This window comes from Citrus sinensis, chromosome 2, assembly GCF_022201045.2.
Source record: "Citrus sinensis cultivar Valencia sweet orange chromosome 2, DVS_A1.0, whole genome shotgun sequence".
Lineage (NCBI taxonomy): Eukaryota > Viridiplantae > Streptophyta > Magnoliopsida > Sapindales > Rutaceae > Citrus > Citrus sinensis.
In genome coordinates this window covers 5,629,597-5,770,640 of record NC_068557.1, presented here as the reverse complement: position 1 = coordinate 5,770,640, position 141,044 = coordinate 5,629,597, and the positions used below count along the sequence as shown (strand labels likewise).

The 141,044-nt window shown below is 33.2% G+C and overlaps 17 protein-coding genes across 28 annotated transcripts; 7 read left to right on the top strand and 10 right to left on the bottom strand.

Annotated features, from left to right (window-relative positions):
* Positions 1 to 4,827: 4,827 nt before the first annotated feature.
* On the bottom strand, positions 4,828 to 5,340 carry LOC127900253 (protein FAR1-RELATED SEQUENCE 9-like). Its single transcript, XM_052434855.1, has one exon. The coding sequence runs from the start codon at positions 5,338 to 5,340 to the stop codon at positions 4,828 to 4,830; it is 513 nt and encodes a 170-aa protein (XP_052290815.1).
* Positions 5,341 to 7,264: 1,924 nt separating this feature from the next.
* On the top strand, positions 7,265 to 16,734 carry LOC102627910 (DExH-box ATP-dependent RNA helicase DExH17). 5 transcript variants are annotated; one of them, XM_052435304.1, is made up of 28 exons: positions 7,265 to 7,715; positions 8,436 to 8,527; positions 8,798 to 8,959; positions 9,346 to 9,507; positions 9,901 to 10,138; positions 10,244 to 10,280; positions 10,394 to 10,440; positions 10,738 to 10,775; positions 10,918 to 10,939; positions 11,063 to 11,275; positions 11,392 to 11,548; positions 11,650 to 11,701; positions 11,989 to 12,060; positions 12,179 to 12,228; positions 12,348 to 12,465; positions 12,561 to 12,624; positions 12,702 to 12,785; positions 12,881 to 13,006; positions 13,098 to 13,294; positions 13,391 to 13,579; positions 13,682 to 13,933; positions 14,062 to 14,111; positions 14,369 to 14,386; positions 14,966 to 15,048; positions 15,144 to 15,345; positions 15,487 to 15,524; positions 15,624 to 15,977; positions 16,062 to 16,734. In XM_052435304.1, the coding sequence occupies exons 3-28, from the start codon at positions 8,837 to 8,839 to the stop codon at positions 16,631 to 16,633; spliced, it is 3,558 nt and encodes a 1,185-aa protein (XP_052291264.1). In that variant the 5' UTR covers positions 7,265 to 7,715; positions 8,436 to 8,527; positions 8,798 to 8,836; the 3' UTR covers positions 16,634 to 16,734. The 5 variants fall into 5 exon arrangements, with proteins under 5 accessions (XP_052291264.1, XP_006470278.2, XP_052291263.1 ...); XM_006470215.4 differs by having other exon boundaries at positions 8,779 to 8,959; XM_052435303.1 differs by lacking the exons at positions 10,738 to 10,775; positions 10,918 to 10,939 and having other exon boundaries at positions 8,779 to 8,959.
* A 1,178-nt stretch (positions 16,735 to 17,912) lies between these two features.
* LOC102628200 (putative cytochrome c oxidase subunit 5C-4) lies at positions 17,913 to 24,779 on the top strand. The gene is made up of 2 exons (XM_006470216.3): positions 17,913 to 18,173; positions 24,380 to 24,779. Exon 2 carries the CDS (start codon positions 24,386 to 24,388, stop codon positions 24,578 to 24,580), a length of 195 nt encoding a protein of 64 aa, XP_006470279.1. The 5' UTR covers positions 17,913 to 18,173; positions 24,380 to 24,385; the 3' UTR covers positions 24,581 to 24,779.
* Positions 24,780 to 25,259: 480 nt separating this feature from the next.
* On the bottom strand, positions 25,260 to 28,933 carry LOC102628493 (cysteine-rich receptor-like protein kinase 42). The gene is made up of 6 exons (XM_006470217.4): positions 27,999 to 28,933; positions 27,619 to 27,732; positions 27,175 to 27,525; positions 26,574 to 26,808; positions 26,148 to 26,292; positions 25,260 to 26,023 (listed from the first exon to the last, which is right to left on the bottom strand). The coding sequence occupies exons 1-6, from the start codon at positions 28,768 to 28,770 to the stop codon at positions 25,646 to 25,648; spliced, it is 1,995 nt and encodes a 664-aa protein (XP_006470280.2). The 5' UTR covers positions 28,771 to 28,933; the 3' UTR covers positions 25,260 to 25,645.
* Positions 28,934 to 41,182: 12,249 nt separating this feature from the next.
* LOC102611050 (cysteine-rich receptor-like protein kinase 46) lies at positions 41,183 to 44,917 on the bottom strand. Its single transcript, XM_052434854.1, has 8 exons — positions 44,134 to 44,917; positions 43,758 to 44,085; positions 43,526 to 43,660; positions 42,536 to 42,684; positions 42,226 to 42,436; positions 41,904 to 42,141; positions 41,632 to 41,782; positions 41,183 to 41,547 (listed from the first exon to the last, which is right to left on the bottom strand). Exons 1-8 carry the CDS (start codon positions 44,602 to 44,604, stop codon positions 41,260 to 41,262), a joined length of 1,971 nt encoding a protein of 656 aa, XP_052290814.1. The 5' UTR covers positions 44,605 to 44,917; the 3' UTR covers positions 41,183 to 41,259.
* Positions 44,918 to 45,111: 194 nt separating this feature from the next.
* Positions 45,112 to 54,992, bottom strand: LOC102628795 (polyribonucleotide nucleotidyltransferase 2, mitochondrial). Of its 2 annotated transcripts, XM_025095409.2 has the most exons (17): positions 54,501 to 54,637; positions 54,121 to 54,235; positions 53,326 to 53,481; positions 53,066 to 53,236; positions 52,399 to 52,524; positions 52,131 to 52,292; positions 51,846 to 51,965; positions 51,124 to 51,261; positions 50,839 to 51,001; positions 50,500 to 50,625; positions 50,106 to 50,233; positions 49,619 to 49,838; positions 49,432 to 49,515; positions 49,234 to 49,313; positions 48,968 to 49,111; positions 46,379 to 47,041; positions 45,112 to 45,758 (listed from the first exon to the last, which is right to left on the bottom strand). In XM_025095409.2, the coding sequence occupies exons 3-17, from the start codon at positions 53,428 to 53,430 to the stop codon at positions 45,657 to 45,659; spliced, it is 2,532 nt and encodes an 843-aa protein (XP_024951177.2). In that variant the 5' UTR covers positions 53,431 to 53,481; positions 54,121 to 54,235; positions 54,501 to 54,637; the 3' UTR covers positions 45,112 to 45,656. The 2 variants fall into 2 exon arrangements, with proteins under 2 accessions (XP_024951177.2, XP_006470281.2); XM_006470218.4 differs by lacking the exon at positions 54,121 to 54,235 and having other exon boundaries at positions 54,501 to 54,992.
* Positions 54,993 to 55,398: 406 nt separating this feature from the next.
* Positions 55,399 to 58,454, bottom strand: LOC102629066 (putative FBD-associated F-box protein At1g05080). 3 transcript variants are annotated; one of them, XM_006470219.4, is made up of 3 exons: positions 57,422 to 58,454; positions 56,675 to 56,851; positions 55,399 to 55,838 (listed from the first exon to the last, which is right to left on the bottom strand). In XM_006470219.4, exons 1-3 carry the CDS (start codon positions 57,980 to 57,982, stop codon positions 55,551 to 55,553), a joined length of 1,026 nt encoding a protein of 341 aa, XP_006470282.2. In that variant the 5' UTR covers positions 57,983 to 58,454; the 3' UTR covers positions 55,399 to 55,550. The 3 variants fall into 3 exon arrangements, with proteins under 3 accessions (XP_006470282.2, XP_006470284.2, XP_006470283.2); XM_006470221.4 differs by having other exon boundaries at positions 57,635 to 58,454; XM_006470220.4 differs by lacking the exon at positions 56,675 to 56,851.
* A 4,201-nt stretch (positions 58,455 to 62,655) lies between these two features.
* Positions 62,656 to 68,460, top strand: LOC102629733 (isocitrate dehydrogenase [NADP], chloroplastic/mitochondrial). Its single transcript, XM_052434756.1, has 15 exons — positions 62,656 to 62,992; positions 63,523 to 63,566; positions 63,676 to 63,785; positions 64,448 to 64,485; positions 64,701 to 64,778; positions 65,398 to 65,451; positions 65,534 to 65,635; positions 65,735 to 65,823; positions 65,909 to 66,012; positions 66,166 to 66,234; positions 66,322 to 66,437; positions 66,900 to 66,934; positions 67,020 to 67,162; positions 67,811 to 67,933; positions 68,183 to 68,460. Exons 1-15 carry the CDS (start codon positions 62,716 to 62,718, stop codon positions 68,274 to 68,276), a joined length of 1,476 nt encoding a protein of 491 aa, XP_052290716.1. The 5' UTR covers positions 62,656 to 62,715; the 3' UTR covers positions 68,277 to 68,460.
* A 1,046-nt stretch (positions 68,461 to 69,506) lies between these two features.
* Positions 69,507 to 71,084, top strand: LOC102630010 (glutaredoxin-like). The gene is made up of 3 exons (XM_006470223.3): positions 69,507 to 69,886; positions 69,978 to 70,066; positions 70,780 to 71,084. Exons 1-3 carry the CDS (start codon positions 69,831 to 69,833, stop codon positions 70,956 to 70,958), a joined length of 324 nt encoding a protein of 107 aa, XP_006470286.2. The 5' UTR covers positions 69,507 to 69,830; the 3' UTR covers positions 70,959 to 71,084.
* A 3,539-nt stretch (positions 71,085 to 74,623) lies between these two features.
* LOC102611351 (uncharacterized) lies at positions 74,624 to 78,240 on the bottom strand. The gene is made up of 8 exons (XM_006470414.3): positions 77,918 to 78,240; positions 77,433 to 77,466; positions 77,007 to 77,195; positions 76,422 to 76,511; positions 75,716 to 75,781; positions 75,536 to 75,627; positions 75,401 to 75,448; positions 74,624 to 74,979 (listed from the first exon to the last, which is right to left on the bottom strand). Exons 1-8 carry the CDS (start codon positions 78,238 to 78,240, stop codon positions 74,862 to 74,864), a joined length of 960 nt encoding a protein of 319 aa, XP_006470477.2. The 3' UTR covers positions 74,624 to 74,861.
* A 1,208-nt stretch (positions 78,241 to 79,448) lies between these two features.
* LOC102630311 (uncharacterized) lies at positions 79,449 to 82,488 on the top strand. Of its 5 annotated transcripts, none has more exons than XM_052435533.1 (5): positions 79,483 to 79,545; positions 79,978 to 80,427; positions 80,972 to 81,216; positions 81,448 to 81,697; positions 82,146 to 82,488. In XM_052435533.1, coding segments are annotated over exons 1-4 (939 nt in total). In that variant the 5' UTR covers positions 79,483 to 79,543; the 3' UTR covers positions 81,690 to 81,697; positions 82,146 to 82,488. The 5 variants fall into 5 exon arrangements, with proteins under 5 accessions (XP_006470287.2, XP_006470288.2, XP_052291493.1 ...); XM_052435532.1 differs by lacking the exon at positions 82,146 to 82,488 and adding an exon at positions 81,808 to 82,083; XM_006470224.4 differs by lacking the exon at positions 82,146 to 82,488 and having other exon boundaries at positions 79,449 to 79,545; positions 79,930 to 80,427; positions 81,448 to 82,083.
* Positions 82,489 to 87,635: 5,147 nt separating this feature from the next.
* Positions 87,636 to 88,217, top strand: LOC127899222 (uncharacterized). The gene has a single exon (XM_052432537.1). The coding sequence runs from the start codon at positions 87,636 to 87,638 to the stop codon at positions 88,215 to 88,217; it is 582 nt and encodes a 193-aa protein (XP_052288497.1).
* Positions 88,218 to 92,123: 3,906 nt separating this feature from the next.
* Positions 92,124 to 96,036, top strand: LOC102631012 (phosphoenolpyruvate/phosphate translocator 2, chloroplastic-like). The gene is made up of 9 exons (XM_052432535.1): positions 92,124 to 92,280; positions 92,975 to 93,177; positions 93,343 to 93,465; positions 93,569 to 93,721; positions 93,803 to 93,888; positions 93,971 to 94,055; positions 94,153 to 94,269; positions 94,372 to 94,449; positions 95,441 to 96,036. The coding sequence occupies exons 1-9, from the start codon at positions 92,124 to 92,126 to the stop codon at positions 95,573 to 95,575; spliced, it is 1,137 nt and encodes a 378-aa protein (XP_052288495.1). The 3' UTR covers positions 95,576 to 96,036.
* Positions 96,037 to 99,140: 3,104 nt separating this feature from the next.
* Positions 99,141 to 102,233, bottom strand: LOC102611641 (transcription factor MYB118-like). Its single transcript, XM_006470415.2, has 3 exons — positions 101,568 to 102,233; positions 101,280 to 101,406; positions 99,141 to 99,956 (listed from the first exon to the last, which is right to left on the bottom strand). The coding sequence occupies exons 1-3, from the start codon at positions 102,194 to 102,196 to the stop codon at positions 99,327 to 99,329; spliced, it is 1,386 nt and encodes a 461-aa protein (XP_006470478.2). The 5' UTR covers positions 102,197 to 102,233; the 3' UTR covers positions 99,141 to 99,326.
* A 5,581-nt stretch (positions 102,234 to 107,814) lies between these two features.
* LOC127900382 (zingipain-1-like) lies at positions 107,815 to 109,538 on the bottom strand. The gene is made up of 2 exons (XM_052435265.1): positions 108,822 to 109,538; positions 107,815 to 108,680 (listed from the first exon to the last, which is right to left on the bottom strand). Exons 1-2 carry the CDS (start codon positions 109,276 to 109,278, stop codon positions 108,097 to 108,099), a joined length of 1,041 nt encoding a protein of 346 aa, XP_052291225.1. The 5' UTR covers positions 109,279 to 109,538; the 3' UTR covers positions 107,815 to 108,096.
* A 10,310-nt stretch (positions 109,539 to 119,848) lies between these two features.
* On the bottom strand, positions 119,849 to 121,581 carry LOC127900380 (zingipain-1-like). Its single transcript, XM_052435263.1, has 2 exons — positions 120,856 to 121,581; positions 119,849 to 120,714 (listed from the first exon to the last, which is right to left on the bottom strand). Exons 1-2 carry the CDS (start codon positions 121,310 to 121,312, stop codon positions 120,131 to 120,133), a joined length of 1,041 nt encoding a protein of 346 aa, XP_052291223.1. The 5' UTR covers positions 121,313 to 121,581; the 3' UTR covers positions 119,849 to 120,130.
* A 10,308-nt stretch (positions 121,582 to 131,889) lies between these two features.
* LOC127900381 (zingipain-1-like) lies at positions 131,890 to 133,624 on the bottom strand. The gene is made up of 2 exons (XM_052435264.1): positions 132,897 to 133,624; positions 131,890 to 132,755 (listed from the first exon to the last, which is right to left on the bottom strand). The coding sequence occupies exons 1-2, from the start codon at positions 133,351 to 133,353 to the stop codon at positions 132,172 to 132,174; spliced, it is 1,041 nt and encodes a 346-aa protein (XP_052291224.1). The 5' UTR covers positions 133,354 to 133,624; the 3' UTR covers positions 131,890 to 132,171.
* Between the last annotated feature and the right edge of the window lie 7,420 nt (positions 133,625 to 141,044).

Here is a 141,044-nt window from a genome sequence, read left to right as displayed (position 1 = left end):
AAAAATAAATAGTTGTGCTAATTCACCACCTTTTCTTTTTTAAATTTATATTCCCTTTGAGATCAAAATATTTTGAAAAGCTTTTTGTGTTATAAAAAAAAAAAACTTGAATTAAGGATTGAATCGAAGCGGTTCTAATTATCTAAAGGAAAAAGCTATTTATCCCGAATTTGCTCCCCGAATCTGTGCCCCAAAATCAAAACGCACCATTTGGTTTTCCCCCTCCACACGTGTTGCTTCATTTTGCTTTCACTTTCCACTTCCTTACTTTCACTTTCCCTTTTCCAGTTAGCCCCGTAAAGCAAGGTAAACACGAACAGCACCACGGACAGCACCACGGCTCCAATTTTCTTCAGACCTTCCCTTTTCCACTTAGCCCCGAAAAGCTAAACATGAACGGGACCACGGCTTCGATTTTCTTCAGACCACGGCTCTCTTCGGGCTCCGATTTTCTTCAGGCAAATTCTTTCCTTGGTTTTTAACACCGTTGGTAAGGTGTTGCGTGTGCTTCTGTCTTTGTAAAGCAGGTCATTTCTCTTTCTTTTCTCTGTTAAATTCACTATCTTTCTTTCTCTTTTTTCTTCAAGTAGATTCGTTTGTTAAGTCATTCAGATCTGCACTTAAATGATTTCATTCCATTTTTGGTTTCAAATCCACTCAACCACGCCACTTGCGTCTTAATTCAATCTCTTTCCCCCCCCCCCCCCCCCTTCCCTCAACTCTTGTTTGATGGTCCGTTCTCTTGCTCTCATTCAATTTTCGTTATTGTGTTTGATGCATGTATCATCATATGATAGGTGGTTTTTATGCTGGCTTCTTGTGGTAGCGGTAGCTTTATTTATTTAATTATTTTTGGTTAATTGAATTAGTTATCGAGTCAGATACTGTGGGTGTGATTGCTATAAGATTTCTAAATTACAAAAATTAAATTGGACAGATTTTTTGTTTGACTTACTCTTGCTTCTTCTATTTTTTAATAATTTTTTACTAGTTAAAAATGTTTAGATTGATATGTTTTTGAACTAGCTTTGAAATCTTTTTTCCTTGAAGGAATTTAGCTGCAGGATCTTTAGTTTTTCTGTTGTAGGTTCCGTCAAAGAATTGATTTTGTTCATGCATATGTTAAAAGGCTGCTTGTTTGAGTTTTGTAGCGTGTTTTTATTTTCTTGTTTGAGTATTGAGTTTTGAGTTTATTTTGCAGGATGTGGTTTTGAATGCTCTGCTGCAGTTACCTACTTGTTTCTTCAGTTATTGTTGAACCTTGGCTCTCTATTCATTTGGTAAATTGTTAAATTTTTATGAGATATTAATTAGCTTGATTGATTAGCTTTGAATCTCGATTAAATCTGATTAAAATAAGGAAGATACATATAGCTGGATGTATATTAGCATTTGTCATAACTTGAAGTTAGCTTTGATTTGGAAGACTGAAGGAGAACATGCACAGAGTGCCTACAAGTTTATATTACATTTGATAGAATATTTGGATGTATTCTTGAATTGATTGGCTTTTTTGAGTTTGATTAAAATGCTAAATAAATGGTGGAAGCAAGGAATTGAAAATTTGATGATAGTTTATTATTATTGTAGGAATTTGATGTAGTTATATTTGAATGGACGAATATTGCTTCAGTACATCAATCATTATGGGCAACAGATACCATGCTTGTTTAGCAACATGAGCAACCAATCTCGAGAGAGCTTTTCTCATATTTCTGTTTTATTTTCCTCCAACCCTGGGAATTGGACACTTTGACACCTTGGGAATTTAGTTTCTGTTTTGTTTGTGTGTAACTGGTACTGGAATTGTTGTATGTTCTGATTTATTTTCGATTTTTTTTTCTGTTTCGTAGTTTCGGAAATCAATTAACCACAATGTCAATTAGCACAAGTGAAATTCGAAACTCACAGCAACTATGTAACAGATGCGGTAATTACATGGAGTTATTAATGTCACATACAACAAAGAATCCAAATCGTAAATTTTGGCTTTGTAAAAGATGTAATAATTTTCAATGGGCTGAAGATCGTAAACCAAGCGAAGAGAAAATTGATTTGTTAGTGGAGGAGGTTAGAAAGTTAGCATTAGAGATTGAGTGTTTGTCCGTTAAATTCAAATTATTGTATGATGATGAACTTCGAAGGAGACAGACACCAAAATATGATTACATTAAAATACTTGTAATTGTTGTGATATGTTATCTATTCAAGTGTTATTTTTAAGTTGTATTATTTTGTACTATGTATTAATTTGCAATTGATTAATTGATTAGTTGATGTCAATTGTTTCTTTATCCCATGACGATTTCTAGTTTTGTGAATTTCCAAAAAATTTCCTTCGTGTTTTCACTTGTTTATTTTGGAACTAGCTAAAAAATTTATTGACATAATGTACATGTGGCATTTGAACATAACATTCTTGCATGGCAAAATCTTCATACTTGAAATCGTGATATTCAAGAAAGCAAAAAAAAAAAAAAATCACATTTTTGCTTCATTTATTCATGCTTTCATGGTCTTTTCAACTAATACTGAAATAGAGCAAAAGAAGAAAAATGGTCAATTTAAAATGGTGTAGAATAAATGAGTCTTTGTCCAGCACAACTGTAAGTAAAAATATAAACAAAATGTGATCAAAATCATACAGCCATCCTTAGTTTTGGCACCAATTAAAATTTCAGCCTTCTGTGGAGCAAAATAATACATCAAAACACAAGCTAGTTTTAATCATGTGTTGGGATCATTTGCTGAAAATTCCGTCCGATTGGTATCCTCGAAATCTTGTTGTAGAAATTGTTGGAAGTTTACATGAGGAACTCCTCCATAATTTATCCAAGGTTGATAGTAAGGGGGGAAAAAAGCATGTTGTGTGAGTGGTTGTTAAAAAAAATGTCCATTAAATTAATAAACAAATGACAATAAAACAACACTAACAACATGTATATAAAAAAAAAAATTTACCATAGCCATATTTCCTGATTGTGTTGGGATTGCAGGAGCCGCCTGAGAAGATGAATCGTGTGCCTCCGAGTGCTATGAAAGTAAGCAAGAAACATTTAAATTTTATTCAATTTATATGAAATTAATTTGTATTGAATTAATTAAAAATAAATGCAATAGAATTACCTCTACAGTTGTACTCAATGAAGTATTGTTCGATTTATGTTTTGGCTTTTAAAATTACTTTTGCTTTCTTTGAGAAGGTGGCCGACCTTTACGATAAGATACTATTGGATCCTATATGATTTCCGTACAACTTCCCGACCCCCCTGTTAGCCTAAAGGGTTACTCATAATGTAATTTGGATGATTACAAACATATGTATTAAGTGATTTAATAGATATTGTATTTCACATTTTCACTAGTTTTTTAAGGGTAATATTTATGCAAGTGAATCAAGTGAAATCAAGCTCAAGACACTCAATGGACAAACGGCGAAATCAAGAATAAAGTTTAGAGCTCAACGAATAAATTAGTGCGATAAATTCTTGTAAAGCCGGTATGATTTAATTGATGCATGATTTAGCATTTGAGAAGCTCAAGAGATTAATTTAATTAATTACTTTTTATAAACTAAAAGGTTTTATTTTTATAAGATAAAGTACCTTGTGGTTTTGAGTAATTTGCACTTAAATGCAAAGTTTTGAAATCTTTGATTTTAATAAATATTATTATTAAATTTCGGAGTTGGACGTTTTTACAAACATTTGAAATGTTTTGGGCCATACAATAATTTATGACTATTTTGGACTAAAGTGAAAGATTTTGAGAACTTTAAAAAATATGAGTATTATGTTGAAAAAGACCTTTTTGCAAAATAATAATATCTTTGGGGCCATATCATAATTTCAGAAAGTTTTGGAAAGTCAACTGTTCTTAGGAAATTCTAAAATTGGACCTATTTGTAAAGTTTTATGATGTTTTAGGTCATAATATAATTATAAAACGTTTTGGGCCAAAATGTAATTTTAATGAACAGTGTGACTGTAGCAAATTTAAAAAATAACAGTAAAATCACTGTTCCTGAGTAGCTAGCCGGATAAATCAAGCGGCTAACCGCTTGGGCACGGAAATTTGGCTATAACTGCTAGTTTTCGGACTTTAACTATAAAAACTCAACTCAAACTTCATTCTATGAACTAATGCAAGTAAATATAAGATCATACAACATATATTGAGCTTCTAAAACGCAAATCATCATTGATTGAATGATTGTTGAGCTATTATTTGCATATCCACTCTTAAAGAGAGTTTTTGTTGTAATTTTCATTACTTATCAAATTGTGAGTGTATAAGTGTGGGGTAAAGAGATTGGGGAGATAATCTCTTGATTGTAAAGGTTCATTGACACATTGGAAGTCAATTGTAAGAACTTGAAGCCTTGGGAGGCTTGGATAGTGAAATCCTCGAGCTTGGTTGGCTTGGAGGCATAGACGTAAGCGGGGATTGCCGAACCACGTAAAAATCCGTGTGTTTGTTTTTCTCTTCCCTTACTATTTTATTTTTATGCTTGTTTGAATTTATTATTTTCTATTCCATTAAGGTGTTAGATTAATTTGTTGTGCGAATTATATTGCATATTTTTTAAAAATCCAATTCACCCCCCCTCTTGGGTTGCGTAACTTGCATTTCACCACCAACAGCAGTTACATCTTCGCTTTGACAGCGAACAATCAACGATACATCCTTCATTGCCTTTTCTATCCAAGTCAAAACATTTTTATGACTTTCTTCATATTTTAAAGCAACATCATAAAAAGCAGCATACTCTTCTTTATATCGCTGATGTTAAATGCTCGAGCTTTTCACATCATAACTGACTTTCACTCAACTGTAGCATCTCCGCACATCTTTCCTCCATCTCCGTATAATATACTTCTCAGGAAGAAATGTTATATGGGTACGTATCATCACTGCAATGGCGTGTCTACAAACAATCCCTCTACATTCAAACATTGCACACGCACAACGAATTTCACCGTCGTCCCTTTCAAAAATAACCTGAAAAGTCTTCTCTTTACTCTTTCCATCATTTTTGACGACTTCATATTCTGATCCCTCACAACTGAAAACCTCACAGTACATCTTATCCATCAGCTGCTGTTGAAATTCTTGAAACTTGGAAATAGTGTATACTTCCTCAACTTGTTTTTTCATTGCGAAATTGGTACGACATGGCATCCGTTGGCTGAAGCACCTAGCATCTTCTTGCCACTCTTTTTCAATTTTACTTTCCATTGCTTTCTCGTATTTCTCCACAAATTGCTTCAAAGTTGTTTTTGAGTTAACATACCCATAAAAAAAAGCATTTATACTCTCACCACATTGAGTAGTTGACATGCCAGCCCAAAAAGTTGTTTCACAAAACATGGAACCCAACGATATCTTTCTTCATATAAATCATTTAACTACTGATTATCAGCAATATCATATTTATCTAACATGTCATGCAAAGCTTCCTCAAATTCAATAGGAGTCTGTGAATCATAAACAACAACATGCAATGAAAATCTAATGGCATGATATTCTGCATACCTTCCCAACTTCTCAGGCACCTTTTTCAAAATATGCCACAAACACCATCGATGCCTAGTATTTGGAAAAACAATCTCAATTGCATTTTGCATCGCTCTGTCTTGGTCTGTGATGATTCGAAGGGGAGGAGAGCCGAACATACATGATAGCCATGTGTGAAATAACCACGTAAACGTCTCCGTGTCCTCATGCGAAATCAACCCATATCTTAACAAAATAGACTGACCATAATGATTAACCCCAACAAAAGGAGCAAATGGCATGTCATATTTATTCGTAAGGTACGTGGTGTCAAATGTAACAAAATCTCCAAAGTCTTTGTAGGCTGCCCTACTTCTTGGATCTGCCCAAAATACATTGTTTAACCGACCCTCCTCATCCAAGTCAAGACTGAAGAAAAATCCATCATTTTCTGCTTGCATTTTCTGAAAATATTTCTGAATTGCAGCTGCATCCCCTTCTCCAAGTCTTAATCGCCTTGCTTTATCAACATAATTTCTAGCATATTTTTCTAAGAATGCGACATTTTCATAGCCACCGGCCTCAATGACAATAGACTTGAAACTTTGAGCCATTCTAATTCCCATTTCTTCATTTATTTCCAGTTATTTTTTTACATAAGGACTAATGGTACGGTTGCATCGATAATACCTACTCTTGCTTGGACTTATAGCATGGTTGTGTTCAAGGAAAAAATTCCCAATCATCCATTTTCCACTAACAAAACATTCTCCAATTTTAGCATTGCATTCAATTTTCTAATTATATTGAAGCCGCAAAACTTGATTGGATTTGCCTTTGGACTTGCCGTTTCGCCCGCAACTAAATGTCACATATCTCATATTCTCGTTATCCCCTTTTTTACAAGATTTTCGCATCACTAGAAATCCCTCTTGTTGGCCATAAACTTTGTAATATTCAAACATTTCATCCGAACTATTAAAACACATCCCAACCGTAGGCTCTTCCACCAAATTTTCATTATTTCCTTCAAAATTAGCCTCCTGTAAATCTTGAAATTCCTCTACTTCATCAACCTCCACTTCATCAACCTCCAATTCATCAACCTCGTCCATTATTGCTGCAAATTTAATAAATTATACCAAATTCATTAAGTTTAGAAACAAATAAAAATAAAAATTCATTATTATTAATTACTTACCCCTAATTCATTATGTTTAGAATTAGAAGGGAAAAATTGATTATTATTAATCACTTATCCCTAATTCATTAAGTTTAGAAATAAATAAAAATAAAAATTAATTATTATTAATTACTTATCCCTAATTCATTAAGTTTACTAACAAATAAAAATAAAAATAGATATTATTAATTAACGATTCAGTAAATTAATTATTATTAATTACTTATCCCTAATTCATTAAGTTTACAAACAAATTTAAAATATAAATAGATATTATTAATTAACGATTCAGCAAATTAATTATTATTAATTAGTTATCACGGCTCAACAAACTGAAACAAATAAAATACAATAATTTACATACAAATGCTCACGGTTAAGAGTATTTAAATACAAATACTCATGGTTGAACTCACAAATTAAAATAAAACATCTCAAGATTTATAAATTAAAATGAAATAACTCAACATTCATAAATTAAAATGAAACAACTTAATAAATTAATGAAGAAACAATAAATGCTTATGAGTTTTGTAATGTAGAGTTTTTCACTTTGTAAAGCAATGAACTCCTCTTTCTCTTTCAGATTTTCCCGAAAGCAAAGGAAATAGCAAAGAAGGAAGAAAATAGCAAAGTAAAGCTAATAAGTGGACCACGGCTGGACACAACAAATGAAATGAAATAAGCATACCACGGCACGTTGACTGAAGAAACACGTGAAGGAACAGCTTTTTCCTTCCCCAGCTTTTTCCTTTACATAAAGCAACTGAAGAAACACGTGATTCATTACCAAACGGTGAGTTTTGATTTCGGGGCGCAGATTCGGGGAGCAAATTCGGGGTAAATAGCAGCACTCAAATAATACCATAGGTCCATAGAGCCTAGGTTGTCCCGGCCCGATCGGGTTCGGTTGGATCCGGTTCGCTCTCCCGCCAAAAAGCACTTCTTCGACTATAAATTGAGCCCAATTTTCATTTCACAGCTTCAATCTCAGATCGGGAATTTCGAAGTTCAATCTTCCACTCGTTGCTCTCAGGTCTCGCTCGTTGCATCATCTATTTACTAATTGCAATCAGTAACTTGATTAAATTCAGCTTTGTTATTTAGATTTTTATTTAGCATATCAATAGTGTTTCCAGAAGGATCTCAATTGCATTTGAAAAAAAAAACATTGATGCTATTGTGAAGAAATCAAGTGATTCATAGAATCTAAGGATTCAAATTATGATTATGGAGTCGACCTATAATTCTTACCATTTCTTATTTTATTTATTTATTTTTCAAATTGCTGCCTATATAAACTGATTTTGTTTGATTCCGAATGAACTCGAAGAGCTCTGGATTTCTTTCTGAAAAAATATTTATCGATTCTTGCGAATCCATAAGATTTTTGAAGGAATTTTTTTTCAATCTATTTCTGTTTTGATGCTAGGAAATTTTGAGCAATAATATGAATGGAACTAGATATTTATGAAATTCACTTGTTCATAGTTTAGTAGCGTGGAGTAAAAGAGTTATTTGTAGATTATTTGTAGATTCTTTTTCAGTTAAATTACAGAGTTGAAGTTTTTCGGATCTAGAAAAATTTTGCATCTGATGATCTAACAGTGATTGAAGTTTAGAAGATTTCTCACTGATTACAGCCACTGCACGCTTTCGGCATTTTATACTGGGTCTATTTGTCTCTTTAAATGTGTAAATAGTTTTGTTGCTCAATTTGATAGTAATTTTATGCATTTTCTTTTTCTTCCTTCAGTTTGAGAAAAAAAAGTTCATTATGATGGATTCATACGCACTGAAATCTGTACTAGATTTACCTGCACCTTTTCGTTCAGCTTTTGGTTTCAGGTATTGTTACTGTTAATTAGATTTCATAATGTTGTTTATCTAAATTTTTTCATCTGCTGATTGTTCTGGTAGTGAATCAATTTAACTTCTATTTAACTGTTATTGGTCTCATATTTGTTTGACTCCTGAGATTTACTTGTTACTGTATTTTGTCTTCCTTATTTGTGATGTCAGAAATTTCAAAGAGCAATTAACTGGCAGTCGTACTTTCAAGTCTCAATTCACTATGTTTTCAATTCTGATACTTGCAGATACTTTAATTCACTGCAGAGTGAATGTTTTCCTGTTTGTTTTGGATCTGAAGTCAACATGGTCATATCAGCCCCAACTGGAAGTGGCAAAACCGTGCTCTTTGAGCTGTGCATTTTGAGGCTTCTCTCGAGGTTCATATCTGAGGGGAGGTTTGTTCACATAAAGGGAACACTTAAAACAGTAAGTAAAGTTAAATGTTATGTTATTGCAAAATAGTAGAATCAGAAGCAAATTTTTTTTTCCCCTCTCCAATTCTAATTATAAACAGTCACAGAGACCTGTACTGGTGCTCCTTCCTTATTTTAGATTGAAATGCTGAAGCACATATTTACTTTGATATTTTGTTATCTTCTTTTCTCTTGCTGCTCTTTAAAGCATGGTTAGTTACACACTACTTTGGGCACTCATGCCTAATTCATATCTTACAGCTGCCATTTTAAATTAAATTGTTCACGCAATTGCATTTATTGTACTAGGGTGTGAAGAATATATATATATATATATATATATATATCCATTAAGCAATAGTTATTTATTGCTTCTGCTTGTTTTGGTTTTCTGTGAAGGTCTACATAGCTCCATCCAAGGCTTTAATACAGGAGAAGCTCCGTGACTGGAACCAGAAGTTTGGATCATGGGGTATAAATTGCCTGGAGTTGACTGGTGACAATGAATACTATAGCACAAGGAATATACAAGAGGCAGACATTATCCTAACTACTCCTGAGGTGAGTATTAACTGTATTGAATAGAGGAAAACAAAACATAAATGCTCTCAGACAAATACTTGCATACACAAAAATATACTCACCTCAACTAGAGAAAGTCACTTTCGTTTCAATCCTGTCTCAGATTATGTTTTGTCAAGTCCTTTAAAATCATCTTACACTACCTTGGCACACATTTCTCTTATCCTTGTTGCACTTTTAACTCGAATCTGATTCTTTTATTAGTAATTCTTGTTCTAATGGCTGTGGACATGTGCGGTATGCATCTTTACGTGAGTGTCCTTGCATCAAATTCGTTGATATACTGATTGCATTCTTCTACTGGTTCTTTATATAGCTTATATTTTAATTATGCTGTTAGAGTCTGCCAAATGGATATCTTTTCTTTTGCAGAAATTTGATGCAGTGACTCGATATCGCATTAAGGATGGTGGTCTGAGCTTTTTCAGTGACATTGCTCTTCTTCTTATTGATGAAGTTCACTTATTGAATGATCCACGTGGAGCAGCTCTGGAGGCAATAATTAGTAGAATAAAAATGCTTGCTTGCAACCCTGAGATGAAGTCAAGTTCTCTAGCTTCTGTCCGCTTTCTGGCTGTGTCAGCGACAATTCCAAACGTTGAGGACATTGGTAAAGTTTACATTTGATGCTTTTGCTGATTTTAGTTGGTTAATTTGGTTATAGTGACAATACAGTTAAAACTTTTTATACTCAATTTCATGCCAACAAGTGCAGCGGAATGGCTTAATGTCCCTGTCCAAGGAATTAAAAGGTGCATCTATATATATATACGCGCGCGCACACACCAGAAAATGATCGTATTACTTTCTCTGCTTCAATGAGAGAGTGCATTTATTTCATTCATCCGTTTTAATGTTTCCCCAGGTTTGGAGAGGAAATGAGGCCTGTAAAGTTGACTACTAAAGTGTTTGGTAAGCATGTATTACTTCACATTCCATTCTCAAAATTAGTTGTTACCTTCTTAACATTTTGATCAATGTTTTCTTATTGCCTCTGCCAGTCCGTTTCCTATGAATAGTACAGTGTAGATTTTAAGTTTTTGATTCCACAAATTAAATGATTCTTTTTTATTTCGTAATTATAACAAGAAGATGCATACTTTAGGAAGGCTTGATTCCTAATAATGAACGGACAGGACACATTCTCTCAAGTTTATGCACCTTTCATTCTCTTTATTACTGTTACCAACGAAAATACTATTCTTGCAGGCTATGCCCCAGCAAAAAATGATTTTCTATTTGAAAAGGCAAGCTCTTGATTCTTAATAATTAATTAATTTTTCTTTAATAGTGAGAATTTTTCTAGGTTGTAAGAAGCAAAGCTCTCATTGTTAATAGATTGAGTAGTTTCTCATTTTTCTGATATTATATATCTGTTTCATTGTCCAGCGTCTTCAAAACTACATCTTTGGTAAGCAGGGCTATTGGTGTAATTCTTATTAAATCTTTGTTGTTTGTTTATGAATGTCTGCTGATTAAGGCTTCTCTAGTAAACTCTCTTTAAATAGTGTGGATTAATGGATCTTATTTACAGATATTTTAATGCAATATTCAAGAGGGAAATCTGCTCTGGTTTTTTGTTCAACTAGAAAAGGAGCACAAGAAGCTGCACAGCAACTCTCTCAGACAGCAATGACCTATGGTTATTCAAATCCATTTATAAAAGATCGTGAACAACAAGAAAGACTAAGGGAAGCTTCTTTATCATGCAGTGACAAACAAATGCAATCTTATATCCTTTATGGTGGTACACAGTGATCTTGTTTTACTATATATTTTTCACTAAATTGAAATTCTGGTTTTTTTGCCCCCCTTCCTTGAATTGATGTAAAGTGGTGTGATTTAGCATCTTTATGTTTGCAGTTGGTTATCACAATGGAGGGCTTTGCCTGAAGGATCGTAACCTCATTGAAGGACTTTTTCTTAAGGGTGATGTTCAAGTTCTGTGCACCACAAATACTCTAGCCCATGGAATCAACCTACCAGCTCATACAGTAGTAATAAAATCGACGCAGTACTTGTATGTAAAACTTTTTACTTCTTCCAACTCTTGTAAAACTAGAACATAAGACCATAAAAGAAAATCTTTATTTCATTTACCAACATTTGGATTTTCCTCAGCAACAAGGAAAAAGGTCTTTACATGGAACATGACAGATCCACAATTCTGCAGGTGATGACAACTTTTGTTAATATACTTGTTTTTAGAAGATCTCAAATAGAATTGATGTTAAATAATTACTGATACTGTGCTGACGAGAAATGACATTTCTGAAAGGAAAGATTAGTCTAACATGTGCAAAGGGTTGAAATGGAAAGTAATAGCCATTACACCAAAAAGAAAAGAGATCAAAGAAAGATTAAACTGATTCTCATTTGAACTGCAATCATGCATGCCTGCACCTTATGCCATGCGAACTTACAGTACACTATATCTAAAGTTTGCAAGCTTTAGCGCAGATGTGTGGAAGGGCAGGTCGGCCACCATTCAATGATACAGGGACGGTCATAATAATGACAAGAAGAGAAACTGTAATTATTGACTCTCTTTCTCTTTCTCACCCTTTCTACAATGCTTTTGTATATTGCTTTTCTGTCATTCAGTGGGTCCTTTTTTTATTCCTGAGTTCACCCTTTTATGCATGCCCAGGTTCATCTGTATGAGAATCTCTTGAATGGATGTGAAATGGTGGAATCACAGTATGCATTTGATCTCTCAATTCAATCATTGATTTTGGTGCTCTGGATTTCTGTGCATATTTTGTGGAAGATTATGCATGTCTTCTAATTAGGCTGTCTACATTTTCTTGTTACTTTAGGTTGCTTTCGTGTGTGACAGAGCACTTGACTGCAGAAATAGTTCAAATGACCGTTTCTGATATTACACAGGCAATTGAATGGATGAAGTGCTCTTACTTGTACGTGAGAATGAAAAAGGCATGTATTTTATGGGCACCTATTGGGTTTGAAAAAGGCTCACCTTATACTGTTTCTGTCTAATTAATATCTGGTTCTTTTGGTTGCATGATCAGAACCCTCAGAATTATTCAGTTAGAAAAGTGATTTCTAGAGACCGTATAGAAAAGCATATGCAAGGTACTTTAATCATACACTAGTAGAATATTAATTTTAATTTTATTTCCTCACTGCTCATTGATGCTATGGCATATCAGAAGTTTGTGTTCAGAAAGTTGACGAGTTATCATGCCATCAAATGATCTGGACAGATGAAGATGGTTTTCTCTTGAAACCACAAGGTAGTAAAAACACATGAAGCACACACTCTCGCTTTTTTTTTATGGCAGAAAAGAGGTATCATTAACTTCCAATTTATCTTTTTTTGTGTCTTTAGAGCCTGGAAGGCTGATGACCAAGTACTACTTGAAATTCGATACAATGAAATACATTATGCAGACCCCAGTAAACTGTGGTTTAGAAGATGCACTTCACACTGTATGCCATGCGGAGGAAATTGCTTGTATGTGCATATATGAAATAGGGTTGTTTTGTACTGCTATGTCAAAGGTCAACTAAAGGAATGATGCATTGTTAATTTACTGATGATGAAGGGATACAACTTAGGCGCAACGAGAAGAAGCTTTTAAATATCATAAATATTGACAAAGATGGCCGGCTCCGCTTCCACATCAATGGTGATAAAGGGAAGCGGAAAAAGCGAATTCAGACCAGAGAAGAGAAGATATTTGTTTTGGCAAATGATTGCTTGACAGGCGATCCCTCTGTTCATGATTTATCTCTGACCCAGGTTTCATAATGATATTAGTTTCAATACATCCTCTTCCTTTTAATTATTTTTAAAAGTTTGACCTATGAGATCATGAACTGCATATGCTTGCCAAAGGATATGAATTCGATATCCACCAACGGTAGCAGAATTGCTAAGTGCATGAGGGATTATTTCATATTCAGAAAGAACTACAAAGGAGCTGTGAACTCAGCCCTTCTTGCCAAATCACTATATCAAAGACTATGGGATGACAGTCCATACTTGCTGAAACAACTGCCTGGCATTGGGATGGTGACTGCAAAGGTTTTCTTTGCTTATTGCTAACAGAAGCCTTAAGATTGTTTGTCTTGGGTTAATCATATGCCCTGTCTTTGCATTCCTTCCCTCTTTAAATGCTCTTTTCAGGCTCTACATTCAATGGGAATCAAATCTTTTGAAACGCTAGCTGAAGCTGATCCAAGGAGAATAGAGATAGTCACTGGTAGAAAGTATCCATTTGGAAACCATATCAAGGAGTCTCTATTGTCTCTACCTCCAAAAGTTGACATGAAGATTGAAGAAATAAAATGCCAGGGACAAGGAAAGTCCAAGCTGCTAATAACACTGACTAGGTTATCACAGTCAGTACAATCAACCAAACGACATTATGCTGATATGGTATGTTTTCTGGAATTTGTCTACAAACATTTTTATTCAAGCCTTGTTGAAGCAAAATCAACTATAAATTATAATACTATGGAAACGCATTATTGAAGTTAATTAATTATAGTGATTACTATTTGCAGATTGTTGGTGCTGAAGAAAATAACATGGTTCTCTTTCATGAGAAAATAAGGTGACTGGCACTAGTTTGTTTATATTTGTTAACTGGATAGAGAACATTGTTAAGGCATATTACCAAGGAGTTCCTGCAAAATAGATGTGTTATGTGCCACATTGCCGATTTTGGTGCTGGAAAAGTTCCTGATACACCTTGAATGGATTTTATTAACATAACAGAGACCCCTTTGTGTTTTTCTTATTTCTAAGTGCTATCTGTACTTCATCTATCATTTAGATATTGGCTGACTGTATCTCTACTTATTGCTGCAGAGTTGACGAGTTCTCCAGGTAATAAAACCTTATACCTTAAGTTTCTTCATGAATTGATAATTATTGAAGCATTCCCTTACTGCATGAGGCCATACATGAAACAATGAAATTCATTAACTCTTCTTGCTTGGATCCAGAACTTTTTGATGCAATATTTTCTAGGGAAAGTAACCTAATCTGAAGGCATATTCTTTCTTGTTCAGTAGACAATTACTATCAAAAGACAAAGCTGCATTGTTTTATACTGTCTATTTGGTCATTGTCATTGCAACTTCTACAACAACTTTTTCTAAATAATTTTTTAGAGAAGTTATTAGAACAAGGTAGACATACAATATTCCCAAAGTATAGCCCAGTTGGTTGGCCTCTTTTTGTGAAAACAAGAGGCCAAGGGCTCGAATCCAATGAGATATGATTAATTTGGTTGGGATGGGGTGGATGTATTCTCCATGGTAAAATGCTTGAAGAAGAATCAGCTCAGGTTTGCTGGTTCCGTGGCACAGTTCTTTAGTTGTTTTCTGTTCAGAAGAGAATGTTCACCAATATCTCTATTCTGCTGTGTACCATCAACTCTGATGTTTTTGGTTTCCTTTTCAGCCCCTATAGTGTGACAGTTCTCTCATCAAACCCCCGGCAGGGGAAGCTGACTGTTAAAGCTGACCTCATTTTTGAAGAATACAGTTAAGCTTCTGATAGTTTCTTATTTTTGCAATCCCATACATTCTATATTTATTCACGGAGTTGTTGATTTCAACTTGAGTTGCCATTCATGTAGTTGGCGTTGATATCCACCAAAAACTAGTACTGGTGAAGGAGAGCAATTCAAACGTGAATCGAAAATGTGGACATAAGCAGTCTCCCCTTTTTCATACACCTGAAGAAGTATGTGTTATAGAAGATGAAAATGAAACTGCTGCTCAAACTCCAGCTCAAGAGATTGACAATTTGCTTAGTTCTACGATGGAAGACAGTTCAATGTGAGTGCTTGTTCTTGTGGTTAATCAAATTTTTATGTTTCTACATAGTAAAATTCAGTCCCTAAGATGCTGTTAGATCTGAAAATTCATATTCTGCATATTTTTGTTGTTACTAATAAACCATTTAATTTTCCATCCCAGGCCCAGTTTCAGCCTTCTTGATGAAGATCTGGGAGAAGGTATAGCATTTTCACTTACGCTTATGCAGAATTTCTTTCTTGTTATTTTCTTTATCTTTCTCCTCTCAACATACCACCACTATCTTTGTGTTACTGCAGGAAAGACTGCTGCAGGAGTTGAAGATGATGATTGCAGAGTCATAACTGAAAAAAAAGTATTTCAGCACATACGTGAAAAAGCCAGAAACTTCCCCATCTCCACTGCATCAAATAATGCCCAGTCTGCATCATCAGAGCCCTTGATTCTCACACGAAAGCATTTTTATGAGCAGCGCCTTCAACTCCATGATGAGTTAGATGTTCCAGAAGAAACAGAAGGAGGCATTTTTCCACAAGCAACTCTGCTAAATCCATCTTCAGGATCCACAGAGGCAGAGCTGAAAGAACATGGTTTCAACAGCTCTCTGACAGCTGCTGGAAATCTGGGAACCATTAATCTATTGGATGACACAGGTGCATTTTCTTTACCGAAAGTAAGCAATTAGCCTTTGGTTCTTGTATAGAATCTATATAATTACCAGTTTTTCATGTTTGAAGATACGGTTCCTTCTCAATACGAAGAATGCACTTCAAAAACTCTAACCGAATCTACAATATTTGAACACATACGGAAAAAATCTAAGAATTTTCCAGTGTTCAACTCCAATATATCGAAGACTATGGAGTCTGATTCGGCAATCCAGACAAATGAACACTTCCTGGCAAATCAGTCCGAGTTTTGCATTGCTACTTCTGACGTAAAAAAAGATGCAAATTCTGATGCAGTCCTGATAGATGGTTCAACAATTTCAGATATAGAATTTGGAGCACTGGACAAAAATGCAAATGATAACAAGGTATGCACGAAGCAGAATCATAATATAGTTTCAGGAAGTTGCTGCAGAACATTTAGAAAATTGAATCTCTCTCCAATTGCTTCGGTTGCCGGTACCGCCGAGCCATCATCATCTATCAAAATGCTATCCTTTGACATTTCTATGATGAAGAAGCAGAAGTGTAGTCCAAACACATCAACTAGGCAGTGTTGCCCATTGCCATTGGCGTCGACAGGTAAAACCAAAGAAGTTGATTCATTTCTTGGGTTTGAGAGTGTTTTTTCGTTTCTCTAACTTAGAAAAATTTTCAGGTAAACTTTTGTTCTATTTGTTCTTAAAACTATGTGTATAGTCCATCGCTTAGTTTCAAAACAAAGTAAGCACTGCGCAAGTTATATGGTTGTTATACATGCTAGCAAATGTACAGTTAATTCTGATACAAAAAGCGTATAAGAAATGCACGATTCATTCATTGTTTCTGTAAGGGTTCTTGACTCATGTGGTATATTGCTGCTTGATATCGGCTGGCACAGTACTATTCTTTGTTTAAAAAAAAAAAAATCTTTCTGTCTCTTGTTCTTTAACGTTTTTGAAAATGGATTTTAAACAAATTACATTTTTTAAATTAATTATTTTGATAACTATGGGAAGCAACAGCCAATGCATTCCAATATATATAAATTATAATTTTTTCTGAAGTGTTCTGGAGGATATAGAAGTAATTATATTTTTTTATCCGTATGAGAAGAAATTTTAAAGTAATTTTGATATATTACAATCAATTAATGTATGTATAATATATGTAGTTAAATTTAATATAATTATTATATGTATAATGATTTTTAAAAATAAATATACACATGTTATATCATTATTTATTTATTGTATGACTGACATAGTATCTTTAATACATTTTATTTTGTACAAATTGATGTGGCATCAATTCATTAGTTGAATGAAAATACAAAATAATGAAAATAAATCATGTGGGTCAAGAGATATTTATTTAATCAATAAATTAATACAATATTAATTTATATAAAATAAATTTATACAAAAATTTATAACTATATCATTTTTTTTTTGTTTTGACCAAGATGTATCCTGGGGAGGGCTCCAACTGTGGGAGGCACCTTTAAGTCCGTACTACAACCCAGACTAGAAGTCTCCGCTCGAACCGAGAGGTACATGTTCTCCCAACAAAGACGACTTTCCTAAAACTCAAACTGGGGAGCAAATCCAATCAAGTTACTTAGGACTCCATTATCAATAAAACCAACACTTTGTTGATATTTATAACTATATCATCATTCCATAAAAAATCCCTAATTTTCTCGATTTCATTAGCCTAGAAAATATTAAAGTTCTTTACTTTTTTCCACCGTTTCAAAATTCAACTTAAAGCAAATAACCCAAAAATGCGAGAAGGTTCGTTCAGACGCATGGTAGACACGTGTTCGCCATGCGCTTTATTCCCGCTCGAAACCTCTACACTTATTAATATCTTCCCATTATATGCTTTCGAGTTACTTGCTATAATACTGTTACTGGTAAATACTTTTCTGAGGTTGTCCAACGTGGCATTTTATGAAGAACAGATCTACTGAATTTCATTTCCATGAACGGTCTTGATCTGGGTTGTGTTGCCCAGTTAGCGTCCCTCGTCGCACCATATATTATCGAATCAGTTTACGCTTGGGAACCTCTCTCTAGGATAAATATTTCGCTTTTACAAGTGACGTTTTCTGAAACATCTTCCTCCGTTTTTGGCGGGCGCTGTTTTTTTCTCTAATTCTCTTCAAGCTCTTAACTTGGTTCCCTCTGACAGTAATAGGTATGTATTCGCTTTAATTTATTCTTCTTGCTAATTGTTTCTTAACAAATTTAAGAAATAATTAATTTGTTTTTTCTTTTGAAAAATGATTGCATGTAATTAATGTAAGTAGTCAGTGGAACAAAATGAATTTTTTAAAAGGGAATCTAGCTTATAATTATTTGTAATTATATGATTTATTTCGTGGTTTTTGAAGTAATTTTGATTGGTGAACTGGTGTTATTTGATGAAAAAAGTATATGTTCTGTTAACGGTTAAAGGTGGTGTGATGTGAATTATAGTCAGTCATTTAGTTTTGAAAATTACCAGACGTACTTTGTTTTTGTGTGTGTGTGTGTGTTTGGGTAAAGAAATCTACTTAATTATGCTCTACATTTTACCTATTGCATGTCATGTGTCAGATTTGTTTGCATTTTAGTTTATATAAGACATAAAGACAAATAGCACACCCTTGAATGGTTGGCTTGGTTAGAAGATTCGGAGACTAACTGGGTAATGGGTCCAAGCCCTGGACAGTAGGAGATAAGGTTAGTTTATTTAAACAAATGTGCTTTGGAACCAGTATTTCTTTCGGGTACTCTGGTTAGATATGGTTATACGGATTAAAATCACTCTCATTATGGAGGCTGTAGTTATGAGGTGGCATTTAATTGTCTATTGTCCTTAGTACTGGCTTGATGGTCAAGTTGCAGGACAACTCATAAGCTAGGATATGCTTTGAGGCTATGGGTTAAAACTGATGATTTTCCTCTAGCAATCTAAGTTTTATTGATCTCATTTGAGTGTATGTGTGCGCATATTTTTTTAGCTGAACTTGCAATCTGGGATGAAGTAATGGAACTTAAGATAAAGTTTCACCTACTAGCCTAAGTAGAAGGAAAGATAAATTTTGGGCAAATATACCTCTTTTGCTCCCAAAGTAGAAGCAAAATAATGCTCAAGTAGAAGAGCATCAAGAAACATTGAAAAAAACGGTATGAAGGCTTGTTTTTTAGTTGAAATTTTTGTTGAATTACCAATTGAATGATCTTTTTCAAAACGTTGTAATTTTGTCTAACCTAAAACTTTATATAATAAAACTTTTGTCTAGTACATTTAAGAAGTTCTCAAGTTAGATCCTGTTCCATATTCTTGAAGGATAATTCATTAAGGTCAAAATAAATTACATATGTACCACTATTCCACTAATCTAATTGCAATGCGCAGACAACACATGCATATAATGTAATATAGTTCTGGTACATAGCATATTGTAAGAGCAAGCCAACTAGACGTTTCTCTTATACTCAATTAAGGCATATTAATATAGTTCTAGTACATAGCATATTGGCAAGAGCAAGCCAACCATATAAGAAGTTTCTCTTCTACTAATATAAGGCAGCTACTATGTGCATATATTAACATAAAGTAGCACTCTAATTGTTGTTGCTTGAAATTAGACATCTGCAAATAAGAACTAAGAAAAAACGTAAAAGTACAGGGTTAACTATGACAATGATCATCATGAGCCACCACCTCTGCATGTAGCTTCTGGTTATTAAGATTTTGTAGTTCGCTTTTTTTTTTTTTAAATGCATTTTCGGTAAGGGCTGATGCCTGCAGAGCTTTTGAATGCTTTTATTCTTTGCATTTCATCACAGTCAGGTGTCCAAAACCTATGGCATATGAATGAGTTAATATTTGGACTCACGCGCGCCATGGATAAGTCTACTAAATGAGTTAATTTCCACAAAGCGAAGTGATCAGCTAAGCTTACTAGATAAGTGCCCTTGAATGTGAGGGGTGTGTTAATGTTTAAATCCTAGCCAGGTTAAGTGGGGTAAGTTAACATATTGACGCTAGAGGACCTCGGTTGAGAGACTTGATGCTAAGATACTTGAAAATTTTATTGTTAAAAAAACTAATTTTACTATTAGATAATAATTATTGTAAAACAGATTTTATTAAGTCTATTTAACCATTTTACTTGTACGGAAAGCACTATTTAATCACACAACAAAGCCTTTGATGGAAAATTAAGTGTGTTTAAGCACTCTCTACACGAAGCACTTAGGGCGAAAATGGCTTCTAAAAGGAATCCAAAACTCACCCTTATTTAATAATAGAGTTCTCTCTTGTACATAGATGTAGGTGAAGGTTAAGTATTTTGATAAATTATGTATTTGATCTTTGGGAAAAGTTATAGGAAGGATGGTCTCAACACACCAATAAAAATATGCCATGGATTTCGGATTTTCTTAGTTATCCTAACCACTATCGTAATTTGTTGATTTTAAGGCGAATCTGAGGGTGGAAGAACTTACTATTTGGTTTTGAAGATTAGTCTTTAATGTGACAGTGGCAAGAGCTTACTGTTTGGTTTTGAAGATTAGTCTTGCTCACGTAACATCTTTTACAATTGTGGTGGATCCTGAGGACCAAGTGTTTTAGATAGATTTTGTGGGTAGAAAAAGGTAAACCTATCTAGAACAATGAATTTGTATTTTTAGGGGAAACGGGGTACCTCACTAGTTTGTTGTGTGCGGTGTATTTGAAATTCGGGGAGGTGCGAAGGGAAGAGGGAGTGGTAACAATGGTGAAAGGTTTAAACCAAGAGAGATGTCCTTCAAAACGAGTTCCACACCTGCAAAATAGTGAAATATAGGTTAGAGGTGAAGCCATGGTACCCCGACGTTCACACTCCGACGCTCAAGTTAGCAAACTCAAGCATTTTATGACAAAGAGAGCTTGCCAGTCTTCTGTAAATCAAGGTTTGAGGTTGAAGAAAACTTATTTTTGTGGAATGTGAGTGTTGGTGAGTGAAATGATGGTTGATGTGTGGTGGGTGATGTATGGTGTGGATATGTTGTTTGAAAATTTATAGCCTAATGGTGTGTGGCAGGAAATAGATGAGCAAGAAGAAGTTGGCAGCGAGGAGACGTCGTGCGGTTGAGACTAGTAGTATTGATAGCCCTCCCGCAGGATCTCCCTCCTACATTTCCATTAGTGAGGATGATGGGTCTTCCCATAGTGCCTCTAGGAGCAGTAACTCATATTCCGAGCTTTCTCCCTCTGGGAGTGTTTTTCGTATCAGCCCGCGTTTTTTCGGTAAACGACCAACCCAGCATCTTCGAAAAAGAGGTGAGTCATCCAAACCCATAGTTTAGACTCATTCCTCGGATTGGCCTCTCAAGTCTCCCTCTACCCCGATTTTAAAATCCGGTAACCTTTATTCGCTAGGCGCTAGGAATGCTACTTTAGGGGATTTAGAGCATATTAGAACTCGATACAATATTCCTCTCTCCGTCCCACTTAGGGTATCCCGTGTGGATGAGCGACTTGAGTGTTTTTTATCTGACGGGATTGCTCTTAACATTGATATCTTTGATCTTGGACTCCGCTTGTTCTTCCAACCTTTTTATGTGAGGATGTTTAGTTACTTGGGGGTGGTTCCTGGGCAGCTGTCTCTTCGAGGGTGGATGATACTTACAGGCTTGCAGGTGTTGTGGTTGGAAGTATTGAGGCGTGATATTTTTATTCGGGAATTGATGGGCCTTTATCAACTCAAAAAGTCCAAAGGTCCTTCAATTGCTTACTTTCTGCTTGGGGTGACCATGACAATCTCGTAAAGGAGGATCCTGCCTTGAAGAAGGGTTACAAAAAGGGGTGGTTTATTGTTGAAGGCAACTGGTGGATAGAGACTTTAGGTGACAATGACAACTCTGTGGAGGTTCTAAATTCTTTCAGTGAAGACTATGAGTATATCTCTTGTATTTATTCTTTGTTCTTTAATATAATTCTTCGCCTAAATATCTTGTTTAATCTTGGATTCTCAATGGTTTCATAGGCGTGACATGGGTTAAAAGGTCATGCCCAATTCAGGAGGTGGGGGAAGAGGTGAAGAAGTTTGTGGAGAAGCTTCGAGGTGTACAGAGGGGTAGTGATGTGTTGGAGGAGAGCAGGTTGGGGAAAGCGGGGCTGATCAATAGAGGTTTTCCACCTGCTTTCGATGGTGATTCATGTATGATTTGAGTGTTGGGGGGTACCCTATTATTATCTATGGGACTGGGGTACCCCGTTACCACCGCGTTCTTTATTTGGCTTTTCTGCTTTTTGCTTCCCGCTTTTGTGTTTATAGTATTTAGCGCTTGTCTGGCTAACATTACACCAAACATGACCCTTTAGCCTATGTCACGCCTGTGAAACCATTGAAAATCCAAGATTAAACAAAGATATTTAGGCGAAGAATTACATTAAAGAACGGAAAATAAATATAAGAGAGATACTCACAGTCTTCACTGAAGGAATTTAGAACCTCCACAGGGTTGTCATCGTCACTTAAAGTCTTTATCCACCACTTGCCTTCAGCAACAAACCATTCCTTTTTGTAACCATTCTTAAAGGCGGGATTCCCTCTTACGAGATTGCCATGGTCCCCCCAAGCAGAAAAGTAAGCAATTGAAGGACCTTTGAGCTTTTTGAGTTGATAAAGGTCCACCAGTTCCCAAATAGAAATCACACCCCAATATTTCCAACCACAACACCTGCAAGCCTGTAAGTGTCCTCCACCTTGAAAGAGACAGCTGCCCATGGGCCACCCCCAAGTAACTAAACATCCTCACATAGAAAGGTTGGAGGGGCAAGTGGAGTCCAAGATTAAAGACGTCAATGTGAAGAGCAATCTCATCAGATAAAAGACAATCAGGTCGCTCATCCACACGGGGTACCCTAAGTCTGATAGAGAGAGGAATATTGTATCGGGTCCTAATCTGCTCTAAATCCCCTAAAGTAGCCTTCTTAGCGCCTAGCGAATAAAGGTTACCAGATTTTAAAATCGGAGCAGAGGGAAACTTGGGAGGCCGATCCAAGGAATGAGCCTGAACTGTGGGTTTGAATTACTCACCTCTTTTTCAAAGATGTTGGGTTGGTCGTTTACCGAAAAAACGCGGACTGATACGAGAATTACTCCTAGAGGGAGGAAGCTCGGAATATGAGTTACCGCTCCTAGAGGCACTAGGGGGAGACCTATCACCCTCACTAATGGAAATGTGGGAGGGAGATCCTGCGGGAGGGCTATCAACACTACCTGCCAACTTCTTCTTGCCCATCTACTTCCTGCCACACACCACTAGACCACAAATTCTCAAATAACATATCCACACCATACATCACCCACCACACATCAACCATCATTTCACTCACCAACACTCACACTCTACAAAAATAAGTTTTCTTTAACCTCAAACCTTGATTTACAGAGGACTGGCAAGCTCTCTTTGCCATAAAAAGTTTGAGTTTGCTAACTTGAGCGTCCGGGTACCTTGGCTTCACCTCTAACCTATATTTCACTGTTTTGCAAGCGTGAAGCTTGTTTTGAAGGACATCTCTCTTGGTTTAAACCTTTCACCATTGTTACCACTCTTTCTTCCCTTCTCACCTTCCCGAATTTCAGATACACCGCACACAACAAACCAGTGAAATACCCCGTTTTTCCTGCAAATACAAATTCATTGTTCTAGATATGTTTACCTTTTTCTACCCTAAAATCTGTCTAAAACACCAGGTATACCTGAAGCTAAGAGATTACATGCTTCTACTCCTAAGTAGACAAGAAAGCTCCCAGTAGAAAGTGAATTGTTCCCTGAATCACATTCATCATATTCTTTGACTTACAGTGAAGTGGTTTTGCAGATGATGTGATATGTGCATCATTGTACTAAAATGATTTAAGCAAATGATCTAAGATAGAGGTTATGACGGCTTGGTTTTGGTTCAGAATTTGTTCTTTTTATGACTTAGTTAGTTGGTTAATATGCCTTTAATTAATTAATGTACCAAATACGTATCACCTCTGCCTTATTCTGGCCCTTTACCTTGGAACCCTTTGATGGCTTGCACACAGGGTTTCAAAACCCCCAAATATATAGCACTCTCTTGGTAAAAAATGGAGTGGAAGTAATTAGCATTAAGGCTATCTCTTGATTTTTAATTTCTATGGACTCTGGTTAATATGCTAGTTACTTTCTACAGAGTTAGACAGAATCGTTAATGTTTATAATGTTGCTGTTGTGGTAGACATAAATATTCTTTTGCATTTCTTCATCATGTTAAGTTCTTTGAGTCAAGTGAATTTGTTAGAATGTTGTTACTGGAAATTAATTACTTACTGTCTTATATCTATCTTGGTTATTGAGAAATGAATTTGAAACATGGTGTGGAAATTGCAGAAGGAAATGGCTGCGCATAAGATTGCACATGCTACTTATCAGGGTCCCAGTGTGGTGAAAGAGATTGTCTATGGGATATCTATCGGCCTCTTTGCTGGAGGATTGTGGAAAATGCACCAATGGAATAACCAACGCCGAACGCGGGAATTTTACGATCTGCTCGAGAAAGGTGAAATTAGTGTTGTGGTCGAAGATGAGTAGGATGATGTATCTTTAGTTAGTCAGCAAGAGCTACTTTAAGAACATATGTTGTTTACCTGATGTGCCTGCAGAATATGCTGGCAGGTCGAAGTTTCTATCAATTTGAAGAGTAATATGATGGTTTGTTGTTGACTGTTTAGACAATTTAAGTTTCACAAATATTATCAAGAGTATTAAAGAAAATTGGCCGCGTTGTTCATTTTTCTCCCTTGATTTTGTATGTTTTTAATGGGCTAGCCTGGATTTTGTTTAAAAGTAAGGGAGTAAGTTGACTATAGATAATTGATCTAAGGTAATCCAGATTGTATCTTTCATTTTTGTCGTGTTGTCTTTTTCTTTTGGAATGATAATAATAGTTGATGTGGAGCCCCCAATCAATCAATTACAGAAGAGTGGATTAGGTCGGGCCTCATTCTTTGATCGCGGGACCAAAACTAAATTAGATGGATCCGAATTTATTGAGGCCACATGCAAATCCCATCTGGCATTCTAGAACTGTTAGGTGAACAATGTCAAGGGTGTGTCATTGCCACGTGACCCGGCATATAGGGATAGTATGAGTCGACGAGTACACATCAACTATTTATTTGTTAACCACTACCTGTAAACAGCCCAATTTATTTCTGAAAACTAACTGCTGCTCGTACAATTGTCAATTGGGTCAAATACAAAATCCTCATAAGATCAGAATAATAATGCCTTTTTGATTAGTTGGGTGGGATGACATCGTATTTATGACGCATACATAAAAATTGCATTGTGCAAGTGTTACTGAGAAGAGTCCGGCTACAATGGAAGCATTCCATTAAACGTGTAATCTTCTAATTTATGAAATAACGAATACAAGAAAAGATATATTTATGTTCTTCAGACCACGGCTAAATGTGAAAAATCATACTTGCATTTTTAGGCCACTGCTGAGTGTTAAAAAAATTCACTTTTATTCAGGCTGATTTATCAATTAATTAGATCGCTTCCCTGTGCAAGACCACCATGAAGATAGCTGCAAATAAAATCTTTTGATTTTGATATCTCTTGATGTTATAAAATTTCCAGTCTGAAAATCTACTTCTGGGTTAATTCTCTACTCCTTGAATGTGCGTCTGAGCTATGAGTACTTGATGACTCAGAAGAACTGTAAGACACCTCAATTCTTTTTGCTACATTTGATATGAAACTGTTTGCGCTACAAGACCTTGATGAATTTCCTGGCTCCATCACACTTGAATTCAGAAAGGGAGGCTGACTTGGGGTTGGAATCTCGCACACTTTGTTGGTCAGCAACATTATTGCTTGTGCCATTGATGGTCTTAAGGCAGCTGCGGCTTGTGTGCACAAAAGACCAATTTGAAGCACATTACATACTTGCTCTGCGGGAAAATCATCTTTCAGGTTAGGATCAACAGCTTCAACCAATTTATTTGATCTGTAAAGTGTCCACACCTGGGGCGAAAATGGAACAAATCTTGCATTAACAACATTAAAATAGTCAAGAGTAAAGTTTTTCTGTATTGTGCGACGTGGGGTTCCGATGACTTAAAAGTGATAGGTGAAAATTTAGCCTTACTCTTTGTAGAGGGGAAGCAGAGTCCTGTGAGAATGCATTGCTTCTTCTACCACATACAATCTCTATAATCAGTATTCCAAAGCTATAAACATCTGCTTTCTCTGTAAGCTGTCCTCGAACAAGGTACTCAGGAGCCATGTAGCCACTGCATCACCAAATGAAGCAATGTTAAAAATATAAAATCGAAAAAAGAATTAATTTGCTATTTGACTTGTAGAAAAATCCTTCCCAAGCAGGACAACATCAATCCATGAAATATGAAGATCATATTGTGTTCTGCGTTGCAGTGAGAATACTTCTACAACAAGATATCATACAATGTTATGTATACATTAGCTTTTGATGTAATGTCTAAAGAGAGATCCGACTAATGTAAAAATCAACAAGGAAAAATGCAATTACTGCTGATATAAGAGCCTCTCTTACAGTGTGCCAGCAACTGCCGTACTAACATGAGTCCTGTCAGCAGCAAAACACCGAGCAAGCCCAAAATCTGCAATCTTTGGAGTAAAATCCTTATCGAGAAGAATGTTGCTGGTCTTAATGTCCCTGTGGATTATTCTGGTCTCCGAACCGCCATGAAGATATGCAAGCCCTTCGGCGGTTCCAAGAATGATGTTAAACCGCTTATTCCAGTTTAGAAGTTTCGTTTTGTTCTTATCTGCAAAGAACAGAAGAATTATCATGCCGCACATTCATTGATATCTGAGAAATCTTGGATTAGATGATATTTTTAACCCATACAGAAACATTTGTTAGTCATCATAAAGGATTGAAGATACTAATATCAGATAATAACTGCATAGGTTCTTCAGCCACTCATAGTTTAACATTATAACTAAACTCGGTAACTTAGTAGCACTCAACATTGCAAATTATAGATAAGCATATGAATTGAAATTAAAGAATGCTGTGATGGTGGATGGGTACATGATACATGTTACTTTAGAAAAAAATCCAAGTGTTTGATGAAGATAAATTCAGAAAGCGAATTGCATTTAAAATACTGCAAGGAATAAACAATTACCGAAAATGAATTGATCGAGGCTCCTGTTTGGAACATACTCATAAACCAAGAGGCTCTCGGGGCCTTCAATGCTGCAACCAAGAAGCTTGACAAGGTTCTTGTGTTCAATGCTGCTGATCAAATTTACCTCATTAAAGAACTCATCTACCCATTGCCTCGTATTGAAAATCAATCTCTTGACAGCAACAGTTGTCCCATTTGGAAGACTCCCCATATACACAGAACCAGCTCCTCCTTGTCCTAGTTTCTTTGAAGGATTGAAATAATTGGTTGCCTTCTCCAAGGTTTCATATTTGAAACTCAGACAAGATTTTTTAATAGAAGTTGCATATAGTCCAAGATTATTGCGGTCTAGATGACACAAGAGAATACTAATACGTGAGAACGCGAACGCAAAAAGTGAATAATTGCTAACACTTATTGCAATGGTTTTCAAAACTGTACCTTCCTTCATCTTCGACAATCTAGCATAGGCAGCATAAGCAGCAAAGAGAGAGAGCATGAGGAATGCAGTTGTTGACAAAACAATAGCTATCATGACTCCTAGTCGAGAAGACCCTGATAAAACATAATGAAATAATCGAATCATCAACAAGAAGATGATACAGATAAACAGAACCAATCGCGCCCAACAACCAAAATACACATAGTAAACTTTGCAGAGACACTAAGTAAATGAACAATTGACTAGAACATCCAGAAATGATTCATTTAAGTGACCCTAACTTCATTCCCCTGCATACAAGAAACTCCAATAATACAAGAAACACCAATAAAGATAAAAACTTTGATTAAAATTGATAAAACATAAAAAAAATAAATACCACGATCATCTCCAGTTTCATCATCATGATTGAAAAATTTGTCGGTTGAGTATCTCAAATAGCAGCCAGCATTGAAGCCCCTGCCTTCTTTCCTCATCCTGCAACTTCTTCTAACTCTCATTCCAGCCTTATCCAAACACTCTCGACATCCATCTCTTCCAAGGCTCTCCCAACACTGTGCCAATGCATAAACACCCATCACTTTGACAGCGCCAAACCCTCCTCCTTTCTCAACAGCAATTCTCGACACGTTCCCGACAGCATACCCGACACTCTCAACAAACCCATCAACAGCATCATTTTCGTTTTCATTTTCAACAGTTGCGTTCTCGGCACTACACTTGACGTCGTCAAGAGAAGGCGAAACGGACTCCTGGTAGAAGCTGTAGATGTCGTAACGGAGGAAGCAGCCGTCGAAAAAGATGGTGGCGGAGAGGGAAGGGAGGCAGCGGGGGAGCTTGGTGCGGGAGGCAGCGAAGCAGAGGAGGCAGTCAGTATGAGAGAGATCAAGGTGGCACTGAGCCAATGCGTAGATAGGAACGTATGGCGTTTTGTTTAGATTGAAGGTGGCGAAATGGGTGTTGGCGGTGATGAGCTGTGAGAGAATTTCCATTTCTTTGACGAAAGCTGGGACGAAGTTTGAAGTTTTTGATTTGTTGGCGCTGCAAAAGATGGTCGGTTCTGAGATTCGTGGATCAGATAAACAGAGACGAAACATGATGATGATGATGGTGATGATGAACAGGAAGAGCCATTGATGTGGGAAATGCATGTGGGTCAGTGGGTAGCTGCTGCTTTATCTCTGCTTGCTTGTGTTTGGATGTGATGGTGATGATGACGAAGTGAAGCTGTAGGGAAAGTAATGAGAGAAAGAAGAAGAAGAAGAAGAAGAAGACGAGAGTGTGATTGTGTGAACTGATAAAGTGGAACTAAAAGTTTCTTCTTGTACTTTGCTGGCTTGTTGTCTGAGGCTCTGAGATCTATGTTCCTTGTTTTGGTTAATAACATGAGATCCCCTTAATATTTATATTTTTTAAATAATTGTATAGTATATATACTTATAACAAATTAGTCCAATATGAATACGGATCAACATCCTTTGTGGAGACATCAAATTTATCCGCCGTGGGTATTTACTTTAATGGTATTGCTCATGAAAGTTTCAATCCATGGATTTAGACGGCACATTTCTAGATTTCAACATGAAAAAGATATTTGCAGTCGCGGATGAAGTATGTGATCATTGGGGTGCTATAGCCCACGCTGGTTAAATTTTTTTTTAAGATTTTAGGTTTCCAATTAGCTCTCATTAAATCTATTAAAATATTTTTGATAAATTTATGAACTTATAAAATTTAAACTTTAAGAATTATATAAACATGTGCTTCAATTAAAAATAATGATAACCTATTATACAAAACATTTTCCATTCCCAAAAATAAGATTAATTCTTTCAGTTTTTACAGTAATAGTAGATATAACAAAATTTGTGAAGAATCATCTTTGGAACCGGATATATGAATAATAGCTTAGTTGTTTATGTAAGAAATGACACATTTAATAATATTGATAATGAATTTATTGCATCATATTTTCAAAATATGAGAATGCATTGAGAACAATTATAAATGTATTAGCAAATATTTTATATATATTTAAAGTCTTAATTTTAAAATTTTACTATTATCTAATCTATAAATTATTTTTTTATATCTGCCACTGGATATTTGTGCCTTAAAAAAAGGATCTAGAGTTTTTACAATAAATGATTGTAATATTTACTATTTTATTGAATATATAGTAAGAGCTTATCTTTGGTTTAATCCACATTAAGATATTTCTTTTAATAAAATATGTACAAATTAACATGATGAGTTCATGTTTATGTTTATAAAATAATCATACTAATTTAATTATTCGGAATTTACTACATTTACGATGAGACAAATAAATATTTCATTTTATGAGAATTCAAGATACAAAAATAAATTAGTACAATATTATACATAAGATTAAATTACAATACAATAACCTTAGAATATGTTATTTATGATGTCTTGTTGGTCAACTCGATGATATATTTTCCTACACAATAATATCTACGTAACTCATTTCTTTATTATTGTATTTAGGTTAATTGATATTACTAAATATTTAATAGGTATCTGACGACTATACTTATCGAAAGGCTTGTCAAAATAAGGATGAAAACACAACTACATGTTTGAACCGTCTCTTTAAACTCCTAGGAGTTGCTAATTTTAAACAAATAATTATTTAGTGCAAACAGAGAAGTTATGTCCTTGAATGCGAAATTATAAGAAGTTAGGGACACATATGTTATTATCTTTGTCTTTTTATTTGTTTCATTTTTTTTTTGGTTATTTCCCAATTTTGTGGGAGACTTTTGGGAGGAGGGGTCGGTTATGGTGGGTGAATTGTATTGGTATTTTAATATTTTCAATAAACTTGTGCTATTTCCACGTTCCTCTTTTTTTTTTTTTTTAATTTTATTCCACATTCAAATTCTTTTTCAACTTTACTTTCGGCGAGTAAGCAATTTTTTTCAAATAGAAATTTGTCGGCTGTTTGTACATCGCAATTTTTATGGTATGGGAACTGTGTAATTGGCTTCCATTCCGAGTAATAATATTTCATCAATTATGTGAATAATAGTATTTTTGTTACCCTGTGTAAGATCTGAGGGTTATGCTATTTGTGAGGAGGTGAAATAAAATTTTCAAAATAAAATAAAAGCATTTAAATTGATTTATTTATTCAACTGAAATTGGGGCCTAGTCATACTAAAGCTTGCTCAATACCTCAAATTGAATAATAATGAGCTTTGCGAAATTAATTGTTATCATTTGGCACCCGCAGTGACACTAATCTATTCTTTTATTTCACACAATCAAATCTCCATTAATTGGATGTCGGAATATCGTTCTGCCTTGTCATCTTGTCCTCTTTATTTTTCTTGGCTTCTTGCTCTTCGAGTCAAATTTTAGATCCAAGTTCTGTTGAATTCTGAAACATAGGGGTGGGTTAAAAAAAAAATTATTATCCACCAAAAAAAAATTGAACAAAACCATTGATTGAGTTGGATTCGATTGACAAAATTAGAAAAAAAAAAAAAACTGACTGATTTATATGAAATTTTTTTTTAAAAACTACAAAAATAAAAAAAGAAGTGTAAAGAAATTTTATTATTAAAAATGAAAAAAATAGACCAATTTAACTCTATTATAATTATTTAAAAATCGACCGAACCAATCGAGGAATTAACTACAAAATAATAATAAGAAGAAGAAGAAGAAGTAAGAATCATATGCGCTTGGGATTTGGGAATCCTTTTTGAAATTGTTACCAAAAGCACTCTAAAAGGTTACAGATCAAAAGATTCAAAACCAGTTGTCTTTTGACTCTTTTCTTCCTTTTTTTTGTTTTTTTTCAGAAAAAATCATATTACAATTACAGCAAAAATTAAAAGAAAAAAAAAATGTCAGCCACTTAGTTATGACTCAACCGATATTAACAAATAGCAAGACAATCAAAAGTCTTCTCCGCAAAAAAGTATAGATCAATTACACCATATCGCTTTTATTATTACAATAAAAAATCTATCACACCTATTTGATAATTATTATAACAATAAAAAATGGTCTTAATTCCTAATCTTAACTTTGTCATAATGTAATGGAATTTATTTATCAATATTAAGAAGAAACTCCCCTATCAATACACACGTTAGATTTAAACTTATTTACCCAAGTGTTAAATTCGGAAGAAGGTGAATTACCACATAATTATTTAGTTGGTAATTTTCTTTTATATATATAGGGATAAATGAGAAAAGGTCTTTCGTTTTTTTTTTCCTCTTAATTACTTGGTAGAGGAAAGTGACATGTCAAAAAGAAATCATGGTTGCTTAAAAACATATGCTTCTTGGTGGCTACACAAACTTGATCATATTTTTCATGTAAAATGGCTGAAAAAGGGCCGCCGCTGTGTAGAAACTTTTTAATATATCTCCATTACAAAGTCAGTGCAATAATAATTATTCTCTTGTTACAATCATTATATATATATATATATATATATATATATATATATTTCACACACCACACGGCGCACACGTTCCTTGATTGCTACTTGCCAGCATATTTCTCTTTATTTTTCTTGATTTCATATCTATTTTAACTTGCAAAGCTAGTAAAAGGTCTATGCCCACACTGAATGCTGATGCATATATAACAATTTATATCCATCCAACGTAGACAATAGTAGTTGCACATAACTGTGCACCAATATCATCATCATGTCGGCGAGATTGGATTTCAACATTTTTATTTCTTGTTCTAAGAAACTTGATGGATCAAATGGATTAAACAACAGTTTTTTTTTCATTATTGTAATGGGATTGTGCTGATCTAGTTCAAGAATGATAAGATTTTATTGAAGTCTGAAAAAATTATTAAACCATTTGTTTTAATAGTATAATACAATTAATATGTTATTAAATTATGTGATTTAATAGGTTTCGTGGTCATTACCATATTAAACCACACGGTTTAATAACTTTTTCAGATTTTAACAAATTCAAAATCTTAAATTGAAACACTTCTTCGTGATGAGATATGTAAAAAAGAAAAATTTTGGTTTCAGACAGTCACAAGGGGGTAAAAAAGGGTTTAGTTGAGTGGCAATTGTGTTCAGAAATTTTGCATCATAGTCTGGTCTGGGACCAATAGGTAAGTTCAGAAATTACCTGTTGAAATCCAATTATTTAAAGGGTTAAAATGATATTGGGTATCTGTTCCGATTCAGTCAAGAGTTATTTCCACATGGAGATTTATTTTATATGATAATATCTGTATTTTGTTGTCCCATTTTACACACCTTTACAAAATTTCTTATGCATTGCTGTCCCTTTTTACAGACCTTACCAAATTTCTTAGGAGCTAATAAATTTTGATTGCGCCGAGTGAAATCATAACTTTTGAATTTCACAACTTCATTATTATTGGCCTCCAGAAAACTTAATTGGACACCAACAGTTATCATTAGGAAACAAAATTTTCCAACTTGTTTTTGATAAATTTCTTTCTTCCTTGAAACACCTTTACTTAGGAGGTTCAGATCTCAGCAAGGCTGCGGCATGTTGACATGTAATTTTTTTTTTTTTTAAATAATCAACATTCTCTTGCTGATAGAGAGAAAAGAGAGAGGATTCATTCTATCAAACAAAACTTTCTGCAAACCTATCCTTAAGTAATGCAATAAAGAGAGAGAGACACTAAAGATTCAGAAATTGATCACTTAGAAACAACCTAACTTTGGTAATAATAATAATCCCCTAACAAAAACAAATCAGCTGTTGAACATTGCTCTCAGCCGGTACTTTATACTCTATCAACTTCTGCCTTCAATATCATGCCCTCATCTTAATTGATTCCTGTCTCTGATATCTTCAACAACCTTATCAAGTGACGTACACTTGGCTGAGAACTTCAATCATACATCCATAGTCGCCCTCCTCGCACAGTATAGCTTCCTTGAAAGAATTCGTGTCCCCGTTTAACAAACCATGGCTTCCCGTATTCAGTCCCATGGAGCAAGCGAAGATAAATTGACATCTTTTTGATAAATCCTTAATTAATCAATCGAATGGATATTATTGTATATATGTAATAAAAAAATATTTTATATAAATGTTTCTTTATAAATGTGTAAATAAATTTTATTCAACATTATGTTTAATTTAGTTGTTTATATTCTTATAGTAGTTTAACAATAAAATTTACTAAATACACATGATTGCTTTCAAAACTCATAATGTTTTTAAAAATAAATTTGACCAAATATTTAATTGATTATCTTCACAGCTGATTATTTATACAACACAGTTAACAGCAAATATTTTAAAAGTCACAATATCGGTAAACCAGTCCCTAATAGATTATATGAATTGGATTGATACTTTTTAACAAGCTTTGCGATTTCTAAGCTCACATTATTTCACATTCAAATTTTTTGAAATTCTATTTTCAGCAAGCAAGCAATTTTTCATATAGAAATTTGTCCGTTGTACATCAATTTTTAATGGGAATTGTGTAATTATCTTCCATTCCAAGTAATATTTCATCCCTTATATATGAGAAAATGCTCGTTTAGTCATTCTATTTTGAGTGAAGTGCTTGTTTAGTCATTTTATTTTAAAAAATGCTTCAAGATACTCCTACTGTAGACACACACACACCCCTGTCATTCTTGCTCTTATTTATTTATTACTTTTACAATACACACTTCCAACAATATTCTTAGTGACATTAATGAAAAAAAAACACTATTAATTTATCAAATTGACATTGAAATAAAAATTAAGGTAATTTTTTTTATTATTTAACACTTTAACTAAAATGAAAATTAAAGTAATTTTTATTATTATTTTACCTTTAGGATTAATTTTGTGACTTAATTTTTTTTATAGATAATTATTAGCAAGACAACCAGGTATTAAACGCACCTTAATTTGGCTGGTATTAATTGACTTATAAATATTTATTAGAAAGATTGTTGCAAGCATATGAAAAATATTAGTTCTTTTGGATTGATAATTATTGGTCAATTTGCTAATTAAATTTTTTATGGGTAAATTAATTAATGCTCTCGAGATTGTAGTACGTAATCGCAAAGAAAAATAATGGTGAAAGTGTCATATATTTAACAATATAAGTGTCGTGAATTATTTTTTCAAAATATGGGACTAAACAAGCACTTAACTCAAAATATAGCAACTAAACAAATAGGAAAATTATCAGCCATATATCCTTAAATGACACCAGTATCAAACGTGTTACAACACTTTTCAAGTATATCACTTGTATACCCTAAGTTGACAATACACTTCTGCCGTCCACAAATCCGTTAATTGCAGTTTGCAAGCACTGACATCATAAGGGTAATCTAGTTTTTTTTTAAAAAAAGTGATATATCATCCCATTTACCTAGTAAACAATGACATGTCATATAATATATATTGATAAAAATAACATGTCACCCCATTTATTATAATTGTTAATAATTGCTAAAAAAAACTACTTTACAATCGAATCTACTCCAAAATTTAACCTAAATTTTTGAAGATCTATTCCTCCAAGCTCCAATTGAAATTTTTTATGATATAATATGTATAATTGTAAATAATATGTTGTTAATATTTTTTTATGGTATAATATGAATTTTTTTACAGATAATTGTTAATAATATGTACCATTAATAATTCATATATTTTTATATAAAAAAATGTATTGTTCATAACAAAATAAAAAAAATTGTGTATTGAAAATTTACGTTAATTTTTGGGTTAAATTTATCTTTTTACCTCATTTTGAGTTTCAAGGGCGAAATAATCAATTTACCACAATTCTGTTAACTTTCTAATGGAAGTTAACGGATTGATGGACGACAGAAGTGTTTTATCAACTTAGGGTATACGAGTGATACACTTGAAAAGTGTTGTAGCACGTTTGATACATGTGTCATTTAAGGGTATATAACTGATAATTTCTCAAACAAATATTTACCTCTTATATAAATATATGTGAATAATAAATGTAGTATTTTTGTAACCTTATGTAATATCGAAGGGATATGCTATTAGTGAAGAGGTCAAATAAAATTTAAAAAATAAAACAAAAACATTGAGTTGATTTATTTATTCAACTAAAATTGGGGCCTAGTCATTTTAAGGCTTGCTCAATACCGCAGTTGAATAACAATGAACTTTGCAAAATTAATTGTTTTCATTTAGCACCGGCAGCGACAATATTTATTCTTCATTTCACAAAATCAAACCTCCATTGATTATATGTCACTATTGTTCTGCGTTGTCAAATTTTCTTTTTTATTTTTCTCGAATGAACTTTGCAAAATTAATTGTTGTCATTTAACCCCCCGACAGTGACAATATTAATTCTTCATTTCACAAAAATCAAACATCCATTAATTATATGTCGCTATTGCTCTCGGTTGTCAACTTTTTTTTTTTCTCGGCTTCTTAGTTCAACGTTCTGTTGAGTTCTAAAAATGGAATTAGCTAACAAAAAATTCAATAAGAATCATATGCGCTTGAATATCAATTTTGAAATTGTTACCAAAAGCAATCTGAGATTACAAATCAAAAGATTCAAAGTCCCAGTTGTCTTTTGACTCTCTTCCTTTTTTTTAAAAAAAAAAAAATATCATATCATATATTCATCTCACAATTTAAAAAAAAAAAAATGTCAACGACATACTGGATCAACTCTCTTATGTTTTTGGCTCGACCGATATCAAGAAAACAATCAAAAAAGAAAAAAAAAAAACTTTCGACACAAATTTAGGTTAATTTATTACTATAAAAAATCTGCCATGATCTATTAATCTTAATTCCGTTATAATGCAGTCCCAATACCTGAGTGTTAAACATGTTTATTTTTCAATATTAAGAAGAAAATTCCCCTATAAATACACACACTTTAGATTTAGACTTATTTACACAAATATTGAATCCGAAAGAAGATGAATTATGTTACCACATAATTATTAACTTGGTATTTTCCTAACCCATTTTATTAAAAGTGAAGGAAAATGGTTTATAAAAAGAATCATACATCTCTTCAAAGTTGGCATATCAGCACTATACCAGTTGATAAGGTCTCTTTGAGATGCAGAGACAGGTAGGGAGGATTTTTTTGCTATCAATAATGAATAGCAAAAGTTATCTTAGTTGAGAAGTCCAATGTCCTGGCCCTTCATCCATTTCCTTGATGCTACAATTTAACCCCAATTGAATGCTAAAAATGTACATTAGCTAAAGCTAGTGATTATTTGTGCATTAAAAAATAACCTAGTAACTAAGAACTCAAATATTATGGTCAACTATGATTAGTCATATCTGGTAGCTGAATTCTGAGCCAGGAATGCCAGGAACAACGAAACCAGGCATGACAATGGCATCATCAAAGAGATTTGAAAAATAAAATTTTCACTCTTCCAGTTTACGAGGAATATTATAAATTTCAGTATGCACAGCAGCTTTTCAGGTTCGAGCTCTGGATCAATGATGATATAAAATAAAGCTTAGACCCTATAAATTTCAGTATGCACAGCTGCTGCTGTAACTTACACCCTATGCAAAAATCAGTTTATGCAATATAACTCAGTTTATATTGCAGTCTAGCTCAAACTGGGCAACTAATACATGCTTCAATAGTTCAATTATGTGCTCAAAGCCACCAGACTGCTTGTGAGAGTAGACACACCCAATAAAGATATACGTAAAAGAGAAATTATCATTGTACCACTTCTGCTTTATCTTATATTCATCTAACCACCACAAAATTTTAATATGTTCTCTGCACCACCTTTTTTTTTTTTTAATTTGTATCAACTAACCACTTTTGAATTAACACTATTAAATAATTTAAACGAAATGATAATTTTACCCCTAAATAAATTAAAAGACCATTTTATTTTACAAAACTTTGAAAAATAAGAAAATTATAATTATAAAAATACCCCTAAATTTAATAAAAATAAATTCCAAATAGACGTGCTTAGCTGATTTTTATTAAATTTATATTTTGTAAAATTTTAATAATTACCTTATTTTTATTAAAAATTTATAATTTTTCAAAATCTTATTAAAATTACTGAATTATTTATTAAAAATAAATCCCAAAATTTTAATAATTTAGGAGACTTTTATTAAATCCCAAAATTTTGTAATTATTTTTTTAATTATAAATTTTATTTAGATTTTTAATAAAAATAAAATTCTAATTTTGGGATTTATTTTTAATTAAAATTAGGGTTAATTTTTAATTATAATTATTTTATTTTTCAAAACATTTAAAAGATAAAATGTTCTTTTAATTTATTTAGGGGTTAAATTGTTATTTCGTTTAAATTATTTAATGGTGTTAGTGCAAAAGTAGTTAATTGATACAAATTTAAAAAGAAAGGTGGTGTAGAGAACGTGTTGGAATTTTGTCGTAGTTGGATGAACATAAGATAAAATAGAGGTGGTGCAATAATAATTCCCCTACATAAAATTCATAATTCATAGACTTAAGAAGCTAATTTAAAAGTATTATTTTTTTGGGTATAACAACCCTGTCCAAAACTTTCAGATCTGCAATTATCCAATTCAAAAATTTGTATCATGGTTACATAAATCCAAAAATAGAAATTCCAGTTTCCACAATCAGGGGAAACAATAAGGAATTTGTATTGAAATTCAAGGTCCAGCTACTATACACATGGGGTTAGATACCCCATTCTTTTGTCTTTTTCAAATCCACCGTTGGATTTTACGTGAGAGTTGTATAATGGTTAGATGTGATTATTGGGCCATTAACATTAAAAGCCTTTGTTGTTCATGTAAAATAAGAAAAATCAAAAGTTTTATAATTATGACATATAAGTCCACAATATTTTAATTTTTTTTACTCTATTGAACTATGTTTTCAATTAAATGACTTATTCTTACATTTATTAATATCTTTTTAAATTAATAAATTTACTTATTAATTAATAAATTAACTAAGTTATTACATGGTTAAACTATGTAAATTATTTACTAACCATAATTGATAATAAATATAAATATGATTTTTTTTAATTTAACACAGCAACCAATTTCCTTTCACCCATGTGAGTAGGGTTCAAACACCATATTTTTTTTTTCAAACAAGAGATTTTATATGTCAAGTAGATAGAATACACAAAATACAAAAATAAATTTAATTTGATATTTTATGTAGGTAATGTTTTATTATTTTTTTATAACATAATAATTAATTAACACACTAAATTATTTAATTATGTAGTAAAAGTATTTTAATTTACTAATAATATTAAAGTGTTAGTTAATGAATTTGTAAAATCATTTTTGTTTGTTTGAGCAATGAGTTTTGTATTTTTGATTGAGTTTTTGTCCTAAAATAAAAGGAGTAAATTTAATTGCACACTTAAATAAATTTAATTGAGTTTTTGTCCTAAAAATCATGGCTTCCAAACGTATTAATGCAACTGAAAATTTGTAAGTGTGGGATTAATATGTGAAAATTTAAAACTTTTTAGCTTTTTTATTTTTATGATAAATTACAGGACTCCATTATAGTTGACCTTAAAAAAATGACAAAAAAGGAGTACCAAACCCCTGTTGCAAAGTAGTTTTGCCCTGAAATTCATAGGGCATTTGATGATCAAAATTCAAAAGTATCTTCTAGAAAAGAGTTCAGAACTACAGCAGCCCAAAATTAATATTGATTTTTTTTTTTACAATGCTAAAAGTTACGAAATAAAATATACAGAAAATAGACGTATTGTTATAAAATTTCATTAAAATAGCTGCTCTTTCCTATTTTAGTTTGTCACAAATTTTATCTGCTCTGAAAATTCAATTTTGCATTGTTCCTTTTTTTTGGGGGGGGGGGGGGGGGGGGTGGGAATGCGAAATAAATGTGAATACACTAAACATTGCTTGCTTGATGTGTTGACTTTCAAAGAGGACAAATCTAGGATATAAAATGCAAAACCAACCCACATAGAATAAAGAATAGAAATCAAAAAATAATAAGTGCACATCTATTAACTACCAAGAAATCAGAAACTAGATTGAAAAATTCAAGATAAAATGAAGTCAATGTAACGGGTCAGGCTACAGTGCAACTGTGGTACCGTGCCACAGTTGCACCAGACATTGGATCCACTCAAATTAGTGGGGTCCACTTAAATAAGTGGAAATCCAACGGTTGGGTGCAACTGTGGCACGGTACCACAGTTGCACCACAGTTTTATCCCAATGTAACTACTATCAATAAAAAAAAATACGTACAAGGGAAAAAAAGGTGAAAATAATTGTTTGAGAACCCAAAGAACAAATAGGCTTTGATAGAACAAAGAAGCATCAGTTAAGCATGACTGTACGTGAGCTAACCCCGAATAATTAAAATGGCTTACCCAAAGACCAAGCATCATGACTGCACTGTGCTCGGAAAAACTTCGAGAGACAGATTTTGAACCTGATACATCAGCCTTGATATTGCGGACAGGATTGAGTAGTTTGTTGGTCCACAGATGACATCGGGGAAATGACAGTGCCAATGCTGCATACTGCTGCAGTGGATGGTCATCAGAATTTTGTGCCGGAAGAAACATCTCTTGCATCAACGATGTCACATGTTGTTCACAAAATGGATCTGAAAAGAGAGGACTTGAGAGTATAAGAATGTTCCCGCCAAGCAAAAAAAAAATGATATTTAGTTACATAAGATAAGAAGGAAAAAGCAAATGGGCATGTGCAGATGCTGGTTACAACTGTAAGACATGACCACCTTTTGTGCATATCCCATAAGTGTAGATGAGTTCAGAGAATTAACATGGATAAGACGTCCAGCGCTTGCTCCCAAAGCATTAACAACTCCAAGCAACCCACCCAGATGGATGACTGGAGGGTGAGGATTAGAGTAACGTTGTCTAAACAATTTACATAATCAACTTTTAGAGAATGAACCCCTTCGCTCAAAATGATAAGGCTACAAATATTTTTGTACAAAAAAATTTAAAAAAACTAATGCGGTATGAAAACGATAGTTTAATAAAAAAAATTAAATTCGCAAACAGTCCACATGATTAATTCAATAGTCATATTACATGACAATGAAATTATTTGTGCAAGAGTTTTTTTTTGTTTGGCTGTAATATATGAATATTACTGTAAAAAAATATAAAACAAATTCTATTGGGAATCCATTTTTAAATTGTTACCAGAAGCACCGAGTTTAATTTCTCTGGTCGTCTTTTCGTTTTCTTATTTGGGCCTCCAAGAAATCAAAATAATGAAAAATAAAAAAATAAAAAAGTGTTCTATTCTTCGCATTTGCAATTGCCAACATAATTCTGTACATTTTTTTTTCTTTCTTGTATATATTTTAGTTTGCATAATGTGTGTGCCCAGATAACAATATGGATCACCTAAAAGAGATGATTCGATTTTAAAATTTCTTATGTGGTCTTAAAAATACCTCATATGGATTAAAAGAAATAGTAACTTAAGTTAAAGAGAAAATAAACAAGAACAGCAAATGCAAGGTTTTTGAGCAAAATTTAAGAAAAGGATGATGAGCTATCATAAATCTAAAACACATACACATTATACACATTGCAGCAAATAAACTTGTTGATATGTGTATATATACCCAACATAAACTCCCTAAACTCTTAAAATTTTAGCAGAAGAACTTTGCCGGCGAGAAAAGCCAGAAGTATGTGATAATTCCATACATTCATCTGTAAAAGGAGGCTTTGATGGTGTTGGCAATGTAATGTCCTTTTGCTTAAGCATTTGTACAACATTTGTCATGGATGGTCGTAGAGTCGGCAATTCTTGTGTGCACAAAAGACCAACCCAAACAACCCTTTTAACCTCTTCAATGTCTTCAATCTCGATGCTTTTGTCTATGATCTCCAGCACTGTTTTTGCTTGAAAGTGCTTCCATGTCTATCAAAGTAGTTAAAAAGGAACATGACATTACTTGAAAGTGTAAGGGATGTCAATGATATCTTTGTAATGAGTACTACTTACATGTGTTACCAGAGTCTCAAAGCCATCATCAGATTGAAATTTGTTGTTTTGGACACCACTAACAATTTCCAGTACAAGTACCCCAAAGCTATAAATATCAACTTTCTCTGTTAATTGCCCATTTGCTATATATTCAGGAGCCATGTACCCTCTACGTTAAGAGGGAAATTAAAAAAAAAAAAAAAAGAGAGGAAAATTCATCAGCAAGCCATGTAACATAAATAAAATGTTGATTCATTAAGGAAATTTGATTATGGAATTGAGTTACTTACAATGTACCGGCAATAGCAGTGTTTGGCAAAAGAGACTTTTCACTCGAAGAAAACCTAGCGAGGCCAAAATCTGCAATTTTGGGTCTGTGTTTCAAGTCTAATAAGATGTTACTCGCTTTGATGTCTCTATGCACAATCTGCATTTGACCGTCTTTGTGAAGATACTCTAATCCTTCAGCTGTTCCGATGATGATTACATGCCTTTTCTTCCAATCAAGTTCCTTCTTCTGTTTCGGGTCTTTCTTCCATGAGTACCAAAGAGGTTATTACAAGAGTGCTTGAGACACAAGTAACTAATTCATTAGTTGAAATTGATGCTTACCAAACAAGATGCGGTCGAGGCTTTTGTTTTGTACAAATTCATAGACAACAAAGCTATCTTTCTTGGTGAAGCAGCAGCCAAGAAATTGAACCAAGTTCTTGTGGTGAGCTCTGCTCATGATATCCATTTCATTGCAAATCTCCTTAATTCGATTCTTTCGGCTAATAAACAAACGCTTGACTGCAATTTCTCTGCCATCTTGTAACGTCCCCTGCTCAATAATTATAGAACAAAGTTTTATTAGTAAGGCGTCAAAAAGAAAAGATAGATGAAAACGAAGAAATTAAAGGGGCCGCATGCATGTACATGCCTTGAATATTTCTCCATATCCTCCATGACCAAGCTTGTTAGACTCATCAAAGCAATCAGTTGCTTTTTCTATTGTTGAGTACTTGAACTGCAAGAACTTCAAGCTTTTATGTAATAGCGATAAGTCCATCTCCATTCCTTTAGAGCATTAATTACATTCCAAATTAATTCCATCAAAGGGCACAATGCATCTTAGATCATTTATAGAGATGGCAATGGTACCCGTAAACTTGTTCAAACCCGCCCATTACAATTTACAAGTAATTTTGTGGGTTGCGGGCGGGTTTAGTATTAAAAATTTAAACCCGCACTATATTGCTGGTGGGTTTGATATTAACTAAATATCCGATGGATATCCGCCAAACCCGTAACTTTTTTTCCCAAATAATTTAATGTAATTTAATTGAAAAATAATTAAATCTAAAAATATATAAATTAAATAAATGTAAAGTGCAAACATATCACATGTGGTGTGTGCAAGTTGCAACTCATAACCTAACCTAAAGGAAACCCAAATTATTTTCTTTTCACCTTTGAGTAGCAACCGCAAAACCTAGCCTTCAAAACTATTTTCCTTTCACCCATAAGCAGCAGCCACACACTCATGAATTTTTCATGGCATTTATGGTTTTTTTTATGGATTTATATATTTCATACTTAAATTTAAAAATTTGTGTTGGATTGATGTTGAAATTTTAATTTTCTATTTACATTGATTAAATTTAGAAAGTATATTATATGAAATTTTAGCTTATTAATATAAATTTATATATTAAATATTTGTGATTTTAAATGTGAGAAGCCGCAAAAAAATCCGTCAGGTACCATTGTAAGTTTGGTAATTGTCAAAACCTGCAACGGGTAAATTTTCTTAAAAAATTAAAACCCGCAGCAGGTGCGGATTTGATAATAACAAATCCGCTGCGGTGCCCAGTGTCATCCTTAAATTCATTTATTAACAGAACTGAACAAACATTAAACAATTAATTACCTTTCTGTAATCTGCCGTAAATCCTTCTTCTGTAAGTAGCTTTACCCAGAAAGAATCCAAGTACAATTGCCAATGCACATCCCAGAACCCCAGCAAAGGCATATATCAAAAATAAACACACATATCTTCTTTGTTCTGCACCCATATGAACAAAACTAATGAATTGAGTCGAGCATACACATATCTCACCAGTGAACCACTAATTAGCCAGCAGATCAGTAATTAAACAAACCTTGGTCATCTTTGTGAGGCTTGAAGTCATTGGCAAATTCGTAACGAGAGTATCGTAAAAAGCAGCCAGCAAATAACACGCGGCCTTCAATTGCAGGGATGCAAGTTAAGGCAGTTGAAGCGGCCTTAGTTAAGCATTGGGAGCACATTTGGTGGTTCAATGTTTTCAAGCAACTAGCCATGGCATATGCTGATACATCAGCTAGGGTATACTTGTGTGTCGCGAATCCATTTTCATTGGGCGCATTCTTACTGACCTTGTTCACAACTTCTTCGACTACCCGTCTGAATAAATCCTGCTGCTCTTGTTCAGCATCAACGCCGCATTTCTACTTTAATTCAAAGAACATCATCAATTAATTCAATCAATCAAGCACATGAAAAAATAAAAACCCAAAAGAGAAAAGATCAATATAGCTGAGCACCATGTCATCAAAGGGAGCAAAAGGCTCCCCATAGAAGCTATAATTTTCGAGCCTAAGAAAGCAGCCATCGAGAAAAACATGAGCGCTGATGGCGGGAAGGCAATCGGCCAAGAGATGATTCATCTGAGCGAAGCATGTATTACATTCTGTAAGAGTAAGATCTTCCATGCATTGTGATAACATGTATGTTCTTGAAGGCGGGATCCCGAATTCTTTAGATGCAAACTTCTTTTTATACATCTCTCCTCTCATGAGATTCAACAGTGCGTGATAGTTATGCAAGTAATTTGATGAATTTTCTGGGGGAAGTTTTTGGCAATGGCGTTCTATAATGTTTGTTCTTGCATCTGCATTAGCCTCAGGGAAGGGGAAGGTTATGATTGTTGACATGGCAATTATCAATGAGAGATGATAAATTGCCATGGGAATAAATCAACACACACTGCATCTGCATGCATCAGAAAATTAATCAATCAAGGAATTTTTTATTCCTACATTTGTTGTTGTTGTTGTTTTTTAATTATTTCCTAATTTTCTCCTTTTTTTTTTTAAATTTTTCTCCAAAGGGTTATTTTGTTAAAGAATAAGTTAATAATTTTATTGCTTTTGCATGGATTTAGGGTCGTTATACCTGCGGTGTTAAATTAACGGGGGGTGGTTATCCAAACTTTGGCAAAGCCAACCCATGCAACTGCAAACACACTGAAAAAGGCTATATTAAACAACTCAATCCCAATCTGCCAGCTTAGCCTGACACCATGTCAAGCAAATAAATAATGTGTGGCCACGACAAGTAAATAAATAATCTTTAATTTTAAAAACAATGTTAGCATCCCAACATGACATACAGCAACTCACTTTGAATTGAATGATTTCCTATCCTGTTTAAAAGCACAATTGGACTTTATGAGGAGTTATGGCAGAAAAAACTAAATAAAAATATTATTCTTTTATTTAGTTGGGCTTAATTTGCCATGTTCTCAAATATTTCAAATGCTCCTAGCACTTAACAAAACTATTTCCCTCTAGTGTGCTACTCAAACAAAATAATAATAATAATAATAATAATAACAAAACTTCATCATCCTACAATAAAAACAAAACTTCATCGTCCTACCCGGCTAAGCAACCTAGCTCAATTCTTTCAGTAAGAAACTCAATCTTAGCTTTACAATACATACATGGAAAGAGCCCTGTGTAACCAAAACATGCGGGTTAGAAGTGAATCGCGTTTTTTGCATTTTATAACAAATGGTGACTGCGGTGTTCAAAATGCTTCTTGCAAGTACAAATATTTGAATTGGCTGCAGCTCCGCTCACGTACCGAAAGATTACCGAGATCACAAAAAGCTTGCTCAAACTAATGCTTCATAAACAAGCTATATTGCACAGTTTCTTCAGCAAATCTTCCAGTGTTTGCTTCAACATGATCCTGTCAAGTCAATCCGAGCCAGTCACTAAGTATATTAATCCTCCTAGGAATCCACCAAAGACACGACTGGAATCCCCTTGCCAGTAAAACTGGAACACTTGACCAGCAGCTCATCACCCACCACAAAGTCTTTCTTCTCATTATTCTGCATGACAGTCAAAAAGTAAAATGATAACTCCAGAGAGAGATGAGGAAAATCACCATCTAAATGATAAACATTGGAATTTTGGACATATGTTTCAAAACAACTAAACATTAACACAAAAAAAAATAAAAATGGGGACAATCACATTCACTCTCAAGATGATGGGATAAGCAAACGATAAAACTATAATACTAGCCTAAATTAAGTAACATATATCCTACCAGTGGGATCAAGAAAATGATAAATATCCTTGCAAAACAGAGGAAACTATCAAAAACAATTGTTATATGATTCAAATATTCACAAAAATTATAGCTGTTTATGTAAAGAAGATTTGGTCATTACAAACATGGACCTCACATGAATAGATAACTTTTTTGGGTTTCTTTGGGGAAAAAAATGTGAATTAATTTGATACATAAATATGGCAGCAAGCGTTAAACACATTGCCCACAATTTTGCACATGGGCAAAAAAGGAACTTAGTACTGAATGTAAGATGTTGAGGACAATGTTTTAGCTTCAATAGGAATCAAAGAAAAAAAGAGTCAACATCATTGTTATCAGCATTGTCACCTTCATCAACTCAAAAATTATGTTAAAAAACAATAGAATACATACCTCAAACCGGTACATTCCACGGATTCCACCACCCAAATCAAGAACCAACCCACGTGCACGTACTTGATAAACCTTGGCAGCAACCTTTGTGCCAAGCTTCAGATTTTTAGCACTTACAATAGCTTCAACTCTGGTTCCTTTATTATCCTCATCTCCGTCCTCTGTACCAAAGAGACATTCAGCTAATTCCTCCCTTTCCCTTTGAGAGAAAGAAGTTGACTTTTGAATGTTTGTAGAAGAAAAGAAATCACTTTGAGAGGTGAATTTTTTTGGTTTACTGTTAGATTTTGAAGCCAGAGTTGACTTGAGTGTACTTTTAGAACTCTGACTAAAACCAGAAGCTTTTTCCTCTTCATCACACTCTGCAGCACTTCGAATTAATACTGCTGGGGTAGAGGACGTAGATGAGTTTACCCCAGGAGTTTCATTTTTTCTCATTGGCAGCTCGGGGTTTTGCCCATTAGACACATCCCCAACTGATGCCCATACGTCAGTAGCTTGTTTGTTAACTGGAACAGATCCTTCAACCACACCCTTCACATCAGCTTCTGGTCGGGGTGAAACTGCTTTTAGGGATAGCTTAATGTTACCACGAACATCCTGCCCTATGCACCTCAAAGAGAGCTGTTGGCCCACAGATACCACATCTGAAACTCGGGAGACCTGATGAAGTATCATTACAAAATTGAAAATTTTATCAAGATATGAACCAAATCAAGCAAAAAGCTCAACAGAACATATAATCAATAAATCATTGCTGCTGGAATAAGAGTTTCCATGATCAGTGTCTCTCAAAAAGTAATCATCAGTAGCGAAGTAAAATAACTGTGGCCAAAAAAAAAATAATGACTGAACACATATTAAAGCACGGTCACACATGCCCAAACTAACACAATCGTACTGTTTGAAAGAACATGTACAGTTTAATATTGGACGCAAAATTACTACATATTTCTGGGCATTCCAAGAACCTCTTAAATGCATATACCAACCATGTCAAATAGCTAGATGACCTCGTTTACGACAAACCAATGGAATCCAACTGGCAGTTTCAGAAAGAGAGAATCATGCATACATGAGTTCTGTTTCCCTTATCAAGAGCCAAATATATACATCCAGAAAGGAGTATCGTCTTTTCTTGAGTGGTGAATGAGGCTTCCATCAGGGCTCCAATTACGAATCCCTCCGTGATTCCAGATTGCCTTTCACCAATTGGTCTAAAGGGCACCACATCTTCCATTACATTCTACAAACTATCAGTTTCTCCCCTCAAAGATGCCACATTAGTTATTTTAATTCTACCAATTTCAAGTAGGGTTCTCTGCTTATGGCTAGGTATACACATATGGAAGAAATGAGATGGTATGTAAGCTGAAAGTTGTACCCGTATCCGTTTCTACCCTACCATGAAAAACTTTTAGCATCCATTCAAAGACATATCTCTGGACCACCTACATATGAATCAATGAGCAACCTACAAGTTTTCTATAAATTAATGGCCATCACATTTCACAGATGTTGATCAATGTAATTCTCTTCAAGCCCTTTAAAACAAAAATGAACTCCAAGATAGTATCTTCCAGAAGTCAAACACCTTATGAAACATGGACTGCCAATTGAATATTTTCAACAATCCCTCAAATATTATATCTGTTGCACTAGTAATGTGCCAATTTTGATGTTGCTGATAACCAGCACAAGACACATTAAACAATTCCATGAGGCAAAGATATCAGATGTAAGTGACAAGGAACCACTATTCTCATGTTGATTTCTATGCTTATTGATAAAAGAATACACCCCCTTCTCCTCCATCCCATTGTTCCTCAATCACAAGTTAAATTCAAGCCCCCTCCAACACTGGTGTGAGGAAGATTTTACTCCACTGCAAGAGATCTAACCAAGTAAGCCATTCCCTTGAGTATCATATTGATATATCCTTCAGATGTGATTTAACTCACTTTAAAATGAATATCTATTTTTTTTTTTTTAAATTTCGAATTGGTGCAACATTTAGCACATGCATGTACTTGTTAAGCATTGAAAGTATAAGAACCAAAATGCAGAAATGAGGAAAACGAGAAGCAGGAATACAAAATAACCATAGAATAAAATTTTCTAATAGTATTTTCCAGCATATGTACTTGCTCTTTTTCAAACGAAATAGTGAGTTTTAAGGCCACCAACATACTCAAACTATCAGGTTCATTAGTCTTGTATTATCTATTTCCTAATTTTTCCAACAGTTTCTGCAACTGCGATGACCCATCAACCTTATATTTTAAGCCTTACTCATACTTGTACAATTTGCAAATGATGATGATTATACCTCTTGAGAACAAAATAGAAATTTTCAGAAGATGCTGCGTCAAAATCAGAACAAATTAGATTCTGTAACCCAGCAGACACACTAGGTATGAGTTCAAGCTAGAATAAACTCGTCTTTTTAATCCAACTAAAGACATGAAGAAAAAGAAAACTTTGTTCTACCTAAGATATATGAAATAAACACATATATTTAGAATGAAATAATGGTAACCAAATAATTAGAACTGCTCTTAATTAACAATGCAAAACTTTGGTATATACCGGTTCATGTGACAACTCAGAAACGTGTAGCAGGCCTTGTTGGCCACCATTAAATTCTACAAAAGCACCATATTCTTTGACTGATGTTACAACACCTTTATAGATCCCCCCAACTTCAATCTCACGGCCAATTATGAAATCAACCTGAAGGTAAAGAATATTTTAAGACAATTAAACACAGAAAAACCAGTTAAAAGACCCATTTCAAGTTTTTTTTTAAAGAATATTTCATATCTTGTTTTTGAAACTTAGAACACAATAGTTACCTTTTCTAGCACTTTCTCCATTACAGACTGATTCTTAGCAACTACAGTAAGTGTTCCATCACTTACAGATATACGTCCACCTGAATCACAAGCACAAGCATTACTATTTCAGTAACTTATGAAAAATTAAAAACAAGAGGAATCATTTGACAAATCAACAAGGCACAAAAAAATACTTTTGCTGAATTTGAATTAGACCTGTTTCTTCTTCAATTTTTCTTTTGAGAGCACCTAAGGGCCCAATCAAACGGCGAAGGGTGTCATTGTCATATTTCAAAGTAGCTGCATGACAGATCATAAATGTTCAGTTAAATCATAAAGTATTCAAACAATGAAAACTAACAAATATCTAATTTGCAAGCAAAATGGAGTTTAAAAAATTAACCTAGTCGAGGAGAATTTCTATCATCTTGAGTTCGTGGGGCACTGATTTCTCGCTCCATGTGGTCAAGGATCTGAAGACGACCTTTATGAGCATGCTCTAAACATTCACATATGATATCTAAAGGAATTCCAGCAGGTTTTATATCCAACTGAATTGCAGTAACTCCTATTCTTGTGCCAGCAATTTTGAAGTCCATGTCCCCTAAATGGTCTTCTAAACCCTGCAAAAGCCCGTTGTCAAATAAACTCTCATAGGAAAGTCAGCAGTACTTGGAGACAAACACTGTCAAACAAATTACCATGGTGTAGCTGATATTGATCACATTAGAGAAGTAGATGTAAATTAGCTAAAGATTGAGAACGGCATCTAACAGATGGAAAGAAAGTTTCACTATTTAAATTAAGGAATATCAGCATCACAATAGAACTATTTCAAACCACCACCATCCATCAAGAAAAAACTGAAAGAACCCAAGTAAAAATCTCACCAAAATATCAGTCAGTATACGATAGTCCTTAATTTCGCCAGTTGATGGGTCAACTTCACTAACGAGACCGACTGAAACACCTGCTACATGTTGTAATGGAATGCCAGCATCCATCAAAGCCATACTGCCTGCAAGGAGAAAAATTCACGATAAATATTTTATTGCAGGCAAACAAAATCAAAATCATGAAAATTAGTTATGGCCAAAGAGAATTATGGACCATTATCAATCCGTAAACTTAACATGAAAGACTTGTCAAACACCTAACAAAAATAAAAGCACTGACAAGCATACTTACCTGGTAAATGAATATGCCCAAAAAAAAAAAGTTCCAACTTTTCCAAGCAGACAATAAACATAAAAAGTACAAATTATTGGGTATTAAGAAGGAAACCTCCACAGACAGTAGCCATTGATGTTGACCCATCAGATGCCATGACCTCTGAATTCACACGCACAGTATAAGGAAAATCATTTTCAGGAGGCAGTACTGCAAGCAAGGCTTTCTCCGCAAGAGTCCCTATAAAAAAAAAAAGAAACCAGCATCAAATTAATCCATTTGCACAGAGAAAGAAAATGTATTGAATGAATTACGCACGTCAAAGCTAGATGCAACAGTCAAGGTATTTTGATAGGAGAAAAAGGGTAACCAAGTACTTTGTACTCCCAAATTTAAACACTGGAAAACTATATATAAAGGATAAAACAATATGAAAAACAAAAATTGGTTTACCATGTCCAACTTCACGCCTATTTAGGCCAACTCGTTTCCCAACTTCATTGATACAAAATGGTGGAAAACTATAGTGAAGCATGAAGCGCTTTGTTGGCGGACCAACCAAGGACTCCAAGCGTTGAGCTTCTGCAGGTGCTCCAAGTGTCACAGTGCAAAGAACCTGTTTTAAGTTCCAAATATAAATCCCAAAGACCAAACTTAAAATTTCTATAAACGCAACACAACTCGACATGCTTCTTTACATAAGTATTCAGTCATCAAATGGAGATAATGTTGACTGACCTGAGTATCTCCTCGAGAAAAAAGTGACGATCCATGCAATATAGGTAAATTACCAGACTCACAATAGATAGGTCTAACTTCGTCAAGTTGTCTCCCATCAACCCTGACTCCTTCTGCAATAATCCTTTTTCGAATGACCTGATTATTTTTTCTAAACTTAAGACATTGTTGACCTTAAAAGATGGAAGAACCAGAAGAAGCATTTAAGTAAAAAAAAACTGAGATTAGAATTCCTGCAATCTATAATTGACAGCTGAGCTTTCTACTATGTATGCATTTCTTCCCCAAATAAAGATCTTCAAAATATCAAGCTGGATGACTCATATTCAAGCCAACAGAATTATATGGTTCGTAACTATTCTATAAGTAACAAGTTTTAGGATTTCAAAACTGCAATAATTGCCAGCCAGCCTTGAAATCATGTATATACTTTGCTGTAATTTTACAATTTAGAGAGAACACAAGAACTGTGTACTTCAACAGCAATTTTCATCAGGCAAATCTATAAAAATGAGAATTGTCAACAAAAGGGAAAATAAGAAAAAATGGAGAGCACAATCAAAACAAAAAATCAATGTCAACAGGAACATATAGAGAGAAACCAACATATTAAATCTCCAAACCAGTTTCTTTCATTTGGGTCATTTTGATTTAAATCAGTTTAGACAGTTTCTTATCAAAAAATTAAAAACAAATGTTCATTTTCATCGGAAATAGTTTACCCTTTTCCTCACGGTGTCTACTGCCTTCGGTAGAACTTGCAAGCTTTCTTCATCACATTCTTCTTCAAGAGCTTTTTTCACATCTTGTCCAATCTTATCTAAAGCCTCTCCACGTTGAAACTGATTGTGAACAAATTACAACAGCAAAAAAATTCAAAAATACAATTTTGACATAAATAATTACCGAGCACACCGGTGTATGCATACCTACACACACAAACACGATGGACAAGAAAAGGTTTATGTGAGATTGAATTTATTGGCAATTAGGCCACTGGAATGTACCTTGCCGTATGAAGGATCAGTAAAAACAGCTTCAATACGTGCTTCGGCCAAGTTACTGACTTTTTCCAATGTTTGTTCAGAGATCATAGACAATTTATATTCCTTCTTCTGTTTACCAGCTTTTTCAGCAAGTCTTATTTGAGGTTCAAGGTATTTAACAGCCTGAATGACCAAAGCCAATCAACATGAGCATTCCAAGAAGAAATAACCAATCAATATGAGCATTCAAAGATAAAGAAATATTCAGAAATACTGTTCAAAGTCATACCTCGGGATGAGCCAGTCTTAATCCAGCTTCTAGATCTTTCTCTGAGATCTCACGAGCTTGAACATCTATCATCAAAGTTTTCTCCCTTGTACAGGCATATACTAGGTTGAGATCGCTTAAGCTAAGCTGCATTTGCATTTGGAGACCATCAAGCAAAAAAAGTAAGCAGAGTCTGATTTTAACAGATCTATTAGATTAAAATTCCAAGAAGAATATTAATGAGACAAAAAATAATAATACCCCTCCCCCAAAAAAAAGAGAACCTAGGGCAACCTTCACATTGAAGCACAAGAACTCGTTTCATTTTTACTTTTCCATCACTTGCCCATATGCTTATTTTTTCACATTCTGCACCTCACAGCTACGTATAAGTTACCATCTGTTTACTGTTCTCCATATTATCATTCAATATAAAGATCTCAGAAAAAAGAAATAAAAATGATATGAAAACAAAACTATTTGACGCGAGTAAAAATCTGCAAATGGTTTAACTTTAAGGTAAGCATCTACTGGGTCACCGGAAGTAGAAGGCGGCAGAGTAAATTTAAAAAGTATACCGACGAGCAGACTTCTGTGATATAACTTAACCTAATCCTAGAAGTGATGCTTGTTAAGAGTGTTTGAAGAGAAAAAGAAAGAATGAGTACTAAATAGTGTCAAGTATTACCTCATCCATGGTAGGGTTAACAATGAATTGCCCGCAAATTCTTCCAATTCGTATCATTCCAATAGGGCCACCCCAAGGAATATCTGATAACATAAGAGCAGCGGATGTTGCATTAGCTGCCATTATATCTGGATCTTGTTTCCCATCAGATGAAAGAACACTTGCCATTACCTTGAATCAAGCAATATCAATCAAGAAACATTTAAGAACAAACGGAAAATTTCCAGAAAATCAAGATGACAAAAGTAATCGAACCATACCTGAACCTCATGGTAAAATCCAGCAGGAAATAATGGTCGTATGGGGCGATCAATGATACGACCAACTAAAAGTTCGCGTTCTTTTGGAGCACCCTCTCTCCGCATATACGTATTTGGAATGACGCCTTGGGCAAATTGTTTCTCTTGATAATCAACCTTACATAAAGAAATACTAGTTAAGTCACAGCAGCATACACACACTTAAGCATAAAACAAATCTACAAATATAGAATAGATAACAGTTATTAGCATTGTTGAAAACTGAATATGTAAAGATTAGTCCTAAATGTTATGCTTTTTACAAAGGCCCCTTGGATTTCATTATTCCATTTACAATTTACCATTTTTCTGATTTTCTTTTGTCTCCATTATCCATCCTAATCTTGCTGTTCATGATTATATAATCACCGGTATCACCATTTTATGTCTCTGATATTGTCTCTTCTAAATGTCAACCTATTACAATTCATATTCTACCCAAAATGTTAAGCTGAAAACATTTTCATAAAATCAATAGGAATTAATCCCTATCGATGGATGAAATGAGGTGGGTCCTACTGATTCTTGCGACTTGTTAATGGATTAAATCTTTTTTTTTTTAACACACAAGTGTAGAAGTATAAGGAATGAAACTCTCTTGGTTTGAACAGAGAAAACTGGAGAAATCAATTTATTTACAGTGTGTCACAGTTTTAATTTGAAGGAAAAATGAAAAGAAATGGAGGGAAATTGGAGTCCCGAACTTCCCTCCCGGTGCAGTTTCAATTTCTCTGTCAAGGCGAAGAAGGAAATTACAAGAGCAGAGGTAACTGAGCACAATTCGAAACCTCTTAGACCTCAAAATTAGTTGCTCCCACGTCTTATTCTGGTCTCTTCCCTCCATTTCAATTCTTAAGTGTCTCTCCATTTCCTTCATAACAACAGTGCCATAAATCCATATATATTTTTATTTTCTAAATAAAATGAATCCTTCAAAAGTTGCGATCCTATGAACCAAAATTCTATTAGCTTCCAGAAAAAAATATGTATATCTACATTCGCAAGGTAAAATATATATATATACTTCACAGTTTACACATGTACATGCTTCAGATTGAAATAAGAAAGTGTCTCTAAAACAAGAAGAAACATAGATAAATAAAATATAATAATTCGATAAATTCAATTACACATACAGTGAGAGGCAAAAAGTCGCGAACAGAGTCTCCTTTAGAGGAAGTAACAGTAGACAAGACCTTGGTCTCATCCATGCCCAAAACGACGGCGCCGTTAGCAAAGCGAGCGATTTTACCGGTCTCCAGGGTGATCAGGCGGGAACCGATCTCGAACTCCTCTTTGAAGGTTTCGAGAACTTTGGTGCCGGCAACGGACGGGGCGGGGGTGGGCGGGGCTGGTTCGCACGGGGCGAAGCCGAGGCGACCGCTGCAGATGGTGCGGAACCCCAGGGCCCGCCATGTCAGAAATGGAGGGAGATTGTTCAGAAGCGGATGAGTTTTGGTGGCCAATGAGGACATTGAATTGATTTTTCACTGAATTTTGATAATTGTGAATTGTTACGATTGAAGAATGAAAGAAAGTAGACTTTTTGATTCACTGATTGTGTTTGTTTGTTGTAGGGTTTAAGGAGAAAGAAAGAGAGAGAGAGAGAGGAGGGTTTTAGGGTTTTGATTCGGCGCGGTGAGGTGTATTATAAGTTAGTTTTGTTTCCCAATGAAAAATATAAATGGAAATAATTTAATAATTTTAGTTAATTTCTTTTTAATATAGGGAGGGTAAAACGTCTACTCAATGGAATATCAAATATGCATGTAAAGTTTAGGGAAAAATTGCACTATACACCATTATATTTTACAATGGTTGCAAACTTTTCATCTTCCGTCACAAGTTAAAGCTTTTTTTTTTTTTTTTTTTTTGGTGGGAAAGAGATGATTTCCCCAAGGAGTGATTTAAGCCTATTATCAACGGTCATTGCTATAATTTTATAGAGAATATTACAATGACTAAATGATCAAATATTCAGTGATCTTTTTAGGGCAATTACAAGAAGGAAAAGAGGCTGGACATTGTGTTGAAGAAGAAGAAGCAAATAACAGAAACTCTACAACTGAGAATGAATACATCATTAGATAGGATTTCAAACAAAACAAGCTGGACATTGTGATGGTTTCATAAATTCATTCTCAAAATCTTACATAAGGATATTTAAATGGAGAATATATCCATGTTCATAACCTTGAAACATCAACCTCCGACTTAAGTTGAAGGAATTTCAGCACAACAGTGGAGGATGTTCTTGGAAATTTCATTATCTCTGAGGTGATGTCCTTGGGATCCTTAATGTCTGCTGCCCAACTAATACTCATTCCGTCCAATGCACGTCCATGCTTCAGCAGAAACCTCATGAACTCAAGTTCATTTTTCCCACCCCTCACCTCTAATAGCTCAACCATCTTGAGATGATATGTCACTGATGGACTAGGAATATCCTCTACACTAAATTCAACGGTTTCATACTGTAGAGCAAAGACAACGAAGAAAGAGGAGTTAATTTTTGAAGATCATAAACATTTGGACTGAAGATGTGAAAAGCAATCAGCAAAGATAACCTCTTTATAATTGACTAGGTTTGCACTTTTATGCTTAAAGACACAAGTGACACATTTAGTGATAAAACTTTGTTGGCATAACCTTACAAATATCACCAAAAAGTAACCATCCACTTTGATGATATTGAATGAAAGCATCCGAATTAATTTCCCACTGATTGTATGTTCTTTCCCATGTGGCTTTGAGCTATGACTTTCTATGGTAAGTCCAAGAAGGCAACTAATCCATGCATGTTTGATCTTGTTCCATAAAATCCCTATGCTATCTAGGGATACCATTTCTGAATTTTTATGGAAAATTTCTTCATGTTTTGATACCTAATACTTCCAGAAGGATAGCAACAGCATAACATTCCGTAAAAGAGGTGAAATATGCTCTATTAACAGAAAGAGTGCAATAATCATTTATTGATTTACGATATGTCATCATAAAGGTGATTTATTCTACCCAAAATGTCTTAGCATGCAAAATTTTATGCAAGAATGTAGATACCATTTACAACAAACATGTATAAAAATTCCTTCTACTCATAAACCATACTATCCATGAATATTAACTTTTGCTTAGTAAGTGTCCAGCAAGATTAGTCATAAAATATCCCTGTCGATGATATTGAATGAATGAAGATAAAACATAACCGACTTTGATATGAAAGAATTGTACGGCAGCAATGCCAAATCTAATGCACAGAACAAAACAAATTATGTCTAATAAGAGCAATAATCTTAGGTGTTGAATTTACCCATGCAAAACATATTGTGAGAGCTTCCAGATTGGGAAAGCAGTTGAGCAAGCCAACCATTAGGTTCATGCTCTGATCATTTGGTATCAGAATCAGTTTTAAAGACTTCAAATTACAGAATGATGTCTTGAAGCACTCTGGGTGAGCAAGTGTGAGATAAAGATATTCGAGGCATAACTACAAGGAAAGAGAGAACCCATTACATAAAGATGTGAAATATTTAATATTTATAAGTGTTTAATAATTTGATTATTCATGATATAGCTATAGTAATTGTTCATATTCAAGTCTGTAAAAAGAAAGCGACTATTACTGGAAAATTTCACCAGCAACTAATGCTTTTACTTCTTTAAGGGCATAAATCTTAAACATGAAAATTAAAAATGAAAGAAAGAAAAAAAGAATGAGATGAGGAGAAGGAAGAAAAGAAAACTAGCATGTTCAGAACAATGGTGAATCATATAACTCTAGTGATAATACCTATACATGAAGCAAATTCCAAATAGACAATAATATGATCATATACCTCCTAAAATTTAATTCTGAAAACTCAATTACTCAATTGTCCTATAACAGATAACCAAAAAAAAAAAAGGAATTTTCTAGAAGGTTCCCATTTTGACACATTCCTCGTCCTCAAAGCAAAAAGAAATTACCAAGCTAATATTTGGTACATCACAGCAAATAATATTTCATTCAATTATCTTCAAAATATATAGGTAATCAACTTTAGAAATGAACATATACCATTTCTAAGGCAGCAGGTAGTTTCAAAACAGTAATATTGCTAATTCCTTTGAAGACCTTATGCATAATGTGATGGCAATCATTAACCACTCCATATTCAGTAAGAGAATCAATGCTTAAGAAAATGTCCTCCAAAGAGTTTAGATCCTGAAGGAGGAAATCTTTTGCTAAAGGACTATTGTAATAAAAGGAAACGAGACCAGGGCAAGTAACCTTTAGCTCACAGTTCCTTAAACCATCACCGCCAGGATCAGGGTAACCGTTATCTATCACAAGACTCTTCAAACTAACTGAAGCAATGTCAAGTATCTTCATGTCGCTAAAAACACATGCTAAGAGGTTCAAATGCTCGAGAACTGGACAATTTGAGATAAACGTTCGAAACGAAACACAATCCAATAACTTAACATTCATCAAAGAGAGCATATTGAGCCCGACAAAACCAGCAGAACTAGGCAGCTTTAGAACTTCATGAAGGCCAAAAACAAACTTGAAATACACCAATGATTCACAAGAAACAAGGAAATGGGGCAACTCAACAGGTCCGTCAGAGAATACCATTAGACCAAGCTCCTGCAATTTCTATCGGCTAAAACACTCATCCATCTATAAAGTGTATAATCATCACTTTCATGTATGTACCCGCAGAGACAAAAACTTTGAACAGTAATTGAACTGTTTTGAGACATTAATACCCAGTTGACAAAATCTTTGAATTCCTCGTTGACTTTGTGAAAAGACAAAGTTTTTCTTTTGTCTGACCAAATTTTGTGGAATGTGCTGAAGGCTAATGAAGGCATTGAAAGCCAAATGTACCTCCATTTTCTTGAAACGGCGCTTGCCGTGATGACATCCAAGGTATCTTCCACAAGTGAGAATATGTGATGAAGGATGGACTCTGGCAGGTTGCTGATTCTATCAATGCCTTCGCTGGCGTCATCATGACCACCTTCTGATAATCTTAGAATTTTAGGGTTCTCAAGAGCGACTGCCATTGATTTTCAAGATTTGGGATTTGGGAATTTCGCGGTTTATTCATGTCCCGTTGTCTCCAGGCACGTGCTTCCTTTGTGGCGGTCCGGCAGAGACGATATAACCCAACCCAACTCAAGCCCAGAATAATAAAAATTATAGACAAATTAATGTCTCACGATCAATTATTAAAGAGTGCTGATGTTTACCGGAGTCAAGCCCCGAGGATTCCAACAATGACGCCATTTTGGTTAATTCTAATTTTTTTAATTTAAACTTTGCTTTTTTTTTTTCGTTTCCCTTTTTCTTTCCAACTATAGATCCCCTTCACTCTTACGTTCATTCGAGGCTACATCATTGAGTTTAAATAAATACAAAAAAGTAGAAGTAGTAACTTGAATAAAGATCATATCCTCAAAATGCAGTGCTTACAAATTTTTGTTCGTAAAAGATTTGGTTGATCCATGAAAGATGAATTTGAGCATTAGAGGAAAATTTTAAAACGTGGGCTTTGCCGTAAGGTAACGTATTATCTTTTCGATTCCTTTGGCAGCATATTATTTTTAAAGTTTGAATTTTGTTTGTAAATTTTACCCATATTGAGTTAGAGTTGGTTCCAAGAGATTTTGATATAGAATTGAGTTTAGGATTGAGTTTACTGTTAATTGGAATGCTCAAACCCATTTTCTACAAATGATTGTGCAATTTACGTTGACTTGACTTGTTGTTAGCCTGACTAGGTTTACAACCCACTGTACATTTAATGCCTTTGGGATAATTAATTAATAATATTTTGAATATTTTACTTTGCAGTAGTAATGAAAATTTTGAAACAAATGGATGAGGTTGATGAAGTGGAGAAACAGAGGAATTGGAGGACTTAAAGAAAGCTGATTTTGAAGAAAATAACGAGGAATTTGGAGGAAGAAGCTGCTCGTGGTTGGAGTTGTTGCATGATGGCTGTGGGTGGTGGCAGGAGTGGTGGCTAGGAGTATTGTTAGAGAGAGTTGTGAGCGATTTCAATAAAATTGTGGCTGGGGAGAGACGATTTGAAAGATAGAGGAAAAGGTCGGGGTTTGACTTGGTGCAAATAAAATTTTTCATTCTTAAATTTTAAATGGCTAAACATAATCTTGAATCTTTTTTATTATTTTATAAAAAAAAAAGATATTTTCATTTTCTCTATGTTAAATCTAACATTGATTTAATTCTCTAGACTCAAATTTAGAAATCAAAACTGAATTTTCACTAAAAATTAGTTAACAAATATTCAAACACTTGCATCATGGTATTTTTTGATAGATGTTAAGCATAATGAATAACATATAATGCTATGATAGAAAATCAATGAATTTTTTTTCCCCTATTCGAATTTGATTTTAAGTAAATTTTAGAATTTTTTAACTTTTAATTTTTATCATCCCGATCAATCAAATTCGATGATTTAAAAGTTGGAATAGTTTGGGTTGGACATGTTTATTGGGTTGGTTTGGGTTAATTTTTTCTCAATCTAACCTACGCCTACCACTAACATAAAAAATTTGTACTTAAGCTTTATATGTTATAATTTTTCAAATAGAAATTATTTAAATAATGATTTTGTCAGTGTAGCTTTTATAAGTAGAGTTTTAAAAAAAAAAATTAGTTGTTTAGTTCATACTAAAAAGTTTTTATTAAAAATTATAAAATTATTTTAATAGACAAATTCTTTTAAGTTATGTTATGAAAGTAATGAAACAGTATTGTTAAATAAGCAAATGATATTTTAAATACTTTAATATTAAAAAAAACTTTTTAACATCTATTCTCAAAAGCCAAAATTTGAGTTTTGCTAATATAGACAAAATATCTTATTTAATCCTTAAAACCTTTAGTAAAAAAATAATCAAACAAACAAAAAAAATTGAAAAAAGCTTATGTGATTAAATAAATATTTATAGTTATTAAATAAATCGTATTAAACAGGCTATTAGTGGATTTATGGTATAACTTAGATCATAAGTATTTATTTAATTTTATCATTATTTTTTAAAAAATTTAACATTTTTTAATTGTATTTGAATAAATTTTTTGAGACTAAATACGTTATTTTATTTTTAATAGTAAAAACTCAGCTTTTGAACTTTTGCAAGAAGAGTTGACGAGCTTTTTTTAATTTATCTAAAGTACTGTAATTTATTTTATAATCTTATTTTATTCATTTTATAATATAAATTTAAAAATTTATCTATTAAAATATTTTATAATTTTTAATAAAAATTCTTATTGATAACTTAACAACTTAAATATTTTTGACAAAGGCTACTTATAAAAATTATACAAATAAAATTTTTATTTAAATAAACCTCATTTGTAAAACTATGCTAGACCGAGGGTTTGTAGTAGACGGGTGTAGGGATGGCAATTAGATCGCTACATAATAGATATCCATAATATCCATCCAATTGGATCGAATAATATCTATCCAAATTTTTTTAGATTTTGAAATAGATATTTAAAAATTATATCCAGATGGATATGGATAGACATGAATAATTATTTTTACTTAATGGATATCCATTTAACCCAATACAATTTAAATGACTAAAATACCCTTATTGATTATAATGATAAAATAAATTAAAGATAATAATAATAAAATTAATAAAATATTATTATTGTTGTTGTTATTATTATTATTATTATATGTAATAAATTAAATAATTATAAAAAATAATAATTTGTAATAATTTTTTTGTTAAAAAATAATAATATTAACAATAATTAAAATATTTATTATTATTATTGATTAATTTTATTATTATAAATATAAAATTTGTATGGTCGAAAATCAACAAATGGCAACTTCTCCAGCAAATTATTATTATTATTTTCCTCTTTTGTTTTTTATATTATTTTATCTCTCTTTTGTTTTTTTCTTCTTTTATCTTCTTCTTCTTCTCTTTTTTCTTTCTCTCTCTTCTGCAATTTCTTCGTTACTTCTCTCCATCGTCAATTTCATCTTCTTCATCAACAACATCAACAGAATCTGAGATAAACCGATCAGCAACCGACGATGAATCGGACTGGTGAGTGACGCGAGAGAACCGGGCTGACGAAGTGGATGAGTCGCCAGAAGTGGATTTCCTATCGACCAGCTTTTCAACTCCAAGTCCGGATTTCACACCCTGAACTTGAAGCAGCGGCCGTTTGTGTTTGTCAGAAACAACGACGTCGTAATGAGGAGATTCGTGAGAAGAATCGGAGGGCTTGCGGAAACGGTTAGTGTTGGTGTGGTTCATGGCCCATTTTAAGTCAGTTAAAGAGAAGTTATGAAACGGCTGCTGGGATTGAGATTTGACGGCGGTCAATGATGGTGATGGTGGGAGTGAATGTGAATTGGGAGCGAGCTTAGATGAATGAAGCTCTTCTTTCTTATTATTTATATATTAATTTCTCTCTTCACTCTTCTCTTGTTATCTTTTTTTTTTCCCTTGTTTGGTATGTGTTGTTATTGTTGGTGTTGGATGGATATCGATATTTGTAAGGATAAAATTTATATTTATGTTTAATATTAAATATTAAATATAAATATAAATATATTTATTATAAATAATTATAAATTTATATTTAAATAAATATTATTCATTCGTAATTGAATATTTACCGTTCCTAAACGGGTGTAATTAGATAACCTGCACAAAATGAAAAGAGACAAAAATCGCCGCATGTAGGTGGACCTTTCGGGCCTTTAATTTTTATTTCTCATCATTACATTTGAAAATATGCTATAACTAATAGACAACAACTCTACCCCATAACATGAGGAGACTTATTACCTCATTAATATTTGTGTGACAAACAAATTAACCAATCAGATCGCTTAAACCCAAATTCATAAAGATTATTCCCTAAGTTATATGTAATGAAACTTATAATTACACACATAAACAATGTATAATGTGAAATCCACGCATTATTCACGTACGTAATTGTAAGTTACATTATGTATAACTTAGTGTTTGTCGATAGATAATATAATCTGAAATCAAATCAAGTCTATTATTAATGTCAACTTATTCAAAATTAAGCTGTTGTAAGTATCCTTCCAATTGTAAAAATGGGTACTAAAACCTTTTGGCCTTATGATTACCAAGTCATATCTTGTCAGCCGTTGGATCAAAGATACCAAGATGAGATATGCCGCTATTATATTCCAGTACCGTGTCTGCATAATACTAGATCAAGGCCGTCTCTTTCTTTCCAAACAAGTAAAATGCAAACACGAGCAGAGAAAGCAGTCTCACGGCGTCTTAATTTAAAACGCCTATTATCATTCCCAAATGCTCAGGCTCATCAATAGTAGTTGTGGCAGTTTACGATCAAGCGTCATGTCATCTGCTGCTGCCACCACCAAAATGATGTCATCGTCAACCGTCGCCGTTAAAAACCCCAGATGGTCACTCTCTTCTTCAAACAATTCCGGTTTATTCAGCGGATATGTGAACAATCGTGTGTCGTTTCGGAACCAGCTGGCTCCTGCGATGTCGTTTCGGTGTTTTGCTAGTGCCACGGGGATTGATAGAGTCAAGGTTCAGAATCCTATCGTTGAAATGGACGGTATAACTAAAACCTCTCTAAAACCCTAAGTAATTTTAACTTTTTAAAATATTTTAATTAGTTGGTGTGCTACTTCGTTCATTAGATTTTTTTTTTAAATGCTTGCAGTTCATACAGTCTAGTTCATTAGATAATTTCTTTTTTAGATGCCTGCAGTTCATACAGTGCTGTTTGCTTAATTAGAAAATGGATGAAAATGAGAGCAAATTCGATTTCTTAGAATTCTTATTGCAAAATTATTGAATATTTTGAGAGTCCATTTCTTGAGGTGAATGATAGGATGATAAGTTCCCTTGCTGCTAAGTTCGATGGATGAGAAAAATGCGGAAATTGAAAAGCAAGTTGTACTCGGTGTTTTTTTGAATTCATAAGTTATTTTGTGACTTTATGAATGATTTTTTTTTTTGTGTTAATTGATATTTTTATGTCCCATTTTTAGGCCAATTTTTAGGTTAAATGGAGGAACAGCTGTTTCATTATGTTTTAGAAGATTAATTTTAATCCTAGTTTTATCTTACTTTTGCAATCAGGCGATGAGATGACGAGGATTATTTGGCAGATGATAAAAGACAAAGTATGTTTTACTTATTTACCATAGCTTTCTTATTTTTCTTTTTCCAGAATAACCCTTTTAAAGCAAATTGATAAAGTTTAATGGGAATTAATTGCTTACATTGTTGCAGCTCATTTTTCCTTACTTAGATTTGGATATAAATTATTATGACTTGGGGATATTGAATCGTGATGCAACTGATGACAAGGTTACCGTAGAAAGCGCTGAAGCAACTCTAAAGTAAGTAATGTAATAAGAATTCATTTAAAATGATAAGACAATTAGCTTGTAGTCAATTAATAGACCATATTCATTTGGAAATTTTAAGTGAGAATTTGATTGAAGGATACATATTTAGTCGACATCAAATTATAGCTCTGTGTATTATACATATTACTGATTTAAAACATAGGTATTGTGGAGTGCATTTTCTTTTCTTTTATTCATTTATTTTTTCCTTTTTGTAGATACTAAATTTCAATTGTTGGAGTGAATGGACGGGTAATAGAACGAATCTTTTGGGGACTGAGAATTCCAAATTTGGTCAATACAAGATTATGTTTGGTATGCTATAAATGTGGGCATAATTTTGTTAGTGGCAAAAAATGAGGAGCTAGTTAAGGGGAATGCCACTGCTCCATGTTAGATGGAGCACTGGTAATTGTGAGGTTGGTTGCTAGGAGGGGCTATGTGGAGATGAGGATGTTATGATGGGGCTTTCTTGTTCTTGTTTTATGATTTCTCATGATATCTGTCTTTACAATAAAAGGCTGGTTAATGTAAAACCAAGGACTTATAAGATTTTTAAATTAACTTTCCTCACACATTTATAGCCTAAATCCTAAACAATGCTCGATGCTGTCTTTTCATCTGTCCTGTCTTGACCTTTTATGTTGCTGCAGGTACAATGTTGCCATCAAATGTGCCACAATAACTCCTGGTAAGCCATTATCCTTTTGCAAGCTTTTTAAGCATTTTATTATTTTGGTACCAGAAATAAAAATTTCAGGCAAGCCGAGTTTTATATAGCGTATGAAATTTTATTGTGCTCTTTATATTACATTGCAAGTGGATGTTTTTTCTGTTTAGCTGTAGATATTTTGTTTTAGCTTGTATGGACATCAATTTTTGTCCTTCGGTGTAACAATTTTGTAGATGAGACCAGAATGAAGGAGTTTGGGCTGAAGTCAATGTGGAGAAGTCCCAATGGCACAATTAGAAACATTTTAAATGGTCAGTATATTATAATCCCTTTATTTCAGGGCATATGTTTTATGTGTTTTCTTAAAACATGTGTATTTATAGTTTCTTATCAAAAAATTAAAAAAAAAAAATTAACACATGTTTTTAATTGCATCTGTTTTTAGCGTATACTACATGATTTCTTAACCAGGAAGCTAACGGTTGGTGTGCTTGGTTGGATGGGATTCTATGATAGTTTCTGTAAACAGTATTGTCTTGAGGTGAATGTGAAAACAGTTTTCCTTGGATAAGCGTAGACATCAGCTTTATTGTTGTACGTGTGACTATTTGATGCTAGTAACTAGATTGCATGCAATTATACGTTGGCAGATACATTGCTCAAGGATTGATCTTAATGCTATTGTAGTACTTGATAATTGATGGAATCCGGGATATTGAAGTCATCAGCTGCTATATGGATTTCCAAAATATTGTAAAATTCGTATCTATTGGATGTATCATGTGTGGAATGGTTAACTTAACTAATTTTATTTTATTTGTCACTTTCTTGCTTCTAGTACCTTTGATACAAACAGTGTAACATTCAAGCTGTTCTGTTTATCTGCCTCACTGTTTCTTTCTGAAACTTCATAAAGTGTTGCCTTTGCAGGTACTGTTTTCCGTGAACCTATCCTATGCCAGAATATTCCTAGAATAGTTCCTGGTAATACTTTCTTCCTCCCGTTTTGTTGGATGTCATGAATTTGTTTGAAACACCCTTCAGATCTTATTTCTCAAATGTACAGGTTGGAAGAAACCTATATGTATTGGTAGGCATGCCTTTGGTGATCAGTATCGTGCTACTGATACAGTCATTAAAGGGCCTGGGAAGTTGAAAATGGTTTTTGGTAAGTTGATTTAGGTGGATATTTCTGCCACTACAACCTAGTTGTTTTGTTCCTCCAAATACAAAGTGGCGTTACATTTTCTGTCTGTTTCTCTTCTAGACCCAGAAGATGGTACTGGCCCTGTGGAGCTTGATGTTTATAATTTTAAAGGCCCAGGCATTGCACTTGCCATGTATAATGTTGATGAGGTTGGTCATGTGTTCATCTTTTTCGTCAGGATCTGCACTGTAATAAATTTATAAACTATATTGATAAATTCTTCTAATTTGCCAGTCCATTCGAGCTTTTGCTGAATCATCAATGTCATTGGCATTTTCAAAAAAGTGGCCTCTTTACTTGAGCACCAAAAATACAATACTGAAAAAATATGATGGCAGGTAATTTTTTTCCTTTTTCGAACAGCTTCTTTTCCAAATGTACCTGGTACCAGTTTTTCTATTTTTGTTTTCTCGCTTCAATTAAAATTAGCTTTTGATATTTAGATTTGAGAAGAAATGTGCACAATGCTCATATTTCTAGGGCTATGACAGGTTTAAGGACATATTCCAACAGGTATATGAAGAGAGGTGGAGGCAGAAGTTTGAAGAACATTCAATATGGTTTGTTTTTCTTGTCCATGAGGAAGCTTTGTATTTGTGTGCCCATCATTTTTCGAGTAGTTAATGAAATATTCATATGTCGCTTAGGTATGAGCATCGTTTAATTGATGACATGGTGGCTTATGCTATAAAAAGTGAAGGTGGATATGTTTGGGCATGCAAAAATTATGATGGAGATGTCCAGAGTGATTTACTTGCTCAAGGTACTGTTTCTGCTCATTCTAGTGCATTTGAAGTTTCCCGTGCACCTAACTTTTACCAGTAGTATCAATGGCCAAAACGTCTGCTAATTGTCAGTGATCTTGTCTTAACTGCAGAAAAGTATTCTACTTAACTGTTCTTTTTCTCTTTTTCCGGTTGCCATATTATCAGGTGGTCTTATTTTTGGTTTTGAAAGATTACCATAGATGATGTTCTAGAAATATTCTGTATTGAGAAGCATTAGTTCAATGACTAAGTGAGCAATTATTCTTTTAACAAATGAAAAAATAAATAGAAATGATTATTACATATATTTATTGCGCGTAGTTGGTGAGAAATTGAAATGATAAATAGCTTTTAGTCTTTTACCAAGTCTTCTTGTATCAATGGGCTGAGACACTTCCTGTTCCACAGAAATAAACATCTTTTTATTATACATCTAAATGTAATTTCATTCTTTGCAGGATTTGGTTCCTTGGGACTCATGACCTCGGTGTTGGTTTGTATCAAAATTACTGTTTGTATTCATCATACATTTGGTCCTTGGTTTGCGCAAAATCCTAATAACCACGATAAAATTGCAGTTATCTTCTGATGGTAAGACATTAGAAGCTGAGGCGGCTCATGGGACTGTTACTCGACATTTCCGGCTACACCAGAAGGGTCAAGAAACCAGTACAAACAGTATTGCTTCCATATTTGCTTGGACACGAGGGCTAGAACACAGGTACATGCTGCTTTGTGCAAAACTCAGGCTTTTCCTTCTTTTGCATTCCTTCCCAACAATATCAATTCTGAACATATACCTCAGTATCTCTTTACTTAATGATGCACTTCTATCATATTCTTGGCTGATTTTGCTCATTGACAGACAATTCTACTACCTTTTCCTTTTAATTTCCAAAATATCTATGAACAAATATTTAGAGTTTCGTCAATTTCTTGGCAGCCTAAGATCCTCTTCTCTAACAGAGTTGAACCATGATTTTTGGACATAATACGTCATCATTTTCTTTTATATATTGGAATTTCATAAATGGATGTTTTGTCCTTTTGTTGCTAATATAGAAGCAAATAGACCATATGTTTACCTGTTTTTAGAAACAATAAAAGCCTGAACAAAGTCAAGCTATTCATTCCATTTGTTAGTTTTCTCTTCAATATGTTCAGATCGCTTTGACGTGAACATTTTGATATCTAGTGACATGTGAATGAACTTAAAATTTTATGTTTCACAACTATCTTTCCTGACTATAACCGTGTTTTATTTAGTTATTTAATTAGAAGTTGTGTAGTCAGCAATTTTGTTTATACTAAAATAATAATTTTGAGTTCCATTTTATGATGGTAATGTCAAAAAATGGATTTTCTTCAGGGCCAAGCTAGATAAAAATGAAAGGTTGCTGCATTTTGTTCAGAAGTTGGAGGCTGCATGCATTGAGGCAGTGGAAACAGGAAAAATGACCAAGGATCTTGCCATTTTGGTCCATGGGCCCAAGTATATATTACCTTCCCCTTATCTATTACATGTCATTACTTTCTCTTAGTTGCTTTCTTTCTATAATAACTAACTTATACATGTTTTTCATTTTTTCTGATTTTTATTTTCCAGTTCTTTTGTAGCCTGAAATAGAGGCACTAAATCTTTTGTTGCTACTCTGATTATGATGAATGGATCACCCCACTTCGCTTAATATTCTTAAAAGTCATTTATCAAACGAATAATGTGCTGCTGATATTTATACAGGGTATCGAGGGAGTTTTACTTGAACACTGAAGAATTTATTGATGCTGTTGCAACAAATCTTGGGGCAAAGCTTCGGGAACCTGCAATGGTGTAAGTAGATAGGTTATTTATCTTGTACTGGTCATCATCGAAGTCCCAGTTCGAGAATCAATTTTTTGGTTTAAATTAAAAAGAAAACCTCAAGGCTTATTCTGTTAACTTTATGGATTACCACCATACCACAGAGAACAATAAAGCTTTCGATGAAGTGATCAAATATTTCTACGTTGATTTTGAAATTTTGAAGTGTCATACATTCCTCATTTTGTGGGGCCTTTAATGCGTTTCCCTGCATGTTTTCAGAATTTTGGTGCTAGATACAGCTTGTAGGTTAAGAAGAACATGTTCCATCGGTTCCAATTTTACACTACTACAAGTTTTCTATTGCATTTCGCAAATCTTACGCGGCCACGAGTTTTTTATTGCACTTCACAATTTTACGTCACATGCTTTGCAATGTAAAACATGTTAAGGAGCTGGTTTAGTACTCGCCCCTATCTCTAAAGGCCGATGAAATTTGTATAGAAGAAAAACTTGTATAGAGTTTAAAAAAAAAAATTAAGGAAAAATTTGTGGCAGTGTATGTTGGAGCCGATGAAATTTAGATTGTTCCACAGATAAATATACCGAACAAAATCTTGTTCCAAAATTTTTTCAGTGTGTAAAATTAACGAATTCTGTTGTCATAGCTCTCACAGCAATCTGTGGTTTGTTTTTTCCGTTTTTATTTCTTGCCAAGCGACTTTAGCGTCAAAAAAAAATTCATGGAAGCTTTGGACTTGGTTTCCTGATTTCGTTGATTGGCAAAGACCTGTACCCACTAATTTTTGTATGGGCATATGGATAGGAATTAAGATCAATCAAATTAATTGAAGCATTAAAATATTGGAACATGTAACAATTTTTAATTAATTAAAAGAAATTTATTGAAAATCAGTTGGGAAAATAATTTTACCAAACATTTTCAACGTGTTCATGCAAATTAATTTATTGAATCAACCATAAGACGTTACTAATACTGTTTCACATTTAAATTAAAAAAAAAAACATCATTAAATGTGGGTGCGTTCAGTTCAAATAGTAAAAATCTTTTATGTTCAAATCAAGAAGTATGAACTTAAGCTTACATAGACAGAAAAAAAAAAAAAAAAGGTTATTAATAAATTAAATAATTTAAAAAAAAAACACACATCAGTAATTGGAAGATAAAAAAATAACAGCTTAACTCGCAAGCCATCCCTTTACACGGACAAAAAACAAAATCAACTTGGACAGAGGCACTCACCAGTCACCAATAAGCGGCACCGGCCTACGGGCCTGTAGGCTATAGGTGCTAGCGTTAAGAGTTACAAGTGAAAACGAAACTTCCGAAGAGCGTGTGGACGTGGCTCTCCGTTACGTTTCATCAATTGAAAAATTGAACGGTCCAGATCATTTCTTTAGTTTTGAACAGCACCTCCTCCTCTCCTCTCCTCTCCTCTCTCTATCTATATAAATGAGAATGGACTGACCCGGGACAAACAAGTTCTCTCGTTTGTAAAGCCAAAGAGGATTTGAAGCTTATTTAGGGTTTGTGAGATTTCGAATCAAAGACAAAGAAGACACAGAAATGGCTTTGCCCAAGGCCCAGGAAACCGTTTCCTCCAATTCCGTCGTCGTTTTCAGGTCTTCCTCTTTCCGATACTGGCGGCTGTGCTATTGTTCCATAATTTTGGTTTGATTTTGATTCTTACATCGATATTTATATTAATTGCAGCAAAACGTTTTGTCCGTTCTGCGTGAGTGTCAAAGAGCTGTTTCAGCAACTCGGAGTCACTTTCAAGGCCATTGAACTGAACAAAGAAAGTTAGTCCTCTTTTTTTTCGCCTTTGCATTTTTGGGATTCTATTTTGTCTCTGAATTTGTGTCAAAACATTTTCTAATTTATTCAATATATCATTTTTTACATTGATTGGATTCGACTGATATTGGGCTTCATTTTTTTTTACTTTCCTTTGCCAATGTTTACTGCTCCTGACACTTGGTGCCGCGCTTCTGTTTATTCTTATTGAAGTTGGTGGGAGTTATGGAAGTAGTTAGCACAGATATGGTTTTGTAAGTAGGTGGAATTTTAACAACTGATGTTGGAGCTTCGTATTTAGTCAATAAACCAAAGGGTCTAATGAATCTGATGTGGTGGCTTAGTGTTGTTTTTACGGGTCAGGATTTGGTGCTCGGCTGAGTTTGTGTTGAGCACCGAATCAAATGATCAGGATTCCTTCGACATGGGTCTCATTTAGGTCTTTAATCTACTCTGACCTTTGATTCAGTCTCAGCTGAGCACCAAATCCTGGGCCTGTTCTTCGGTGGTTATTCGGGGAAAGAGAGATAGTAAAAGAAAAAAAAAAGAACGTAACTAGGTCTTTAAACCTATGTGTGTTCTTGATCTTGAATAGAATAGAATTATTATTTTTATAGAATGAAAACTTTGGATTTTGTCTTATATCCTATTCACAATTGAAGTAGAAATAAAGAAGACAGATCAGTAACTTGCATTTTTTTTTTCTGGTAATTTATAGGTGATGGAAGTGACATTCAATCAGCTCTAGCTGAGTGGACTGGACAGAAAACTGTTCCAAATGTCTTCATCGGAGGGAAACACATTGGTGGCTGCGATTCAACTACTGCACTGCACAGGGAAGGGAAGCTGGTTCCTCTGCTCACTGAAGCTGGAGCTGTTGCCAAGACAGCTGCCTGATGGATGGCTATTGTCTGCCTGTTAATTCTAGTAATAAATAAAGAATGTGTTGGTAGTGCTTAATCTGTCTGAATTAAACATGAAATTATGCTTATTTGAGTAATTTCCAATGCACTTTTTTGTTCAGTTTCTGTTTTATGTTGAAATCTGTATGAATTTTATCAGATTTTTCATCTACTATATCCATGTAGAGTCATTTCTACTGTAAATTATTTCAGTGTAGCTGCTATAGATCATTTTTTGTCTTTGGTGGATTTCAAGTTACCTACTTGACACAATCCCTGAACGAAGGAGCAGGATTTCTAACATCATATATTATTTACACAATTACTTGCAACTTTTATGTACTATGGGATAAATTCAGGTCCGTTAGGTATGGTTTCGGAATTTTTATTTTTTAAAAACCAAATTGAGAATGAAAATAGCATTTTACAGTTGTTATATTTTTAATTTAAGTATACGTCTCGTATCATTTTCTGTAGTTTGTATTTTAAAATTGAAAACAATAATATGCATTTGGTAGATAATTAAAAATGATAAAAATAGAGAATATATGTTTGGTAGTACCATTTTCAAAATAGTTTTTAACTAAACATTAAGTCATATTTATGGTTAGAAAATAATTGTTTAACAAATGGAAAATTCTATACACAAACATACCATAAATAATTTAAATAAAATAATTATCAAAATTGCATGAGGATAAAGTTTTAGTATTAGCATTAATTAAAAAAGTTTTACATTGTCATTATTTTTACTATATAATTAAGATATATATTACAACACATATGATTTAAACAAAATAATAATAAAAATTTACATAGTAGATATCATGCATTTTGTGTATAATCATACTATATAGAAGTTATAATTCTATCTCTTATAGTATTTATCTCTGCAACACTGGATGAAGACAAAATGAAAAAAACTATTGCATTATCTTGCCTAGCAAACATGACATACCAAACCTGCCAGCAAAGAAGACATTTGACCATGAACTGTATGCACGGTGACAAGTGCAATCTAAGTGTTAATTCAACAATTAGCCAAACAAAAGAAGCAGCCGCTTGGTTCATCAACAAATGTTGGCTGAACAGTATAAATAGACCTATTGGATCTTTAATATCAGTATAAAAAACTAAATGAAAAACCTCTAATTCAATTAAAAGGAAATAATAAACAAAATAAAATAAAATAAATGTATATCAATTCCTATATATGTAGGTCTATAAATATTAGTGCAGATCCACATAAATATGTTTATGTTTTCACATAATTTTTCTAAAAATTAGAGATAAAAGCATCTATTGTGTGTGAAGAACAAAAATAGATACAAAAAGATTTAAAAAATGACAATAAAAAAGAAAAGAATAAAAAAATTTACTTGTAACTCTTCAAGGTTGCAATTTCTACAAATAAAGATAAGAAAAAAAAATTGTATGAGAGATAAATCAAGATTAAATTTTTTTTAAAAAAATTACATAATGAGATGAGAGCGAACTTTCGATTGGGAAAAAAAATCTTAAAATTATCTAATTTTGCATTGGAAAGATGAAGAATCGGTGGTTGAAGAAAATTAGAAGAGGAAGAAAATATCAAAGGTTGAAGGTGAGAGAGGATGAAATCAAGCAAAGAAGTTCATTGTAATGAATAGTAGGGTAAAGGGATTTTTTTTTTTAATACTGATAACACATCAGATTATTGTATTACACATATTTACAACTGTTATTATACACTGATACTTACAATCAGATATACCCAGACATATGACTCTTGCAGACAAGGGATGTTTTTACTCAATTCGCATTTCGTAAGAGAGAAGATATATTACCCTCACAGACAAGGGATGTTTCTACTCCACTTGTATTTCGTAAGGGGATATTTTCATAGACAAATGATGTTTATGCTCCACTCACATTTCGCAAGGAAGAAAAACTTACAAATTAACTCTATATAATTTTTTACTTAATTGAGGGAGATTGAGCCTATAAAGACTCGAATCATTACCCTCATATTTCTTCTTAACTTTAAGGTAGCGTTTACATTTTGGATTGGAGTGGGAATCTTGAGGAGTGAGAATCTTGAGGAGTGAGAATCCTAGGATTGGGAGTGTGGAGTGGGAGTGAGAGTAGGTTGTTTACTTACATTGGAATGAGAGAATGGAATTGAAACCAGAATCCAATTTATGTGCTTACATTGTCTTAGATTGGGAGTAAATAGTTTTAAATTACAATTTTACCCTTATTTAAAGAATCATAATTTGTAATTAAAAAATTAATAAAAAATATATTTAAAAAATAAAATAAATATTTTATTATATTTTTAAATTAATAATAATTATTAATATTCTTAATTATGTAAATCATAATTTTTTAAATAATTTAAATTTAAATTATGTGAATAAAAATTATTAATAATAGCAACACAAATGAAACATTATTATTGATAATATAGTACAAAATTAATCTTTTCTTAGAATAAAATATTTATTATTATTAAATAAATAAATAATTAATATTTATTAAAATTAATGTTTAATATTATTATTTTTAATGAATTTAATTTATAAAATTATATTATATTATTATTTAAATAAATATAATATTTATTTATTTTTATTTTATTAAATTTAATAAAATAAATATGTTTAATTATTATTTTTAATAAATATGATATTATTTATTTTATTAAATATTATTTATTTATTTTAATTATGAGGGTAAAAGGGGAAGAAGGGAGAGTGGATTCCCACTCTCACCTCCCCCAATGGGAGTGGGAATCCCACTCCCTACTCGAAAATTAGATGGGACCCACGGTGTGGGAATCCCACTCCCCCCTTAAAAATAGTAAATAAACATTGAAGTGGGAGGAATCCACACTCTACACTTTCACTCCATAAAGTAAACACAACATAAAAGTAGTGGTTGACTACTAAACTAAAGCCTAAGTGGCGAGTAAATAGATTGTTGAGATAAGAAAAGTAGAGTTAAAATTTTGAAAAGCGTGAGATAACTATTTTATAATTTATTTTGTAATTTATTTTATAAAATATTGGAAACGTGTCAAATGTGTTTTACAACTTAAAACAGTGAACCAAAGTTCGTTTTCTGCATTTTATAATTTGTTTTTATAATATTAGCTACCGAAGAGGTATTGCGCTCGTACTTTAGGGAAAAAAAAAGAAAAAGAAAAAGGAACAACTGTTATAAAAGGGTACCGAACGGGCCCTTCACTTTCAGGGTTGAGATTGTATCAATCATTTGGATTAATGCGAAATTAGTGAATTACAAATAAATGAGAAATAAAGCACATTGGAATTAATCTAATATTTTATGACAATTTGATGCTGCTCAGAAGTTAAATCAATTGAAATATAAGGTAATGGTATTGAAATGATTAACCAAACGTTATTCTTCAAAAAACTTCATAATTTCCATTATTTTAGCAAATGTGCAAAAACACTACTTTAGGCGAGCTGATTTGGAGTGCAATTATGTGCGTGGCAAGATCTGAAATAGGGAACTGTACTTCAGATCCTGCCACGTGTGTGGTCGCGCTCTTGATCATGTCTATTACTTTGGATGGCATAAGAGAAAAAATCACCCCTTTCAGGAGAGGGGGGAAGAGTAATAAAGAAAATGAGAAAAATGAAAGGCTGAAAGCTAAGAGGTACAGCTACTAAAACATTTCAAAACTTGATGGCTTTCCTGCTGAATACAAGTCTCTAAAGCTAATGTAATTATGTACCTTTGACAACAATTTTCATCTCATACTATGCTTCAGCAACGTTTATACAATGTTCTTAAGCAAAAACACCAAGCAACTTTGAGGCAGACCAAAATTCATCTGGCTTCAGAGAAGGAAAAAGAGAAGAAAGAAGAAAAAGGAAAACGCCAATCTGCATCATCTTAGACCTTGATAAGAATGAGCGAACCATTTTGACAGAAGGAAATGCTTCAGTTTCATGACTAATGCAAATATGCAGTAGCATGGAAAATGTGCCAGTCCAACCAGCAAGTACCTGCAGTTCCATGGTGGAACAAGAAATGAATTATATGAGAAGTTAAATCTTCAAGCACTTTGCGGAAAATTTTTTCTGAGGTACGCAAAGGCTAGGAAAGAAACTGTATCCTTTAAACTACTTTGCAGTAAAAGCAAAAGTTACAGTAGTCATAGAATCTTCAAACACTCGACTAGCTCAACAATGTCAGATTCCTTCAGGACCCCATGCAGACTAAGAAAAGGAATCAAGAAAGTAATTTGGAAAATTTAACCTGCTTGCTTAAGCTATCCTTCTGAAAATGCCATATGCATTACAGTTTTATAAATCTTATTATAGTTTTTTTTTTAAATAAAAATTGTTGAAAAGTAAGCAGAAGTGTTATATTATGCATAGACCTCATAAATCCTTGAAGGTCACAATGATGAGATGTTTAACTAACCATAATGGAGCAAATGGTGATGACAATTCAAGAAATGGGTATGGCCACCTGTAGCAGAGAATATAATCAGTATTGTTGAATTTTAAGTTTAACTTTACACCCTTGCATATGAAAAGATAAAACGAAAGGCATTACCAAATCGAGACAGAAGCATGAAGAATCCACTGGAAAATGACAAAAATACTCGTCCATAGAATAAAGTAAGAAATCCGAAACCAGGGGAATTGCTGAAACAGAGAAAAATAGAGTTAAAGCTAACTGATTTGTAGAGGAAAGTAACTGACAGGCAATAAAGACGAAACAACATTAGATTACCATGGAGTTCAGAGCTGTGTCACCAAGGAGGAAGAAAGCATTTATGGCATGCATGTTCACTGTCATCTTACATAATCAAGATATTGATCAATAAGGTAACAGACAATAATAAGGTCCCGGAAAAAAGCATTTGAGATAACAGAAAACAGAAGAGAGAAGATTATAAATGCTAAGCAAAGCAGCAAAACAAGAAGTCATGAAAAAATTTCATGAAAGGAACATGTCATATGTTCTCAACTAAGAGAAGCATACATGAATACATATCGCATAGCTTGGATAATTCACAGAATGCTTCTAAGCAGACGTGAGAACCAGAAGGCCTATGCAATTTTGAGTGCAAACATGAACCTGAACCTTTACCATTGTAAGACATTTGCATTCTGTTTACGGTGTAAGGACCTTAGGTATTGGTATATCTCAAGCTCAGAGGAGACTGCATTACATCTTAAAGAACATAATAAACTGAACTTCGTTGTATCTAAGGGTAAAAGACCATATAGTACTATGTTGCAAGTGTGGAAAAAAGATATTAGTGCAAGAATGCTTCTTTTAATTCATATTCAAGAATTTCCACTTCAAAGGCAATATTTTTCACTGAAGAAATGCCACAATTGTGTCTCGTGTTTGTTCTGTAGCAAGAATGTGAAAATTTAGACACACAGCTGAAGGCAACAAACAGTTGATATTTAAATTCTTCACTGCTTACTAAATTCAACTTGTACTCTTCAAGAGTGAGAAACGGGAAAATGACACCCCAATAAACAAGATCAGTAAGCACCACTGCCCCCGCAATCGTCTGTTTTTGACACAAGAAACACAAGGCAAAACATGAGCAACTTGTAAATAGACTGATGAAGGACGAGAAAAGGTCTAATATTTTTATAACAAGCTATGAGATCTGTGCCACGGGATGAAATCAACAAAAGATTATTCAAACTGAAATCAATTTTCGCTATATTGCTCTGTTTATTTGATAAACAATTGAAGATCCTGTACCAAATGGCTCAGAGTCATTAAAAGATTGATTTCCACCCTTGTGAACATACACCACAGGAAGATTTATGAGACACCTCTATCTGCTATTTAAAACTTGCAAGTTTGAACCTTAAAGGGAGATAAAAATAAAATTGGAAACATTGAAAAACAGAGAAAAAAAAAACTCAATTCAGACATGAAGATCAAGGATTTCATTTAATTTAAAAGCAGCTAGCGATCTGAACATGGCAGACCTGGTCAGGCCCCTCTCGCTGTCTAATTGTAGAATTACTAGTCTCTTGGAAAGTAAATATACCTGGAACAGGACTTGAAAGAGATATCTAATAACTGCTGAAGCTTGGAATTTCTCTTGTGTATTTCTCCCATTTGTTAGAGGAATTGAGTTTCGTTGATCCTCAGCTACCCCATTGTGATGTACAATAATACTTCCCCTGCTTATCTTGTGACACCGGTGACACCCATAAATTGAGAGAAGAGATCCAAACTACATAAGAAATCTGAGACTTTAATGTACAGAGACGTTAAGTACAAGATCAAAAAGTGTTTAAGAGATCCAAATCCATAACAATGCCAAACACATGCTTCTGCCAAAATAAAAGCTTTCCATTTAGCAGGCCCATGTATGCCTTTACAGCAACTAAGTAACAAAATGATATTGTTGATAGTGGATAATTTCAAAATCCATTTGAGGTGTTTCAACACAAGGATCTAGAGTACTTACCCCAAAATAAAGGGTGAGCAAAGTAAAAGTCCACCTGCTTAACGACCAGAAAACACCAGAACATGAGCAGAAAAATATGTGAAAACTACGTTTTTGAGCATGAAACCGGTGTTAATGACATAAAAGCTTTGAGCAGTAAGTATATATCATCCTTGATCAAGAACAAAATTACTTTCGACTTTCCATTATCAGTTACTGAAAAAGATCCTATTATATTTTATGGATACCACTAACTGCAGAAAGATTTTACTGTCCTAATCTGCTCAAGAAAAGTTTGCACATACTTCCGCAAAGTGAAAAGTGACCTCCATTTTAGCAACAACATCTATTTTTGTGTGTAAGAATCTCAAAAGTTGAACTCTTCATGATTAACAAAAGACCATGGTAGACCCAAACTGTCTGCATAATTTAAATCCATGATCTACATGACTGATTGAGTAGAAGAAACATGGAACATAATTGAGTCCAATGATGAGATGGCTTACTGAGTATAATAAAAGAATATGGTGCCTCCATTAATAAGAACTTTAACAATGAGAGTCGTCAAAAGGAAACAGAACGCAGTTACTCTAAAAGCAAGCAGCCAAAATGGGTGGACTTGTTTGAGAATTGGCCTCCATTCATCATCATTACAAGTATCCTGCTGAGTTCCCCCTCCATTGGATTTGAAATTGTCGAAACACTCCTCTTTCCATATGAAGAATGATGACATACCAAAACAAAACAATATCCATATTGCACATAGAAAGAACCTCCAGTTGAACCAATAACTCAACGCAGTTGTATCGGCGGCAAACAGTCCCAGCATCCTGCCGAAGAAATAGTCACAGTTTTACCTCAGACTTGTTTCTTCATTGTCACTCTATACTCTCTAAACTTTTGCCTTCAAATTTTTTTAATCAAACAACACAAGATCTCGAGTACCCAACAAAGGAATCCATGAAAAAATTTGACTAAGCAACAGAATCCCAGATTCATTTCAGACTCTTGGTTAGACCTAGTTCTTATAATAACACATTAAGTGGTTAAAAGAAACACGCAAAAAATAATGCCTTCATTACTAACAAATGGTTATATGCATTTGATCCAAAAACAAAAACAAAAGCTACACGATCAATTTTAAAACAAACCCATGTTCTAAATTTCAAAGCATCACAACACCATCATCTTGAAAATTTTCTCATTTCTCTCTCTCTCTCTCTCTTTCCAATTATCCAGGAACCAAATGGAAAAATTATCGAATTACAAAGTCGGTAACTTACAAACGATATTGTTGTTACAACGTACAAAGAATGCTCCTGCGGAACATGGATTGAGAATTGGTGGTATTTAGCAATATTTTGTTAAATAATAATAACAACAACAACAATAAGAGCCTGAATTTTAAGATGAATAAAATGCGAAGCAGAAGGGATTATTGTTTCGGTTGATTGACTGACAATGCAGTGCTCATACAAATTTGCCGCGAAATAAATTCGGCTCCACTACTTTTGCTACGCGGTCGTTTATTGTTACATCTCTCAAGTTTTGTATTGATGACGTCAAATCATGTCGGGGTAAGTAACATTATTATCTATATATTCCTAAAACTAAGAAGGAAAATTTTATCCATTTGCTAATTCCACATTTGCTACTTATCCTAACAACTAATCTAGAAGTTCTTTGTAGATGTGGTGTGATTTATCTTAATATTATGAAAAATTATCAATTATTTGATGAGTAGATGCATGAATTGAGATCTCACATGCAATAGATTATTTTTTGAGGTAATTTTTGGAAAATGCAGCATTATCTTTCTAAGTTTAGAGCCACTCATTAGTAGAAATAAATTACTTCCCTTTTCACCAGTGAGAAAAGATTCAAATTCAGTTCACCTCAGGATTAGATTAATATTTGATTTATATTATCTATATTTTATTTTTAAAAAATTAAAAAATAATATACAAAATTCATATCCAAGCCCAAGCCCAAATTCGGGCCCAAATCAGATTTGCAATTCGTGACCCAGAAATAACAGCTACAAAACCCTTTCAAAATAAACCCTACTCTCTGCTCTCTCTCTCTCTCTCCCTCTCAGATTTTGCTGTCTGACTTCCTGAACCCGTCACAATATGTAAGCGGCCTTCATATTCTTTTTAATATTCTTTTTTATTTTTCATAGTAAAATCTCGTAACTAGTTTACTTGTCAATAATTTGTAGAATGCTTTGTTGTAATTCCAAGTTTCTGATCTTGAACTTGAATGAACCTCTGTGTAACACACACCACATTGTGAATAATTTGTTCAGGTTCTGCACTTGTAATATTTCTTGTTATGGTTTCCTTTTTTTTGGTCTATGTTGGTTTTCAATTTAGTGCATTCATTTGATGATTTTGCCTAATGTTTTGCATTAAAGACTGAAATATAATATGTGAATCTATCATGTTAACAGTAGTTTCAGTTTCTATACCTTGTAGTTTTTATGAGTTTGTTAGCTAATTGTCTACTTAAATTGTAGTATTTGCAGATAATTGCTTGGTTTTAGTAACTCTTTGATAATTTAAAGGATGTTGCCAACTGATCCAACGAAAAAGATATCCTTTACTCGATGCATTAAAGAAGGGGACTTGGTTATTGTCTATGAGAGGCATGACTGCATGAAAGCTGTTAAAGTATGCCAGAACTCAGCTTTCCAGAACCGTTTTGGTGCGTTTAAACATTCAGACTGGATTGGGAAGCCCTTTGGGTCTATGGTGTTCAGTAACAAGGGCGGATTTGTTTACTTGTTAGCCCCAACTCCGGAGTTATGGACTCTGGTTTTGAGCCACAGAACTCAGATACTTTACATTGCAGATATTAGCTTTGTCATCATGTACTTAGAACTTGTTCCTGGTTGTTTGGTTCTGGAGTCAGGGACTGGAAGTGGATCTTTGACAACCTCTCTTGCAAGGGCTGTAGCTCCTACAGGACATGTCTATACTTTTGATTTTCATGAGCAAAGGGCTGCCTCAGCTAGGTAAGAAATGGAGTTTCTCAATTATAAATTACTTTATTATTATTATTATTATCATCATTATTTATTTTTATAGTTTTAAGTTTGAATCTTGAGTTTTGGACTACGTCAATAACACTTTAAATGAAGTTGTGTACAGTCAGCTTTTCTAGCATGTCAAGGATGTCATCTAAAGGGGTGAAAGAAAAAAGAAGCGGATTTGGGATGGGGAAGATCTTTGGTTTTTAAGTTACCAAGCATTTGAAGGCATAGCTCATTCTCTTAAGACACAGTCCTAGGGCATAAGTTTTCAATAAGTTTTCCAAAGTTAAATTTAAGTCCTGTCCAGTTTTCAGTTTCCCTCATTAGTCATTCCTAGAGGAAATTTTAGTTGCTCTTTTCCTCAGAAGAAAATTCAAGTTCAGTTATAGGTTCGCCTGATTCTATTTCCTTAAAATTAAGATTCCTATTTCGTTTGAGGGTTGGTGTTCAGGGCAAGAAGATACATTCACGTCGTCCAATTTGTATGATATATGGAAATATTCTCATGATTTCATTTCTTTAACAGGGAAGACTTTGAGAGGACAGGAGTGAGCAGCTTTGTTACTGTGGGTGTTAGAGATATCCAGGGTCAGGGATTTCCTGATGAATTTAGTGGGTTAGCTGATTCTATATTTCTGGACCTACCTCAGCCCTGGCTGGCAATTCCATCAGCAAAGAAAATGTTGAAACAAGACGGGATTCTGTGTTCTTTCTCACCATGTATTGAGCAAGTGCAGCGCTCATGTGAATCTCTACGATTGAATTTTACAGGTAAGGAGTCATGCATTTAAACTTCTTAGCAGGTTCACTTTTGGCTATTTGTTGTTGGATCAGTTTACCTAATGTATAAGGAGGAACTTTTTCCTCTTGTTCTCTTTGTGGCCCCCCCCCCCCCCCCCCCCCACCCCAACACAAACAAACAAAAGAAACAAATGTTGCTGGTTCCTCTTTGAATATTAATTGATGGATATAAGTGTGTTTGTATCCTGTGCTGGTATACAGATATAAGAACATTTGAGATACTTCTTCGGACCTATGAGATTCGGCAATGGAGAGCTGATTGTGGCCAGGGCACTGGTGGTGGTTCAGCAGGGTCTATTCGGCACAAGAGGAAGCAGCATTTAATTGAAGGAAGTGGTGAGAAGGAAAATCCAAATAATTCTACTGTCATGGCTAGGCCCAATGGTGAGGCCAGAGGTCACACAGGATATTTGACATTTGCAAGGCTTAAATGTCTTTCATGAAGAGCATGGTACCTTTTCCATCTGGTTGTAAACATAACAGTTTCTTATCCTTGTATCAGCCTTGGTTTAACCTCCACTAATGAAGAGCTCTACTGGTCTTTAAAATTTTAATTGGCAGTGCATGTTACCTGGTCAGCGACCATGTTACTGGTCTCTCTTCCAGTCGCATGAGGGGTTGCGGAGTTGCATTACCTTCTTGTTGCAGTAATATTGGAAAATTACAAAATCTTTGAGAATTATCTAATTGAGCTGTGTTGTTGACTATATTTTGACGAGAAGAAGAGTCAGTTTTGACCCTGTGAATACTGCCTCTGCTTTATCTTCTGAGTTCATAGAAAATTGTTGTAAAGATTCTTCGAGTTTCCACTTATAAGTAACATTGTGATTTAAGACTTATGGGTATTAGATAGATAGATAACTTGTTTACCATTCAAATTTTTACCATGATATTTTCAGCTTCATATGCCAGCTACGAGTACTTTGACTGCATTATCACCTGACAAAGAAGTTTAAGAATTGTTTTGTGGGACATTATCAAGTTCAAGACAGTGGTCCTTGATTCAATCTTGAAGGAGAATGCATGTGCTGTCGTTGTCTCGGCAGACTTTGCATGCATGACTGTTTGAGCTTTGCAGCTGGCAATGTCCGTAGAATCTTACACATGGCAAGTGTGGGGAATGACTGCGATACCACAAACAAAACTGGTAATTACTATCTTTGTGACTTGTAATAGGGAGTTTGATATTACTCAAGCTGTGAAGTGTTTTTGTGTAAATTCAGTGTTGCGATTCAATTGAAATTGAAAAAAAAAATCTGATTAGAAGTATTTAAAAGGAAGAGAATGATTATGGAACCATATGATATTGCTAATTGATTTAAAAATATTTCTTCTTATCTTTTAATATTTTATTTTAGGGAGAATAATACTCTTAGAGACCATCTCCCACCAAAAGTAGTCACTGATACATTATATTTTTCAAGAAGATAACGTGTGCTTATGATATATGGGACCCATTGTACAAAAGTCTTTCGATTAAGTAAGTATACTCAGCAAAGAAAGCTATCGTACATTTTACCTTTGATGATCTGGGAAAGGTCTGTTTGCAAGGAAGAGCATAAAATTAGCAAATGAAATTGGAATGGATAATTGAAGAACAGAAAATGAGGAAAGACTTTATTTGCTTCTCTTTAGCATATTTTAATCATTTTATTTTATTATCTTTTTTAACCACGAGTGGCTTGTCCTTGCATTTCATTTTAATGACTATGGTTACCTTAAAAGAAATTAATGTGCTAATAATAAATAAGAGTGAAATAAAAAGTGTAAATCCTTTTTGCATGCGCTATATTTTTGTTATATTCCAGCATCATCATTGGGGGGAAATTTACAAAAACGGTCATAAAATTTTTGGTTTTTTAACTTTAACTCCCGAAAGTTTTTTTTATCATAACTAGCCAAACACTATATTTTTGTACTAGATTATCCTCATCACTTTCATCGAATTTATAAAGGCATGCCATTTTTTCAATTCTAGCACAACTAAATACGAATTTTTCTCAACAACTTAACAAACTTTCATTACTCTCAATAAATTAACAAATTTTATCAAACAAACATTGCATAATTGAAGATATAATTATCAATTGGAGAGTTTCTTAAAATTAATTTATGCTCTTACACAATGTAAACCTTTAATCTATTGATTTTATCAACTAAGTTCGAAATTAAAGTGGATTTTGTTGCAAATGTTGTTATTTTTCATTAATAAAATAATGTGATTTGTTAAAGTACTTAGTTTGAGTTAAGAAATGAAGAAAAATCATTGAAAACACAGAAAAATCGGACAAAAAATAAATTCCAGAACAAGTGAGACAGATAGTGGGACATGTGCATGTCTCACATAAACGCAGTAATTCAGTGCGTTTATGTGAGACATGCACCTGTCCCACTGCCTGTCGCACATAAACCCACTGAGTTTATGGAGTATATGATTTTGGATTTGATTTGTCTCGTGCACATAAGTTTCGAAACGGTATATTATACGCCTAAAACAGACAAATGTAGTTCAAGTTATGGCTTTCGAAGCATATCTGAAATTTAGTGAGACATGAGAAATGAAGAAAAATAATTGAAAATACAGAAAAATAGAGCAAAAAACGAAATCCAGAACAAGTGAGACAGGTAGTGGGACATGTGCATGTCTCACATAAACGCACTACCTATCTCACTTGTTCTGAACTTCGTTTTTTGCCCGATTTTTCTGTGTTTTCAATGATTTTTCTTCATTTTTCAACTCAAACTAAGTACTTTAACAAATCACATTATTTTATAAATGAAAAATAACAACATTTGCAACAAAACCCACTTTAATTTCGAACTTAGTTGATAATATCAATAGATTAAAGGTTTACATTGTGTAAGAGCATAAACTAATTTTAAGAAGCTCTCCAATTGATGATTATATCTTCAATTATACAATGTTTGTTTGATGAAATTTATTGATTTATTGAGAGTGATAAAGATTTGTTAAGTTGTTGAGGAAGATCCGTATTTAGTTGTGCTGGAATTGAAAAAATGGCATGCTTTTGTAAATTTGATGAAAGTAATGAGGGTAATCTAGTCTAAAAATAGGGTGTTTGGTTAGTTATGATAGAAAAAACTTTGGGGGGTTAAAGTTGAAAAACGCAAAAATTTTATGGCCATTTTTATAAATTTCCCAGTATTGGCTCTGTATACACTTCCCTTTTCGTGGATGGGCAGTGCTATTACGAATTTCTTAATTAATTTTTTCTTTTTTGTCTAATTTCTATTATATGGACTGTTTGCATAATATGTGTATGCCTTACATCATGTGACTGAAGGTACATTCCCCCCCCCCCCCCCTCCCCCCAACAAAAAAAAAACTAGATTTGTCACTCATGAAATTTTCTTATATGTTCAGCATCTAAGGAACATCCCTTGCACCTTGACTATAGGATGAAGATGGGGAATGATGATGATGGAGATGAAGGTGAAAGGAAAGAGAATGAGAAAAATGTTCTAAAATTTTGTTTTTTAATTTATAAATTTAAGGGTATTGTCATCTTTTTGTATATTTAGATTTTTCCTCATCATGAATAAGTCTTGCATGTAAACAAATAAATACTTTAATACTTATAAAAATAACAATTAAAAAGAGTGTAGGATGCTAAATAGAATTTTAATAGTTTATTTAAGTAGAAAGTACCATAATATTTACTAATACTTTATGGTGAAAGAGGAGTACAAGGTGCTCGGTCAAATTTAACATTAGTTAAAAATTTAGGGGTGGGCATTTGGTTCGGTTATGAACCAAATCGAATCAAACCATATTATGACAATTCGGCACGGTTTGGTTCAAAGCATAAAAACCAAATGGTTCAGAAATTCTGAACCATCTGGTTTTTTATTTGGTTCGGTTCAAAACCGAATAAAATTACCGAACCAAATGGTCTAAGAAAAATTAAAATTAAAATTAAAAAATTGTTCAGAATTTATTCTTTTTTATTTTTATTTGTTAGTTAATACATGTGATTATATATGTCATAGCATATACTTTATTTCATTTTATTTAATTGTTAATGCTTTGCTAGTGGCTCACTTTGACTTTGAGAGATAATGTAAGCATTGTGAATGTGGAAATTGAAGGATGGAAAAAGTGGTGATTGGGAAAGTACTCGTTGCCAATGAAAGTTTAAAGTTTATTTTCTAATGTGTAGTCGATTTTCTAGATTATTGTTGAACTTTATTATGTTAATTTATTATTGTTAGATTTTATTAGGTTAGTTATTATTTATGGATTTCTAGATTATTTTTGGAATTTATTATGTTAATTTACTATTGTTAGATTTTATTATGTTGTTAATTTATAGACTCAAGATTATTGTTGTATTAATAGTGTATTATTATTGTATTATTTTTTATTGAATATTGAATATATAGGAAAAAAACCAAACCAAAGAACTAAATTATAGAATCTAAATTGAACCAAATTAATTTGGTTCGGTTCAATTTAGTTATATAATTTAGTTTGCATTTGGTTCATAAATTCATGAACCATTTGGTTTCAATTTGGTTCGGTTCTAAGACTGAACCGAACCAAATTAAATAGTGCCCACCCCTAAGTTAAATCACAAAAAATAAGATCCGGTACAACGTTGTACCATAACCGAACCCCTATAAATACATTGAAAAGAGGCTTTTTATTTATTTGTTTCATACACTACATGTTCAAAACATTGAAATGTGATATTTTAAAAGACAGTTATTTCATCATATTCGTGCTTCACGATGTGAAATTCACAACATGTCTATAATTGAACAAAAAAATTGTGAAAGATATATTTATTTGCATTGACTTTTAGCAAAATTTTGGATGGGTGTATGTCAACCAACAAAATCATTTCTTCATTCAATTGGCTTCTGTTTCGTATGTTTCCATTAAAAAATTTACCGTTTTAATAAGAAAAGTTCAAATATTCGACAAGAAACTTACTTCTCTCGGTATCACTTTTTATTTCATTTTAGTCATTGTTTTTAAAAATAATCCCACATACCTTTTTTTAAGATAAGCCAAACTCTTTTTTGGACAAATTTGAAAGTTTGTATGATCAATTATAAACACAAAATTAGGTCCATGTGTCTTCAAAAAAGAGTTTGTATAACCAGTTATAAAAACATCGATCTTCGTGATCATATTGTGGAATCATAGGGTCATTTTTCCTATAATCTAATATTCAATCTTGCTTAATGAAGGTGGTTGGCTTCCAAATCAGTTGAAGGAACCGGTCAGCAGGACAATCCAAATAGTGTTGCTGTCATTGCTGCTAGTTATTTGATATTTGCAAGAGAAAGGATTAGAAACGGCAACGTTTTCCAAATCACAGCTGTCAACAGCAGCAACCACACAGTATAAAGAATCTCAGTTTTTGTCCATCGATGAACTAAAATGTGGCCAAATCATCACCCAATTGCTAATATTGCTATAATTTGAAAATGTTAAATGTAAGAGTGATGATACAGTCACAAACTCTTACACAAATTTATTTTATACAAATTAATATGACATTAATTCATTGGTTGAATGAAAATATAAAATAATAAAAATAAATTATGTGGGTTAAGAGATATTCAATTCAACTAATTTTATCATGTTATATCAGTTATTTAATTTATACAATAGATTGTGGTTATATCATTACTCTAAGTGTAACTGTAAACACACGTTATTTAATTTGCCATTCCAATTCTCAGCCTCATAAGCCTACTGCTAATATTTTGCTTGGATTTGTAGGACACTAACGGAGTTAGGTAGTGGTTCTTGGTTACTCTCTGTGAAATATTTATAGTCTTGGAGAAGATCTTTGCATGCCGACATCTTTATCTGAGGCAAATTTTGTACACATGGTACTTGAATTTATGCCATCCACTCATTTTCAGCTAATCGCCTATACGCTAGAATCTGGATCTGTAACTAGCTGTCACATATGTGGGTCATATTTGTTAGAAGATGTGTTTAGGACTGCTGATGTGGAGTCATAGAAGTTGCTTTTGTTGAATGTTTCAAACTTTTCTTATTTTTCTGGTGTTGGTTATTTATTTTGTTGATTCTTGCTGTGATCGTGACACAATCTTTGGACCATGATTCTACTGGGTTGTTATTTGGCTTTGGTGTGTTATTTAAGCTTTAAAGTGTAATGTTTTCAGTTAATGAATTGAGTGAAGTTCTCTTGACAATTCACGTGGCTCTCATTTTCATCTGTAAACTTTGTTTTCTTTTTTTATTCAAGTAACAACATCTGGTATCAGAGCTCTCTTCTTAAGGGATCTGTGTTTGAATTTGTAAAGTTATCGAAGCCGAAGCCAGTTTCTCCGCAATTGCTCCGACGGTGTTTGACGGAAACAACTACCAGCTTTGGGCAGTACGTATGGAGACATACTTGGAAGCTTTGGATCTTTGGGAAGCAGTGGAAGAAGACTATGAAATTCCTGCACTTCCAAACAATCCCACCATGACACAGATAAAAGCGCATAAAGAAAAGAAGACAAAGAAATCAAGGGCAAATGCCTGTTTGTTTGCTGCAGTCTCATCCACCATCTTCACTCGCATCATGTCTTTGAAGTCAGCAAAAACGATATGGGATTATCTCAAGAGTGAATATGAAGGAGATGAAAGAATTAAAGGTATGCAAGTCCTGAACTTGATCAGGAAGTTTGAACTTCAAAGAATGAAGGACTTCGAGACGATCAAAGATTACTCCAACAGACTTCTTAGTATTGCAAACAAGGTGAGGCTTCTTGGATATGAATTTACTGACTCAAGAATTGTACAAAAAATTCTTGTTACAGTACCTGAAAGATATGAAGCAATTATCACTACCTTTGAAAATACCAAGGATTTGTCAAAGATTTCCTTGACAGAATTGCTTAACGCATTACAAGCACCAGAACAAAGAAGACTGATGAGGGGGGATACAACAACCGAAGGAGCTTTAGCAGCCAAACATTAGAACATGGCCAAAAACAAAACAAAGAAGAAAGACTTTGAAGGAAATGGGGCAAGTACAACATCTGCGAATGCAAAAGAAAAGAATGAAAATCAGAAGAAATCTTATCCACCTTGCAAACATTGCAGAAAGAAGGGTCATCCTCCATTTAAATGCTGGAGAAGACCTGATGCTAAGTGCACTAAATATAATCAGACGGGGCATGAAGCAGTTATTTGTAAAAATGAAAATCAACATGGTGAAGAGGCAAAGACGGCTGGTCAAGAGGAAGAAGATCACTTGTTCGTCGCTACATGTTTCTCTGGCATCGAATCAAATGAGAGTTGGCTTATTGATAGTGGTTGTACTAACCACATGACACATAACAAGGATCTATTCGGGGAACTAAGTAACGCAAACTCATCAAAGGTTCGAGTTGAAAATGGCACGTACATAGCTGTGAAAGGAAAAGGAACATTTGCAATCACAACCTTTTCAGGTACAAAGTTAATTTCTGATGTGTTGTATGTCCCTCAAATTGATCAAAACTTGTTAAGTGTTGCACAACTAATTGAAAAGGGTAATAAAGTTGTGTTCGAAGACAAAGTTTGCTTGATTAAAGATGCAGATGGAAAAGATATTTTCAGAGTAAAAATGAAAGGGAAAAGTTTTGTTCTAATTCCATTGGAGGAAGAGCAAAATGCTTTCCCGATTAAAGAAAATATCACTGAGTTATGGCACAAGAGGCTCGGGCATTATCATCATCAGGGGCTGCTGCAGATGAAATCCAAGGGGATGACAAATGACCTTTCAGAACTTGATGACTATATTCCAAATTGCAAAGCATGTCAGTTTGGAAAGCAAAGTAGGAGACCATTTCCCAAGGCAACATTGAGAGCAACAACGAAGCTGCAATTAGTTCATACTGATATTGCAGGCCCACAAAGAACGCCTTCTTTGAATGGTAGTCTTTATTATGTTCTATTCATTGATGATTTTACCCGTATGTGTTGGATTTTTTTTTGAAGCACAAGTCAAAGGTGGCTCAAGTTTTCTGGAACTTTAAAGCCAGAGTTGAGGACGAGAGTGGCTGTAGAATTCAAACTCTTAGATCAGACAATGGCAATGAGTATACCTCTGATGCATTCAATCACTTTTGCGAGGAGGCTGGCATCCAACATCAATTAACCACTCCATACACTCTACAACAAAATGGAGTGAGTGAGAGACGAAACAGATTTATATTGGAGATGACACGATGTATGCTATATGAGAAGAACTTGCCAAAGTAAATTTGGGCTGAAGCTGTAAGCACTGCTGTCTTTTTGCAAAACAGGCTTCCCACAAGACCAGTGGGGGATAAAACACCCTTTGAGGCTTGGTATGGCTATAAACCATCTCTGAAATTCCTTAGAATATTTGGATGTCTGTGCTTCACTCATGTTCCACAGATTAGTAGAGACAAACTAGATAAAAGAGCACTTCCAAGCATCTTTATTGGCTACAGCTCCGTTGCAAAAGCTTATAAAGTTTTCCAGCCACAAACTGGAAAAATTATTATCAGTAGGGATGTGCACTTTATGGAAGATGAAGAGTGGAATTGGGATGATGCAAAAAAGATGGATTCAACCTAAAAAAAGTCAAAACTCAAGTTTCCTGTTATGGACACAGCAAACCAAAGCATTGAAGATTGGGAAAATGAAACTGTGGATAACATACCTATCAGGGGCACAAGACCACTTTCAGATGTTTACCAAAGATGCAATGTTGCTGTGTGTGAACTTACAAATTATGAATAAGCCAAGACAAATCAGAATTGGGTTACGGCAATGAATGAGGAACTGTTCATGATTGAAAAGAATAAAACATAGGAGTTGGTTGATCGACCCCAAAACAGGAAGGTAATTGGAGTCAAGTGGGTGTACAAAACCAAGCTTAATGCTGATGGCTCAATCAACAAATATAAAGCTAGGCTCGTGGTCAAAAGATTTGCTCAAGTACCTGGTGTGGATTACTCAGATACCTTCGCACCAGTCGCTAGACTCAACATCATCAGGCTGTTATTAGCTGTTGCAGCACAAAAAAATTGGAGGTTGTACCAGTTAGATGTCAAGTCAGCGTTCTTGAATGGTTTCCTGCAGGAGGAGATTTACGTAGAGCAACCGGAAGGCTATGTAAAGGAAGGAGAAGAAGACAAAGTGTATCTTCTTAAAAAAGCTCTTTACGGCTTGAAGCAAGTTCCAAGAGCTTGGTACAGCAGGATTGATGAATACTTGCGGAACTTGGGATTTGTTAGAAGCTTATCTGAATAAACTTTATATGTCAAGCACAATGGTGCTGACATTCTTATCATCTCATTATATGTAGATGACCTGCTCGTGACAGGAAATAAAAAGTGTGTTGTGGAGGAGTTTAAGCAAGAAATGATGGAGATTTTTGAGATGACAGATCTCGGATTAATGACGTTCTTTCTTGGAATGGAAATTAAACAAAATGAAAATGAAGTCTTCATCTGTCAGAAGAAATATGCCAGGGAAATTCTAAAAAAGTTTAAACTTGAAGAATGCAAAGAAATGAGCACTCCAATGAACTCAAAGGAGAAGCTCTGTAAAGAAGATGGAATAGGGAAGGTTGAACATGCATATTTCAGAAGCTTAATTGGTTGCTTGATGTATCTCACAACAACTCGACCTGACATTTTGAATGCTGTAAGCATTTTGTCTCGGTTTATGCACTGTGCTAGTGAATGGCATCTCAAAGCTGCAAAGATGGTGCTTAGATATGTAAAGGGCACATGTAATTTTGGCATTAAATTTACAAGGAGCAAAGAGTTCAAATTGTTTGGTTACTCAGATAGCGATTGGGGAGGTTCCATTGATGATATGAAAAGCACTTCGGGCTATTGTTTCACACTTGGTTTTGGTGTTTTCTCTTGGAGCTCGAAAAAACAAGAAATTTACAAGGAGCTCAATCCACTGTTGAAGCAGAATTTGTTGCTGCAACGGCTGCTGTCAATCAAGCTCTGTGGCTGAGGAAGATTTTAATTGATCTTAACCTAGAGCAGGAGGAAAGTACAGCGATTCTAGCTGACAACCAAGTTGCGATTGCAATCTCTCAAAATCCCGTGTTTCACGGGAAAACTAAGCACTTTAATATTAAATTATTCTTCTTAAGAGAATTGCAGAAAAATAGAGTTGTTAGTATTGTCTACTGCAAAACAGAAGATCAGGTTGCAGATGTTTTCACCAAGCCACTGCCGGTTAGCAAGTTTGAGTTTTTCAGAACAAAACTTGGTGTTTGCAGCTCCTAAGCAAGGAGGAGTATTAGAAGATGTGTTTAGGACTGCTGATGTGGAGTCATAAAAGTTGCTTCTGTTGAATGTTTCAAACTTTTCCTATTTTTCTGGTGTTGGTTATTTATTTTGTTGATTCTTGCTGTGATCGTGGCACAATCTTTGGACCATGATTCTACTGGGTTGTTATTTGGCTTTAGTGTGTTATTTAAGCTTTAAAGTGTAATGTTTTCAGTTAATGAATTGAGTGAAGTTCTCTTGACAATTCACGTGGCTCTCATTTCCATATGTAAACTTTGTTTTCTTTTCTTATTCAAGTAACAACAATATTTGACTATGCTGTCCTTCACTGAATGAGATTTAGGTAATTGATGTTACTTCTACCATGTTTTGCACGGTTCCTTAAACAAAAACTACTTGGTCTGTAATGCCTGCTCTCTAGAATCGACATTTTCCAGCGGAAACACACAGCAAGTACTGGGCGCTAGTTATAGACTAAAAAGGAAGTTAAAAAGAGACTAAAAAGGAGGTTAAAATGCTGAAAACGAGTCATTTTACCATGCGAATCTTGTATTCTGGCAAAGTTTACTTAAGACCCCAGCAACTCTGTCTTCCTCCTCCCTCCACGTTCAACCAAAATGCAGGGCTCTTCCGTGGCTCTTGCTCCTGCTTCAACTCCAATTCTCAAACGTAGATTTTGTTTAATCCTGAGTTCATCTTCTTTAGAACCAGCTGATCTTGCTTTTAGTCGCGGAGTTTCATGCCTGCAAACTTCGCGTTTTGGTTCCTTTACACCTAGGGATGGCAATGGGGTGGGGTGGAGGTGGGGAGGCTTACTCTATTCCCCACCCCATTAAAATTTTTTGTCTCCATTCCCCACCCCATTCCCCAATAAATTTAGTGGGTTGGGGATGGGGAATCCCCACATGGGGAATGATTTCCCCATTCCCCATTTACATATTTTATAGTAAATATAAATCTATGATTTCAGTAAATTAAAAATTAGAAACTTAAAATAAAATTATCACCATATTATGAAGTATTTAATTTTTTAAAAAATCTCTAAAAGTTTGAAACAATATCTTAAAATGATATTAAAAGTGAAAAATATTTAAAGAGAGCAACACCTTAAAAGAGAAAAGAAAACATAATAATGTTTTAAAATTAAAAAATATTGTAGGGTTTTCTTTTATTCATATCTTATTTATATTACATAAAAATTAAAAAAAATTATTAATTGACATTATAGTTGATAAAATAAAAATTATTAAATAAGAATTAAAAACATATTTATATATAATGGTGATTGGGGTGGGGGTGGGGGTGGGGTGGGGAGTACAATAACAAACCCCATCCCGTTAATAATTTGTGGATTATTTTTCTCCCACTCCCCACCCCATTCCCCAAAAATTATTAAAAATTTTTTTAATTTGGGGTGGAGCTCCATGGGGCCCCAAACCCGTGAGAATTTTGCCATCTCTGTTTACACCCCTGAGTGCTCGAATCTCTTCGTCCTTAAAATGTCTCAATCAAAGGTATAACAATTTAAAAACCCGGGCAGGGACAGCTTCAGTTCCTGATAGCGTGGATGAGACCCCGGAACCAAGTGCTGCAATACAAACTTTGCAGCTTGGAGGCATGTTTGGTCTTTGGTATCTTCTCAACATCTACTTCAACATTTTCAACAAACAGGTTCTTCATCTTTATGTATTGTGTATGAAGTGATTTGTATTCTCAATTCGAACTATATACGTCTTATGAATTGAACCAGTTCATTAGACTCGAGCAAATTGTAGTGTTTAGTTTTTTGGTAAAGCATTAAGAGGCAGAATCTAAAATGTTCATGTCCGTAAATAGGTCCTTAAGGTCTTTCCATATCCAACAACTGTAACAGCTTTCCAATTTGGCTGTGGCTCAGTGATGATTATCTTAATGTGGACACTCAATCTCTACACCCGTCCTAAGTTAACTCGATCCCAGGTTCTGTTTTTCGCTCCAGTGAAATCATTTCATAGTAGAGACTGCTTCCGATTTTACCATAAGTTTTACAGAACGTTGCTTGATATATTTGCTCTTTGATCAGTTTGCAGTAATCCTGCCGCTGGCTGTTGCAGACACATTGGGAAATCTTTTGACAAATATTAGTCTTGGGACGGTTAATGTTTCGTTCACTCACACAATCAAAGCAATGGAACCCTTTTTCACAGTCTTATTCGCTGCCTTATTTCTTCGGGAGGTATATATAATTATGTGTTTCAATTCTCTATCTCGTCCAATGAAGTTATCTAATAATGTTTTCGCCATTTTGGGCATACAGAAGCCAACCATCTGGTTAGTTCCTTCACTTGTACCAATTGTAGGAGGAGTTGCATTGGCATCACTCACTGAGGCCTCTTTTAATTGGTAAAAATTCCATCGTTCTGTTGACACATTGTAAAGAATTAATATTTACATGCTGCTAATGATTCTGTTTTGATACAAACAGGACAGGTTTCTGCAGTGCAATGGCTTCCAATGTGACTAACCAATCGCGTAATGTATTTAGCAAAAAGTTCATGGTCAGGAAAGAAGTAAAATGGATAATCTCGAGTTTTTTTAGCTCTAAAATTTAAGCTTGGATCAATTCAATGGCCGATAAAACAGCCAAAATTTTGGTTGCTATAACAGGATTCGTTGGACAACATCAATCTCTTCTCTGCAATAACAATAATTTCTTTTATCCTGTCGGTTCCTGCTGCTATTTTCATGGAAGGAGCAAAGTTTACCCCTTACCTGCAATCTGCTGTGAGTAAAAGTTAATTTGATTTTAACTTCCATACTGTAATACTGAAATGGTAAGTGGTTGCATAAAACTGCTGTCTTTTTCCCCCCTTATCTTTGTTTCAGGCAAGTCAAGATTCGAACATAAGAGGGTTATGTGTAATGTCTCTTCTGGCTGGCTTCTGCTTCCATTCTTACCAGCAGGTACAATTCTCGGTATATTGTGAGTGTTTATTTCCTAGGACGATTTTATAGCTATTTCATTGGAACTAGGGCCCACCAGGACCATATACTACTATTAATAGACATGCATTTTATGGAGGTTCAGAATTCAGTTCAATTTGCAAAAATCTAATACAATTATTAGATTGGGTTGAAAACTTTGAAATTGGATGTGTCAAATCTGCATTGTAGCCTGGAGATGGTAAAATTTCACACGACTTGATTACTTGATTATTTGACACGAACACGACATGAATAAATAGGTGTAGTCATCAAATTTGGCACAATTATTAAATGAGCCGAGTTCAAACCAACATGATTTTTTCTCATGTTGAGTTAGGGTTAAAGTTCTTGATTTATTTACCCGATTAATGACATAATTATGTTTTTATTCTAAATTAATTTATAAATTCTTGTCATCAAAACTCAAATATTTGACATAATTTTCTCTTTTTATTTTTTATTTTTTTAAAGAATGAACATATACACATTGTTCATTTATAAAATTTTATTTAAATTTATAACTTCAATAGTATAAATGTAAAATGTGTAAAATATTAGTAGACATGTATGTGTGTGTGTGTGTAGCGTAAATGTGTATGCAAATGTTTAATGTAAACTTTGTTAAATATATAAATATTAAGTAGATTATCATATAGCACATTTATTTTTCGTTTTGGTTTAGAGTCTCAATATTTTGATACGATTATTAAATGTGTAGTGTTTGGGTCAACTCAAATTTGACACAACACGAAAGTGACATAATGTGAATATGACCGGGTAGCCCGTTTTACCAGCACTATCCAATCCGTAAAATTCAATTTGCTTATACCCTTCAAAATTAAAATATCGAGAAAATATGAGAAGCTCAATAATTACGAAAACAAGAGTGTCTCCAAAATCATTTTACTACACTATAAAATGTAGTTGTCGTTGTTTTCTTTTTGAAAAATATTTTGTTGTATGGCTGCAGGTATCATACATGATACTACAGATGGTGTCACCAGTAAGTCACTCAGTAGGAAACAGTGTGAAGCGTGTTGTGGTGATCGTGTCGTGTGTTATTTTCTTCCGAACGCCTGTTTCGCCACCAAAATCCTATTGGTAATCTATTTTTCTTTTGATTATTTTATCAATGGGTGATTAATTTTTATTGATGAGATTTATGAGTGCGATTAATAATTATTGGGGTGCGATTGGCTTTGATTACAGGAACTGCTGTGGCTTTGGCTGGAGTCTTCTTGTATTCAAGAGCAAAGCGAGTGAGGCCCGAGACCAAGACTTCATGAGTTTGATATATACTTGGAATTCATGTGATAAGGTATTAGAGAATCAGATTTACCAAGATTATGTATAAATTGAACATGTTCTTTGATCCTTCCTTCTCTTGATTAAATTCGGTCTCCAAATATTTTGATGTTCAAATTAGTATTTGGATGGGAATTACTCGAAAGCAAGAACGGGAATCACAAGAAATGTTCGAATAGACCCCTAAACTCCAATCAAGCGAGAGCTAAACATGCTGAAACTTGTGTACTTTCCAGTAATAATAAAGATCTCGTTTATCTCTCTTGAGCTTCTGTGCAGATCTAATCTCAGCCGTCCTTTTTTCATTAAGTCATTTTATTTGAGATCGTTCGCAACCGTTTTCCGTTTTGTTTGTTCGTATCACGTGAATCACGTGATATGCACGCGAGGTCTTTTTTAACTACAAAATAAATATAATCATCATCTTTATTTGGAACGTTATGATTATTAGCTCGGAATTTATTTTGTCTACTGTCACGTGACATCCTGGTAAAATTCGTTGGCTTTCCGAGTCTTTATGCTCTAATTCTTTGATGATTAAATAGTACCTTTAATTTAGAATTTATCCGAAATTTTCTAATCTTAAAATTTGTTGACATATTGCAAAACGTAAGTGGCTTAATTAATTTTATGGCAGTCAATTAACCTACATGGCGAGTCCTTAAGACTTTTTTTTTTAATTAAAATGAAAATCTATGAGTTAAAAGGTAAAGACGATGACAAAGTTGATAGAGGATGATACTTATACCATAAACTACAAAGTAAACAATTGGAGTAATTTGATTCTCTGATTAAAAAGTAATGTAGAACGTTAATTTAGGATTTTAGAATTTTTATTTTTTAAGATTTTATATTTTAATTAGAGTCAATTATAGTATGTGTCTTAGTCTTCTATTTCTATTATAATTGTGATTTAACTTTCCTTTTTAAGTTAACTTAGGGAAGTAGCATTACTCTATTATAAATAGAGAGATTTTGTAATTGTTTTCATAATTTTAGATTCAATTATTCAATAAAACTCCTCTTTTAGAATTCTCTCTGAGATTATCTATCAATTTTTTTTTTGTATAGTCGTTTGGATTAGAGCGTCATCTAATATCGTTTTAAGCATTATTAAAAATTTTATTGAGTCATTTGGGAAACTAAATCGCAATAAGGATAGAAATAGAAAATTGAAACACATACTATCATTGACTTTAATTAAAATAGAAAGCTCTAAAAAATAAAAAATCTAAAATTCTAAATTACCGTCCTATATCAAAATGAATTAGGAATTTTTTTTTAATTTCCAAATGAAAAGTCTAGTAGCTGGATTCTTGTAATGGAAGTAAAAGACGAAGGGTTAAAATCTAAAGAGATACTTTTAATTTAAGGGTGGAGCCGGGTGGGTTGCAAGGTGATTATATTAATAAAAGAAATTAAAATGTAAATTCATCTATGGAAGTCTCCATACGCCAAGAAGGCAAACAAATTGAAATGAAATAATAATGGAGTATTTAAAAAAAAAGTCAGAAATTCTGTTTGGTACAATTTTTCAAGGAGAGTTTATATAAGTAGAGCTTTTTGTTAGTAGAGTTTATATAAATAGAGATTTTATCAAAAAAAATTTAGTTGTTTGGTTGTCAATAAGTACTTTTATTAAAAATTTATAAAATTATTTTAATAGGTAAGTTTTTTAAAGTTATATTACGAAAAAAATAAAATAAGATTGTCAAATAAATAGAGAATATTTTAAATATTTTACTATGTAAAAAAACATTTCAACCCCTACTCACAAAAGCCAAAATTTGTGCTTTTGCTAATAGAGGCAAAATAACTTATTTAACCTTTAAAAACTCGATTAGAAAAACAATCAAACAATAATAAAAAGTATAATAAAAGCTTATAAGATTAAATAAATACTTATGACCATTAAATAAGCCATACCAAACACGCACCGAAATAAATCACCAGCTGCTTTTTTTTCTTGAGCAAACGGTGTATATGAAATTATGAATTATGAAATATGCTGTCCTCTAAAAGGCCATTAGGAATTGCAGCAAAAAGCGGGCCCTTAATTTCAATCCTCAAAGCCTAATCTCTAATGTGAACTAGTGAAATTCATTTTCTAAGCCTGCGTGTTATTAATTGGTAAGTTTCTAATATTCATTTAAATCATAGCAACAAAATAGCACATGAAATGATTTTTTTTTCTGAATTTATAAAACTTAAATCTGTCACATTAATTAACTAAGTTGTTTGATCACTACAAATTATCATGCTTCATACATAAATACATACACACACATATACATATACATATTTAAAATAAAACTGTAGGACTCAAAACCAAATGGAGAGGCTACGTCTAGGCTGGGGTGGGCTACAACACGTCGAAATCTTTAAGAAACTTACAAAAATGCCACATGCGAAGTTTACAAAATTGCCACTATTTTATTTATAATTATACCACTCTATTATATTTACAACTTTGTTGTTCATATAAATAAATAAAAAGAAGGAACTATCTTTCTTGTCTTCTTCAATTCTTCGCTTTCTTCTTGGTAAGAATAGACAATAAATTTATTTTTCATTCAATCATTTACACCATATTTATTAACTGTAAGATAGTAAAGACTAAAGATCATATTCGTTAATTCTTGTTCCAATTTCATCATGTAAGATTAAATTATTATTAGGTCAAATGCACATAATTTAGCCATTGAATTCTAGCATCCAAAATTTTAAATTAGTTATTGAAAGGTTAGAGATAGATTGATTGTTGGTAGAGATAGATCATAGATTCGATCCAATACATTATATATAATGTTAGTTTTTTACTGAAACTTATTGTTTGGTTTGTGAATAGTGTCAATGTGTCATAGTGACGGACTGACGGTTGTATGACTTTTGTTAGTGAATCTACAATTGCTTCTTTTTACTATGTTTATCTTCTATTTCAACTGCAACAATCAAACAAGTATAGACACCACTTCAAAATAAGATGGAGAGGAGTTTTTATTAAATTGTATGGTTATCTATATGAAAAGATAAGTTATTTACACCATCGATTCAAATTTGATAATAGATGAGTTTAATTTTTGAAAGCATGGTAAGACAAAAATTAAATAGTGTTTAATTGTAATTGAATTTCTTTTTGGACATGAAGTATTTTCTTATGTATTAATGAAATTTTCTTTAAGATTTATATTTTTAATTGAGATAATATTCTCACTAGGAAAAAATTTAGCCCAACCAAAAAATATTTTCTGGCTTCGCCCCAGTCCAAAACCCTAAAGAGATGACAATATAGCAGAAAATTGATAGCAAACAACCAACAAAGCGGAACTTTTGACAGAAAAAGTTGAGGATTCAAACATTACAAATCACGGACAACTCGAAAAGCATAACAAACAAACAGAAAAGTCACAAACTAACCCTAACAGTCACGAGAAAAATGACATGAGACCCACTACTTACATCCTCATTTCCTCGACAAATTAATTAACCAATTCAGCATGCATGCAACGGCAAAAGCAAAGCAATACCCAAGTTAATTAATTAGTTTAATTTTAAAGACCTTTATAGGCCATCTCCATCAACTCCATCTCCCTCTTCACCTCCTCCGGCATGTAATTACTATCTATTTCCAACGCCAACTCAAACTCAAAGTTGCTTTCAACGGTGGAACCAGCAGAAGGCATTTCATCGAGCACTGATGATCCAAAGTTGTAGCCACCGCCATTTTCATAAGAGAGACGACCTATAGCTGCTTCAATGTGATGACCGTAGACCGGGACCTGCGGCCATTGATCAACTAATGACGAGGCGAAATTTGAGGTGATTCCCAATTGAGATTGCGAAGAAGTAGGCATCATCATCATATTATTATCAGCATTAACCACTGCAGCATCAAAGTTGGCAGAATTATCTTGATCCGGCGCCGCGTTAATCCCCTTGTTGCTCTTGTTGTTCTTTCTTGCAGTTACATTCTTGATGTAGTTCTGCAAGAGAGTACTTCTTGCAGCTGTTTCCTTGTGTTTTCTTTTTGATTGTTGCCTTCTCTTTGTCGCATTCCAGTGGTTCTTGATTGTGTTCTCAGTTCTGCCTATCAGCCGGCGGGCAATCTCTGCCCATCTGTTTCCAACTTCTTTGTGAGCCTGAATAAGTATCATGTCTTCTTCTTCGCTCCATGCTTCTTTCTGCAAAATACAACAAGCAAAATGATATATGTGTAATTTCAACATGCTACGGTTTTGCCTCCGATATGATGCATGAAAACTTATTAGTTTATAATGATGTATGTGTAACCTAATTCTCATCTTAATTATTTAATACATGGTCAGAACGGAGAAATTTCCTAACTAACATATCCATCTCGCTAGTTATAGCATTGACATTAATCGTTGAAAGGGAAAAAGGATAAGTATCAAAGTTGTTTTTTTTCCAAATGAATTTGTAGCCTGTATTACATGTACTGTTGGAGAGGCAATATAAAAGAAAACTAATCAGCATATATATCTTTCTTTTTTGATCTGATTAATTGGATCCCAAATTATGTCCCCAAGCAAAAGAGAAAAAAGAATACATTTTCTTTTTTTTAATCTGAATACATTCTACTTAAGAACAAGAAAGAAAGATCAACAATTAACTTTTAGTTCTAGAACTTGGGGCCGGGCATGGTTCCCTATATATAAAAACTATCATAACTTAAATTTTGATTTGAATAAAATAAATTTTAAACTCCTTTCATTATCAGAGAATTTTCATCTATGTCTCTATCATCATTTACCACGTCGACCTATTATGTTTCAAGAAACCCTGCTTCGACTTAACATTTCTTGTCATGCATATCTATATATAATATAAACTACTACAACATAAAAATTTCATTTACAATAAGATTTAACTTCTGTATGTAAAATTTTGAGTCTTCGCCCTTTTCATAACACTAACGACGTTTGTTTCAAAAACCTTTGGTCCAACTGAAAACTTGTCGCCATGCATGTCTAATGTGTTGTCAAGCAAATAATGACAAATGAATATCAATGCACAAAAAAGTATTCGTTTACTTATAAAACGCGTTAAAAAAAAATCACGACAAAATATCAGACGTCATAATTTCTATATACTTGATAATGTGTGACGTAAAGGAAATTATTCCTCATAATTATTTTCAATAAATTAATAAATTAAACACATAAAACTAAACATATATGTACACACACACACACACACTAGTTGAATGTATAAATACATATATATGGAAGTATGATGATGTAACGATGCTAAACATTCTTATTGAGTAAAACAATTGTGCAAATATGGTGTATTTCGACATGCACATATGTAAACACATACATATTTTTTAAAAACAAGTTTAAACTTTATGTATATATACTATGTAGATATGATATGTACATCTACACGGTTCACCAATGGATAGTATGTATATGTATAAATGATTTACATGTATATATAAGTATATAATTAATTTTTAATATTGATGGAGATAAAAAAAATACCTTAATATCAGGCTTCAGATGATTGTACCATCGCTCCCTACATTGCTTTCCCACTCTGCCAGTCATTGCCTTAGCAATTACAGACCATTTCTTCGTCCCATGTTGCGCTACTAGCCGGATCAACATTCTGCAAAGAGAGATTTGTGATACCAATTCTTAATAACCCCAATAAACGTACCAAACAAAAAAAACCCTAAGGAGAAAAAAATGGAAGGAAGTATAAATAAAATTTTTGGATTATTTTGTGAAAAAAGACCAAAATGAAATTAAATTTAGTTCTTCTCTTACCTATCCTCTTGAGGAGTCCACTGCCCTTTGATTATGTTGTTCTTCTTTGGAAGTTTCCTTTCTCTTTTCACAGGTATCCTTTTGTTCCTCTTTTGATCTTGATTATATGCATTTTCTCCAGTTACACATGAGACCTCATCGGGCAATTTTGCACTCGATGATTCATAATCTTGAAAATTCATTAGAATCGGCTGAAAATTTGGAGTTTCCGGCTTGGGGTGAGCTGAAAAATTCTGTGAATAATCCCAAAATCCTCTTCTTTCCGGGCCATGCAAAACCTCGTTTTTACTATTCAGTACCAACGGAGTGGCGGTATATGCACTCTCAGTACCTAAAAACCCATTTGAATAGCCCTTAAGAGGATCGAAACTCATTGTTGAGATCCCGAGAGGGGGGCTTTTTGAGGATCCTTCGATGGTAAATCGATTAAGATGGTGAGGATTTGAAAAAGTGGACTCACTAATAAGACCATAATCATGGTTATTACGATGGCTGTGAAAAAATATACCTTTAGAAGATGGATTTTCTAGAGAAGAGAACCCATTTCCTAGGTCTGATCTGAAGAGATTATCAGAAAATAGGCTTGATATGAAAGGATTATCATCTCGAAAACTTGAATCGAGCTCCATTGCAGTAGAGAGAGTAAAGAGAAAAAATAAAATAAAATAAAAATTAAGCTCTCAAGAAAGGAAGGGTGGTTAAATGTTAAATAGAGTGATGGGGCTAAATTTCTGTGGGCTCTTTAATAGTGAAATGAGCTAAAAGTGAGTGTATACTTGTCAGCAATTTAGCCCTTCGATGACTTGCCAAGCCAACGGTTAATATTTCTAGTTGATTGTGACTGTTAATCTCCTACGTAAGCCATAGGGTTTGTATTTGCCAGGGGCAAAATTGTCAAGTTAATATCAGGTCGTTAAAATGCATTGTGTTTCAGGAAGCTGTGAACTGAAATTAAAATCGCATGGAATACATGAAGCCCTCTTTGTTACCTTATAAGCCGTAATTTAATGATTATTTGGATTTTATGTGCAAATTATTATATAAATCAGGAGCGTTTGGTGGGCACCGGATGCGTAGAAGAAGATCATACAGTCCAGATACGACTGAAGGGGCACTATTAGTGGGACAAAACAAAGAGAATTTAGGTTACAACAACGTTGTCTTAATTTTAATGATTTAGTAGCGTTTGTTGTGTTATTACTTTATCACCCTTCCTCAATTGTTTGTATGCTTTGTGTGTGAACAAAATTTCAGGGTCTCGTGTTTTATTAATTATTGGTAAATGCTATTTTCTTAACCATAATTGAGAGTCAATGCAATAATGAAAATTGCCCAGCTTCAGGCTCAGTCACATAACATTAGTAAGGAAAAATCAAACAAATTCTTCGAAAAAATCTAGTGAAATTTAATTATTTTTGGTAAATTTTTAAGTGTTCTTGAGAGCTTGAGCTCTTTCATCAAGCCAATTTAAGCTAAAAATTTATATTTTCTACTAATACTTTTTTTTTTACTGTAAATTAAAGGGTGATTAAGTAACTTCAGGACCAAGTTTCCAACCACATTTTTTTGTCGTTTTTGATAGTGCGAGGAGGTCTGAAACTTGGGAAGCTTGTTTGAAGCCAAGACTGTGGAGGAAGCATGTGTCCATAATTTTGAACCAAAGCGACTTTTTGTAACTGAATTATTAATGTTTTTTTCCTTATTTGTTTTAAATAAATGACACTCTTAAATTCTAATTAATTTTTTGCTAAAACCTTTTGTTAAATCTGGAAATTTTACAGTTACGTTCATGGTCATAGTCATAAATTTGAATCAATCCAAATTATCACTACACTCTTGCAACTTGGACTCCCTGAAAGAGAAAATAGAGAATAAACAAACCTCATTAAATTTTTACTGAGGTTTAGAAAAACAATTAATATTAGGTTTTAATGTGTTTTTACACATTCATGACATTAAAGACTTACTATATATTCGTTAAAAATTCAAAAATAACATTAATATTATTTATTTATCTTGACCAAGGACAAGGTTTGTAAATTCTAATTGAACTACAACTAAATCCAGCTTTATGTATGCTTAAAGATGTGGAAATCAAGTAGATTTTCTTTTGATAGATATATACAAAAACAATGAAATTTGAGGCCATCTCTCTCTCTCTCTCTTTTCATTTCCGCAATTTATATTTATTATTTATATTAGGTTATAACCCACCGAGATTTTATTACTTATATACTCAACATAGCAAAAAATTTAAATTTAAATAGAAGTTATGGGTACTAAAAGCTTAGTATGTGATGAAAATATTATAGCATTCTTTAGATTAATTGTAAATTCTTAAACAAAATTGAATTTATAATATAAATACAACTGTAATGGCTGTAACTACAGGTGGAAGTGGCATGTGGAAATTTTCTCTATTTAGGGGTAAAATCCTATCCATCTTTTGTCTTATATATATATTCGTAACATTATTGGAAAATAAGGTAACTTCTTGGATGGGTATTGCATGCAAATGCAAAATCGTGTGGCCCTTTTTTGATTTCTAACATAAAAGTTAATTAAATTAAAAATTTTGTTAATAGACAAAGATGATGATTTTGTGGGGGTGGTTGGTTAAGGTTGAGAATCTACAGCAACTAAAATGAGTGCATGAAATCCATTTGTCCCTCTAAAATTCTTTGATTACAGTTGTGTGTTTTCAGTGCATGAACACCATTTGGACTTTGCTCAACTCCAATTGGAGCCACATAATAAGGTTAACATTTTTCTTATTGCACGCCTAGCTGGATGGAAATGACTTTCATTTTCTTTCTATTTTATCAATAATTTTATACCGATTTTAGAAAACTAATGACTTCAAAGAAGATAACCATAACCAACTAAATGATAAAGATTGCAATAAGTCAATAAATGAAAAGTTTAGGAAAAAGATAGAAAGAAATAATTATGGACTTCAAAGTAGTATATGAAATTTTGTAGGAAAGAAAGTTATTAGTATTAAAAATTTTAATGAATAAACATTCTCTTAAGAATCATGCATGGTTATAATTTAGGATGGATTGTGGAAGGTAGTTGGTTTAATTGTAAATTTTTTTAAAATGGTATAACAGATATAACTTCAAATATCAAATTTACATTAGAATTAAGAAATATTAATATTTGTTTTATATTCATGAAGTACCTTAAAAAATAGTGTTTCTCTCTCTCTCTCTCTCTCTCTCTCTAACACACCCTTGTTCAAGCAAAAAAAATATATTTATATGGATATATATCTACTTAAATGATACATAATAGTATGTATGTATATATATGTATTTGTGTGCATAGGTACGCATATACACAGAGAATATTTTTTTTATGTCAGTCATACCACATTAGCGTGATGAGTTGGCATGCCCAATTTACATATTTTATCAAAAAAAATAGCAGTGAGTTCCATAGTGGGATTAACAGTGTCACATAATAGTATGCACATACACGGTGAATATATTTTTATATATATATATCTGCATCAACAATACATAATATATTTATTGGAAAACTAGGTAATTTCTTGGATGGGTATTGCATGCAAAAGCAAAATAGTGGGGCCCTTTTTTGATTTCTAACTAAAAGTTAATTAAATTAAAGGGAAAATGACTAATACACCTCCAACCTTTAGACAAAGGAACAAAACCCCCTAACGTTTTCAAAAAGACATTTACACCCCCATTCACTAACAGAAACAATTATTTTTAACGAAAATAGTAATTTTAATATATAATTACCGTTATTCCCTTCTAGTACATAAAAAAACAATTGTTAATTGTCCAATTTGTCCATATATTGTTAATAAAATTATAAATATACCATCATTTCTTAATTCCTCTATTTAAATTTTTATCAAATTCTCTCTTCAAGCTAAATAATATTTGGTTTATATTCGTGAAGCACCTTAAAAAATAGGTTTTTTTTTTCTCTCTCTCTAACATAGCCCTTGTTTAAGCCGAAAATCTATTTATAAGGATATATATATATATATATATATATATAATAGGTATTTGTGTGCATAGGTATGCATATACACAGACAATCAATTTTTTTTGCCAGTCATACCACTTTGCCGTGTTGAGTTGGCATGCCCAATTTACATATTCTGTAAAAAAATATATCAGTGAGTCCCATAGTGAGATTACCGGTGTCACATAATAGTATGCACATACACAGAGAATATATTTATATGTATGTATATCTACGTCAACGATACATAATAGTGTGTGTATGTATGTGTGTCTATACACACACACACAAAATTTTTTTTTTTTTAGCCCATAATACTACTTGAGTGTGTTCAGTTTGTATGCCTGAATGATAGAGCAATAGGTCTCATGCCTGAATGAAGACCATTTGGACTTTCCTCAACTCCAATTGGAGCCACATAATAAGGTTAACATTTTTCTTATTGCACTCCTAGCTAGATGGAAATGGCTTTCATTTGCTTTCTATTTTATCAATAATTTTATACCGATTTTAGAAAACTAATGACTTCAAAGAGGATAACCATAACCAACTAAATGATAAAGATTGCAATAAGCCAATAAATGAAAAGTTTGGGAAAAAGACAGAAAGAAATAATCATGGACTTCAAAGTAGTATATGAAATTTTGAAGGAAAAAAAGTTATTAGTATTAAAAATTTTAATGAGTAAACATTCTCTTAAGAATCATGCATGGTTATAGTTTAGAATGGATTATGGATGGTAGTTGGTTTAATTGTAAATTTGTTTAAAGTGGTACAAGAGATATAATTTCAAATCTCAAATTTACAGCATAATTAAGAAATATTAATATTTGGTTGATATTCGTGAAGTACCTTAAAAAATAGGGTTCTCTCTCTCTCTAACATAGCCCTTGTTCTAGCCGAAAATCTATTTATATGGATATATATATCCTTCAATGATACATAATCATATGTATGTTTATATACGTATTTGTGTGCACAGGTATGCATATACACAGAGAATCTATTTTTTATGCCAGTCATACCACTTTGGCGCGTTGAGTTGGCATGCCCAATTTACATATTCTGTCAAAAAATATAGCAGTGAGTCCCATAGTGAGATTGCCGGTGTCACATAATAGTATGCACATACACAGAGAACATATTTATATGTATACGTATCTACGTAAACGATACAAAATAGTATGTGTCTGTATGTGTGTCTACACACACACACACACACACACATAATATTTTTTTTTTTGAGCTCATAATGCTACTTGAGTGTGTTCAGTTTGTATGCCTGAATGATAGAGTAATAGGTCTCATAGTGGGATCAGCGGTGTCACATAATCTAATAGGAGAAATTCTAGAATTTCTTATCTAATAGATATATGATTCACAAAATTTACCCTTAGTGGTCATAAAACTTTGGAATATGAATGAAATAAAATAATTTGCATGTTAATTTTATGTGTGTGAGATTTACAGTCACAAATAATAAAATAAAATAAACATTGACAATGGCATAAACATATAGTAATATTTACAGTCACAAATAATAAAATAAAATAAACATTGACAATGGCATAAACCTATAGTAATATAAAACCTCTCATTTTTTTTAAGTGAACCTCCGCAAAGAGAAGAAATATTTATTAACGGTACTTGTATAAACATTATCAAAACTGATGTAAAAAATCTACTCTAATGTCACAAGCTTTTATCGATTGAGTTGCAAAATATACATCAACCTAATTCGAGTGGTATGCGTAACTATGAATTTTCTCTTTGGTTCTAATAACTAAAATCTTTTATGGTTACCATGAAATTTAACTTAATTTGAGCCATTTGTATACTACAAAATTTCTCTTTTGATCTTGTAGCGAAACTCATTTCCATCATTATAACATTCACTAAATTGAGAGTGATGCATATGAGAAGAATAAATGCTCAGAAGAAAATGAAGTTGTTGCTCATCGAGGATATGCATATATGTTATTTTACTTCATTCATATTCTCAAAACAGTACTTAAGCTTCACGGTCAATACATGCCGTGAGGAGTGTGAATGTGTTTTAAAACACGAGCGGGTTCCAATTAATTTCTCCAAATTAACAATTGGAGCCGGCATTTTGCTCAATTTTCTCCAAAAATACTTTTGTTTAAAAGAAAACCTTTAAATTTACCAATAGGAATTTGATAAATAAGTAATATAATTAATTTATTGCTTAAATTGTAATAAAGTAATTGTGGCGAAGATCAAGATTATATTTAAACAAGAGATTTAACATTAATTATAGAAGACACCAAGTATACTGGCATTAATTCCATTACAAACATTAAGAAATATAGAAAATTAACCGCACAATAGATAAATATCAGCTTTCAGTGGCTAGCTAATACATCAGCGGGTTTGAAGTTGATGAAGATATCATCAATACTCCAAAACTATTTAAGACTCCAACAAGATTAAATTATTTCCAAATGTAGGATAGCACAACCTCATTGATACTGCTATGAAGAGGAGGCTAATAAAATTATAGAAGTCACATTGCAACTGGATAGGAAGCCTCAGTGGCAATGCCACAGAGACCTTCATCTCTGAGAATCCTTATGTAGCCGGACTCACCCCAAGTCTCCCCCCACGAATTCTTAATTAACCAGTAATTGGCTCCATCTTCTTCTTCAGCAGTTCCAAACCCAACAACAGCGACACCATGATCACAGTTATTCCCGCATTCTGCGTTAAGCACACCTCTTTCGTAAAAACGGAAGGCTTGTCCGCTCGCTTCAACACAGACTGATACTGGCTGCTTGGTTACGGCCTGGAGTAAGGCATGCTCATCACCTTTCGGTAAATCTTCATATTTACCGATTGTAGCAGCAGCAGCTTTCTCTTTCTGTTCGTCACAGGTTCCTTGCTCTTGCTGGTACGGATAGTCCGCTTCTGTGGCAAGGCCCTTGTTTTCTATAATATACTCAAAGGCTTTATCCATAAGACCCCCACTGCATCCATTGTTGTCTGTTGAGCAGTCTACCAACTGCTGCTCCGAAAGTTCAATCAGTTTCCCACCAGTAATCTGAGTGATCCCTTCCACCGCCGCCACAGCTGAAAATGCCCAACAGGATCCTGCAAAATAATATTGCATGTTACGTTAGACGACGAATAATAATATTATATAATATTCTAGGTTAATTTGTTGTACATGATGTGACAGCTACAAACAATCTGCAGCATCACTTCATCAATATATATATAATAATTAATTACCACAATTGCCTTGGTTCTTTATATGAGTGACAGCTCCTTTCTTCCTCCAGTCGATGCTAGTCGGAACATCAGTCACGTTTTGGTACTTGAAGGTGGATGGCCGTGATGACTGGCGGCTTAGGCTTGGTACTGGCCTGTTGTATCCTGTATATGAAGCACGAAACTCCTCGTTAGTTAAGTCTGAAAATTCATTGGTGCCCAACTTGTACGTCCGATTCCCCTCCTTGTTGGCTTTCTCAATGTATTCAAGGTTTTGCTTGAATATCTTAAGACGCATTGCCTTCTCTAGCTCGTCCTTGTAAGTGCGTCCATGCTGAGCCATCCACTGTTCGTGTTTCGCAACGATGGACGGTTCATGCATCGACCGGCCGGACACCACTTGTGATGCACAAGTGATCACCAAACTGATGATCACAAACATGGGAATGATAAAGCTTTTCTCAAATTTTAAAACCATGGTTGCTGTTTTTTTTTCCCTCCCTTTTTTGGTATATTACTAATTTGTTAGTAATTTTCGAATACTCGAGGCACACATTGTTGCTCTATATATAGTACTGGCTAGCATATATATGGATCACATTTGGTGTCCCTAATGCATCCAAGACGTATGCATTGCGTTGGTCGATCGTTCGTGCCCCATACTTCACGACTTTCAATCAAATTAGCTAATTAGCATCAGTTAATCACCGTGATTATTGCTACTTTACTAGCTAGGAGATTGCCGCTTCGCGACGCCATGGCCTTATGGCGCTATCTATGACACCTCGTTCATCAGCCATGTTACAAAAGAGTTATGAGCTTAAGTCATGCCGCGTCGTGGAAACTTGTGTATTACTTGATTCGATAGTTTCATTCGTTCACATTTGGACGGAGGGCCCATGTCTCACAAAAGCCACAATACTAATAAGGTCAGCATGAAGGAATGCTTAATTCCAAGATGCATCAAGAGTATTATAGCATAATATACAATTCGAATTAATGAAGGCATAATTGCAAGAAAATACAATAAAAATCATAAATATGTTATGGCTTATAAAAATGGAAAACCAATCTCCATATTATTACATTTGTGAGTATGTGTGTTTTTCCTTTATTTGTTTTTCAAATTGAGCATTATAGCCCACAACTTAGAGGAGTACAAATTGAGTTTTCTTTATTTCCGCTTCCCCGCGCACCTTGAGTAAATAAGAATGGAAAAGGATAAGAGGATCATGCGATTGACGTGAGAGATTTGGGGATGGTTATATTTCCATGAGTGAACTCGAGGCCAATATGAAGTAAATGGATACAAGTTAAACCATGAAACTAAAGACAATTCCGAATTAGCTTTGTCTACAAACAAGGAAAGCTGTAACTAATTTAACCATACGAATCTGATGGAGAGCTTGAACTTTGCTCGGAACGAATGCCGGTGGCATTCTAATAACTAAGTTACTCTAAGAACTCAAAAGGATTACAAAATAAAATATATGTTTAACTGTTGGAGTGGGGGCAACAGTAGAACTATACATAGATACAAAAAAAGAGTCATTAATCACTTAAGAGCCCCTTGTTTCGTCACCATATTCCTTGGGTGTGCTCCTATTCAACATTTTCGTTATATATATATATATATATATATAGTCTTTATCTAATAAGGGATCTTTTAAGTTGTTGAAATAAAGGACAAACTAAAATACAAACAAAACACTTACTGCAGTGCGGTGTATTTTGTTCTGTACTATATTGAAGTTTGTATTTTTATTGTCTTTTAACTTATTTCTAACTTTAATAATTTAATAAATCCTTCAGTCTATGTGTGTGTATTTTAATAATTTTTTTTTGTTATCTGATTTTTTCCAATTGTGCTTCTGCAAATCATGAAAAGGATGCTGAGCTCATACACTCAATAGTGCACATCAGCGAATATCATTAAATTGGTTTATTTTTCTTTTATATAATTTCTTTTTTTAATTAACGTAAAACATAAATAAAACATTGATAAATAACTATCCGATAAGTTAATAATCTTGATAAATAATTAAATCATCAAGTTCCAAATTGAGCCAGTGTAGCAAATAAATAGCTTTGTTAAATGCGTAAGACAATAGCGACTTTTTGAATCCTTTAGGACCCATTGAAAATATAAACTCATAATTAATCTCATACAAAAATTAATAATGAATAAATTATATAACTCATAAAATTAAGGAACTTTTTTTTTTTACAATTTCTATTATTTGAATTCAACTCTTTGAAAAATATGCATCTAAAGTTTTTCTTTTGCTTTTGTAGCTTCTCTTCGTTCCTAACTGAGCGCATGTCGTCATTAATTATTTTGTAGAGCATGCACTACATTTAGTATATCTTTTTCTATCAATAAAGATTTTCTTTTTTCTTTGTACTTCTTTCAAATGAGAACCCATGAAGCCCAAAAATATGAAAATTATTATGATATGAGACTAGAAATTATAAAATAATCAAGTGAAACTTGAGAATACTTTTGTATTCATATTTTTCAAAAGTAAATACTTACACAATAGTGGTATGTGTATGATTACACAAACTAAGGAAAGGCAAAAAAGAAATATTGTATAATTACAAGTTGCTTAACAAAGCTACACTATTATAAGTGGGAGCCATTTGAGAAGATATCATTGACTTAAGGAAGCACGATTTATGTTCTTTTACAAGTAAATATGTACATATATCTATAAAATTCTTCAAACAAAAAATCTCTTTCTAAATTAATAAATATTCATTTATTGGTAAATTATTAACATCACTAAACTAATATTTTTCCTTAATCCCAACAATATTATTTGATAGAAAATTTACTGTAGATGATATAATGTATTTAAAATCTATCCAAGACTCGATCAAACAGTAAAATCTATGTAAAATAAGATAAAAAAAATATTATTCTTTTCCGTCAGGTATTCTATGATTTTCATAAGAACTAAGAATATTAAGTTTTGTGATAGTTAAAAAACAACTAGTCATATCCCATCACCTTGGAAGGTCTAATTGAACAATTGTTAATGACTAGAACAATAATGTAGCAGTTCAATCCATATGTCACTATTGGGACCAAATATCAATACTTCCTTTAAAATTACATAAATAAAAAGAAATTACAAAAGTACCTCAAAATTAATTCCAGCTGAAGCAGCTGATCTCTTGATATTCGTGGCATAATTTCTGAAGCAGTTGTTTGTAAAGTCGGTCCTGAAATCACTAGCTCCACAAGTTGCTTGGGTATGTGTGTGTGCCTATATATACATACATACATACATACATACATACATACATACATATATATATTAATAAAAAATTAGAAGGAAGAAATTGGCAATTTGTATGATTGTATTTTTGAAAAACTAAGAATAAAGGGATCTATATAAAACTTGCCAGGGATTAGTCTCCAACACAATTAAATTAGACCATGCTTAGTATTGAGATTAGGCAGTTTTAATTTAAATGCCACAGTACTAAAATCTTTGGTAAATACTAGCTAATATAACTGGTTAAGTTGATTTAATCCATTACTTATAATACTAGTCCTATATGATAAAAAAGATATAACATCTTAATTTATTATTTTTGTCAAATTAAGTTATTATTTAAAAATCTTATTTATTACATACTATTAAGCTTTATTTTAAAGTCATAATTTTTTGCTACAATAGCTACACTTCCTCAATATTGAACAGGACCTTAGTCATCTCTATAGCTATTATATTTTAATAAATTTTAAATAGAGCTATCTATGTAAAATTTTGCAGGATCAACCTTGACCGTAATTGTAGACCTTTGATATTCGGACTTCCAACCTTGGCCGTTAGATATAAGCAACAACTGTCTGATATCAATTGCCGCCAACAATAAACAAGATCAAATTAGCTCTCCTTATAAATTTTTCTTCAATAAACCATGAGGCAATCGCTCTCATTATACATTTGCTTCATAAATCATAAGCTAACTGTGTCTTGCAAAATCTTCAAAAAAAATTGCAACTACCAAGTTGGAATACTGCTTATCGTATTTACTCTTAAATTTCATCTAATTTTTTCAGTCATAGACTTACTCTCCGTGCAGGATCAATTTTTCCTCCTCTATCTAAAAATTGACGTTGAAATGGCAAGTACTTGAAAATTACAAAAACTATCAATTTTTTCCCTCTTAAACTAGCCGGATCAACATTCTGCAAAAAGAGATTTATGATACTAATTCTTAATAACTCCAATAAACGTACCAAAAAAAAAAACCCTAAGGAGAAAAAATAGAAGAAAGCATAAATAAAATTTTTGGATTAATTTGTGAAAAAAAGACCAAAATGAAATTTAATTTAGTTCTTCTCTTACCTATCCTCTTGAGGAGTCCACTGCCCTTTGATTATGTTGTTCTTCTTTGGAAGTTTCCTTTCTCTTTTCATAGGTATCCTTTTGTTCCTCTTTTGATCTTGATTATATGCATTTTCTCCAGTTACACATGAGACTTCATCGGACAATTTTGAACTCGATGATCCATAATCTTGAAAATTCATTAGTATCGGCAAAAAATTTGGAGTTTCCAGCTTGGGGTGAGCCGAAAAATTCTGTGAATAATCCCAAAATCCTCTTCTTTTCGGGCCATGCAAAACCTCATTTGTACTATTCGGTACCAACGGAGTGGCGGTATATGCACCCTTAGTACCTAAAAATCCATTTGAATAGCCCTCAAGAGGATTGAAACTCATTGTTGAGATCCCGAGAGGGGGACTTTTTGAGGATCCTTCGATGGTAAATCGATTAAGATGGTGAGGATTTGAAAAAGTGGACTCATTAATAAGACCATAATCATGGTTATTATGATAGTTGTGAAACAATATACCTTTAGAAGATGGATTTTCTAGACGAGAACCCATTTCCTAGGTCTGATTTGAAGAGATTATCAGAAAATATGCTTGATATGAAAGGATAATCATCTCGAAAACTTAAATCAAGCTCCATGCAGTAGAGAGAGTAAAGAAAAAAATAAAACAAAATAAAAAAATAAAAATTAAGCTCTCAAGAAAGGAAGGGTGGTTAAATGTTAAATAGAGAGATGGGGCTAAATTTATTCGGCTATTGATATCATCACCCGTAATTGCTGGCCTAAAATGCTCACCTCTCTCGGATTCACTACCGAAGAAGGAAATATACTAAGAGGCTACTGTGATGCATCTTCTGCTCCTTCTCTAGGTGGCCTCGCGGTGATATATCAGCCTCAGGTTTCCAAGGCTTTGGCTTAGACAAGGTGCATTTATGGCACTTCTATTTCCGTGGTGTTAATTTAACAAATGCAAGTTTAAATAATTAAAAAAGACTTTTGGGTTTTAGCTTTGCTTTATTTTTTTCATGTTTTTTTTTTGAAGTCTTGCCTCTTAATCGAATAGAATAAATCGTTAAAAGTAGAATAAGAAAAAAGGAATAATACTAAATTCTTTTTTCAAAGCCGCGCAAAGCGCGGTTCTATTTCCTAGTTATTATATAAATCAGGACCGTTTGGTGGGCACCGGATGCTTTGAAGAAGATCATACAGTCCAGATACGACTGAAGGGGCACTATTAGTGGGACAAAGCAAAGAGAATTAAGGCTACAACAACGTTGTCTTAATTTTAATGATTTATTAGCGTTTGTTGTTATTACTTTATCACCCTTCTTCAATTGTTTGTATGCTTTGTGTGTGAACAAAATTTCAGGGTCTCGTGTTTTATTAATTATTGGTAAATGCTATTTTCTTAACCATAATTGAGAGTCAATGTAATAATGAAAATTGCCCAACTTCAGCTCAGTCACATAACATTAGTAATGAAAAATCAAACAAATTCTTCGAAAAAAACCTAGTGAAATTTAATTATTATTGGTAATTTTTTAAGGATTCTTGAGAGCTTGAGCTCTTTCATCATGCCAATTTAAGCTAAAAATTTATATTTTCTGCTTATAATTTTTTTTTTACTGTAAATTAAAAGGGTGATTAAGTAACTTCAGGACCAAGTTTCCAACCACAATTTTAGTCGTTTTTGATAGGGCGAGGAGGTTTGAAACTTGGGAAGCTGGTTCGAAGCCAAGACTGTGGAGGAAGCATGTGTCCAAAATTTTGAACCAAAGCGACTTTTTGTAATTAAATTATTAATGTTTTTTTCCTTAGTTGTTTTAAATAAATGACACTATTAAATTCTAATTAATTTTTTGCTAAAACCTTTTGTTAAATCTGGAAATTTTACAGTTACGTTCATGGTCATAGTCATAAATTTGAATCAATCCAAATTATCACTACAGTCTTGCAACTTGGACTCCCTGAAAGAGAAAATAGAGGATAAACAAACCTCATTGAATTTTTAGTGAGGTTTAGAAAAACAATTAATATTACGTTTTAATGTGTTTTTACACACTCATGACATTAAAGACTTACTATATATTCGTTAAAAATTCAAAAATAACACTAATAGTATTTATTTATCTTGACCGAGGACAAGGTTTGTAAATTCTAATTGAACTACAACTAAATCCAGCTTTATGTATGCTTAAAGATGTGGAAATAAAGTAGATTTTCTTTTGATAGATATATACAAAAACAATGAAATTTGAGGCCATCTCTCTCTCCCTCTCTCTTTTCATTTCCGCAATTTATATATATTATTTATATTAGGTTATAACCCACCGAGATTTTATTACTTATATACTCAACATAACAAAAAAATTAAAATTTTAATAGAAGTTATGGGTGCTAAAGGCTTAGTATGTAATGAAAATATTATAGCATTCTTTAGATTAATTGTAATTTCTTTAAAAAAAAATTATAATAGAAATAATACCAATGGGTCCCGAAGGAGCTCAGGTACTGCAGGGGCTGGCGGTTTAATTCGAAATAGCAACGGGGAGTGGGTGACAGGATTCAGCATTAATATTGGTGTATGCTCGGTGACAAAGGCCGAGTTATGGGGAATTTATCAGGGACTGTTGCTGGCTTGGGAGGTTGGCATTCGTAACATTCTCATAGAAGCTGATAGTGAGTGTGCAATTCAAATGGTTGCCAAGGGTTGTAACACTGTTAATGCTTGTTATCCTCTGATTCGTAGTACAAAGGGGCTGATGGATCGTAATTGGCGAGTAGCTCTGCACCATGTTTATAGAGAATCAAATAATGCGGCAGATTTTGTGGCTTCTCATGCCCTCAAGCTTCCTCTGGGAGTTCACATATTTGTGTCCCCCCCCCCCCCCCTCCCGAGGTCTCTACTTGGCTTTTGTATGATGGCTTGGGGATCTCGATCCCTCGCCGAGTGATTGCTTAGCCTTGTTTAGGCTACTTATTGTACCAAAAAACAAAAGATGTGGAAATCAGGTAAATTTTCTTCTGATAGATATATACAGAAACAATGAAATTTGAGGCCATCTCTCTCTCTCTCTCTCACTCTCTTCATTTCCGCAATTTATATATGTTATTATATTCGGTTATAACCCACCAAGATTTTATTACTTATATACTCAATTACTATGTAATAACAAAAAATTTAAATTTAAATATAAGTTATGGGTACTAAAGGCTTAGTATGTGATGAAAATATTATAGCAGTCTTTAGATTAATTTTAAATTCTTTAAAAAAATTGAATTTATAATATAAAGAAGACTGTAAAGGTTGTAACTACAAGTGAAAATGGAATATGGAAATTTTCTCTTTCTAGGGGTAAAATCTTGTCCATCTTTTGTCTTTTATATATGTGTGTGTGTGTGTGTGTGTTTATTGGAAAACTATGTAATTTCTTGGATGGGTATTGCATGCAAATGCAAAATGGTGGGGCCCTTTTTTGATTTCTAACTAAAAGTTAATTAAATTAAAGGGAAAATGACTAACACACCCCCAACCTTTAGACAAATAAACAAAAACCTCCTAATATTTCGAAAAAAATATTTACACTCTCATTCACTAACGGAAACAGTTACTTTTAATGGAAATAGTAATTTTAATATATAATTACCGTTATACCCTTCTAGCACAGAAAAAAATAATTGTTAATTGTCTAATTTGTCCATATATTTTTAATAAAATTATAAATATACCCTCATTGCTCAATTCCTCTATTTAAATTTTTATCAAATTCTCTCTTCGAGCCAAATAAATTTAATCCATTACTCAAGAATAAAATTAGTTATTAATGCCATAAGAATAATAATTCTCTACATGTCAATCATTTAAACTTGTATAATCAACAAATTATACAAATGCAAATGAGTTATTTATGTATATATATCTGCATCAACAATACATAATATATTTATTGGAAAACTAGGTAATTTCTTGGATGGGTATTGCATGCAAATGCAAAAATGGTGGGGCCCTTTTTTGATTTCTAACTAAAAGTTAATTAAATTAAAGGGAAAATGACTAATACACCTCCAATCTTTAGACAAAGGAATAAAAATCCCCTAACCTTTTCAAAAAGACATTTACACCCCCATTCACTAACAGAAACAATTATTTTTAACGAAAATAGTAATTTTAATATACAATTACCACTATACCCTTCTAGCACATAAAAAAATAATTGTTAATTGTCCAATTTGTCCATATTGTTAATAAAATTATAAATATACCAACATTTCTTAATTCCTCTATTTAAATTTTTATCAAATTCTCTCTTCAAGCCAAATAATATTTGGTTTATATTCATAAAGTACTTTGAAAAAATAGGTTTTTTTTTTCTCTCTCTCTAACATAGCCCTTGTTTAAGCGGAAAATCTATTTATAAGGATATATATATATATATGTATGTATGTATATCCTTCAATGATACATAATAGTACGTATGTATATATACGTATTTGTGTGCATAGGTATGCATATACACAGAGAATCTATTTTTTATGCCAGTCATACCACTTTGGCGTGTTGAGTTGGCATGCCCAATTTACATATTCTGTCAAAAAATATAGCAGTGAGCCCCATAATGAGATTACCGGTGTCACATAATAGTATGCACATACACAGAGAATATATTTATATGTATATATATCTACGTCAACAATACATAATAGTATGTGTATGTATGTGTGTCTATACACACACACACAAAAAAAATTTTTTTTTAGCCCATAATACTACTTGAGTGTGTTCAGTTTGTATGCCTGAATGATAGAGCAATAGGTCTCATGCCTGAATGAAGACCATTTGGACTTTCCTCAACTCCAATTGGAGCCACATAATAAGGTTAACATTTTTCTTATTGCACGCCTAGCTAGATGGAAATGGCTTTCATTTGCTTTCTATTTTATCAATAATTTTATACCGATTTTAGAAAACTAATGACTTCAAAGAGGATAACCATAACCAACTAAATGATAAAGATTGCAATAAGCCAATAAATGAAAAGTTTGGGAAAAAGACAGAAAGAAATAATCATGGACTTCAAAGTAGTATATGAAATTTTGAAGGAAAAAAAGTTATTAGTATTAAAAATTTTAATGAGTAAACATTCTCTTAAGAATCATGCATGGTTATAGTTTAGAATGGATTATGGATGGTAGTTGGTTTAATTGTAAATTTGTTTAAAGTGGTACAAGAGATATAATTTCAAATCTCAAATTTACAGCATAATTAAGAAATATTAATATTTGGTTGATATTCGTGAAGTACCTTAAAAAATAGGGTTCTCTCTCTCTCTAACATAGCCCTTGTTCTAGCCGAAAATCTATTTATATGGATATATATATCCTTCAATGATACATAATCATATGTATATTTATATACGTATTTGTGTGCACAGGTATGCATATACACAGAGAATCTATTTTTTATGCCAGTCATACCACTTTGGCGCGTTGAGTTGGCATGCCCAATTTACATATTCTGTCAAAAAATATAGCAGTGAGTCCCATAGTGAGATTGCCGGTGTCACATAATAGTATGCACATACACAGAGAACATATTTATATGTATACGTATCTACGTAAACGATACAAAATAGTATGTGTCTGTATGTGTGTCTACACACACACACACACACACACATAATATTTTTTTTTTTGAGCTCATAATGCTACTTGAGTGTGTTCAGTTTGTATGCCTGAATGATAGAGTAATAGGTCTCATAGTGGGATCAGCGGTGTCACATAATCTAATAGGAGAAATTCTAGAATTTCTTATCTAATAGATATATGATTCACAAAATTTACCCTTAGTGGTCATAAAACTTTGGAATATGAATGAAATAAAATAATTTGCATGTTAATTTTATGTGTGTGAGATTTACAGTCACAAATAATAAAATAAAATAAACATTGACAATGGCATAAACATATAGTAATATTTACAGTCACAAATAATAAAATAAAATAAACATTGACAATGGCATAAACCTATAGTAATATAAAACCTCTCATTTTTTTTAAGTGAACCTCCGCAAAGAGAAGAAATATTTATTAACGGTACTTGTATAAACATTATCAAAACTGATGTAAAAAATCTACTCTAATGTCACAAGCTTTTATCGATTGAGTTGCAAAATATACATCAACCTAATTCGAGTGGTATGCGTAACTATGAATTTTCTCTTTGGTTCTAATAACTAAAATCTTTTATGGTTACCATGAAATTTAACTTAATTTGAGCCATTTGTATACTACAAAATTTCTCTTTTGATCTTGTAGCGAAACTCATTTCCATCATTATAACATTCACTAAATTGAGAGTGATGCATATGAGAAGAATAAATGCTCAGAAGAAAATGAAGTTGTTGCTCATCGAGGATATGCATATATGTTATTTTACTTCATTCATATTCTCAAAACAGTACTTAAGCTTCACGGTCAATACATGCCGTGAGGAGTGTGAATGTGTTTTAAAACACGAGCGGGTTCCAATTAATTTCTCCAAATTAACAATTGGAGCCGGCATTTTGCTCAATTTTCTCCAAAAATACTTTTGTTTAAAAGAAAACCTTTAAATTTACCAATAGGAATTTGATAAATAAGTAATATAATTAATTTATTGCTTAAATTGTAATAAAGTAATTGTGGCGAAGATCAAGATTATATTTAAACAAGAGATTTAACATTAATTATAGAAGACACCAAGTATACTGGCATTAATTCCATTACAAACATTAAGAAATATAGAAAATTAACCGCACAATAGATAAATATCAGCTTTCAGTGGCTAGCTAATACATCAGCGGGTTTGAAGTTGATGAAGATATCATCAATACTCCAAAACTATTTAAGACTCCAACAAGATTAAATTATTTCCAAATGTAGGATAGCACAACCTCATTGATACTGCTATGAAGAGGAGGCTAATAAAATTATAGAAGTCACATTGCAACTGGATAGGAAGCCTCAGTGGCAATGCCACAGAGACCTTCATCTCTGAGAATCCTTATGTAGCCGGACTCACCCCAAGTCTCCCCCCACGAATTCTTAATTAACCAGTAATTGGCTCCATCTTCTTCTTCAGCAGTTCCAAACCCAACAACAGCGACACCATGATCACAGTTATTCCCGCATTCTGCGTTAAGCACACCTCTTTCGTAAAAACGGAAGGCTTGTCCGCTCGCTTCAACACAGACTGATACTGGCTGCTTGGTTACGGCCTGGAGTAAGGCATGCTCATCACCTTTCGGTAAATCTTCATATTTACCGATTGTAGCAGCAGCAGCTTTCTCTTTCTGTTCGTCACAGGTTCCTTGCTCTTGCTGGTACGGATAGTCCGCTTCTGTGGCAAGGCCCTTGTTTTCTATAATATACTCAAAGGCTTTATCCATAAGACCCCCACTGCATCCATTGTTGTCTGTTGAGCAGTCTACCAACTGCTGCTCCGAAAGTTCAATCAGTTTCCCACCAGTAATCTGAGTGATCCCTTCCACCGCCGCCACAGCTGAAAATGCCCAACAGGATCCTGCAAAATAATATTGCATGTTACGTTAGACGACGAATAATAATATTATATAATATTCTAGGTTAATTTGTTGTACATGATGTGACAGCTACAAACAATCTGCAGCATCACTTCATCAATATATATATAATAATTAATTACCACAATTGCCTTGGTTCTTTATATGAGTGACAGCTCCTTTCTTCCTCCAGTCGATGCTAGTCGGAACATCAGTCACGTTTTGGTACTTGAAGGTGGATGGCCGTGATGACTGGCGGCTTAGGCTTGGTACTGGCCTGTTGTATCCTGTATATGAAGCACGAAACTCCTCGTTAGTTAAGTCTGAAAATTCATTGGTGCCCAACTTGTACGTCCGATTCCCCTCCTTGTTGGCTTTCTCAATGTATTCAAGGTTTTGCTTGAATATCTTAAGACGCATTGCCTTCTCTAGCTCGTCCTTGTAAGTGCGTCCATGCTGAGCCATCCACTGTTCGTGTTTCGCAACGATGGACGGTTCATGCATCGACCGGCCGGACACCACTTGTGATGCACAAGTGATCACCAAACTGATGATCACAAACATGGGAATGATAAAGCTTTTCTCAAATTTTAAAACCATGGTTGCTGTTTTTTTTTCCCTCCCTTTTTTGGTATATTACTAATTTGTTAGTAATTTGCGAATACTCGAGGCACACATTGTTGCTCTATATATAGTACTGGCTAGCATATATATGGATCACATTTGGTGTCCCTAATGCATCCAAGACGTATGCATTGCGTTGGTCGATCGTTCGTGCCCCATACTTCACGACTTTCAATCAAATTAGCTAATTAGCATCAGTTAATCACCGTGATTATTGCTACTTTACTAGCTAGGAGATTGCCGCTTCGCGACGCCATGGCCTTATGGCGCTATCTATGACACCTCGTTCATCAGCCATGTTACAAAAGAGTTATGAGCTTAAGTCATGCCGCGTCGTGGAAACTTGTGTATTACTTGATTCGATAGTTTCATTCGTTCACATTTGGACGGAGGGCCCATGTCTCACAAAAGCCACAATACTAATAAGGTCAGCATGAAGGAATGCTTAATTCCAAGATGCATCAAGAGTATTATAGCATAATATACAATTCGAATTAATGAAGGCATAATTGCAAGAAAATACAATAAAAATCATAAATATGTTATGGCTTATAAAAATGGAAAACCAATCTCCATATTATTACATTTGTGAGTATGTGTGTTTTTCCTTTATTTGTTTTTCAAATTGAGCATTATAGCCCACAACTTAGAGGAGTACAAATTGAGTTTTCTTTATTTCCGCTTCCCCGCGCACCTTGAGTAAATAAGAATGGAAAAGGATAAGAGGATCATGCGATTGACGTGAGAGATTTGGGGATGGTTATATTTCCATGAGTGAACTCGAGGCCAATATGAAGTAAATGGATACAAGTTAAACCATGAAACTAAAGACAATTCCGAATTAGCTTTGTCTACAAACAAGGAAAGCTGTAACTAATTTAACCATACGAATCTGATGGAGAGCTTGAACTTTGCTCGGAACGAATGCCGGTGGCATTCTAATAACTAAGTTACTCTAAGAACTCAAAAGGATTACAAAATAAAATATATGTTTAACTGTTGGAGTGGGGGCAACAGTAGAACTATACATAGATACAAAAAAAGAGTCATTAATCACTTAAGAGCCCCTTGTTTCGTCACCATATTCCTTGGGTGTGCTCCTATTCAACATTTTCGTTATATATATATATATATATATAGTCTTTATCTAATAAGGGATCTTTTAAGTTGTTGAAATAAAGGACAAACTAAAATACAAACAAAACACTTACTGCAGTGCGGTGTATTTTGTTCTGTACTATATTGAAGTTTGTATTTTTATTGTCTTTTAACTTATTTCTAACTTTAATAATTTAATAAATCCTTCAGTCTATGTGTGTGTATTTTAATAATTTTTTTTTGTTATCTGATTTTTTCCAATTGTGCTTCTGCAAATCATGAAAAGGATGCTGAGCTCATACACTCAATAGTGCACATCAGCGAATATCATTAAATTGGTTTATTTTTCTTTTATATAATTTCTTTTTTTAATTAACGTAAAACATAAATAAAACATTGATAAATAACTATCCGATAAGTTAATAATCTTGATAAATAATTAAATCATCAAGTTCCAAATTGAGCCAGTGTAGCAAATAAATAGCTTTGTTAAATGCGTAAGACAATAGCGACTTTTTGAATCCTTTAGGACCCATTGAAAATATAAACTCATAATTAATCTCATACAAAAATTAATAATGAATAAATTATATAACTCATAAAATTAAGGAACTTTTTTTTTTTACAATTTCTATTATTTGAATTCAACTCTTTGAAAAATATGCATCTAAAGTTTTTCTTTTGCTTTTGTAGCTTCTCTTCGTTCCTAACTGAGCGCATGTCGTCATTAATTATTTTGTAGAGCATGCACTACATTTAGTATATCTTTTTCTATCAATAAAGATTTTCTTTTTTCTTTGTACTTCTTTCAAATGAGAACCCATGAAGCCCAAAAATATGAAAATTATTATGATATGAGACTAGAAATTATAAAATAATCAAGTGAAACTTGAGAATACTTTTGTATTCATATTTTTCAAAAGTAAATACTTACACAATAGTGGTATGTGTATGATTACACAAACTAAGGAAAGGCAAAAAAGAAATATTGTATAATTACAAGTTGCTTAACAAAGCTACACTATTATAAGTGGGAGCCATTTGAGAAGATATCATTGACTTAAGGAAGCACGATTTATGTTCTTTTACAAGTAAATATGTACATATATCTATAAAATTCTTCAAACAAAAAATCTCTTTCTAAATTAATAAATATTCATTTATTGGTAAATTATTAACATCACTAAACTAATATTTTTCCTTAATCCCAACAATATTATTTGATAGAAAATTTACTGTAGATGATATAATGTATTTAAAATCTATCCAAGACTCGATCAAACAGTAAAATCTATGTAAAATAAGATAAAAAAAATATTATTCTTTTCCGTCAGGTATTCTATGATTTTCATAAGAACTAAGAATATTAAGTTTTGTGATAGTTAAAAAACAACTAGTCATATCCCATCACCTTGGAAGGTCTAATTGAACAATTGTTAATGACTAGAACAATAATGTAGCAGTTCAATCCATATGTCACTATTGGGACCAAATATCAATACTTCCTTTAAAATTACATAAATAAAAAGAAATTACAAAAGTACCTCAAAATTAATTCCAGCTGAAGCAGCTGATCTCTTGATATTCGTGGCATAATTTCTGAAGCAGTTGTTTGTAAAGTCGGTCCTGAAATCACTAGCTCCACAAGTTGCTTGGGTATGTGTGTGTGCCTATATATACATACATACATACATACATACATACATACATACATACATACATATATATATTAATAAAAAATTAGAAGGAAGAAATTGGCAATTTGTATGATTGTATTTTTGAAAAACTAAGAATAAAGGGATCTATATAAAACTTGCCAGGGATTAGTCTCCAACACAATTAAATTAGACCATGCTTAGTATTGAGATTAGGCAGTTTTAATTTAAATGCCACAGTACTAAAATCTTTGGTAAATACTAGCTAATATAACTGGTTAAGTTGATTTAATCCATTACTTATAATACTAGTCCTATATGATAAAAAAGATATAACATCTTAATTTATTATTTTTGTCAAATTAAGTTATTATTTAAAAATCTTATTTATTACATACTATTAAGCTTTATTTTAAAGTCATAATTTTTTGCTACAATAGCTACACTTCCTCAATATTGAACAGGACCTTAGTCATCTCTATAGCTATTATATTTTAATAAATTTTAAATAGAGCTATCTATGTAAAATTTTGCAGGATCAACCTTGACCGTAATTGTAGACCTTTGATATTCGGACTTCCAACCTTGGCCGTTAGATATAAGCAACAACTGTCTGATATCAATTGCCGCCAACAATAAACAAGATCAAATTAGCTCTCCTTATAAATTTTTCTTCAATAAACCATGAGGCAATCGCTCTCATTATACATTTGCTTCATAAATCATAAGCTAACTGTGTCTTGCAAAATCTTCAAAAAAAATTGCAACTACCAAGTTGGAATACTGCTTATCGTATTTACTCTTAAATTTCATCTAATTTTTTCAGTCATAGACTTACTCTCCGTGCAGGATCAATTTTTCCTCCTCTATCTAAAAATTGACGTTGAAATGGCAAGTACTTGAAAATTACAAAAACTATCAATTTTTTCCCTCTTAAACTAGCCGGATCAACATTCTGCAAAAAGAGATTTATGATACTAATTCTTAATAACTCCAATAAACGTACCAAAAAAAAAAACCCTAAGGAGAAAAAATAGAAGAAAGCATAAATAAAATTTTTGGATTAATTTGTGAAAAAAAGACCAAAATGAAATTTAATTTAGTTCTTCTCTTACCTATCCTCTTGAGGAGTCCACTGCCCTTTGATTATGTTGTTCTTCTTTGGAAGTTTCCTTTCTCTTTTCATAGGTATCCTTTTGTTCCTCTTTTGATCTTGATTATATGCATTTTCTCCAGTTACACATGAGACTTCATCGGACAATTTTGAACTCGATGATCCATAATCTTGAAAATTCATTAGTATCGGCAAAAAATTTGGAGTTTCCAGCTTGGGGTGAGCCGAAAAATTCTGTGAATAATCCCAAAATCCTCTTCTTTTCGGGCCATGCAAAACCTCATTTGTACTATTCGGTACCAACGGAGTGGCGGTATATGCACCCTTAGTACCTAAAAATCCATTTGAATAGCCCTCAAGAGGATTGAAACTCATTGTTGAGATCCCGAGAGGGGGACTTTTTGAGGATCCTTCGATGGTAAATCGATTAAGATGGTGAGGATTTGAAAAAGTGGACTCATTAATAAGACCATAATCATGGTTATTATGATAGTTGTGAAACAATATACCTTTAGAAGATGGATTTTCTAGACGAGAACCCATTTCCTAGGTCTGATTTGAAGAGATTATCAGAAAATATGCTTGATATGAAAGGATAATCATCTCGAAAACTTAAATCAAGCTCCATGCAGTAGAGAGAGTAAAGAAAAAAATAAAACAAAATAAAAAAATAAAAATTAAGCTCTCAAGAAAGGAAGGGTGGTTAAATGTTAAATAGAGAGATGGGGCTAAATTTATTCGGCTATTGATATCATCACCCGTAATTGCTGGCCTAAAATGCTCACCTCTCTCGGATTCACTACCGAAGAAGGAAATATACTAAGAGGCTACTGTGATGCATCTTCTGCTCCTTCTCTAGGTGGCCTCGCGGTGATATATCAGCCTCAGGTTTCCAAGGCTTTGGCTTAGACAAGGTGCATTTATGGCACTTCTATTTCCGTGGTGTTAATTTAACAAATGCAAGTTTAAATAATTAAAAAAGACTTTTGGGTTTTAGCTTTGCTTTATTTTTTTCATGTTTTTTTTTTGAAGTCTTGCCTCTTAATCGAATAGAATAAATCGTTAAAAGTAGAATAAGAAAAAAGGAATAATACTAAATTCTTTTTTCAAAGCCGCGCAAAGCGCGGTTCTATTTCCTAGTTATTATATAAATCAGGACCGTTTGGTGGGCACCGGATGCTTTGAAGAAGATCATACAGTCCAGATACGACTGAAGGGGCACTATTAGTGGGACAAAGCAAAGAGAATTAAGGCTACAACAACGTTGTCTTAATTTTAATGATTTATTAGCGTTTGTTGTTATTACTTTATCACCCTTCTTCAATTGTTTGTATGCTTTGTGTGTGAACAAAATTTCAGGGTCTCGTGTTTTATTAATTATTGGTAAATGCTATTTTCTTAACCATAATTGAGAGTCAATGTAATAATGAAAATTGCCCAACTTCAGCTCAGTCACATAACATTAGTAATGAAAAATCAAACAAATTCTTCGAAAAAAACCTAGTGAAATTTAATTATTATTGGTAATTTTTTAAGGATTCTTGAGAGCTTGAGCTCTTTCATCATGCCAATTTAAGCTAAAAATTTATATTTTCTGCTTATAATTTTTTTTTTACTGTAAATTAAAAGGGTGATTAAGTAACTTCAGGACCAAGTTTCCAACCACAATTTTAGTCGTTTTTGATAGGGCGAGGAGGTTTGAAACTTGGGAAGCTGGTTCGAAGCCAAGACTGTGGAGGAAGCATGTGTCCAAAATTTTGAACCAAAGCGACTTTTTGTAATTAAATTATTAATGTTTTTTTCCTTAGTTGTTTTAAATAAATGACACTATTAAATTCTAATTAATTTTTTGCTAAAACCTTTTGTTAAATCTGGAAATTTTACAGTTACGTTCATGGTCATAGTCATAAATTTGAATCAATCCAAATTATCACTACAGTCTTGCAACTTGGACTCCCTGAAAGAGAAAATAGAGGATAAACAAACCTCATTGAATTTTTAGTGAGGTTTAGAAAAACAATTAATATTACGTTTTAATGTGTTTTTACACACTCATGACATTAAAGACTTACTATATATTCGTTAAAAATTCAAAAATAACACTAATAGTATTTATTTATCTTGACCGAGGACAAGGTTTGTAAATTCTAATTGAACTACAACTAAATCCAGCTTTATGTATGCTTAAAGATGTGGAAATAAAGTAGATTTTCTTTTGATAGATATATACAAAAACAATGAAATTTGAGGCCATCTCTCTCTCCCTCTCTCTTTTCATTTCCGCAATTTATATATATTATTTATATTAGGTTATAACCCACCGAGATTTTATTACTTATATACTCAACATAACAAAAAAATTAAAATTTTAATAGAAGTTATGGGTGCTAAAGGCTTAGTATGTAATGAAAATATTATAGCATTCTTTAGATTAATTGTAATTTCTTTAAAAAAAAATTATAATAGAAATAATACCAATGGGTCCCGAAGGAGCTCAGGTACTGCAGGGGCTGGCGGTTTAATTCGAAATAGCAACGGGGAGTGGGTGACAGGATTCAGCATTAATATTGGTGTATGCTCGGTGACAAAGGCCGAGTTATGGGGAATTTATCAGGGACTGTTGCTGGCTTGGGAGGTTGGCATTCGTAACATTCTCATAGAAGCTGATAGTGAGTGTGCAATTCAAATGGTTGCCAAGGGTTGTAACACTGTTAATGCTTGTTATCCTCTGATTCGTAGTACAAAGGGGCTGATGGATCGTAATTGGCGAGTAGCTCTGCACCATGTTTATAGAGAATCAAATAATGCGGCAGATTTTGTGGCTTCTCATGCCCTCAAGCTTCCTCTGGGAGTTCACATATTTGTGTCCCCCCCCCCCCCCTCCCGAGGTCTCTACTTGGCTTTTGTATGATGGCTTGGGGATCTCGATCCCTCGCCGAGTGATTGCTTAGCCTTGTTTAGGCTACTTATTGTACCAAAAAACAAAAGATGTGGAAATCAGGTAAATTTTCTTCTGATAGATATATACAGAAACAATGAAATTTGAGGCCATCTCTCTCTCTCTCTCTCACTCTCTTCATTTCCGCAATTTATATATGTTATTATATTCGGTTATAACCCACCAAGATTTTATTACTTATATACTCAATTACTATGTAATAACAAAAAATTTAAATTTAAATATAAGTTATGGGTACTAAAGGCTTAGTATGTGATGAAAATATTATAGCAGTCTTTAGATTAATTTTAAATTCTTTAAAAAAATTGAATTTATAATATAAAGAAGACTGTAAAGGTTGTAACTACAAGTGAAAATGGAATATGGAAATTTTCTCTTTCTAGGGGTAAAATCTTGTCCATCTTTTGTCTTTTATATATGTGTGTGTGTGTGTGTGTGTTTATTGGAAAACTATGTAATTTCTTGGATGGGTATTGCATGCAAATGCAAAATGGTGGGGCCCTTTTTTGATTTCTAACTAAAAGTTAATTAAATTAAAGGGAAAATGACTAACACACCCCCAACCTTTAGACAAATAAACAAAAACCTCCTAATATTTCGAAAAAAATATTTACACTCTCATTCACTAACGGAAACAGTTACTTTTAATGGAAATAGTAATTTTAATATATAATTACCGTTATACCCTTCTAGCACAGAAAAAAATAATTGTTAATTGTCTAATTTGTCCATATATTTTTAATAAAATTATAAATATACCCTCATTGCTCAATTCCTCTATTTAAATTTTTATCAAATTCTCTCTTCGAGCCAAATAAATTTAATCCATTACTCAAGAATAAAATTAGTTATTAATGCCATAAGAATAATAATTCTCTACATGTCAATCATTTAAACTTGTATAATCAACAAATTATACAAATGCAAATGAGTTATTTATGTATATATATCTGCATCAACAATACATAATATATTTATTGGAAAACTAGGTAATTTCTTGGATGGGTATTGCATGCAAATGCAAAAATGGTGGGGCCCTTTTTTGATTTCTAACTAAAAGTTAATTAAATTAAAGGGAAAATGACTAATACACCTCCAATCTTTAGACAAAGGAATAAAAATCCCCTAACCTTTTCAAAAAGACATTTACACCCCCATTCACTAACAGAAACAATTATTTTTAACGAAAATAGTAATTTTAATATACAATTACCACTATACCCTTCTAGCACATAAAAAAATAATTGTTAATTGTCCAATTTGTCCATATTGTTAATAAAATTATAAATATACCAACATTTCTTAATTCCTCTATTTAAATTTTTATCAAATTCTCTCTTCAAGCCAAATAATATTTGGTTTATATTCATAAAGTACTTTGAAAAAATAGGTTTTTTTTTTCTCTCTCTCTAACATAGCCCTTGTTTAAGCGGAAAATCTATTTATAAGGATATATATATATATATATGTATGTATGTATATCCTTCAATGATACATAATAGTACGTATGTATATATACGTATTTGTGTGCATAGGTATGCATATACACAGAGAATCTATTTTTTATGCCAGTCATACCACTTTGGCGTGTTGAGTTGGCATGCCCAATTTACATATTCTGTCAAAAAATATAGCAGTGAGCCCCATAATGAGATTACCGGTGTCACATAATAGTATGCACATACACAGAGAATATATTTATATGTATATATATCTACGTCAACAATACATAATAGTATGTGTATGTATGTGTGTCTATACACACACACACAAAAAAAATTTTTTTTTAGCCCATAATACTACTTGAGTGTGTTCAGTTTGTATGCCTGAATGATAGAGCAATAGGTCTCATGCCTGAATGAAGACCATTTGGACTTTCCTCAACTCCAATTGGAGCCACATAATAAGGTTAACATTTTTCTTATTGCACGCCTAGCTAGATGGAAATGGCTTTCATTTGCTTTCTATTTTATCAATAATTTTATACCGATTTTAGAAAACTAATGACTTCAAAGAGGATAACCATAACCAACTAAATGATAAAGATTGCAATAAGCCAATAAATGAAAAGTTTGGGAAAAAGACAGAAAGAAATAATCATGGACTTCAAAGTAGTATATGAAATTTTGAAGGAAAAAAAGTTATTAGTATTAAAAATTTTAATGAGTAAACATTCTCTTAAGAATCATGCATGGTTATAGTTTAGAATGGATTATGGATGGTAGTTGGTTTAATTGTAAATTTGTTTAAAGTGGTACAAGAGATATAATTTCAAATCTCAAATTTACAGCATAATTAAGAAATATTAATATTTGGTTGATATTCGTGAAGTACCTTAAAAAATAGGGTTCTCTCTCTCTCTAACATAGCCCTTGTTCTAGCCGAAAATCTATTTATATGGATATATATATCCTTCAATGATACATAATCATATGTATGTTTATATACGTATTTGTGTGCACAGGTATGCATATACACAGAGAATCTATTTTTTATGCCAGTCATACCACTTTGGCGCGTTGAGTTGGCATGCCCAATTTACATATTCTGTCAAAAAATATAGCAGTGAGTCCCATAGTGAGATTGCCGGTGTCACATAATAGTATGCACATACACAGAGAACATATTTATATGTATACGTATCTACGTAAACGATACAAAATAGTATGTGTCTGTATGTGTGTCTACACACACACACACACACACACATAATATTTTTTTTTTTGAGCTCATAATGCTACTTGAGTGTGTTCAGTTTGTATGCCTGAATGATAGAGTAATAGGTCTCATAGTGGGATCAGCGGTGTCACATAATCTAATAGGAGAAATTCTAGAATTTCTTATCTAATAGATATATGATTCACAAAATTTACCCTTAGTGGTCATAAAACTTTGGAATATGAATGAAATAAAATAATTTGCATGTTAATTTTATGTGTGTGAGATTTACAGTCACAAATAATAAAATAAAATAAACATTGACAATGGCATAAACATATAGTAATATTTACAGTCACAAATAATAAAATAAAATAAACATTGACAATGGCATAAACCTATAGTAATATAAAACCTCTCATTTTTTTTAAGTGAACCTCCGCAAAGAGAAGAAATATTTATTAACGGTACTTGTATAAACATTATCAAAACTGATGTAAAAAATCTACTCTAATGTCACAAGCTTTTATCGATTGAGTTGCAAAATATACATCAACCTAATTCGAGTGGTATGCGTAACTATGAATTTTCTCTTTGGTTCTAATAACTAAAATCTTTTATGGTTACCATGAAATTTAACTTAATTTGAGCCATTTGTATACTACAAAATTTCTCTTTTGATCTTGTAGCGAAACTCATTTCCATCATTATAACATTCACTAAATTGAGAGTGATGCATATGAGAAGAATAAATGCTCAGAAGAAAATGAAGTTGTTGCTCATCGAGGATATGCATATATGTTATTTTACTTCATTCATATTCTCAAAACAGTACTTAAGCTTCACGGTCAATACATGCCGTGAGGAGTGTGAATGTGTTTTAAAACACGAGCGGGTTCCAATTAATTTCTCCAAATTAACAATTGGAGCCGGCATTTTGCTCAATTTTCTCCAAAAATACTTTTGTTTAAAAGAAAACCTTTAAATTTACCAATAGGAATTTGATAAATAAGTAATATAATTAATTTATTGCTTAAATTGTAATAAAGTAATTGTGGCGAAGATCAAGATTATATTTAAACAAGAGATTTAACATTAATTATAGAAGACACCAAGTATACTGGCATTAATTCCATTACAAACATTAAGAAATATAGAAAATTAACCGCACAATAGATAAATATCAGCTTTCAGTGGCTAGCTAATACATCAGCGGGTTTGAAGTTGATGAAGATATCATCAATACTCCAAAACTATTTAAGACTCCAACAAGATTAAATTATTTCCAAATGTAGGATAGCACAACCTCATTGATACTGCTATGAAGAGGAGGCTAATAAAATTATAGAAGTCACATTGCAACTGGATAGGAAGCCTCAGTGGCAATGCCACAGAGACCTTCATCTCTGAGAATCCTTATGTAGCCGGACTCACCCCAAGTCTCCCCCCACGAATTCTTAATTAACCAGTAATTGGCTCCATCTTCTTCTTCAGCAGTTCCAAACCCAACAACAGCGACACCATGATCACAGTTATTCCCGCATTCTGCGTTAAGCACACCTCTTTCGTAAAAACGGAAGGCTTGTCCGCTCGCTTCAACACAGACTGATACTGGCTGCTTGGTTACGGCCTGGAGTAAGGCATGCTCATCACCTTTCGGTAAATCTTCATATTTACCGATTGTAGCAGCAGCAGCTTTCTCTTTCTGTTCGTCACAGGTTCCTTGCTCTTGCTGGTACGGATAGTCCGCTTCTGTGGCAAGGCCCTTGTTTTCTATAATATACTCAAAGGCTTTATCCATAAGACCCCCACTGCATCCATTGTTGTCTGTTGAGCAGTCTACCAACTGCTGCTCCGAAAGTTCAATCAGTTTCCCACCAGTAATCTGAGTGATCCCTTCCACCGCCGCCACAGCTGAAAATGCCCAACAGGATCCTGCAAAATAATATTGCATGTTACGTTAGACGACGAATAATAATATTATATAATATTCTAGGTTAATTTGTTGTACATGATGTGACAGCTACAAACAATCTGCAGCATCACTTCATCAATATATATATAATAATTAATTACCACAATTGCCTTGGTTCTTTATATGAGTGACAGCTCCTTTCTTCCTCCAGTCGATGCTAGTCGGAACATCAGTCACGTTTTGGTACTTGAAGGTGGATGGCCGTGATGACTGGCGGCTTAGGCTTGGTACTGGCCTGTTGTATCCTGTATATGAAGCACGAAACTCCTCGTTAGTTAAGTCTGAAAATTCATTGGTGCCCAACTTGTACGTCCGATTCCCCTCCTTGTTGGCTTTCTCAATGTATTCAAGGTTTTGCTTGAATATCTTAAGACGCATTGCCTTCTCTAGCTCGTCCTTGTAAGTGCGTCCATGCTGAGCCATCCACTGTTCGTGTTTCGCAACGATGGACGGTTCATGCATCGACCGGCCGGACACCACTTGTGATGCACAAGTGATCACCAAACTGATGATCACAAACATGGGAATGATAAAGCTTTTCTCAAATTTTAAAACCATGGTTGCTGTTTTTTTTTCCCTCCCTTTTTTGGTATATTACTAATTTGTTAGTAATTTGCGAATACTCGAGGCACACATTGTTGCTCTATATATAGTACTGGCTAGCATATATATGGATCACATTTGGTGTCCCTAATGCATCCAAGACGTATGCATTGCGTTGGTCGATCGTTCGTGCCCCATACTTCACGACTTTCAATCAAATTAGCTAATTAGCATCAGTTAATCACCGTGATTATTGCTACTTTACTAGCTAGGAGATTGCCGCTTCGCGACGCCATGGCCTTATGGCGCTATCTATGACACCTCGTTCATCAGCCATGTTACAAAAGAGTTATGAGCTTAAGTCATGCCGCGTCGTGGAAACTTGTGTATTACTTGATTCGATAGTTTCATTCGTTCACATTTGGACGGAGGGCCCATGTCTCACAAAAGCCACAATACTAATAAGGTCAGCATGAAGGAATGCTTAATTCCAAGATGCATCAAGAGTATTATAGCATAATATACAATTCGAATTAATGAAGGCATAATTGCAAGAAAATACAATAAAAATCATAAATATGTTATGGCTTATAAAAATGGAAAACCAATCTCCATATTATTACATTTGTGAGTATGTGTGTTTTTCCTTTATTTGTTTTTCAAATTGAGCATTATAGCCCACAACTTAGAGGAGTACAAATTGAGTTTTCTTTATTTCCGCTTCCCCGCGCACCTTGAGTAAATAAGAATGGAAAAGGATAAGAGGATCATGCGATTGACGTGAGAGATTTGGGGATGGTTATATTTCCATGAGTGAACTCGAGGCCAATATGAAGTAAATGGATACAAGTTAAACCATGAAACTAAAGACAATTCCGAATTAGCTTTGTCTACAAACAAGGAAAGCTGTAACTAATTTAACCATACGAATCTGATGGAGAGCTTGAACTTTGCTCGGAACGAATGCCGGTGGCATTCTAATAACTAAGTTACTCTAAGAACTCAAAAGGATTACAAAATAAAATATATGTTTAACTGTTGGAGTGGGGGCAACAGTAGAACTATACATAGATACAAAAAAAGAGTCATTAATCACTTAAGAGCCCCTTGTTTCGTCACCATATTCCTTGGGTGTGCTCCTATTCAACATTTTCGTTATATATATATATATATATATAGTCTTTATCTAATAAGGGATCTTTTAAGTTGTTGAAATAAAGGACAAACTAAAATACAAACAAAACACTTACTGCAGTGCGGTGTATTTTGTTCTGTACTATATTGAAGTTTGTATTTTTATTGTCTTTTAACTTATTTCTAACTTTAATAATTTAATAAATCCTTCAGTCTATGTGTGTGTATTTTAATAATTTTTTTTTGTTATCTGATTTTTTCCAATTGTGCTTCTGCAAATCATGAAAAGGATGCTGAGCTCATACACTCAATAGTGCACATCAGCGAATATCATTAAATTGGTTTATTTTTCTTTTATATAATTTCTTTTTTTAATTAACGTAAAACATAAATAAAACATTGATAAATAACTATCCGATAAGTTAATAATCTTGATAAATAATTAAATCATCAAGTTCCAAATTGAGCCAGTGTAGCAAATAAATAGCTTTGTTAAATGCGTAAGACAATAGCGACTTTTTGAATCCTTTAGGACCCATTGAAAATATAAACTCATAATTAATCTCATACAAAAATTAATAATGAATAAATTATATAACTCATAAAATTAAGGAACTTTTTTTTTTTACAATTTCTATTATTTGAATTCAACTCTTTGAAAAATATGCATCTAAAGTTTTTCTTTTGCTTTTGTAGCTTCTCTTCGTTCCTAACTGAGCGCATGTCGTCATTAATTATTTTGTAGAGCATGCACTACATTTAGTATATCTTTTTCTATCAATAAAGATTTTCTTTTTTCTTTGTACTTCTTTCAAATGAGAACCCATGAAGCCCAAAAATATGAAAATTATTATGATATGAGACTAGAAATTATAAAATAATCAAGTGAAACTTGAGAATACTTTTGTATTCATATTTTTCAAAAGTAAATACTTACACAATAGTGGTATGTGTATGATTACACAAACTAAGGAAAGGCAAAAAAGAAATATTGTATAATTACAAGTTGCTTAACAAAGCTACACTATTATAAGTGGGAGCCATTTGAGAAGATATCATTGACTTAAGGAAGCACGATTTATGTTCTTTTACAAGTAAATATGTACATATATCTATAAAATTCTTCAAACAAAAAATCTCTTTCTAAATTAATACATATTCATTTATTGGTAAATTATTAACATCACTAAACTAATATTTTTCCTTAATCCCAACAATATTATTTGATAGAAAATTTACTGTAGATGATATAATGTATTTAAAATCTATCCAAGACTCGATCAAACAGTAAAATCTATGTAAAATAAGATAAAAAAAATATTATTCTTTTCCGTCAGGTATTCTATGATTTTCATAAGAACTAAGAATATTAAGTTTTGTGATAGTTAAAAAACAACTCATCATATCCCATCACCTTGGAAGGTCTAATTGAACAATTGTTAATGACTAGAACAATAATGTAGCAGTTCAATCCATATGTCACTATTGGGACCAAATATCAATACTTCCTTTAAAATTACATAAATAAAAAGAAATTACAAAAGTACCTCAAAATTAATTCCAGCTGAAGCAGCTGATCTCTTGATATTCGTGGCATAATTTCTGAAGCAGTTGTTTGTAAAGTCGGTCCTGAAATCACTAGCTCCACAAGTTGCTTGGGTATGTGTGTGTGCCTATATATACATACATACATACATACATACATACATACATACATACATACATATATATATTAATAAAAAATTAGAAGGAAGAAATTGGTAATTTGTATGATTGTATTTTTGAAAAACTAAGAATAAAGGGATCTATATAAAACTTGCCAGGGATTAGTCTCCAACACAATTAAATTAGACCATGCTTAGTATTGAGATTAGGCAGTTTTAATTTAAATGCCACAGTACTAAAATCTTTGGTAAATACTAGCTAATATAACTGGTTAAGTTGATTTAATCCATTACTTATAATACTAGTCCTATATGATAAAAAAGATATAACATCTTAATTTATTATTTTTGTCAAATTAAGTTATTATTTAAAAATCTTATTTATTACATACTATTAAGCTTTATTTTAAAGTCATAATTTTTTGCTACAATAGCTACACTTCCTCAATATTGAACAGGACCTTAGTCATCTCTATAGCTATTATATTTTAATAAATTTTAAATAGAGCTATCTATGTAAAATTTTGCAGGATCAACCTTGACCGTAATTGTAGACCTTTGATATTCGGACTTCCAACCTTGGCCGTTAGATATAAGCAACAACTGTCTGATATCAATTGCCGCCAACAATAAACAAGATCAAATTAGCTCTCCTTATAAATTTTTCTTCAATAAACCATGAGGCAATCGCTCTCATTATACATTTGCTTCATAAATCATAAGCTAACTGTGTCTTGCAAAATCTTCAAAAAAAATTGCAACTACCAAGTTGGAATACTGCTTATCGTATTTACTCTTAAATTTCATCTAATTTTTTCAGTCATAGACTTACTCTCCGTGCAGGATCAATTTTTCCTCCTCTATCTAAAAATTGACGTTGAAATGGCAAGTACTTGAAAATTACAAAAACTATCAATTTTTTCCCTCTTAAACTAGCCGGATCAACATTCTGCAAAAAGAGATTTATGATACTAATTCTTAATAACTCCAATAAACGTACCAAAAAAAAAAACCCTAAGGAGAAAAAATAGAAGAAAGCATAAATAAAATTTTTGGATTAATTTGTGAAAAAAAGACCAAAATGAAATTTAATTTAGTTCTTCTCTTACCTATCCTCTTGAGGAGTCCACTGCCCTTTGATTATGTTGTTCTTCTTTGGAAGTTTCCTTTCTCTTTTCATAGGTATCCTTTTGTTCCTCTTTTGATCTTGATTATATGCATTTTCTCCAGTTACACATGAGACTTCATCGGACAATTTTGAACTCGATGATCCATAATCTTGAAAATTCATTAGTATCGGCAAAAAATTTGGAGTTTCCAGCTTGGGGTGAGCCGAAAAATTCTGTGAATAATCCCAAAATCCTCTTCTTTTCGGGCCATGCAAAACCTCATTTGTACTATTCGGTACCAACGGAGTGGCGGTATATGCACCCTTAGTACCTAAAAATCCATTTGAATAGCCCTCAAGAGGATTGAAACTCATTGTTGAGATCCCGAGAGGGGGACTTTTTGAGGATCCTTCGATGGTAAATCGATTAAGATGGTGAGGATTTGAAAAAGTGGACTCATTAATAAGACCATAATCATGGTTATTATGATAGTTGTGAAACAATATACCTTTAGAAGATGGATTTTCTAGACGAGAACCCATTTCCTAGGTCTGATTTGAAGAGATTATCAGAAAATATGCTTGATATGAAAGGATAATCATCTCGAAAACTTAAATCAAGCTCCATGCAGTAGAGAGAGTAAAGAAAAAAATAAAACAAAATAAAAAAATAAAAATTAAGCTCTCAAGAAAGGAAGGGTGGTTAAATGTTAAATAGAGAGATGGGGCTAAATTTATTCGGCTATTGATATCATCACCCGTAATTGCTGGCCTGCAATGCTCACCTCTCTCGGATTCACTGCCGAAGAAGGAAATATACTAAGAGGCTACTGTGATGCATCTTCTGCTCCTTCTCTAGGTGGCCTCGCGGTGATATATCAGCCTCAGGTTTCCAAGGCTTTGGCTTAGACAAGGTGCATTTATGGCACTTCTATTTCCGTGGTGTTAATTTAACAAATGCAAGTTTAAATAATTAAAAAAGACTTTTGGGTTTTAGCTTTGCTTTATTTTTTTCATGTTTTTTTTTTGAAGTCTTGCCTCTTAATCGAATAGAATAAATCGTTAAAAGTAGAATAAGAAAAAAGGAATAATACTAAATTCTTTTTTCAAAGCCGCGCAAAGCGCGGTTCTATTTCCTAGTTATTATATAAATCAGGACCGTTTGGTGGGCACCGGATGCTTTGAAGAAGATCATACAGTCCAGATACGACTGAAGGGGCACTATTAGTGGGACAAAGCAAAGAGAATTAAGGCTACAACAACGTTGTCTTAATTTTAATGATTTATTAGCGTTTGTTGTTATTACTTTATCACCCTTCTTCAATTGTTTGTATGCTTTGTGTGTGAACAAAATTTCAGGGTCTCGTGTTTTATTAATTATTGGTAAATGCTATTTTCTTAACCATAATTGAGAGTCAATGTAATAATGAAAATTGCCCAACTTCAGCTCAGTCACATAACATTAGTAATGAAAAATCAAACAAATTCTTCGAAAAAAACCTAGTGAAATTTAATTATTATTGGTAATTTTTTAAGGATTCTTGAGAGCTTGAGCTCTTTCATCATGCCAATTTAAGCTAAAAATTTATATTTTCTGCTTATAATTTTTTTTTTACTGTAAATTAAAAGGGTGATTAAGTAACTTCAGGACCAAGTTTCCAACCACAATTTTAGTCGTTTTTGATAGGGCGAGGAGGTTTGAAACTTGGGAAGCTGGTTCGAAGCCAAGACTGTGGAGGAAGCATGTGTCCAAAATTTTGAACCAAAGCGACTTTTTGTAATTAAATTATTAATGTTTTTTTCCTTAGTTGTTTTAAATAAATGACACTATTAAATTCTAATTAATTTTTTGCTAAAACCTTTTGTTAAATCTGGAAATTTTACAGTTACGTTCATGGTCATAGTCATAAATTTGAATCAATCCAAATTATCACTACAGTCTTGCAACTTGGACTCCCTGAAAGAGAAAATAGAGGATAAACAAACCTCATTGAATTTTTAGTGAGGTTTAGAAAAACAATTAATATTACGTTTTAATGTGTTTTTACACACTCATGACATTAAAGACTTACTATATATTCGTTAAAAATTCAAAAATAACACTAATAGTATTTATTTATCTTGACCGAGGACAAGGTTTGTAAATTCTAATTGAACTACAACTAAATCCAGCTTTATGTATGCTTAAAGATGTGGAAATAAAGTAGATTTTCTTTTGATAGATATATGCAAAAACAATGAAATTTGAGGCCATCTCTCTCTCCCTCTCTCTTTTCATTTCCGCAATTTATATATATTATTTATATTAGGTTATAACCCACCGAGATTTTATTACTTATATACTCAACATAACAAAAAAATTAAAATTTTAATAGAAGTTATGGGTGCTAAAGGCTTAGTATGTAATGAAAATATTATAGCATTCTTTAGATTAATTGTAATTTCTTTAAAAAAAATTATAATAGAAATAATACCAATGGGTCCCGAAGGAGCTCAGGTACTGCAGGGGCTGGCGGTTTAATTCGAAATAGCAACGGGGAGTGGGTGACAGGATTCAGCATTAATATTGGTGTATGCTCGGTGACAAAGGCCGAGTTATGGGGAATTTATCAGGGACTGTTGCTGGCTTGGGAGGTTGGCATTCGTAACATTCTCATAGAAGCTGATAGTGAGTGTGCAATTCAAATGGTTGCCAAGGGTTGTAACACTGTTAATGCTTGTTATCCTCTGATTCGTAGTACAAAGGGGCTGATGGATCGTAATTGGCGAGTAGCTCTGCACCATGTTTATAGAGAATCAAATAATGCGGCAGATTTTGTGGCTTCTCATGCCCTCAAGCTTCCCCTGGGGGTTCACATTTTTGTGGCCCCCCCCCCCCCCCCCTCCCGAGGTCTCTACTTGGCTTTTGTATGATGGCTTGGGGATCTCGATCCCTCGCCGAGTGATTGCTTAGCCTTGTTTAGGCTACTTATTGTACCAAAAAACAAAAGATGTGGAAATCAGGTAAATTTTCTTCTGATAGATATATACAGAAACAATGAAATTTGAGGCCATCTCTCTCTCTCTCTCTCACTCTCTTCATTTCCGCAATTTATATATGTTATTATATTCGGTTATAACCCACCAAGATTTTATTACTTATATACTCAATTACTATGTAATAACAAAAAATTTAAATTTAAATATAAGTTATGGGTACTAAAGGCTTAGTATGTGATGAAAATATTATAGCAGTCTTTAGATTAATTTTAAATTCTTTAAAAAAATTGAATTTATAATATAAAGAAGACTGTAAAGGTTGTAACTACAAGTGAAAATGGAATATGGAAATTTTCTCTTTCTAGGGGTAAAATCTTGTCCATCTTTTGTCTTTTATATATGTGTGTGTGTGTGTGTGTGTTTATTGGAAAACTATGTAATTTCTTGGATGGGTATTGCATGCAAATGCAAAATGGTGGGCCCTTTTTTGATTTCTAACTAAAAGTTAATTAAATTAAAGGGAAAATGACTAACACACCCCCAACCTTTAGACAAATAAACAAAAACCTCCTAATATTTCGAAAAAAATATTTACACTCTCATTCACTAACGGAAACAGTTACTTTTAATGGAAATAGTAATTTTAATATATAATTACCGTTATACCCTTCTAGCACAGAAAAAAATAATTGTTAATTATCTAATTTGTCCATATATTTTTAATAAAATTATAAATATACCCTCATTGCTCAATTCCTCTATTTAAATTTTTATCAAATTCTCTCTTCGAGCCAAATAAATTTAATCCATTACTCAAGAAT

Coding starts and splice junctions, on each gene's coding strand:
- LOC102628795 (XM_006470218.4), bottom strand. CDS start 54,839: ATGTCCTCATTGGCCACCAAAACTCATCCGCTTCTGAACAATCTCCCT. Junction 49,112..49,233: donor TGGAGAAAGTGCTAGAAAAG/GTAACTATTGTG, acceptor CTTTACCTTCAG/GTTGATTTCATAATTGGCCG. Junction 47,042..48,967: donor CTGAGTTGTCACATGAACCG/GTATATACCAAA, acceptor ATACTTCATCAG/GTCTCCCGAGTTTCAGATGT.
- LOC102630010 (XM_006470223.3), top strand. CDS start 69,831: ATGGCTTTGCCCAAGGCCCAGGAAACCGTTTCCTCCAATTCCGTCGTC. Junction 69,887..69,977: donor AATTCCGTCGTCGTTTTCAG/GTCTTCCTCTTT, acceptor TATTAATTGCAG/CAAAACGTTTTGTCCGTTCT. Junction 70,067..70,779: donor CATTGAACTGAACAAAGAAA/GTTAGTCCTCTT, acceptor GGTAATTTATAG/GTGATGGAAGTGACATTCAA.
- LOC102629066 (XM_006470219.4), bottom strand. CDS start 57,982: ATGGTATTCTCTGACGGACCTGTTGAGTTGCCCCATTTCCTTGTTTCT. Junction 56,852..57,421: donor TACCTGCTGCCTTAGAAATG/GTATATGTTCAT, acceptor CTTTCCTTGTAG/TTATGCCTCGAATATCTTTA. Junction 55,839..56,674: donor TCACAATATGTTTTGCATGG/GTAAATTCAACA, acceptor TTTGCTCTACAG/TATGAAACCGTTGAATTTAG.
- LOC102628200 (XM_006470216.3), top strand. CDS start 24,386: ATGGCTGCGCATAAGATTGCACATGCTACTTATCAGGGTCCCAGTGTG.
- LOC127900380 (XM_052435263.1), bottom strand. CDS start 121,312: ATGGTTTTAAAATTTGAGAAAAGCTTTATCATTCCCATGTTTGTGATC. Junction 120,715..120,855: donor AAAGAACCAAGGCAATTGTG/GTAATTAATTAT, acceptor ATTATTTTGCAG/GATCCTGTTGGGCATTTTCA.
- LOC127899222 (XM_052432537.1), top strand. CDS start 87,636: ATGGAGACATACTTGGAAGCTTTGGATCTTTGGGAAGCAGTGGAAGAA.
- LOC102630311 (XM_052435533.1), top strand. Junction 80,428..80,971: donor CAAAGGGCTGCCTCAGCTAG/GTAAGAAATGGA, acceptor TTTCTTTAACAG/GGAAGACTTTGAGAGGACAG. Junction 81,217..81,447: donor TCTACGATTGAATTTTACAG/GTAAGGAGTCAT, acceptor GCTGGTATACAG/ATATAAGAACATTTGAGATA.
- LOC102631012 (XM_052432535.1), top strand. CDS start 92,124: ATGCAGGGCTCTTCCGTGGCTCTTGCTCCTGCTTCAACTCCAATTCTC. Junction 92,281..92,974: donor GCGTTTTGGTTCCTTTACAC/CTAGGGATGGCA, acceptor CTCTGTTTACAC/CCCTGAGTGCTCGAATCTCT. Junction 93,889..93,970: donor ACTGAGGCCTCTTTTAATTG/GTAAAAATTCCA, acceptor TGATACAAACAG/GACAGGTTTCTGCAGTGCAA.
- LOC102611641 (XM_006470415.2), bottom strand. CDS start 102,196: ATGGAGCTCGATTCAAGTTTTCGAGATGATAATCCTTTCATATCAAGC. Junction 101,407..101,567: donor TGGACTCCTCAAGAGGATAG/GTAAGAGAAGAA, acceptor CTCTCTTTGCAG/AATGTTGATCCGGCTAGTAG. Junction 99,957..101,279: donor ATCTGAAGCCTGATATTAAG/GTATTTTTTTTA, acceptor TGTATTTTGCAG/AAAGAAGCATGGAGCGAAGA.
- LOC127900381 (XM_052435264.1), bottom strand. CDS start 133,353: ATGGTTTTAAAATTTGAGAAAAGCTTTATCATTCCCATGTTTGTGATC. Junction 132,756..132,896: donor AAAGAACCAAGGCAATTGTG/GTAATTAATTAT, acceptor ATTATTTTGCAG/GATCCTGTTGGGCATTTTCA.
- LOC102611351 (XM_006470414.3), bottom strand. CDS start 78,240: ATGCTGGGACTGTTTGCCGCCGATACAACTGCGTTGAGTTATTGGTTC. Junction 76,512..77,006: donor TCTTTCAAGTCCTGTTCCAG/GTATATTTACTT, acceptor TGTCAAAAACAG/ACGATTGCGGGGGCAGTGGT. Junction 75,449..75,535: donor CATGCTTCTGTCTCGATTTG/GTAATGCCTTTC, acceptor TCTCTGCTACAG/GTGGCCATACCCATTTCTTG.
- LOC127900382 (XM_052435265.1), bottom strand. CDS start 109,278: ATGGTTTTAAAATTTGAGAAAAGCTTTATCATTCCCATGTTTGTGATC. Junction 108,681..108,821: donor AAAGAACCAAGGCAATTGTG/GTAATTAATTAT, acceptor ATTATTTTGCAG/GATCCTGTTGGGCATTTTCA.
- LOC102628493 (XM_006470217.4), bottom strand. CDS start 28,770: ATGCATTTCCCACATCAATGGCTCTTCCTGTTCATCATCACCATCATC. Junction 26,809..27,174: donor CCTCGATCAATTCATTTTCG/GTAATTGTTTAT, acceptor TGTTCTTTGCAG/ATAAGAACAAAACGAAACTT. Junction 26,024..26,147: donor CTGCTTCCCCTCTACAAAGA/GTAAGGCTAAAT, acceptor TTTTCGCCCCAG/GTGTGGACACTTTACAGATC.
- LOC102611050 (XM_052434854.1), bottom strand. CDS start 44,604: ATGGCAATTTATCATCTCTCATTGATAATTGCCATGTCAACAATCATA. Junction 42,685..43,525: donor TTACGGCAGATTACAGAAAG/GTAATTAATTGT, acceptor TGGAATGTAATT/AATGCTCTAAAGGAATGGAG. Junction 41,548..41,631: donor TTGAGACTCTGGTAACACAT/GTAAGTAGTACT, acceptor CTACTTTGATAG/ACATGGAAGCACTTTCAAGC.
- LOC102629733 (XM_052434756.1), top strand. CDS start 62,716: ATGCTCAGGCTCATCAATAGTAGTTGTGGCAGTTTACGATCAAGCGTC. Junction 63,567..63,675: donor GGCAGATGATAAAAGACAAA/GTATGTTTTACT, acceptor ACATTGTTGCAG/CTCATTTTTCCTTACTTAGA. Junction 65,452..65,533: donor TATTCCTAGAATAGTTCCTG/GTAATACTTTCT, acceptor TCAAATGTACAG/GTTGGAAGAAACCTATATGT.
- LOC127900253 (XM_052434855.1), bottom strand. CDS start 5,340: ATGTCAACTACTCAATGTGGTGAGAGTATAAATGCTTTTTTTTATGGG.
- LOC102627910 (XM_006470215.4), top strand. CDS start 8,457: ATGATGGATTCATACGCACTGAAATCTGTACTAGATTTACCTGCACCT. Junction 10,281..10,393: donor CCTGTCCAAGGAATTAAAAG/GTGCATCTATAT, acceptor ATGTTTCCCCAG/GTTTGGAGAGGAAATGAGGC. Junction 13,007..13,097: donor CCATGCGGAGGAAATTGCTT/GTATGTGCATAT, acceptor CTGATGATGAAG/GGATACAACTTAGGCGCAAC.